The 144,179-nt window shown below is 46.8% G+C and overlaps 2 protein-coding genes and 1 non-coding gene across 6 annotated transcripts; 2 read left to right on the forward strand and 1 right to left on the reverse strand.

Annotated features, from left to right (window-relative positions):
• The first annotated feature begins 20,910 nt into the window (after positions 1 to 20,910).
• Positions 20,911 to 53,162, forward strand: LOC140197176 (coiled-coil domain-containing protein 80-like). 2 transcript variants are annotated; one of them, XM_072257087.1, is made up of 7 exons: positions 20,911 to 22,769; positions 28,821 to 28,977; positions 31,282 to 31,415; positions 32,657 to 32,808; positions 40,122 to 40,225; positions 43,921 to 44,001; positions 51,501 to 53,162. In XM_072257087.1, exons 1-7 carry the CDS (start codon positions 21,084 to 21,086, stop codon positions 51,761 to 51,763), a joined length of 2,577 nt encoding a protein of 858 aa, XP_072113188.1. In that variant the 5' UTR covers positions 20,911 to 21,083; the 3' UTR covers positions 51,764 to 53,162. The 2 variants fall into 2 exon arrangements, with proteins under 2 accessions (XP_072113188.1, XP_072113189.1); XM_072257088.1 differs by lacking the exon at positions 51,501 to 53,162 and adding an exon at positions 41,688 to 41,782 and having other exon boundaries at positions 43,921 to 44,002.
• Positions 53,163 to 59,652: 6,490 nt separating this feature from the next.
• LOC140197515 (olfactory receptor 1M1-like) lies at positions 59,653 to 75,379 on the reverse strand. Of its 3 annotated transcripts, none has more exons than XM_072257538.1 (3): positions 75,233 to 75,379; positions 63,213 to 63,345; positions 59,653 to 60,992 (listed from the first exon to the last, which is right to left on the reverse strand). In XM_072257538.1, the coding sequence occupies exon 3, from the start codon at positions 60,975 to 60,977 to the stop codon at positions 60,009 to 60,011; it is 969 nt and encodes a 322-aa protein (XP_072113639.1). In that variant the 5' UTR covers positions 60,978 to 60,992; positions 63,213 to 63,345; positions 75,233 to 75,379; the 3' UTR covers positions 59,653 to 60,008. The 3 variants fall into 3 exon arrangements, with proteins under 3 accessions (XP_072113639.1, XP_072113638.1, XP_072113637.1); XM_072257537.1 differs by having other exon boundaries at positions 75,211 to 75,256; XM_072257536.1 differs by lacking the exon at positions 75,233 to 75,379 and adding an exon at positions 74,643 to 74,710.
• A 6,213-nt stretch (positions 75,380 to 81,592) lies between these two features.
• Positions 81,593 to 81,665, forward strand: trnak-uuu (transfer RNA lysine (anticodon UUU)). Its single transcript has one exon. It is a non-coding gene; the product is annotated as a tRNA-Lys (tRNA).
• Positions 81,666 to 144,179: the final 62,514 nt, after the last annotated feature.

The following is a 144,179-nucleotide window of genomic DNA, read 5'->3' on the forward strand; positions in this document are numbered from 1 at the left end:
AAGGAAGCGGTCCCAACACCAACCCCCGTAGAACACCTCTAGTCATTGGCAGCCAAACAAAAAAGGATCCTTTTATTCCCACTCACTGCTTCCTACCAATCAGCCAATGCTCTAACCATGCCAGTAACTTTCCTGTAAACTTGATTGGGTAAGCAAGTTGTGGCTGAAAGAAAATTTTAGCTGGGAGCTTAACATTCAAGTATGTACATTGTATGGAAAGAGCAGGCAGGTTGGCAGAGGAGGTGGGTGGCTCTGTTAGTTTGAAAAAAAGAAAGTGAAATCTAATTATTAGAAAGAAGTGACAGATTTAGGTGTAGAATCCTCGTGGGTAGAGCTAAGAAATTGTAAGGATAAAAAGACCCTGATGGCAGTTACATGCAGACCTCTGAACAGTAGCAAAGATGAGGGCTACAAATTACAACAGGAGATAGTGTTACAATGGTCATGGGGGATTTCAATATGCAGATGGATTGGGAAAATCAGTTTGGTGTTGGATCTCAAAAGGGGAAATTTGTCGAATGCCTCCAAGATGGCTTTTTAGAGCGGCTCGTGGTTGAGCCCTCCAAGGGATCAGCTATTCTGGATTGGGTGTTCTCCAATGAACTGGAGTTGATTCAAGAGTTTAAGATTCAGGAACCCTTGGGGAACAAGTGGTCATAATATGATCAAGTTCGCCCTGCAATCTGAGAAGGAGAAGCTAAAGTCAGATGTATCAGTATTACAGTGGAGTATAGGGAATTACTAAGGCATGAGAGAGGAGCTGGCCAAAGTTGACTAGCGGAGAAGATGGCAGAGCAACAATAGCTGTAGTTTCCAGGAGCAATTCGGACGGTGTAGAATAGATACATCCCAAAGAAGTAGTAGTATTCTAAAGGTAGGATGATGTAACTGGCTGACAAGGAAAGTCAAAGCCAACATAAAAGCAAAAGAAAAGGCATATAATGGTGCAAAACTTAGTGGGAAGTTAGAGGATAGGTAGGCTAGCCAAAAATATCAGAGGATACCAAAAGTTTCTTCAAATATTTAAAATGGGTATTGAACCACCGGAAAATGATACTGAAGAGGTAGTAATGGACAATGGAAACTGACTAAGTATTTTGCATCCGTCTTTGCTGTAGAAGAGACTAGCAGGATGCCAGAGTGTCAGGGACAGAAGTGAGTGTAGTTGCTATTACTGAGGAGAAGGTTCTTGGGAAACCGAGGGGCTGAAAGTAGCCAAGTCATCGGGATCAGATGGTGTACATCCCAGGGTTCTGAAAGAGGTGACTGAAGAGATCGTGGAAGCATTAGTAATGATCTTGCATGTGTCAGTTGATTCTGGAGGAATGGAAAATGCAAATGTCACTCCACTCTTCAAGAAGGGGAAAGAGGCAGAAGAAAGGAAATTACAGGCCAGTTAGACTGACCTCAGTGGTTTGGAAGATGTTGGAGTCGATTCTTAAGGTTGTGTTTTTGGTGTATTGGAGGCACAATAAAATAAGGTGAAATCAACATGATTTCCTTAAGGAAAATCTTGCCTGACAAATCTGTTGGAATTCTGTGAAGAAATAACAAGCAGGATAGACAAAGAAGAATCAGTGGATGTTCAGAAGGTATTTGACAAGGTGCTGCACATGAGGCTGCTTAACAAGTTAAGAGCCCATGGTATCAGAATCAGGTTTAATATCGTCGGCATATGTTGTGAAATGTGTTAACTTTACGGCAGCAGTACAATGAAATAAATAAATAGAGGGAAAAAACTGAATTACAGTACGTATACGTGTTTGTGTGTGTGTGTGTGTATATATTTAAATTCAATTAAATAGTTAAGGTCAAATAAGAAGTGCAAAAAAATCCAAACAAAAACATATTGAGTTAGTATTCATGGGTTCAATGTCTATTCATAAATCGGATGGCAGAGGGGAAGAAGCTGTTTCTGAATCACTGAGTGTGTGCCTTCAGGCTTCTGTACCTCCTACCCGACAGTATCAGTGTGAAGCTGGCATGTCCCGCTGGTGGGGGTCCTTAATGATGGACGCCGCCTTCCTAAGGCACTGCTCCTTGAAGATATCTTGGATACTAGGGAGGCTGGTACCCATGATAGAGCTGACTAATTTTACACGTTTCAACAACTTTTTTTTTAATTAAGTGCAATCATGAACAATAGCCAGATCAGAAATGCTGATCAAGTCAACTAGTTCTCAAAGAAAACTCTGAGAGGCCAGTCAGATGGTTCACTGCTGCTCAGCGATAGAACCCAAAAAAATCATGTGTACAGTTAAGAAATATTAAAGAATAGTTTAGAAATACTGGACTCATGATGAAGTCTGCTGGAGAGAGACATTTATGCACATGCTGTCCTCCAAAAAGAGATTGAAGGATAAGGTTGCATGGTGACAAAACGTGGCAGGAGAACTTGCTTCTATCTTGTGTAGTAACCCCCTCCACCCCCCCCCCACCCCCATACCGGATAGTGATGCTGTCAGCCAGAATGCTCTCCATGGTACATTTGTAGAGGTTTTTGAATGTTTTTGTTAACAAACCAAATCTCAAGCACCTAATGAAATATAGCTGCTGTCTTGTCTTCTTTATAGTTGCATCAATATGTTGCATCGATGTTAGGTCCTTAGAGATATTGGCTCTAGGCCTGTACTCACTGGAATTCAGAAGAATGAAGAGGGTTGTCATTGAAACCTATTGATTGTTGAAAGGCCTTTATAGAGCGGATGTAGAAAGGATACTTCCTATGGTGGGGGCTTTAGGACCAGAGGACAATGCCTCAGAATAGAGGGATGTGCATTTAGAACAGAAATAGGAGGAATTTCATTAGCCAGAGAGTGGTGAATTTGTGGAATTTGTTGCCACAGGCAGCTGTGGAGGCCAGGTTGTTGGGTTTATTTAAGGCAGAGGTTGATAGGGCATGAAGGGATATGGGGAGAAGGTAGGAAATTGGGGCTGAGCTAGGAATGGATCAGCCATGATGAAATGGTGGAGCAGACTCAATGGGACAAGTAGCCTAATTCTGCTCCTACACCTTAAGCTAACCCTAATTGTAGGGACTGGAGTGCAGAAGTGGGGATCTCTGGCTGCAGTGTGACTGTACCTGAGGCACTGTACGGTTTTGATCTCCTGTATCTAGGGATGCTTGCCTTGGGCAAATTGCAAGATGGATTCCTGGGACTCAGAGCAGTAAGAATGGTCTATCCTGACTGGTGTTTGGAAGAATGAGCGATCTCATGGGTTGGTTCAAAGTACATTTATTATCAAAGTATGTAAGTATCTTCTTGCAGGCAGCTACAAAACAAACAAATCCATTAAAATCCACAGAAAAACCCACGCCACACCACACTACAAAGACAGTAATACATGAAAGAATTTTAAAAAAGCAAACAAGACCCACAGAACATGAACCGCAGAGTGCCTGAAAGAGTCCATTGCCACAGAGCCAGTTCGGTGCTGAAACTGGTCCAGGAGCCCGATGGCTGTAGGCCACAGCTGCAGCGCCAGGTTCAGCACCAAGGCAAGTAAGGCCTCCCATGCTAGTGAGATGAACACTGGTTTGTCGTCCACCCTCGGCCTTGACAGCTTAATCTTTTTAACTTTACTCAGCGCTTAAGTGTGCTAAACATTGGTGCATTATCTGCTCTTGGCCCAGGCCCTGAGTCCACTCCAGTAATGGCCACAGTGGCTGTACCTGCATTCAAGGATACCAGAACGCATGGCTGAAAGGTGAGTGAGGTGTATCATTCAACAGACTCTGCTGTTCCTGTATCCTTTTGAAAGATTACACTAGCTTTATCTGTCTCAAGTGCCGCTGTGCTTCCGTGACTTACGAAACCCCAGCCGTGTGGTTTGGAATGTGGGGAGAAACCCCAGTGGTCATGGGGTGGGCACACTACCTCCTTATGGACAGCAGTGGAAATTGAAGCCCAATGTTCCAATCGCTGGCACGACAGAGTGTTACACTGACCACCCCCATTTCATTTATAAATGAGCTGTTGTATAACAGGAATGAAATTCATCGGAGAATAACCTGTTACCATTTCTCTGACTATGAGAATGAGAAGGGGACATGAGGGAGAGGAAAAGGACTGATGAATAGACCATAAAACACATGAGCAGAATCAGGGCATTTGGCCGATCGAGAATGCTCCACATTCAATCACAGCTAATGCACTAACCCTCTCATCCCCATTCTCCAGCCTTCTCCCTGTTACCTCTGACACCCTGACTAATCAACCTCCATTTTAAATATGCCCAATTATGTGGCTTCCACAGCCACCTGTGCCAATGAACTCCACAGATTTACCACCCCATGGCCTCATCTCTGTTCTAAAGAAACTTCTCTCTATTCTGAGGCTGTGCCCTCTGGTCAGAGACTCCCCCACTATAGGAAACATCCACTCCATCCCACTCTACTTGGACCTTTGCGAGAAACGCGAGCATAAAGAAGAATGGTTGATATACACAGCAGTAAAAGATCACAGACAGCTCACCAAGGGATTGCAGAACTGGCAATCCATTCCAATGAAAGTTCATTATCACAGGCTTACAGAAATGATAAGACAATTTGCTTTTTGCAGCAGCATAGTATATTACACACAGTAACAAATTGTACACTCAGTGGCCACTTTATTAAATACCTCCTGTACCTAATAAAGTGGTCACTGAGTGTATGTTTGGGGTCTGCTGCTGTAGCCCATCCACTTCAAGATTCAACAGGTCGTGTGTTCAGAGATGCTCTTCTGCACACTACTGTTGTAACATATGGTTATTTGAGTTACTGTCCCTTTCCTCTCAGCTTGAAACAGTCTGACCTCCCTCAAAGCAATTGTACCCACAGAACTGCTGCTCACTGGATTTTTCTTTTTGTTTTTCGTACCATTCTCTGGAAATTCTAGAGACTGTTGTGCATGAAAATCCCAGGAAATCAGCAGTTTCTGAGATACTCAAACCACCCCATCTGGCACCAACAATCATTCCATAGTCAAAGTCACTTAGATCACATTTCTTCCCCATTCTGATGATTGGTCTGAAGAACATCTGAACCTCTTGACCATGACTGCATGCACTTTTGTGTTGAGTTGCTGCCACATGATTGGCTGATTAGATATTTGCATTAATGAGCAGTGTGCAAGTGTACCTAATAAAGTGGCCACCCAGTGTACATTTACATGTTTTGGGAATTCGCAGTGGGGTGCTGGTCAAGATGCAACATGCAACAAAAACATTGAAAAAAAAGAATAAATAATTATAAAAAATAAGTTAGAGTTTAAAGTGTGGACATAGAATGAAATATGCATAAATACCCAAATACCAACATGTATTTACAATGTAAGCAACATTATAAACTGTGGTTTGAAGTGCAGTGTAGTGATACAGGGGGTGGGGGCTAGCTAGAAAGGTTGATCAGTTTAACTCCCTGGGTGACAAAACTTTTATGATGTGAAGTTTTTGTTTTAATAATCCTATAGCACTTTCCAGAAGGGAGATTTTGGAAAAGGCAAGTTTGCTGAGTGGGAGATGGCTGCAATTATTTTCAGAGTCATAGAGTAATAGAGAATTACAGCACAGAATCAGGCCCTTCAGCCCATCTAGTCTATGGCAAAACTCTTTAAACTGCCTACTCCCATTGACCTACACCGGGACCATAAGCCTCCCTACAATCCATATACCTATCCAAACTTATCTTAAACGTTGAAATCGAGCTTACATGCACCACTTGTGTAGGCAGCTCGTTCCACACTCTCAGGACCCTCTGAGTGAAGAAATTTCCCCTCATATTCCCCCTAAACTTTTCACCTTTTACCCTTAACCCATGACCTTTGGTTGTGGTCCCACCCATCCTCAGTGGAAAAAACCAGCTTGCATATACCCAATCTATATCCCTCATAATTTTGTCTGCCTCTAACAAATCTCCTCTTAATCTTCTACATTTTAAAGAATACAGTCCTAACCTATTGAGTATTTCATCTTAACTCAGGTCCTCCAGATATGGCAACATGCTTGTAAATTTTCTCTGTACTCCTTCAACCTTGTTTTCATCTTTCCTGTGGGTCGGTGACCAAAGCTGCACACAATACTCCAAATTAGGCCTCACCAAAGTCTTATACAACTTGAACATAACATCCCATCTCCTGTACTCAGTACATTGATTTATGAAGGCCAATGTGGCAAAAGCTTTCTTTACAACTTTCTCTACCTGTGACACCACTTTCAACAAACTATGGAGCTCTATTCCCAGATCCCTTTGTTCTACCCCACTGCTCAGTGCCCTACCATTCACTGTGTAAGACCTACCCTAGTTGGTCCTACAGAAGTGCAACACCTTGTACTTATCTGCATTAAATTCCACCTGCCATTTTTCAGCCTATTTTTCCATCTGGTCTAGATCCTGCCGCAAATTCTAATAGTCTTTCTCGCTGTTCACTACACCCCCAGTCTTGGTATCATCTGCAAATTTGCTGATCCATGTTAACCACATTATCATCCAGATCATTGATAATGACGACAGACATCAACTGACCCACATCAATCCCTGTGGCACACCAGTAGCACAGTCAGAGGCGACCATCTACTACCATTCTCTGGCTTCTTCCAAAACCATTGTCTAATCCAATTTATTACTTCATCCTGAAACCCAAAGAACTGAACCTTCTTGACCAGCCTCCCGTGCAGGATCTTGTCAAATTCCTTACTAATGTCCATGTAGACAACATCCACTGTCTTGTCTTCATTCACTTTCATGGTAGATTCCTCAAAACTACCGTCCCATTGCACTCACATCCATCATCATGAAGTGTTTCGAGAGGCTCGTCATGAGGCACATCAAGACCCTGCTGCTCCCCTCACTGGACCCCCTGCAGTTCGCGTACCATCCCAACTGTTCAACAGATGATGCCATTGCCATCACCCTCCACCTGGCCCTAACTCCCTTGGACAAAAAAGACACGTACGTCCGAATGCTGTTCATAGACTTCAGTTCAGCATTCAACACAATCATTCCTCAGAAACTGATTGGAAAGCTGAGCCTACTGGGCCTGAACACCTCCCTCTGCAACTGGATCCTAGACTTCCTGACTGGGAGACCTCAGTCAGTCCGGATTGGAAGCAGCATCTCCAACACCATCACACTGAGCACGGGGCCCCCCAGGGCTGTGTGCTCAGTCCACTGCTGTTCACTCTGCTGACCCACGACTGTGTTGCAACACACAGCTCGAATCACATCATCAAGTTCGCCGATGACATGACCATGGTGGGTCTCATCAGCAAGAACGACGAGTCAGCATACAGAAGAGGTGCAGCGGCTAACAGACTGGTGCAGAGCCAGCAACCTGTCTCTGAATGTGAACAAAACAAAAGAGATGGTTGTTGACTTCAAGAGGACACGGAGCGACCACTCTCTGCTGAACATCGACGACTCCTCTGTAGAGATCGTTAAGAGCAGCAAATTTCTTGGTGTTCACCTGGCGGAGAATCTCACCTGGTCCCTCAACACCAGCTCCAGAGCAAAGAAAGCCCAGCAGCGTCTCTACTTTCTGCAAAGGCTGAGAAAAGTCCATCTCCCACCCCCATCCTCACCACATTCTACTGAGGTTGTATCGAGAGCATCCTGAGCAGCTGCATCACTGCCTGGTTCGGAAATTGCACATCTTGGATCGCAAGACCCTGCAGCGGATAGTGAGGTCAGCTGAGAAGATCATCGGGGTCTCTCTTCCTGTCATTACAGACATTTACACCACACGCTGCATCCATAAAGCAAACAGTATTATGAAGGACTCCATGCACCTCTCACACAGGTAGACTGGGAAAATCAAGTTGGTACTGGTCCCCAAGAAAGGGAGTTTGTGGAGTGCCTCTGAGATGGATTCTTAGAGCAGCTTGTACTAGAGCCTACCAGGGAGAAGGCAATTCTGGATTTAGTGATGTGTAATGAACCGGATTTGATAAGGGAACTCGAGGTAAAGGAGCCATTAGGAGGTAGTGACCATAATATGATAAGTTTTAATCTACAATTTGAGAGGGAGAAGGGAAAATTGGAAGAGTCAGTATTACAGTTGAACAAAGGGAACTATGGACCCATGAGGGAGGAGCTGGCCAAAGTTGACTGGAAAGATACCCTAGCAGGGATGACAGTGGAACAACAATGGCAGGTATTTCTGGGAATAATACAGAAGGTGCAGGGTCAGTTCATTCCAAAGAGGAAGAAAGATTCCTCCAGGGGGAATGCCATACTAGATCTAGTATTAGGTAATGAACCGGGTCAGGTCACAGATCTCTCAGTGGGTGAGCATCTAGGGGACAGTGACCACCGCTCCCTGGCCTTTATAATTATCATGGAAAAGGATAGAATCAAAGAGGACAGGAAAATTTTTAATTGGGGAAAGGCAAATTATGAGGCTATAAGGCTAGAACTTGCGGGTGTGAATTGGGATGATGTTTTTGCAGGGAAATGTACTATGGACATGTGGTCGATGTTTAGAGATCTCTTGCGGGATGTAAGGGATAAATTTGTCCCGGTGAGGAAGATAAAGAATGGTAGGGTGAAGGAACCATGGGTGACAAGTGAGGTGGAAAATCTAGTCAGGAGGAAGAAGGCAGCATACATGAGGTTTAGGGAGCAAGGATCAGATGGGTCTATTGAGGAAAATAGGGAAGCAAGAAAGGAGCTTAAGAAGGGGCTGAGAAGAGCAAGAAGGGGGCATGAGAAGGCCTTGGCGAGCAGGGTAAAGGAAAACCCCAAGGCATTCTTCAATTATGTGAAGAAAAAAAGGATGACAGGAGTGAAAGTAGGACCGATTAGAGATAAAGGTGGGAAGATGTGCCTGGAGGCTGTGGAAGTGAGCGAGGTCCTCAATGAATACTTCTCTTCGGTATTCACCAATGAGAGGGAACTTGATGATGGTGAGGACAATATGAGTGAGGTTGACGTTCTGGAGCATGCTGATATTAAGGGAGAGGAGGTGTTGGGAGTTGTTAAAATACATTAAGACAGATAAGTCCCCGGGGCCTGACGGAATATTCCCAGGCTGCTCCACGAGGCGAGAGAAGAGATTGCTGAGCCTCTGGCTAGGATCTTTATGTCCTCGTTGTCCATGGGAATGGTACCGGAGGATTGGAGGGAGGCGAATGTTGTTCCCTTGTTCAAAAAAGGTAGCAGGGATAGTCCGGGTAATTATAGACCAGTGAGCCTTACGTCTGTGGTGGGAAAGCTGTTGGAAAAGATTCTTAGAGATAGGATCTATAGGCATTTAGAGAATCATGGTCTGATCAGGAACAGTCAACATGGCTTTGTGAAGGGCAGATCGTGTCTAACAAGCCTGATAGAGTTCTTTGAGGAGGTGACCAGGCACATAGATGAGGGTAGTGCAGTGGATGTGATCTATATGGATTTTAGTAAGGCATTTGACAAGGTTCCACACGGTAGGCTTATTCAGAAAGTCAGAAGGCATGGGATCCAGGGAAGTTTGGCCAGGTGGATTCAGAATTGGCTTGCCTGCAGAAGGCAGAGGGTGGTGGTGGAGGGAGTACATTCAGATTGGAGGATTGTGACTAGTGGTGTCCCACAAGGATCCGTTCTGGGACCTCTACTTTTCATGATTTTTATTAACGACCTGGATGTGGGGGTAGAAGGATGGGTTGGCAAGTTTGCAGACGACACAAAGGTTGGTGGTGTTGTAGATAGTGTAGAGGATTGTCAAAGATTGCAGAGAGACATTGATAGGATGCAGAAGTGGGCTGAGAAGTGGCAGATGGAGTTCAACCCGGAGAAGTGTGAGGTGGTACTCTTTGGAAGGACAAACTCCAAGGCAGAGTACAAAGTAAATGGCAGGATACTTGGTAGTGTGGAGGAGCAGAGGGACCTCGGGGTACATGTCCACAGATCCCTGAAAGTTGCCTCACAGGTGGATAGGGTAGTTAAGAAAGCTTATGGGGTGTTAGCTTTCATAAGTCGAGAGATAGAGTTTAAGAGTCGCGATGTAATGATGCAGCTCTATAAAACTCTGGTTAGGCCACACTTGGAGTATTGTGTCCAGTTCTGGTCACCTCACTATAGGAAGGATGTGGAAGCATTGGAAAGGGTACAGAGGAGATTTACCAGGATGCTGCCTGGTTTAGAAAGTATGCATTATGATCAGAGATTAAGGGAGCTAGGGCTTTACTCTTTGGAGAGAAGGAGGATGAGAGGAGACATGATAGAGGTGTGCAAGATAATAAGAGGAATAGATAGAGTGGATAGCCAGCGCCTCTTCCCCAGGGCACCACTGCTCAATACAAGAGGACATGGCTTTAAGGTAAGGGGTGGGAAGTTCAAGGGGGATATCAGAGGAAGGTTTTTTACTCAGAGAGTGGTCGGTGCGTGGAATGCACTGCCAGAGTCAGTGGTGGAGGCAGATACAGTAGTGAAGTTTAAGAGACTACTAGACAGGTATATGGAGGAATCTAAGGTGGGGGTTTATATGGGAGGCAGGGTTTGAGGGTCGGCACAACATTGTGGGCCGAAGGGCCTGTACTGTGCTGTACTATTCTATGTTCTATGTTCTACGTTCTAAGATTCTAAGGGGAGTAAGGGGTGACAAGGGAAGTCAAGGACAGTATAAAAATAAAAGAGAAGTAGTATAACATAGCAAAGATGAGCAGGAAGCCAGGGGATTGGGAAACTTTTAAAGAGCAACAGAGGATAACTAAAAAGGCAATACGGGGAGAAAAGATGAGGTACGACGGTAAGCTAGCCAAGAATATAAAGGAGGATGGTAAAAGCTCCTTTAGGTATGTGAAGAGGAAAAAATTAGTTAAGACCAAAGTTGGGCCCTTGAAGACAGAAACGGGTGAAATTATTATGGGGAACAAGGAAATGGCAGACGAATTGAACAGGTACTTTGGATCTGTCTTCACTAGGGAAGACACAAACAATCTCCCAGGTCTCGGCCTGAAACGTCGACTGCACCTCTTCCTACAGGTGCTGCTTGGCCTGCTGCGTTCACCAGCAACTTTGATGTGTGTTCCCAGATGTAATAGTGGCCAGAGGACCCAGGGTAACGGAGGAACTGAAGGGAGATTCACATTAGGCAGAAAATGGTGTTGGATAGACTGATGGGACTGAAGGCTGATAAATCCCCGGGACCTGATGGTCTGCATCCCAGGGTATTTAAGGAGGTAGCTCTAGAAATCATGGATGCATTAGTAATCATTTTCCAATGTTCTATAGATCCAGGATCAGTTCCTGTGGATTGGAGGGTAGCTAATGTTATCCCACTTTTTAAGAAAGGAGGGAGAGAGAAAACAGGGAATTATAGAGCAGTTAGCCTGACATCAATGGTGGGGAAGATGCTGGAGTCAATTATAAAAGATGAAATAGCCGCACATTTGGACAGCAGTAACAGGATCGGTCCGAGTCAGCATGGATTTACGAAGGGGAAATCACGCTTGACTAATCTTCTGGAATTTTTTAAGGATGTAACTATGAAAATGGACAAGGGAGAGCCAGTGGATGTAGTGTACCTGGACTTTCAGAAAGCCTTTGATAAGATTCCACATAGGAGATTAGTGGGCAAAATTAGAGCACTTGGTATTGGGGGTAGGGTACTGACATGAATAGAAAATTGGTTGGCAGACAGAAAACAAAGAGTAGCGATTAACGGGTCCTTTTCAGAATGGCAGGCGGTGACTAGTGGGGTACCGCAAGGCTTGGTGCTGGGACCGCAGCTGTTTACAATATACATTAATGATTTTGATGAAGGGATTAAAAGTAACATTAGCAAATTTGCAGATGACACAAAGCTGGGTGGCAGTGTGAAATGTGAGGAAGGTGTTATGAGAATGCAGGGTGACTTGGACAGATTGGGTGATTGGGCAGATGCAGTTTAATGTGGAGAAATGTGAGGTTATCCACTTTGGTAGCAAGAACAGGAAGGCAGATTACTATCTGAATGGTGTCAAGTTAGGAAAAGGGGAAGTACAACGAGATCTAGGTGTCCTTGTTCATCAGTCACTGAAAGTAAGCATGCCGGTACAGCAGGCAGTGAAGAAAGCTAATGGGATGCTGGCCTTCATAACAAGGGGAGTTGAGTATAGGAGCAAAGAGGTCCTTCTGCAGTTGTACAGGGTCCTGGCGAGACCACAACTGGAGTATTGTGTACAGTTTTGGTCTCCAAATTTGAGGAAGGACATTCTTGCTATTGAGGGAGTGCAGTGTAGGTTCACAAGGTTAATTCCCAGGATGGTGGGACTGTCATATGTTGAAAGATTGGAGCGACTGGGATTGTATACACTGGAATTTAGAAGGATGAGAGGGGATCTGATTGAAACATATAACATTATTAAGGGATTGGACATGCTAGAAGCAGGAAACATGTTCCCGATGTTGGGGGAGTCCAGAACCAGAGGCCACAGTTTAAGAATAAGGGATAGGCCATTTAGAACGGGGTTGAGGAAAAACTTTTTCACTCAGAGAGTTGTGGATCTGTGGAATGCTCTGCCTCAGAAGGCAGTAGAGGCCAATTCTCTGGATGCTTTCAAGAAAGAGTTAGATAGAGCTCTTAAAGATAGCAGAGTCAAGGGATATGGGGAGAAATGGGGTACTGATTGTGGATGATCAGCCATGATCCCAGTGAATGGCGGTGCTGGCTCAAAGGGCCGAATGGCCTATTTCTGCACCTATTGTCTATTGTCTACAAACTCTTCTCCCTCCTGCCATCTGGCAAAAGGCACTGAAGTATTCGGGCTCTCACAACCAGACTATGTAACAGTTTCTTCCCCAAGCCATCAGACTCCTCAATACCCAGAGCCTGGACTGACACCAACCCACTGCCCTCTACTGTGCCTATTGTCTTGTTTATTATTTATTGTAATGCCTGTGCACTTTATGCAGTCCTGGGTAGGTCTGTAGTGTAGTGTAGTTTTGTGCTGTTTTATGTAATTCAGTGTAGTTTTTGTATTATTCATGTTTTTACTCTGTACTGTACCAGCAGTTATGGTCGAAATGACAATAAAAAGTGACTTGACTTGAAAATACTCTGGAAGATTGGTTAGACATGACCATGACCTACAAGTCTCAAAGCCATGCTGACTATCCTGAGTCAGTCCATGTCTATTCAAATACTTAAATATCCAGACTCCTAGAATATCTTCCAACAACTTTCCCCCAACTGATGTCAGACTGACTGGCCTATAATTTGCTGGTTTATGTTTAGAAACTTTTTTTCCTGGCCATTTCTTTGTCTTGGACACATACGAGTCTTGCAGTGATGGCAGCCTACAGAGAATGACCTTTTCTGCTGACCCAAAGGTTTGTTGTGGTTTCTGTATGTTGTGAGAGGGTGCTGCACCAAGCCAGATAGGGCTTCGTGAGGATGCTCCCTGTGACGCCAGTGGAGAATTGCATCAGTATGTTCTGGGGAAGATGGGAGTGTAACATCGCCTGAGAAACAGAGCCAAGGCAGAAAGTAAACTGGAGCCAGAAGTGCAGAGCTGACCGCCAAAGAACAGTGCCAGAAGGCAGACAGCAGGCTGTGGATGAAGAGCCAGGGCCACGCCACACATCTGCTGAAGAGAACTGCTAACCACATAGAGAAGAGCTGCTACCCTGAACTGCAAGCAACACCATCTCAAGTTTTTAAAAAAACACATCCAGTTGGCAACCAACAAGCACATTACTTTCCAATCCCTTAATTCTGGTCCTTTTCTCCCCTTGTCTCTGAATACTTGTCCCATGTAATTGAACGAAATAGAACACTACAGTGCAGTACACATCCTTCGGCCCGCAATGTTGTGCTAGCTTTACAACCTTCTCCAAGATCAATCTAACCCTTCCTTCACACACAGCCCTCCATTTTTCTATCATCCATTAAGAGTTGGTTAAACACCCTGAGTGTATCTGCCTCTACCACCACCCCAGCAGCATGTCCCTTGCACGCACTACACTCTGTGTAAAAAACCTACCTCTCCACGTCCACGTCCTAGGCCTAACGGGATTCAAGCTAAGCCTCACCAATATTTTACACAACTTTAACATAACATCCCAGCTCCTGTACTCAGTTCTTTGATTTGTGGGGGTGGGAGAGGAGGGAGAGAAGAGAGAAAGAGTTGTGAAGAGGATTACGGTGTTTTAAGGTGAAAGGGTGTAAGTTTGAATAAATACGGGGCAAGCATTTTTTCCCCAGAGGGGACAGCACAGTAGAGTAGTGGTTATCACAACACTTTACAGTGCCAGTGATCAGGGTCCAGTTCCTGCCACTGTCTCTACATTCTCCCCATGACTGTGTGGGTTTCCAAACACGTACGGGTTAGGGTTAGTAAGTTGTGGGCATATTGGTGCCAGAGCTTGGTGAGACTTGGGCTGCCCTGGCAAGTCCTTGGACTATGTTGGTCATTGACACAAGTGGCATAATTCACTGTTTGCTTTGATGTACAATTAAAGTTAAACTTTTTCTTTATTTCACCAGTTCTGGCAGCCTGTTCCAGGCACCCGCTGCTTTGCGTAAAAAAGCCTTATCCCACCCCACCCCCCCCATCTCCATTAAACTCCTTTAAACATCCTGGTGAAGGGTCACAGCCTGAAACGTCAACAGTTTCGTCCTCTTCATAGATTCTGCCTGACCTGCTGAGTTCCTCCAGCATATTGTGTGTGTTGCTCTGGATTCCCAGCATCTGCAGAATCTCCAGTGTTTATCCTTTAAACTTTCATTCTGGGGAAAGGACTTTGGCTTCTACCCTATTATAAACCAGCATCAGTTGTGTCCTTGTCCCATCTAAGAGACTCGAGCACAGTATCCAAATTCAAGTTTATTGTCATTTGACTGTACATCTACACAACCAAATGAAACAACGTTCCTCCTCACCCACAAAGCATATTGCACACAGCACATAAGACAAGATATTACCACAAATAAGTTGATAAAATATAATTCAAAGTGCATGCAGTGCACAGCTCAGGTAAGCAGTAAAGAGCTAACTATCACCACACTCCCACCACTCTACGTAAAAAATACTTTCTGATATCCCTCTGTACTCTCCTCCAATCACCTTAAAATCATGTCCCTCATATTAGCCATTGCTACCCTGGGAAAAAAAGCCTCTGGCTGTCCACTCTTATGCTTCTTATCATCTTGTCCACCTCTATCAAGTCACCTCTCATCCTCCTTCACTCAATAGAGAAAAGCCCAAACTCACTCGATCTATCCCTGTAAGACACGCTCTCTAACCCAGGCAGCATCCTGGTGAATCCCCTCTGCATCCTCTCTAATCCAGGCAGCATCCTGGTGAATCTCCTCTGCACTCTCTCTAATCCAGGCAGCATCCTGGTGAATCTGCTCTGCACCCTCTCTAATCCAGGCAGCATCCCGGTGAATCTGCTCTGCACCCTCTCTAATCCAGGCAGCATCCTGGTGAATCTCCTCTGCACCCTCTCTAATCCAGGCAGCATCCTGGTGAATCTCCTCTGCACCCTCTCTAATCCAGGCAGCATCCTGGTGAATCTCCTCTGCACCCTCTCTAATCCAGGCAGCATCCTGGTGAATCTCCTCTGCACCCTCCCTAATCCAGGCATCATCCTAGTGAATCTCCTCTGCACCCTCTCTAATCCAGGCAGCATCCTGGTGAATCTCCTCTGCACCCTCTCTGAAGCTCCCACGTCCTTCCTGTAGTGAGGTGACTTTAGCTGAACTGAACTTCAAACAAGTTACGATCTTTGAGGATAAGTGATACAGAAATATGTGAGGACTAGTACGGGGAAGGCTTGTTAAGCAGGGCACAGTTACAGGTCCCATGCCAACACAGAGAGCAGCAAGTTGATGGTCCTTATCCAATGACCGGGACTGGATAGTTGCCCAGTCTGAACTCATCTGGTGTTCATAAACTGCACTAGCAGAGCTTCAGATATGAGCCTGTTTATTTACTTTTCTTTGATAGCAGACAGTTCCAGCTGGAGTTAAAAATAGTGAGGAAATTCAGTGGGAAACCCAGGGTCCCACGGACTTTATATCTCTGATGCCAGTTAAATTTAGTGACACACCATACGAAAGCGACATACCTTTCCAGCCATTCGAATCATGCTGCCCCAACAACCTCTGAGAACCCTGATCTAAATTGGGACAATTTACAATGACAAATTCACCGGCTCACTATGTCTTTCAACTGTGGGAGGAAACCGAAGCACTGGGGGAAAACCCGGGGGTTCCACCAGGAGGATGTACACAGAGACTCCGGCATTGAACTCAGATCTCTGGAACGCCCCGAGCTGTAATAGCGATACTCTAACCACTACGCTAAAGATTAGTTTTATTTGTCATGTGTACATCAGAACATACAGGGAAATGCATTGTTTTGTCGCAGCGACCAACACAGCTCACCCTAACCCATACAACTATTGACTGTGGGCAGAAACCCATGTGGTCACAGGGAGAATGCATAAGCTCCTTACAGACAACAGCGGGAATCGAACCCTGATCGCTGGCGCTGCGGAGCGTTATGCTAACCACTACATTACTGTGCCTAAATTAACTGGAATTGTCATTTAGAGCCATAAATAAACTAAAAGACAGAAGATAAAACATGGAACACAGCCTACAAACTTGTGCCAAAACAATTAAACTCATGCCGCCTAATCTACGCAATGTCCATAGTCCCTCCATTCTCCCAAAGCCTCCAGTGGGGCAGTTCACAGGTTTACAATTGGACAACATAGAACACAGGCTCTAATGTATCTGCAGCTATCACCACCCCAGCAGGGCGTTCCACACACCCACCAATCTCGGCGTAAAAACCTACCTCTGATATCCCCTCTTATACTTTCCTCCAATCACCTTAAATTAATGTCTCCTCGTATTAGCCATTTCTGTCCTGGAAAAAAGTCTCTGGCTGTCTACTCAATCCATCCCTCATATTCTTGTACACCTCTATGAATTCACCTCTCATCCTTCTTCGCGCCAAAGAGAAAAGCCCGAGCTCACTCAACCTATCCTCATAATCCAGGCAGCATCCTGGTAAATCTCCTCGGCACCCTCTCTAAAGTTTCCATGTCCTTCTTATAATGCGGTGATCACAACCGAACACACTACTCCGAGTAACACACACACAACGCCGGAGGAACTCAGCAGGCCAGGCAGCGTCTAGGAGAAGAGTACAGTTGAGGTTTTGGGCTGAAACCCTTCGGCAGGACTGGAGCAAAAAGCTAAGTAGTAGATTTTAAAGGTGGGGGGAGGGGACGGGATAGGGGAAATCTGGAGGGTGAAGGATTGGTGAAAGAGACAGAAGGCCGTGGAAGAAAGAAAAAGGGGGAGTAGTATCAGAGGGGAGCAACGGGCAGGCAAGGAGATAAGGTGAGTGAGGGAAAAGGGGATGGGAAATGGTGAAGGAAGAGGGATGGGGCATCACTGGAAGTTTGAGAAATCAGTGTTCATGCCATCAGGTTGGAGGCTACCCAAACAGAATATAAGGTGCTGTTCCTCCAACCTAAGTGTGGCCTCATCACGACAGTGGCGGACGCCGTGGATGGACATATCGGAATGGGAATGGGAAGTGTAATTAAAATGGGTGGCCACTGGGAGATCCCGCTTTGGGTGTGTGTGTGTGTTGCTTGGATTTCCAGCATCTGCATATTTTCTCTGGTTTGCGACTGGACAATGCTGGAGTATTATAGAGCTGCAGTGATACTTGCTCCATCTCTGCCGCCCTCCTGTTTTGCTGCCTCGGCAGTTCACCTTGTTCTGGAGATTCCTTTGGGGCAGCAGGTCAAAGTTACAAAATCTCAGCACAAGCCCGTGCAGGGTGGTTGCTGACTCATTTGTCCTGGGGCACTAATTCTCCTTGTCGCCTCACTGGTCTTTATATGACCTCCATGCAACCATTCCCCGTTTTCATTCCAATCCCCATTCCTGTTCTGACATGTTGATCCACGGCCTCCTCTCTTGCCATGATCAGGCCACTCTCAGGGTGGGGGAGCAACACTCTATGTTTTGTCTGGGTAGCCTCCAGCCTGACAGTATGAACATCAATTTCTCCTTCCAGTAATTTTTCCCTCCCCCTTCCCTCTTCTTCTATTCCCCTCTCTGGTTTCTACCTCTTCTCCTCACCCGCCTTTCACTTCTGCCTGGTGCCCCTCCTTCTTCCCTTTCTCCTTCTCCAGTCCTTGACCTTTCCCACCCACCTGGCTTCACCTATCTCCTTCTCCTCTCCCCACCTTCTAATTGGGCGTCTTCACCCTTCCTTCCCAGTCCTGGTAAAGGGTCTCAGCCTGAAACGTCAACTGTTTATTCCCCTTTGTTGATGCTGCCTGACCCGCAGGGTTCTTCCCGCATTTTGTGTGTTGCTGTGAACCTCCAGCAGCTGCCGAAGCTCTCGTGTTCGTTCCCCGTTCCACTGTTTCCTATCCCAGCTCCTCATGCCTCTCCAGTAGCTGTATGAGATGTAAAGTTGTAACTGAAGGAAACTCTTCCTTACGTAGCTATGGATCCCAGAGCAGCAACCACCACCATCTGCAAGCCGCCACCATGCTCCACACCCTCCAGACTGGGAAGCATATAGGAGGGACGAGGAAGCTAAAGGGAGGGTGCAGAGGAAATTTACCAGGATGCTGCCTGGAATAGAGAGCATGTCTTAAGAGGAAAGGTTGAGTGAGCTAGGGATTTTCTCTTTGGCATGAAGGAGGATGAGAGGAGACCTGATAGAGGTGTATGAGATGATAAGAGGCATAGATTGTGTGGTCAGCCAGCGACTTCTCAGGGCAGAAATGACTAATACAAGGAGGTATAATTTTAAGGTGATTGGAGGAAAGTATAGGGGATGTCAAATATGTTTTTTTTGCATAAAGAGTGAAAAAATCCATCTTTGGGGTTGTGGTAGAGGTAGATTTGTGAAGAAATTTTTTTAGCCAGAGGGTGGTGAATCTATGGAATTTGTTGCCACGGGCAGCAGTGGAGGCCAAGTCATTGGGTGTATTTAAGGCAGAGATTGATAGGTATCTGAATAGCCAGGGCATCAAAGGTTATGGTGAGAAGGCGGGGGAGTGGGATTAAATGGGAGAATGGATCAGCTCATGATAAAATGGCGGAGCAGACTCGATGGGCCGAATGGCCAACTTCTGCTCCTTTGTCTTATGGTCTTATGGTCTAGATACATTGGGGATGTTTAAGAAAATCTTGGATTGGCACATGGATGATAGGAAAATGGAGGCTGTGTTGGAGCGCAGTGGATAGAGGAGAACAGACAGATGTTAATTACTTGGATTATCAGAAGGCATTTGATAAGGTGCCGCATAAAAGACTTAGCCATAAAATAAGGATGCAGAGTTGGGGGTGATATACTAGCATGAATAGAGGATTGGTTAGCTGATAGAAAGCAGAGAGTTGGGATACATGGGTGTTACTCTGGTTGGCAATCAGTGGTGAGTGGTGTGCCACAAGGGTCTGTGCTGGGCCTGTAACTGTTCACGATATACATTAACGATCTGGAAGAGGGGACCGAGTGTAGTGTCTCTTCATTTGCTAATGACACTAAATTGAGTGGAAAAGCAAATTGTACAGAAGATACGGAGAGTCTGCAAAGAGATATAGATAGGTTAAGTGAGTGGGCAAGGGTCTGGCAGATGGAGTACAATGTTGGTAAATACAAGGTCATCCACTTTGGAAGGAAAAATGAAAGAGCAGATTATTATTTAAATGGTAAAAAATTGCAGCATGCTGCTGTGCAGAGGGACTTGGGAGTGCTTGTGCATGAATCACAAAAGGTTGGTTTGCAGGTGCAGCAGCAGACTATCAAGGTGGCAAATAAAATGTTGGCCTTCATTGCTAGAGGGATTGAATTTAAGAGCAGGGAGGTCATGCTGCAACTATACAGGGTACTGGTGAGGCTGCACCTGGAGTGCTGTGTGCAGTTCTGGTCTCCTTACTTGAGGAAGGATATACTGGCTTTGGAGGCAGTGCAGAGGAGGTTCACCAGGTTGATTCCAGAGATGAGGGGGTTAAACGATGAGGAGAGATTGAATCGCCTGGGACTGTACTCGCTGGAATTCAGAAGAATGAGAGGAGACCTTATAGAAACATATAAAATTATGAAAGGGATAGGTAAGATAGAGGCAGGAAAGACTAGAACTAGGGATGAAGATTTGGGGGAGTAGATTTAGGACGGAGATGAGGAGGAACTGCTTTTCCCAGAGAGTGGTGAATCTGTGGAATTCTCTGCCCAATGGAGAAGTGGAGGCTACCTTGGTGAATATATTTAAGACAAGGTTGGATAGATTTTTGCAAAGTAGGGGGAATTGTTATGGGGAAAAAGCAGGTAGCTGGAGATGAATCCGTGGCCAGATCAGCCATGACCTTATTGAATGGAGGAGCAGGCTCGACGGGCCAGATGACCTACTCCTGCTCTTATTTCTTATGTCCTTATGTGTATCTGGGTGTGACGTGTGTCTGTGTGTGAGACTTAAGTCTGTGTGACATTTGTGATGTGTGTCTGTGCTGTGATGTGTGTTGGTGTGTGACATGTGTCTGGGTGTGTATATGTGTGCCTGTGGTGTGATGTATGTCTGGGTCTGTGTCTGACGTGTGTCTAGGTATGTGATGTGTGTCTGGGTATGTGATGTCTGAGTGTGTTGTTTGTCTGAGTCAGTGATGTATGACTGTGTGTGACGTGTGTCTGGGTGTGTATATGTGTGCCTGTGGTGTGATGTATGTCTGGGTATGTGATGTCTGAGTGTGTTGTTTGTTTGAGTCAGTGGTGTGTAACTGTGAGTGAAGCGTGTCTGACTTTTGTCTTTATTTATGCCGGTTCTGACTGTAACCCGGAGAAAGGAGAATTTTTTTTCTCTTGTCCTTGAGTTCCCTGAATTAAGGGCGTGGGGTGACTGGGAGGCCGACAGTTTGTGAGGAAGTAAAGGGACTCCCTCGGGGTTTGTAGGGCTGGCCCGTCCGTTACTCGGCTTGGATGCACACGTGGCTGAATGCTCAAATGCCTCTCTGCCTGGCCGGGCCGGGGGAGGGCGGTTAACCCTGCCCAGTGTTGTTTAGGGTGTGCATATGTTTTTGTGACTGTGTTTACATTCGGTTTGTACACCCCTGTAGTCACACCTGGTTAACAGTCGGCGAATATGTTACATTCCACACACACATATGCGCGGATTGCGGCACACTCCGCAGGCATTCGTATCGCGACTGGAACAGAGTTGTGGGCTGAGGAATTTTTCCTGGCCGATGGGATGGGATTTCTCGCACAGGGCTTTGCTCGTCAGTCGGGTCTCTGAATGCGGAGCGGAAAGGATGGGTATCCCGCACCGGCCGCTTGCCGCTTGCGTGCTGGTGCTCTCGCTGCTCCGGCTGGCGGCTGGAGACGGTTCGCAGTCGCCGACTGATCACAAGAGCCCGCCGGCGCCCGGCGCTCACCACGGCCCCCTGGCCCGGCACTTCGGCAAGGCTCGGCTGCTGGTGATCGCCGCTCCCGGTCCCCGGGACACGTCCTACCGACTGATGGAGAGGCAGGTGGACCTCAAAAACAGAGCGCTGAGGTGCGAGCTGGCGCTGAGGGACCTCCTGGTTCTAGTTCTGTTCCAGGGCAGCCGGCCGGCCCAGGGCAAGTTGCTGAGAGTGTCCCAGGAAGGTAAGGTGCTGGAGGAGAGGCTGAGGCCGGAGGTGGTGAAGCAGGTCAGCCAACGTCTGTCCTTGGAGCCTTCTCGCTTCAGTATGGTGCTGCTCCGGAAGTCGCTGCAGGTCTACGAGAGGTTCCCGTACGCGGTGAGGATGCAGGCGGTGCTGGAGACCGTGGACCAGATGCCCCTCAGGAAGGTGGAGAGTTTGACCAGGAGAGCGCAGAAGCAGAAATGCATCGGGTTCCGGGCCCGGAGACCCTCAGGGCAGGTCCCCGCCGGTAGGAATTTGGCCAACGGGACCTCACCCATTGGGACCCTCCCTAATAGGCCAGGAGCCAACGGGACGTCTTCCATTGGGACAGTGCTCATCCGGACTGTGCCCAGAAGTTCTCAATCAAATGCCCGGCTAAGACCAGGTTTGCCCAACTCACGGAAGCACTTTCGGTCTCCGAACGGAAGGTACCCGGAGACGCCCGGAGCACCGGCTGTGGGAGGGCGGAGGCAGAAAGCTCTGAACTCGAAACGGGGCTCCGCTAGGGCGAGGAAAGCCAAGTCACCTCGGAACCTGGCTGGCCCGGGGCAGGAGACTGTGAAGCAGCTGATGGGGCAGATCGAGAAGAAGGTGATGCTGAGGAAGACAGCCAACGCCAGGCAGCCCCTCCCGAGCGCGCCCAACGCCGACCACACTCATGGGACCCCAACCGAGGCTCCTCTTCCTGACCTGGAACCCCCTGCCCCTGCAGTCCAGCGACTGGACGGGGGCAGCCCTGAAGGGTTCACGGTTCTAGCCTCCAATTCTGATACAGTAGGATCTCAGTACGGCCAACGCCAGGTCACTGAGGAGCCCATCCCCCGGACCACCCAGGTTCTCACCAGCAGCCCACCGGAGCGGCGGCCAACACCGGCTTCCAATGCCAAGCGCTCGCAGACGAGGAGGGGGCAGAGCGCGTCCCAGCCCAACAGAGTCTCCGCTCCTGGGGAGAGGAACGGGGACCGTCCCCGGCCGACAGGCTCGGGCCAGACAGCCCCGCCGACCGCTCGTGCCAAAGCCGGGAAGGTGAAGGGCAGGGACAGGGAGAACTCGGGAAAAGGTAGCAGAGGCAAGGGCCGGAAGAACAGGAGGAATCGGAAGAACAAGAAGGGGTCCAGGGGCTCGAAGCGGGGTGGCAGCCAGCATTTCCTAGAGCAGTTCCGCAACAAGAGGAGGCTCTTGGTGAGTACGCCCGATTTATGGAGCAATACTGCACGTATTCAGGCCCTTCGGCCCAACCAGTCCGTGCCGACCATGCTCATCCTGTGTTCTGTCCTTATTCCCCCATGTAACCGCCCAAGCGCTTCTAACATGTATCTGTCTCAATCGCCTCCTCTGGCAGCTCGTTCCACCCTCTGGGAGAAAGAAGTTACCTCGCGGGTCTCTTAAGTCTTCCCCTCCTCACCCTAATTTTAGTCTCCCTACCCTGGGAAAAATATTAGATTAACTTTATTCGTCATGTAAATTGAACCAGACAGTGAAACGTGTCGTTTGCATCAACGATCAACACAGCGTGTGGTGGGGGGTGGAGGTGGGGGGTCTGCCTGCAAGCACCCTCATACTTTTTACTTCAACACAGCACGTCCACGACTTACTGACCCTTTTGGAATGTAGGAGGAAACACGCGGTCGCGGGGAGGCCGACAACGCGGCAATTGAACTCCAATCGCTGGCGCTGTAAAGCGTCACGCTGACCGCTACACTATCCGTCTTACTTATAAACCTAATACTTCCAATGTTACTGTAAGGTCGTCCTCCTTCTCCTTCTCCTGCCATGGAGTAAAGACCAAGCCTGACTACTCTCTCAGCCGCTAAAGTCCTCATAAATCCTCACTGTACGCTTTCCAGTTAATTAGGTCTGTCCTATAACAGGGCCACCAAAACTGTACACAGTAGTCCAAGTTCGGCCTCGGCAATGTCTTGTACAACTGTAGGGGAGGGAGAGTGGGGGTAATAAACTGGGCACTGGACCCTTTCCTACCTCTTCCCTCCCCCGCTACACTCACTCCCGTCCCAGAAGCGAACCCTTACTGCAGAGATTAAGCATCTTGTGGGTGTGTGAAACATTGACTGGGCCGCACCTGGAGCACTGCGTGCAGTTGTCCTTACCACTGGAAGAATGCAGAGGCTTTGGAGAGTCTCACCAGGATGCTGCCTGGATCAGATCGTTAAGGTACAATGCAAGGCTGGACAAACTTGCCTTGTTTCCTCTGGAACATCCGGCGCTGACTGAGGGGAGATTTGTTCGAGTCATAGAGAAGTACTGCATAGAAACGGGCCCTTCAGCCCATCTAATTCACGCCAAAAACCATTTAAACTGCCTACTCCCATCGACCTGCACCATAGCTCTCCATATCCTTACCATCCATGTACCTATCCAAACTTCTCTTAAACATTGAAATCCAGCTCACATGCACCACTTGCGTTGGCAGCTCATTCCTCACTCTCACCACCCTCTGAGTGAAGAAGTTTCCCCTCAGGTTCCCCTTAAACATTTCACCTTTCACCCTTAATCCATGACCTCTGGTTGTAGTCCCACCTAACCTCAGAGGAAAAAAGCCTGCTTGCATTTATCCAATCTATACCCCTCATAATTTTGTGTACCTAGAAGTTTATAAAATTATAAGTGGCTTAGAAAGAATCATTTTCCCAGGGTTGAAATGTCTAATACCAGAGGGCATGCATTTCAGGTGAGAAGGGGTAAGTTAAAAGGAGATATATGGATTAAATTTCTTTTACACAGGGAGAGGAGAATGGCCAGAGATGGTGGTGGTGTATGATAGAGGTAGTTGCGAAGCCTTTAACCAATATAGAAATGTACAGACAGAAGAAATTTAGTTTAATTCAGCATTGTGTTCAGCACAGATATGGTGGGCTGAAGGCCTGTTCTGGTGCTATACTGTTCTCTGTTCTGTGTTAAACCCTTTCAGGGAGCTATCAAGTGTTAAGGCAGAGAAAGAATCAGACAGTGCGGTGTCTGTCAGCCAAAAATGAAACTGCTTAGAACTGGATTTGAAATTGGTTTATTATTGTCACATGTACCGAGGGACAGTGAAAAGCTTTCACCACCCAGACAGATCGTTCCGCGCGTCAGGACATCGAGGGTGTATGAAAGGAAAACGGAATGCACAAGGACGTGTTACGGTTACGGAGCGCAGTGTCCGTCGACAATATGTCGCAAGGGCCATGATGAGGAAGACTGGCAGACCAAGAGTCCATCTTCGGTGTATGAGAGGTGTTAACAGTGGGCAGAAGCTGTCGTTGAGCCTGGTGGGACGTGCTTTCGGGCTTTTGTATCTTCTGCCCCGTGGGAGAGGGAAGAAGAGAGAATGTCCGGGGTGGCGAGTGGGGTCTTTGATTATGTTGGCTGCTTCATAGAGACAGTGAGAAGTGAGGTATGTTAATTCATCTAATCCCCTGCCCAGCTCCTTCTGCCTGTGCCATTGTAGTTTATGGTATGTGTGTGTGTGCGTGTGCGCGTGTCGCAGATACTGTCTGCCGTGGGGAGGGTCCCTTTCTGCACTACCCTTTCCCCCCACCCTCAAGATGAGGAAGCCTCACTCGATCTCCCCATCACTATTTCCCTTTCCCTTCGGTCTGTGCTTCTTGCTCAGTGAGGGGAGTCCGCTGCTGTCTTTTCACTTGCTATGCTTCTCATAGCATTCCAGGCTGCCCTTGGGTAACAAACAGGTTCTCTTCCTACAGGCATCGTAAGCAAATTTTAGATACCAGAAATGGGAGCAGAATTAGGCCATTTGGCCCATCGAGTCTGAACCACCATTAGACCAAGGCTGATTTAATATCCCTCTCAACCCCATTCTCATGCCTTCTCCCCGTAACCTTTGACACACTTACTAATCAGGAACCTATTAACCTCCGCTGTAAGTATACCCAATGACTTGGCTTCTATAGCTGTCAGTGGCAATGAATTCCACAGATGCACCACTCTCTGGCTAAAGAAATTCCTCCTCATCTCTCTTCTAAACAGGTATCCCTCAATTTTGAGGCTGTGCCCTCTGGGCCTAGACTTTCCCACTAAAGAAAACATCCTCTTCATGTCCATTCTATCTAGGCCTTTCAATATTTGATAGGTTTCAATGAGACCCCTCCTCATTCTTCTAAACTCCAGCGGATAACACCAGTTATTGTCAAAGGCCTTCTGAAAATCCAAGTATACAACATCCACTGACTCTCCTTTGTCTATCCTGCCTGTTATTTCCTCAAAGAATTTCAAGAGATTTGTCAGGCAAGATTCCTATAAAGGAAACAATACTGACTTGGCCCTTGTTATCATCTGGCTCCAGGTACCCCAAAACCTCATCCTTATAATGGACTCCAACATCTTCCCAACCACTGAAGTCAGGCTAACTGGTCTATAATTTCCTTTCTTTTGCCTGCATCCCTTCATAAAAGAGTGGAGTGACATTTGCAATATTCCAGTCCACAGGAACCATTCCAGAATCTAGTGGTTCATGAAAGTTCATTACTAATGCCTCCACAATCTCTTCAGCTACCTCTTTTGGAACGTTGGACCGTACACCATCTGGTCCAGATGACTTATCTACCTTCAGATTTTCAGCTCCTTAGTAATAGCAACTACACTCACCTCTGCCTCCGGACACTCTTGAATTTCTGGCATCCTGCTACTGCCTTCCTCATTGAAGACTGTCACAAAACACTTATCAACTTTGTCCACCATTTCATTGTCCCCCTTTACTACCTCTCCAAACCATTTTCCAAACTTATCCAAACTTCTCTTAAATGTTGAAATCGAACCCCACTTCCACCGGCAGCTCATTCCACACTCTCACCTCCCTCTGAGTGAAGAAGTTCCCCATCAGATTCCCCTTAAATATTTTACCTTTCACCCCTAACCTATGACCTCTGGTTCTAGTCTCACCCAACCTCAGTGGAAAAAGCCTGCTCGCATTTACCCTATAATATACCCCTCATAATTTTGTATAGCTCTATCAAATCTTCCATCAGTCTTGCAAGGTCCTAACCAACCTGTCCCAATAACTCAGGTCCTCAAGTCCCAGCAATGTCCTCGTAAATTTTCTCTGCACCTTTTCAGTGCAACTGATATTTTTTCTGTAGGTAGTTGACTACTTTGTGAATACCTTGGAATGCTTTGAACATAGAACCAAGAACCTTACAGCACAGTACAGGCCCTTCAGCCCGTGTATATCCTGCTGAGTTTTTAACTTACTTGAAGATCAATCCAACTCTTCCCTAGCTCTTCATTTTCTTATTATCCATGTGCCTTGTTAAAGTGGCACTTAGATTCAAATTGCAGTCAAGGAGAGGATGGAGGTCATGGTGCGGTTGTACGGGTCATTGGTGAGGCTGCAGTTGGTGTGTTGTGTTCCGTTTTGGTTGGCCTGCTACAAGACGGATGTTATTAAACTGGGAAGAGTGCAGAAAAGATTTATTGTGGCCAGGACTAGAGAGAAGATGGATAGATTAGGACCTTTCCCCTGTGACCTTAGGAGATGGAGGTGACCTTATAGAAGTGAATAAAAGTCCAGTGGGTTTGGATATGGTGAATTCACACTTTTTTTCAGGGCTGAGCAATCGAGAACTAGAGGGTACCAGTTTAGGTGAGAGGGGAGAGATTTAGTAGACACCTGAAGGCCAATTGTTTTTACACAGAGGTTGGTCAGTACATGGAATGAGCTTCCAGAGGAAGTGGTTACTGAGGCAGGTACAGTAACAACTTTAAAAGATATTTTGAGAGGGTATGAGGGCAGGAAAGGTTTGGAGGGATGTGGTTCAAATGGGGAAAATGGAATTAGCTTGGTGAGCACCGTGGTTGCTATGGAGATGGGAGAGTGAGAGACTGTGAGTATGTGAGATGGTGTGTGTATGTGTATGAGAGAGAGAGACTGTGTATGTGTGAGAGAGAAGAGAGAGACTGTGTGTATGTATGAGAGAAACTGTGTGTGTGTGTGAGAGAGAGGCTGTCCTTGCTGTGGCGGTGAGAGCATACAGCAGGATGGGGCTGACTGTCAGTACCACCAAGACAGAAGTGGTTTGCCAATGGAGTACCAGTGTCCCACCCACTCTACCTGCCTTCACTGTTGGTGATGAAAAGCTGTCAGTAGTGCCATCTTTCAAATATCTGGGGAGCATTCTGTCTGAGGATAGCAGCATTGACAACGATATCCAGAGCCGCATTAAACAGGCATCAGCTGCCTTTGGGAGACTTCGGCATAGAGTCTTTCAGGACAGGAGCCTTCATCCCTTCACAAAGGTCGCCATATACCAAGCGGTCTGTGTCACCACCCTCCTTTATAGCTGTGAAGCTTGGGTAATCTACAGCCGTCACATCAAGTCCTTGGAGCGCTTCCACGTAAGCTGCCTCCATCACATCCTGGGAATTACCTGGCGTGAGTGGGTGCCTCACACTGAAATACCTGTAAAGACCAACTGCAGAAGTATTGAGGCCATGATCACCCAGCGTCAGCTGCAGTGGCTGGGGCACGTGATAAGGATACACCCATGTCGGCTACCCCCAGAGTGTTATATGGCCAGCTACATCATGGTCGACGCTCAGCTGGAGGGCCGAAGAAGCGCTATAAGGATCAGATGAAGAATGCTTTAAGGAAGTACAAGATCAAACCCGAGGGCCTGGAGGATGTTGCTGCTGACCGTACCACTTGGCGACAGCTGTGTAGGGACGGGGTTTGTATTCTGGAGATGGAAATAACAACCAGAAGACAGTAGAAGAGAGCCAGGAGAAATGCAGCCATGGTTGTCACTACTACCACATATACATGTCCCACCTGCAGTAGAGCTTGTGGGTCCAGGATAGGACTGTATCGTCATCAAAGATCTCACCGTTAAAGAAATGGACGTCGTCATCGGATTTCGATGGACAAACAAAGAAGAGAATTGTGTGAGAAGGAGAGACTGTGTGTGTGAGAGAGAGAGAGACTATGAGTATGTGAGATGGTGCGTGTATGTGTATGAGAGAGAGACTGTGTGTATGTGTGAGAGAGAAGAGAAAGACTGTAAGAGGGAGAGATTGTGTGTATGTGTGAGAGAGAAGAGAAAGACTGTGTAAGAGGGAGAGACTGTGTGTATGTGTGAGAGAGAAGGACTGTGTGTAAGAGGGAAAGACTGTGTGTATGTGAGAGGGAGAGAGACTATGTGTGAGAGAGACTCTGTGAGAGAGAGACAGACTCTGTGTGTGTGTGTGTGAGACTCTGACTCATCTCAGTGTCTCTGACAGGTGATTACTGCACCCAGCGCAGACAGCCAGCTCTATATCCAGCAGAGGGATGAGTACCTGGAGCACGTGTGTCAGCTGGCTCTCCGGCGGATCAGTGTGATCATCATCCTGGGATCACTGTCCAACAGCACCCTGACCGTGGAACACTACCAGACCGGTGAGTGACCTCGCTCATCCCAAACCCTTCTATTCCAATCTCTCTCCCTCTGCTTTGCTCCTTTCTTACTGATTCCAACCCTCTGCCTCCCTCTTCCAACCATCCCATCTCCCACTTCTCACTTCCAACTCTCTAATCTCCCACTTCCAACTCTCCCCTTCCCTCCTTCCCTCCCTCCTCCCCTTCCCACTTCCAACCCTCCCTTATTATTCCAGTATAAAAGTATAAACCATCAGGCTCCTGAACCGGCGAGGATGCCTTCTCTCACTACCCACTCTGAACTGATCACTGAACACAACCTATAGACTCACATTCAAGGACTCATTCTCTTAGTGTTATTTTTTATCTATCTATCTATTTACTTATTTGCAGAATTTATCTTCTTTTGCACATTGATTGTTTGTTTGTCTTTGTGTGTAGTTTTTCACTGATTCCACTGTATTTCTTTGTTCTGTTGTGAATGCCTGCAGGGTGTTGAACCTCAGTGTAGTAGACGGTGACATATGCAGTATGTATTTTGATATTCTATTTACTTTAATCTTATTTCAGACCCATTCCTCCATTCCAACCCTCTAGTAATCCCCCTCTTCTCCAAACGTCCTGTTACCCCAATCTCCAAAACACAGGAATTTCTGCAGATGCTGGAAATCCGAGCAACACACACAAAGTGCTGGAGGAACTCAGCAGGCCAGGCAGCAACTATGGAGAGAAATAAATAGGTGACGATTCAGGCCAAGACCCTTTGTGAGGAATTCAAACAGAGTTATTTAGAACAGTATAGTGCAGGAACAGGCTCTTCAGTCCTCAATATTGTGCTGAACCAATTACAGAAGTAATCAAATGGCCAACTCAACTCATCTCTTCTGCCTACACAATGTCCACATCCTTCCGTTTTCCTCACCTCCTTGTGCCTATCTGAATTTCTCTAGTGTTTCTGTCTCCACCACCACCTCAGGCAGTGCTTTCCAGGAAGCCACCACTCTGTGTAAAACCAAGACTTGCCCCTCCCATCTCCTTTGAAATTACCCCTCTCTCCTTCAGTGCACGCCCTCGGGTACTAGACATTTCCAGCCTGGGGAAAAGGAAGTCCCTGTCTAATTGTCTGTCAAGAGATTCAGTGCAAAGGCAGACAGACGTTTAAATACTATACAAAGAAGTTTTTCACTGGACCAAGTTCCCAGTTCAGGATGCCAGACAACGAAGACTGAGTGCAGAATGAAGCCAGTCGATTATTCATGCAGAAAGGAAAGATCTGGAACTCAGCCAGTGTGGAAGCTGGGGCCTGCCAGAGGTCCCAGGACTGAGTCAGACATCTTAATGGGCTGTCAAGAGGTACAAATCAACGCAGAGAAATGTTGAAATACAATGGTGAAATATGGCCTGCTCGTGACCCCAATGGTTCCTTCAGGCTGTAATGGCTGGGGGGAGTTGGGGGTGGTAATGGGGACAAGCGCCCACTACCTATTAAATGCTCCCAATGGCATGTGCCTCAAACAGCCTCTGACAACCAAGTCCAGCTCCCGGCCTTCATGTGTGTCTCAGCTACTGAGCCCAGAGGAACCATTTCTACTGACAGGAGAAGGGGCAAAGGCAGGTTACTGGCACTTTAAAGCCAGTTGCCTCGGGCAGATGGGGTGTTCATCAGCATGGCTGGCAGTCCATCTAGGAGTAGGAAAACTGTGATTTCATACCTCCGCTGCTTTGTGGCCATACATGCTTATGGGGGAGGCTTCAGGAGTAAACCCTGAGGGAAAGGCCTGGAGCTGCACTCCCTACATTGAGTTCAACGCTGACTGGCAACTCCTACGGTGCTTCTGGTGCCAATCTGTCCCTGTAATTCCTTTGGATTCATCAGCTGTGAGGAGAGGGGGAACCTGCTGCACGGGCAACAGCTCTCTCTCCATATCGTACTGCCCTGGCTCATGTATCATGTAGACAATGAGGACACAACATCCATGGTTGACTCTGGCCAGCAGAGGGCCTCACGTTACTCCAGTTCACAGACTGGCCAGTTATTCGGCCTCAAGATACTGTAACTCAGATGACCACACGTTACAACAGTGGTGTGCAGAAGAATGTCTCTGAATGCAGAGCATATTGAACGTTGAAGTGAGTGGGCTCCAGCAGCAGAAGACCATGAACATATGCTGAGTGGCCACTGTCTGAGTGTATGACTATGATAGTGAACTTGTCCCAGGCACGTGGGTGGACGTGGAGGGAGGGCATGATGCGAGAGCATATGTTCCTTTCAGAGTCTCTGTGGTTACTATTTCCTTGACATGTCTCCCTGTTTCTGTGTTTCAGAGAATGAAAAAGCCCTGGATGATCCCGTGACTGAACCTGTCAGCGATGAGGTGATCACAGAGCTCAGGAAAGATTTCGGCATGACCTTTGATGAATTCTTTATGGTGCTGGTGGATTACAACATGAAAGTGAAGGTGAGAGTCGACACAGTTTTGCCATTTTGGAACACAAGATTAGTACTTCAGATTCAGTATTTACTTATTTGGGGACACAGCATGGAATAGGCCTTTCCAGCTCTCTGAGCTGTGCCGTCAGCAACCCTAGCCTAATCATGGGACAATTTACAATAACGACCAATTAACCTGTCAACCGGTACATCCTTGGACTGTGAAGAAACCAGAGGACCTGAGGAAACTGCAGCCTTCCACGAGAGGACATTCAAAGTCCTCTCGGAGGACTGCAGCATTGAACTCTGAACTCCAGTGGCCCGAGCTGTAATAGCGTGGCGCCAACCGTTACCGTTACATTACCTTGGTACATGGACATAGGTCGTGAATTGTGTTACTTTGTAGCAGCAGTTCAGTGCAATAATGAAATAAAAACTACCATAAGTTACAACAAATACATAAGTAAAGGAAAAGGAAATTGCTGGGACTTGATGACCAGAGTTGTAGGGAAAGGTTGAGCAGGTTAGGACCTCTCCCTGGAGCACAGGAAAATGAGGGGGGATTCGAAATGAAAACTCTGATCTCAAATGTCCACAGCATGCGGCCATACCCACACATGGGGGAAGGGTTCTGGAGTAAACCCCGAGGAAAATTCCGGAGCTGGAGTCCCTAAAGCAGACCAATGTTGAATTCAACACTGACTGGCAATTCCTGTGACAGTGCCGGTACCAAACTGTATCGGTCTCTGCTGCCCCTTTGGGTTCATCAGCTGTGTGGAGAGGGGGAGCCCACTACATGGGCAACAGCTCACTCTCCATATCGTACGGTCCTGGTTTGCATTCCGGCTAGGACGCAATCTTGATGGTTGACCTCGACCAGTTGTGGGCCTTACACAAAATTCAAAGTAAATTTATTATTAAAGTACATATATGTCACCACATACAACCCTGAGATTCATTTCCTTGCAGGCATTCACAGTAGGTACAAAGAAACACATCAGAATCAATGACAGACTGCCCCCAACAGGATGGACAGACAATCAATATGCGAAAGCCAACAAATTGTGCAAATAAAGAAAAGAAAGGGCAGTATTTTTAAAAAAGTAATAAATATGGAGAACATGAGATGAAAAGTCCTTGAAAGTGAGTCCACAGGTTGTGGGAACAGTTCAGGTTGGGCTGAGTGAAGTTATCCCCTCTGGTTCAAGAGTCTGATGACTGAGGGGTTGAGGTGTTGCCTGCTCTAAACCAATTGCTCTGTTTCCACAGCAATACTTTGATGTCCCCATTCTTATCAAAGTTCTGGTGAATTACATGGACACGTTTCCCTCCAGGCTACCAGAGATTGAACAGGAGAAGAAAAGTGGCGTCACCTGCCTGAAGCATGAAGGTCAGGTTAACATCAACAGATTCCTCTTCAGGTAAGATGTGTGTGGGATCTTGTGCCTCCCCGAAGTGGAACCGCAAGTAGCAGGACAGTCAAGAGGGCACATGGTGTGCTTGCTTTCATTGATGGAGGCATGGAGTCACGTTGTATCTGTTGTATAAAACTTTGGTTGAGCCGCATTTGGAGTCTCTAGTGTCCCATTACAGGACGGATGTGGAGGCTTTGGACAGGGTGCAGTAGGATGCTGCCTGGATTAGAGGCATGTGCTGTAAAGGGAACTTGGACAACCTTGGGTTGTTTTCTCTGGAGTGGAGTGGGCTGACAGGAGACCTCATAGAGGTTTATAAGATTATGAGAGGCAGAAATAGAGAAGATAGTCTTTTTCCTAAAGTAGAAATGTCAAAATTATAGGGCATATCTTTAAAGTGTGGGCACGTGGCCAAGTGGTTAAGGCATTGGCTAGCGATCTGAAGGTCGTGACTTTGAGCCCCAGCCGAGGCAGCGTGTTGTGTCCTTGAGCAAGGCACTGTGCTCTGCGACAACACCGGTGCCAAGTTGTATCGGCCCTTGCCCTTCCCTTGGACAACATTGGTGTCATGGAGAGGGGAGACTTGCAGCACGGGCCAGTCTTCCATACAACCTTGCCCAGGCCTGCGCCCTGGAGAGTGAAGACTTTCCAGGCGCAGATCCATGGTCTCGCAAGACTAATGGATGCCTTTAAATCTAAATCTTTAAAGTGAACGGGGTAAGGTGTAGAGGGCAGGTTTTTCTTACATGGAGAGTGGTCCATTTCCTGGAATGTGTTGCCAGGGGTGGTGGTGGAGGCAGATACGATAGAGGATTTTAGACAGACACATGGATGTGCAGGGAATGGGTGGATATGGACCATATACAGCAGCTAGGATTAATTATATTTGACATCATTTTCAGCACAGCCACTGTGAGCCAAAGAGCTGGCGCCTGTCCCGTCCTGTTCTACGTAAAGTGTGAGCAAGTCTCAGTCTCTGCTTTCAACAGTATGGGTGCAGGTGTCTTATGTTACAACTAGAATCAGCAGGAATAGTCCATCTGGTCCTGTCACTGATCGGGATCAGAGCCGATCTCTGCCTCAGCACAGCTTTCCTGCACTGACCTCATTAACACAAGACGTAGGAGCAGAATTAGGCCATTCGGCCCATCGAGTCTGCTCCATCTTTCGATCATGGCTGATATATTTTCCCTCTCAACCCGCTTTAAATATAACTGACAATAATCATCTTGTGTCAATGAATTCCATGGATTCACCACCCTTTGGCTAAAGAAATTCCTCCTCTCCCACTACAGGAAACATCCTCTCCACATCGGAGTTCAATTCCAAAGTCATCTGTAGGATGTTTGTACATTCTCCCAGTGACTGTGTGGGTGCTCCAGTTTCCTCCCACAGTCCAAAGTCCTACTGGTTAGTAGGTTAGTTGGTCATTGTAAATTGTCCTGTGGTTAGGCGAGGGTTAAATAGATGGGTTGCTGGGCGGTGCATTTAGGTCAGAGATGAGGAGGAATTTTGTTAGCCAGAGGGTAGTGAATCATTGCTTCATTTAATTGTATACACTATACAGTATGTCCAGTCATACAGAAGTACAGCACAGAAACAGGTCCTTTGGCCCATCTAGTCCATGCGAAAACCACTTAAACTCCCTACTCCCACCAACCTCACTGGGGTCATAGCCCTCCTATCCATGTACCTATCCAAACTTCTCTGAAACGTTGAAATTGAGCTCACGTACACCACTTGTGCGGATAGCTTGTCCCACTCTCTCACAACCCTCTGAGTGAAAAAATTTCCATTCATATTCTCCTTAAACTTTTCACCTTTCACCCTTAACCCATGACCTCTAATTGTAGTCCCACCCAACCCCAGTGGAAAAAAGCCTGCTTGTATATACCCTATCTTTGCCCCTCATAATTTTGTGTACGTCTATCAAATCTCCCCTCAATCTTCTACATTCCAAGGAATAAAGTCCTAACCTATTCAATCTTCCCCTATAACTCAGGTCCTCTAGACCCAGTAACATCCTTGAAAATTTTCTCTGTACTCTGTCAACCTTATTTACATCTTTCCTGTAGGTAGGTGACTAAAACTGCACACAATACTCCAGATCAGGCCTCACCAACGTCTTATACCACCTCAACATAACATCCCATCTCCTGTACTCAATACATTGATTTACGAAGACCAATGTGCCAAAAGCTTTCTTTATGACCCTATCTACCTGTGTCCCATCTTCAATGAACTATAGACCTGTTTTCCCAGGTCCATTTGTTCCATTGCACTCCTCACTGCCCTACTGTTCTCTGTGTAAGACCTACTATGGTTGGTCCCACCGAAGTGCAACACTTCAGACTTGACAGGATTAAATTCCATCTGCTATTTTTCAGCCCATTTTTCCATCTGGTCCTAATTCCACTGCAAGCCATGATAGTCTTCCTCGCTGTCCACGACACCCCCATTCTTTGGGTCATCCGCAAATTTGCTGATCCAGTTAACCACATTATCATCCAGATCATTGATATAGATGACAAACAGCAACGGACCCAGCACCGATCTCTGTGGCACTCCACTAGTCACAGGCCTCCTGTCAGAGAGGCAACCAGATACTACCACTCTCTGGCTTCTCCCTCCAATCCAGTTTACTACTTCATATTGAATGCCCAGTGACTGAACCTCTTGTCCAACCTCCCATGTGGGACCTTGTCAAATGCATTGCTGAAGTCCATGCAGACAACATTCATGGCCTTGCCTTCATCAACGTTCCTGGTAACTACCTTGAAAAGCTCTGTGAGATTGGTCAGACACAACCCACCATGCACAAAACTGTGCTGACTGTCCTTAATCAGTCCATGTCTATCCAAATACTCATATCTCTGACTCCTTAGAATACCTTCAAATAAATTTCCCACCTCTGATGTCAGACTCACTGGTCTATAATTTCCTGGTTTATTTTTCGATCCTTTCTGAAACAGTGGAACAACATTGGCTATCCTCCAATACTCCAGTACCTCATCTGTCACTAAGGATGATTTAAATATCTCTGCTAGGGCTCTTGCAATTCCTGTACTAGCCTCCCACAGGGTCTGAGGGAACATCTTGTCAGGCCCTGGGGATTTATCCACCCTAATTTGCCTCAAGACAGCAAACACCTCCTACTCTGTGTCTATCTCCCAAGTAAATACAGATGCAAAAATTTCATTTAGGATCTCCCCAATCCCTTTTGGCTCCACACACAGATTACCATTCTGCTGTTCCAGTGGACCAATTCTGTCCCTTGCAATTCTTTTGCTCTTAACATATCTGTCATATCTGTAGAATCCCTCAGGATTCTCTAGCAGACTGTCTTCTCTGCTAGCTGGTCTGCTAGAGCAACTTTATGGCTGCTTTTAGCCCTCCTGATTTCTTTCTGACATGTTCTCTTGCATTTCTTGTACTCCATAAGCACCTCATTTGTTCCTACCTCCTTTCCTTTCTTAACCAGGGTCTCAGTATCTCTTGAAAACTGAGGTTCCTTACACCTGTTATCTTCCCTTTTACTCTGACAGGCACGTACGAGCTTTGCACTCTCAACATTCCACTTTTGGAGGCCTCCCACTTACCAAGTATGCCTTTGCCAGAAAACAATCTGTGCCAATCCACACTTGCCAGATCTTTTCTGATACCATCAAAATTGGCCTTTCTCCAATTTAGAATTAGATGACAATAAATTTGAACTTGATCTTGGACTTAAGTCTGTGAAATTCATTGCCACAGGTGGCTGTGTATATTTAAGGCAGAGGTTGATAGATTCTTGATTAGTAAGGGTGTCAATGGTTATGGGGGGAAGGCAGGGGAATGGGGTTGAGAGGGAAAATAAATTGGCCATGATGAAATAATGGAGCAAACTCGATGGGCTGAATGGCCTAATCCTGCTTCTATGTCTTATGATGGGAGGAAACTGGAGCATCCTGAGGAAATCCACACAGTTACTACGAGAATACACAAACTTCTCACAGGCAGCGACAGGAACTGAATCGGGTTGCTAACTGCTACTCTACCATGCCAGCCCAGCAGTCTGCAGTCTCACTTGTGTCTCTGTTTGAAAATGTAATCCCCCAGTGTCCCCGTCCCACTGCACCCCCACCCACTCTCCAGTTCTGAGCAAGGGTTACTGACCTGAGACATTGACTGGTTTCTCTTTCCACTGTCTGGCTGATTTCTTACAGCTTTCTTCTGTCCTATTTGTTTTCTCAGTTACAAACCCATTCCTTCTCTGTTATTGTAAGAATTTTCTAAACTTCTGTGAAATTATCAAGTGGATTCTGGCATTTTCCCATGTCCCAGATCTCCGGCTAGCTCTCCTTCCTTGTATCTGCCCTCTTTCTCGAGCGGTGACCTTGTAGCTTTTGAGAGCTAGGGCGGTAGGGTAGCGTAGTGGTTAGCGTAAAATTTTGCCACGCCAGCGACCGGGGGTTCAATTCCCACCGCTGTCTGAAAGGTGTTTGTACGTGCTCCCTGTGTTTGTGTGAGTTTCCTCTCACATTCCAAGGACGTATGAGTTAGGGTTGACTTCAATGCCTTACCTATTTAAGTGTACATCCATATTTCTCTTAAATATGTTACATCTGATTTCACCACCTTAATGGGCAGTGCATTCCAGGTATCAACCACACACTGTGTAAAATAAAAACCTTCTTCTCACTTTATTAGATTAGATTAGACTAGATTATATTCAACTTTATTGTCATTGTGCCGAGTACAGATACAAAACCAATGAAATGCATTCAGCATCTGACCAGAAATGCAAAAAATAGTGTTATTTACAAAATAACTGCGAGTAAAAGAAGTGCTACAACACGCAAATATAAAAGTACTGAGACAGTACAATAGGAATGCAATACTGCTTAGCGCTGTGATGTGAGGTTCAGCAGGGTCACAGCCTCAGGGAAGAAGCTCTTCCTGTGCCTTTTGGTGCAGGAGCAGAGGCTCCTGTAGTGCCTACTGGATGGGAGGAGAGTAAAAAGTCCATGGTTAGGGTGAGATGCATCCCCGATAATGCTTTTCGCCCTGCCCAGGCAACGTTTATCGTAGATGTTCTCAATGGTGGGCAATTGGGTGCCGATAATCCGCTGGGCAGTTTTCACCACACACTGGAGTGCTTTGTGGTCCGATACAGAACAATTGCCATACCACACTGAGATGCAGTTGGTGAGTATGCTCTCAATGATACAGTGGTAAAAGTCTGTCAGTATCCTGGGACAGAGGTGAGCTTTCTTCATGCTCCGCAGGAAATAAAGGCGCTGTTATGCCTTTTTGATCAGGATGGAGCATCTCCCCTTGTGTTTTTATTATCCTTACCAGAACATGGAACATCGAAGAGTATAGAGAGGCCATTTGCCCACCAAGTTATGCTGAATGATTTAAGCTTGTCTGCTTGCACATAAAGATTAGCTTTATTTGTCACATATACTTCGAAATATCAAAATATACAGTCAAATGCATAATTTGTGTCAACAGCCAACACAGTCTGAAGGTGTTGTGGGGGCAGCCCACAATCAGGAAAGCTCACCAACACCTCTGCTTTTCTGAGGAGGCTGCAGGGAGCTGGACTGTGCACATCTGTACTCATGTCATTCTACAGATGGGCAGTAGAGAGCATCCTAACAAGCTGCATCTCTGCTTGGAATGGGAACTGCACTGCGGCGGATAGGGAGGCTCTACAACGGGTAGTCAGAACCGTCCAGTGCATCACTGGCACCAGCCTATCCACCATCAAGGACGTTTACACAGAAAGGTTCTGGAAAAGGGTCAGTAACATCATGAAGGATCCCACCCACCCTGCTCATCGACTGATTGTCCCACTCCTATCAGGGAGGAGGATATGTAGCATCCACTAGACTCAAAAACAGTTACTTCCCCCAAGCAGTAAGGCTGATCAACACCTCCACCCACTAATCCACCCCTCCACACCCCCAACCACCACTACTTTATCATTTCCAGTCAGTCACCTTATGTACAGACACTCCAGTGCCTGGCGTCACTTTATCGACATACACTCAATCTGAGTATATAAGCGATCTTGTGTGTGATTATATTTATTGTGTTTTTTGTGCTGTATCAGATCCGCAGTAACAATTATTTTGTTCTCTTTTACCTTTGTGAACTGGAAATGCCATGAAATAAATCTGAGTGTTGAAGTTTGGTCACACTTCTGCATCAACATAACATACCCACAACTTTTTATCTTTACTAACATGGTCCATATCCCTCCATTCCTGCAGATGCTTGTTCCTACCTAAGAGCCTCTTAGATACCTCTATTGTATCTGCCTCCACCACCACCTCAGGCAATGCATTCCGGGCACCCACCACTCTCTGCATAAATAAAACATTGCCCCTCACATCTCCTTTGAACTTCTCCCCTCTCACCTTAAATGCATGCCCTCTAGTATTAGACATTTCAACCCTGTGAAAGAAACTCTAGTCTATGCCTCTACTGGGTGACCCATTAGCCTCCACTGCTCCAGGGAAAGCAAACGGTGGTTCCATACATATTGTGCCTGAGATTAGTTTTTTAAATCCAGTTTTATTTGAATTTAAGTTCCTTAGCTGCTGTGGTTGGATGTGAAATCTCATCACTCTGAGCTAACTACACTCAGTGGCCAGGAACACCTGCACACCTGCTCGTTAATGCAAATATCTAACCAGCCAATCAGGTGGCTGTATCTCAACGCATAAAAGCATGCAGACGTGGTCAAGAGGTTCAGTTGTTGATCAGACCAAACATCAGAATGGGGAAGAGGTGACTTTGACTGTGGAATGACTGTTCGTACAGTCATTCAGTTTGAGTAACTCAGAAACTGCTGGGATTTTCACACACAACAACCTCCAGAGTTTACAGAGAATGGAGTGAAAAATCAAAAAAACATCCAGAGAGTGGAGTGGCAGTTCTGTGGGCAAAGACATCTTGTTAATGAGAGAGGTCAGAGGAGAATGGCCAGGCTGGTTCAAGCTGACAGGAAGGTGACAGTAACTCAAATAAACACGCGTTACAACAGTGGTGTGCAGAGAAGCATCTCTGAACACACAACACGTTGAACCTTGAAGTGGGTGGGCTACAGCAGCCGAAGACCACGAACATACACTCAGTGGCCATTTTATTAGGCACAGGACGTATCTAATAAAGTGGCTGCTGAGTGTAGAACAGTGAAGCACAGGTACAGGTCTTTTAGCCGATGTTGTGCAGAACCATTTAAATGCATCCTTTCTGCCTACACAAGTCCGTATTCCTCCAGTCTCTGCATCTTCATGGGTCTGTCCATTGTCCGTTTTCTTTCTAAGGTTGCAGTGGAAGCGAAGGCTGCTGATAATTTCAGCTCCTGACGAGGAAGAATGGATGTTCCAGCAGCAGATGTCGGCTGTCACCGGCCAGGACTGCCATTTGGGTAAGTTATTTTGACAGCTGTTTACACCTCAGGACCTGTAGCACATACCCTGCTGATCCTGGGCCAATTCATTTCATGATCAGCGCACCCTTCTTAACGCAGGCAGGCCCCTCAACTCTCATCCCTCTCAGATAGTATCACAGGTGTGAGAGGCGGGGACTTTTAGACCATAGGAGCAGATAGAACATATAGGAGCAGAATTAAGCTGTTCAGCCCATCAAATCTTCTCCACCATTTCATCATGGCTGATTTATTAACCCTCTCAACCCCACTCTCCTGTGCCATAACCTCTGATGCCCTGACTAATGAATAATCTATCAATCTCTGCTTTAAATATACCGAATGACTTGGCCTCCACAACCCTCTATGGTGATGATTCACCACTCAATGGCTGAAGAAATTCCTCTTCATCTCTGTTCTAAAGGGGTGTCCCTCTATTCTGAGGCTGTGCCCCCTGGCCCCAGACTCCCCCACTACAGGAAACTTCCTCTTCAGATCCACTGTCTCCAGGCCTTTCAATATTTGACAGCTTTCAATGAGATGCCCCACACTCCACCCCCCAACCCCCACCGTCATCCTTCTAAACCCCAGCGAGGTTTTCCCAGAATGGGAAAAGAATTCCAGAATTTCCCCGCTAAGTTCGCAGTCCTGGCTTTCCTATCCTCATTTTCCTCACTAGCCGCTCCCTTCCTGGTGCTCCCTACGTTCCCTCTGCTCTTACAACTTTAATCTTTTGCCTCATTTTAATGACCGTACAAATGGTGCCTACTGTTGCTAAGGCGAGTCCAGGGATGGGAGACCAAGGTACAGCTGACAAGCCTGACTTAATCCAAGCTGTGTCCAGATTAGGGGATTTAGCCCGAAACGTCGACTGTCTATTTCCTCCCACAGATTCAAGATTCAGGAGTGTTTAATGTCATTTCCAGTACACAAGTGTAAAGGGGGAACAAAATCATTGTTACTCCAGATCCGATGCAACACAAAAACACATAATAAGATAAAGAACACAATAATAATAAAAAACACAATAAATATAAATACACAAGATAGCTTATGTACATAGATTGATCGTATGTCCATGAAGTGACGTTAGACACTGGAATATCTATACATAAGGTGACTGACAGGAAATGATAAAGTACTGGTGGTTGGGGGCGTGGAGGGGTGGGTTAGTGGGTGGAGGTGTTGATCTGCCTTACTGATTGGGGAAGGTAACTGTTCTCGAGTCTGGTGGTCCTGGCGTGGATGGTACATACGTAGTCTTCTCGCCGATGAGAGTGGGGCAAGAGATGTTCCTCCAGCATCTGCAGTCTCTTGTGCCACATCCAGAGGGTAGAGTGCCACCAAAATAGGCATCACGTCACCCAAGACCACTGAGAAACTTCACAAGTAGCCCCAGCATTGTTAGTGTGTTCCATCACAAAGACAGAAGTTCAAATTTAATTGTCATTCAACCACACAGCTAAAGGAAACGATGTCCTTCCGGGGCCAAGGTGCGAAACACTGTACATTGTCACACACAGCGCACAGCACACATAGAAACTGCAGTAAAAACTGGTAAGTCACACAGCCTCAGTGCAACGAGAAGCAGTCAGTGTTTTGGGTCTGTGTAGAACAAAGGGATAACACAAATTTCTGAACCCATGAACACTACCTCGCTTTTTGCTCTTTTCTGCACTGTGTTTTTTTCATATATATTTCTTATTGTAACACTGGGCGGCACGGTAGTGCAGTGGTTAGCACAACGCTTTACAGTACAGGCGACTGGGGTTCAATTCCCACCGCTGGCTGTAAGGAGTTCTCCCCGTGACTACATGGGTTTCCTCCAGATGCTCCGGTTTCCTCCCACAGTCCAATGATGTGATGCTTGGTGGGTTAATTGGTCCATAAGACCATAAGATTTAGGAGCAGAAGCAGGCCATTCGGCCCATCAAGTCTGCTCCGCCATTCAATCATGGGCTGATCCATTTCATCCAGTCATCCCCACTCCCCTGTCTTCTCCCCATACCCTTTGATGCCCTGGCTAATCAAGAACCTATCTATCTCTGCCTTAAATATACCCAATGACTTGGTCTCCACAGCCGCTCATGGCAACAAATTCCACAGATTTACCACCCTCTGACTAAAGTAATTTCTCTGCATCTCAGTTCTAAAAGGACGTCCTTCAATCCTGAAGTTGTGCCCTCTTGTCCTAGAATCCCCTACCATGGGAAATAACTTTGCCATATCTAATCTGTTCAGGCCTTTTAACATTTGGAATGTTTCTATGAAATCCCCCCTCATTCTCCTGAACTCCAGGGAATACAGCCCAAGAGCTGCCAGACGTTCCTCATACGGTAACCCTTTCATTCTTGGAATCATTCTCGTGAATCTTCTCTGAACCCTCTTCAATGTCAGTATATCCTTTCTAAAATAAGGAGCCCAAAACTGCACACAACACTGCAAGTGTGGTCTCATGAGTGCCTTATAGAGCCTCAACATCACATCCCTGCTCTTATATTCTATACCTCTGGAAATGAATGCCAACATTGCATTCGGCTTCTTCACCTCCGACTCAACCTGCAGGTTAACCTTTAGGGTACCTTGCGCAAGGACTCCCAAGTATTGTAAATTGTCCCATGGTGAGGCTAGGATTAAATCGGGGGATTGCTAAGTGGCGTGGCTTTAGGGGGCCTATTCTGCGCTTTGTCAATAAATAAACAAATAGATAAAGAGAGCCAAGACTCATGTAGTCATAGATGCACTACAGCAGAAACAGGCCATCCAGCCCATCCAGCCTGTGTTCTGCCTGTTCCCATCAACCTGCAGCTGGACCATAGCCCTCTATATCCCTCCCATCCATGTACTTAACCAAATTTCTCTTAATTGAACGTGCTCTCAGCTCGTTCCATTCTCTCACCACCCTCTGAATGAAGAAATTCCTTAGTTCTAGTATCACCCAAACTCAGTGGAAAAAGCCTACTTGCATTTACCCTATCTATATCCCTCATAATTTTAATCAAATCTTCCCTTATTCTCCTTCGCTCCAGGAAATAAAGTCTAACCTATTCAACCTTTCCCTATAACTCCTATCCCCAAGTCCCAGCAACATCCTTGTAAATTTCCTTTGCATTCTTTCAATCATATTGACATCTTTCCTATAGGTGACCAGACCTGCCCAATAATCCAAGTTAGACCTCACCAGCATCTTATACAACCACAATGTACATCACAACTCCTGAACTCAGTACTGCAATTTATGAAAGCCTCTGTGCCAAAGGCTGTCTTTATGTCCCTATCTACCTGTGATGTCACTTCCAAGGAATTATGGATGTGTGTTCCCAGATCCCTCTGTTCTATCGCAATGCTCCACTGTTCACTGCATAAAAAAACAGAGTGGTGTATAAACAGAACAGGAAAGTGTTGGAAAACCTCAGCAGGGAAGACATGTGCGGAAAGATTTGCAACTGCGTTAAACTGTTTATCCTATCACAGACATTCCCTTTGCTCTACTTATCCCTCCCCATTTCCAAAAAATTACCATCTCTTTCCCAGTCCTGACAAAGGATTGCAGACATGAAAATGTTGGCCATTTCTCTCTCTCTCCCTCCACAGATACCGAGTGTTTCCAGCATTTTCCACCTTTGTTTCAGACCTGCATCTTCTGTAGCTGTTATTTTTGTGAATCATGTATTGAAATGTCTGTATTTCATTAGGGATTCGCCACTTTGCTCTGTTGAAGTTGACAGGAACAGGGGAAGATACCTCAGGAACGCTGGAGCTGTTTCCTCCCAGTGGTAAGGATGATGTTTGATGGGTTGTGTTATCATTGCACTATCCATGGCTGGACTGACTGACTGACAATTTTTCTATCCTGACACCGTGGCATTGCTTTGGGACTGGGTTGTTGAATCTACCTGGATTGACTGAGCTCTGTCTAAAGCAGGGGTTTCCAACCTGAGGCCCACTGTTAACGTAGGGGTCCATGGCATAAAATAAGATTGGGAACCCCTGGTCTAAAGTATATGTGTATATGTGTTGGAGATGAAAGATTAGCTTTATCTGTCACGTGTTCATGAAACATATTGTGAAATGCATTGCTTGTGGCAATGACCAATGCTGTTCGAATTTACGCTGGGGGGAGAAACCTGCAAGTGTCGTCATGCTTCTGGTACCAACATAGTATGCTGACAACTTACTAACCCTACCCCAGACATCTTCGGGATGTGGGAGGAAACCCACATGGTTACGGGGAGAACATTTAAACTTACAGACAGTAACGAGAAATGAATGCTGATTCTAGAATAGTGTTATGCTAATGGCTACACTACCATGCCGTGTGTGTGTGTGTGTGTGTGTGTGTGTGCGTGTGTGCGTGTGTGTGTGCGCGCGCGCGAGCTGCAGTGGCTGGGGCACGTGATAAGGATTCCCCCATGTCGGCAACCCCGTGGAGTGTTATATGGCCAACTACATCATGGTTGATGCTCAGCTGGAAGGCCGGAGAAGCGCTATGAGGATCAGATGAAGAATGCTTTAAGAAAGTGCAAGATCAGACCCGAGGACCTGGAGGATGTTGCTACTGACCGTACCACTTGGCAGCAGCTGTGTAGGGACGGGGTTCGTATTCTGGAGATGGAAATAACAACCAGAAGACAGCAGAAGAGAGCCAGGAGAAATGCAGCCATGGTAGCCACCACTACCACATATACATGTCCCACCTACAATAGAGCTTGTGGGTCCTGGATAGGACTGTATAGTCATCAAAGATCTCACCGTTAAAGGAGCGGACATCGTCATTGGATTTCAATGGACAACCGAAGAAGAAGAGTATGTGTGCGCACGTACACAGATTAGACTTGTCAATTTCAACATTTCAGAACTGGGTGCAATTTATTACAGAAAGGATGTGGAAACTTTGGAGAGGGTGCAGAAGAGGTTCACCAGGATGCTGACTGGTTTAGAGCATGTGGCCAAGTGGTTAAGGCGTCGGTCTAGTGACCTGAAGGTCGCTAGTTCGAGCCTCAGCTGAGGCAGCGTGTTGTGTCTTGAGCAAGGCACTTAACCACACGTTGCTCTGCGACAACACTGGTGCCAGCATCGGCCCTCGTGCCCTTCCCTTGGACAACATCGGTGGCGTGGAGAGGGGAGACTTGCAGCATGGGCAACTGCCGGTCTTCCATACAACCTTGCCCAGGCCTGCGCCCTGGAAACCTTCCAAGGTGCAAATCTATGGTCTCATGAGACTAACGGATGCCTATGGTTTAGAGAACATGTGCCATCGTCCCTGCCAGTATCCTCCTCCAATCCACCTGGACAAGCTCCACTCTCATGCCTCAGTAATTCCCTTCATTCCATTGTGATACTGATACATGTGACTTATGCTTCTCCCTCTCAAACTGCAGTATGAATTCAGAATCAGGTTTCTTATCACCAGCATGCATCGTGAAATTTGATAACAGCAGTAGCAGAAGAAGAAGAAGAAAAAGAGAAAGAAATCAATCAATCAAATACAGTATACGTATAATGAATAGATTAAAAATCGTGCAAAAACAGAAATACTGTATATTTAAAAAAGTGAGGTCGTGTCCAAGGGATCAATGTCCACTTAGGAATCAGATGGCAGAGGGGAAGAAGCTGTTCCTGAATCGCTGAATGTATGCCTTCAGGCTTCTGTATCTGGTAACAGTGAGAAAAAGACATGCCCTGGGTGCTGGAGGTCCTTAATAATGGACGCTGCCTTTCTGAGAGACCGTTCCCTGAAGATATCCTGGGTACTTTGTAGGCTAGTACCCAAGATGGAGCCGACTAAATTTACAACTCTTTCTTTCGGTCCTGTGTAGTAGCACCCACCACCCCCACCCCCAACACCAGACAGTGATGTAGCCTGTTAGAATGCTCTCCACAGTACATCTATAGAACTGATCACATAATATGATCACAGCTATGGAAGTGATCATATTATGATCACTGTCTCCTAAGGGTTCCTTTACGTTAAGCTCCCTAATAATATCTGGGTTCCTACACAACACCCAATCTAAGATGGTCTTTCACCGAGTAGGCTCAAGCACAAGTTGCTCTAAAAAGCCATCTCGTAGGCATCTGCAAATTCCCTCTCTTGCGATCTGACACCAACTTGATTTTCCCAATCCCCTTGCATATTGAAGTCTCGCATTACAATTGTGTCATTACCCTTATTACATGCCTCTTCCAGCTCCCTTTACAATCTCAACCCCACACCTTGGCTACTATTTGGAGGCCTCTTTATGATTCTCATAATGGTTTTTTCACCCTTGCAGTTTCTTAACTCCACCCACAAAATTCAACATTCTCTGACCATATGTCATCTCTTTCCAAGGATGTAATTCCATTTCTTACCAACAAAGCCACATCACTGCCTATGCCTTCCTGCCTGTCCTTTGATACTAAGTATATCCTTTGATGCTAAGCTTCCAATTATGGCCTTCTTTCAACCATGACTCAGTAATGCCACAATGTCATACTGATTGTGCCAAGGGTTCATCCATCTTATTTCAAATGCTATGCACATTTAAATAGAGCACCTTCAGTCCTGCATTCTTCATCTTTTTGACTTTTGTCTCTGTGGTGTAATTTAACTCTTTGTTCTGTCTGTATTTGTACCTAATCATTGGCTTGTCCTTCCTTACTTGTAAACCTGCTGGCTTGTCCTCAGCTCTATCATCCTGGTTCCCATTCCTCTGCCATATTAGTTTAAACCACTCCCAACAGCTCTAGTAAACCTGCCTGCAAGATATTGATCCCCTTTGGATTCAAGTGCAACCCGTCCCTTTTGTACTGGTCCCACCTGCCCCAGAAGAGGTCCCAATGATCCAGAAATCTGAATCCCTGCCCCCTGCTCCAGTTCTTCAGCCACGCATTTATCTGCCACCTCAATCTATTCTCGCTATTGCGTGGCACAGGCAGCAATCCCGAGATTACTACCCTTGAGGTCCTGCTTCTCAGCTTCTTTCCTAACTCCCTGTATTCTTTTTTCAGGACCTCCTCCCTTTATCTACCTATGTCATTGCTACCAATATGTACCACGACTTCTGGTTGCTCACTCTCTTTTCAGGATATTGTGGACGTGTTCAGAAACATCTTGGACCCTGGCACCCCCGAAGGCAAACTACCATCCATGTTTCCTTTTCATGTCCACAGAATCACCTGTTTGTCCCCCTGACTATAGAGTCTCCTATCACTGCTGCCCTCCTCTTTAGTTCCCTACCCTTCTGAGCCACAGGGTCAGACTCAGTGCCAGAAGCACTGCCGCTGTTGCTTCCCCCAGGTAGGTTGAAGCTCCCAACTATACTCAAAATGGAGTTCTTATTGTTGAGAAGGACAGCCACAGTGGTTCTCTCCACTATCTGACGTTCTCCCTTCCCTCTCCTGACAGTCACCCATTAACTGTCTCCTGTAGCCTTGGGGTGACTAACTCCCTGTAGCTCCTGTCTATCACAAACTCACTTTCCCTAACAAGCTGAAGGTCATCGAGCTGCAGCTCCAGTTTCCTAACACGATCTCTAAAGAGCTGAATCTCGATGTACCTATTGCAGATGTGGCCATCGGGCAGGCTGGGAGTCTCCCAGAAATCCCACATCTGTCACCCAGAGCAGAACACTGCCTCTGTAGACATATCCCCTATTCTCTCAAGATTTAAATAAGGAATGAACGTACTTACTTACCTCCTCGCTGATGATCAACACTGGTGCACCTCAGGGGTGTGTGCTTAGCCCACTGCTCTACTCTCTATATACCCATGACTGTGTGGCTAGGCATAGCTCAAATACCATCTATAAATTTGCTGATGATACAACCATTGTTGTTAGAATCTCAGGTAGGGACGAGAGGGCATACAGGAGTGAGATATGCCAACTAGTGGAGTGGTGCTGCAGCAACGACCTAGCACTCAATGTCAGTAAGACTAAAGAGCTGATTGTGGACTTCAGGAAGGGTAAGACGAAGGAACACATACCAATCCTCATAGAGGGATCAGAAGTGGAGAGAGTGAGCAGTTTCAAGTTCCTGGGTGTCAAGATCTCTGAGGATCTAACCTGGTCCCAACATATTGCTGTAGTTATAAAGAAGGCAAGACAGCAACTATACTTCATTAGGAGTTTGTAGAGATTTGGTATGTCAACAAATATATTCAAAAACTTCTATAGATGTACCATGAGGAGCATTCAGGGAGCGGTGTCTCAGAAAGGCAGCGTCCACTATTAAGGACTTCCAGCACCCAGGGCATGCCCTTTTCTCACTATTATCATCAGGTCAGAGGTACAGAGCCTGAAGGCACACACTCAGCCATTCAGGAACAGCTTCTTCCGCTCTGCCATCTGATTCCTAAATGGACATTGAACCATTAGACACTGCCTCACTTTTTAAATATAATTTCTGTTTTTGCACAACTTTTAATCTATTCAATATATGTATACTGTAATTGATTTAGTTATTTATTTATTACTACTGTTATTTTATTTTGGTTTTTTCTCTTCTATATTATGTATTGCATTGTACTGCTGCTGCTAAGTTAACAAATTTCACGTCACATGCCGGTGATAATAAACCTGATTCTGATTCTGGAATGTGTTGATCAGTATACGGAATGAGCTGCCAGAGGAAGTGATTGAGGCTGGTACGTTAACAATATTTAACAGTTACTTGGACGGGTACATGGATAGATAGGAGATGTCTGGAGGGGATTGAAAATCCGACAAAAAGTCGTGTATACAGCCCAGTCCATCATGGGTAAAGCCCCCCACCCCACTATTGAGCGTATCTACATGAAATGCTGTCTCAGCAAAGCAGTCTCATCATCAGGGACTCCCACCACACAGGACCTGCTCTTTTCTCACTGCTCACTGGCAAAGGAGGCACAGGGCCTCAGGACTCACATCACCAGTTTCAAGAACAGTTATTACCCCTCAACTATCAAGCACTTGAACCAGAGAGGATAACTTTACTCACCCCAGCACTGAACTGTTCCCACAACCTATGGACTCACTCTCAAGAGCTCTTCATTTCATGTACTGATATTTAGAAACCATAGAAACCATAGAAAGTACAGCACAGAAACAGGCCTTTTGGCCCTTCTTGGCTGTGCTGAACCATTTTCTGCCTAGTCCCACTGACCTGCACACGGACCATATCCCTCCATACACCTCCCATCCATGTATCTGTCCAATTTATTCTTAAATATTAAAAAAGAACCCGCATTTACCACCTTGTCTGGCAGCTCATTCCATACTCCCACCACTCTCTATGTGAAGAAGCCTCCCCTAATGTTCCCTTTAAACTTTTCCCCCCTCACCCTAAACCCATGTCCTCTGGTTTTTTTCTCCCCTTGCCTCAGTGGAAAAAGCCTGCTTGCATTCACTCTATCTATACCCATCATAATTTTATATACCTCTATCAAATCTCCCCTCATTCTTCTACGCTCCAGGGAATAAAGTCCTAACCTATTCAACCTTTCTCTGTAACTGAGTTTCTCAAGTCCCGGCAACATTCTTGTAAACCTTCTCTGCACTCTTTCAACCTTATTTATATCTTTCCTGTAATTTGGTGACCAAAACTGAACACAATACTCCAGATTCGGCCTCACCAATGCCTTATACAACCTCATCATAACATTCCAGCTCTTATACTCAATACTTTGATTAATAAAGGCCAATGTACCAATAGCTCTCTTTACGACCCTATCTACCTGTGACGCCACTTTTAGGGAATTTTGTATCTGTATTCCCAGATCCCTCTGTTCCACTGCACTCCTCAGTGCCTTACCATTAACCCTGTATGTTCTACATTGGTTTGTCCTTCCAACGTGCAATACCTCACACTTGTCAGTATTAAACTCCATCTGCCATTTTTCAGCCCGTTTTTCCAGCTGGTCCAAGTCCCTATGCAGGCTCTGAAAACCTTACTCACTGTCTACTACACCTCCAATCTTTGTATCATCAGTAAACTTGCTGATCCAATTTACCACATTATCATCCAGATCATTGATATAGATGACAAATAACAATGGACCCAGCACTGATCCCTGTGGCACAGCACTAGTCACAGGCCTCCACTCAGAGAAGCAATTCTCTACCACCACTCTCTGGCTTCTTCCATCGAGCCAATGTCTAATCCAATTTACCACCTCTCCATGTATACCTAGCGACTGAATTTTCTGAACTAAACTCCCATGCGGGACCTTGTCAAAGGCCTTACTGAAGTCCATGTAGACAATATCCACTGCCTTCCCTTCATCCACTTTCCTGGTAACCTCCTCGAAAAACTCCAACAGATTGGTCAAACATGACCTACCACGCACAAAGCCATGTTGACTCTCCCTAATAAGTCCCAGTCTATCCAAATGCTTGTAGATTCTGTCTCTTAGTACTCCCTCCAATAACTTACCTACTACCGACGTTAAACTTACTGGCCTATAATTTCCCGGATTACTTTTCGATCTTTTTTTAAACAACGGAACAACCTGAGCCACTCTCCAATCCTCCGGCAGCTCACCTGTAGACAGCGACATTTTAAATATTTCAGCCAGGGCCCCTGCAATTTCAACACTAGTCTCTTTCAAGGTCCGAGGGAACACCCTGTCAGGTCCCAGGGATTTATCCACTTTAATTTTCCTCAAGAACCTCCGCAAGGACCTCCTCCTTTTCGATCTGTACAGTTTCCATGATCTCACTACTTGTTTCCCTTAATTCCATAGACTTCATGCCAGTTTCCTTAGTAAACACAGACGCAAAAAACCTATTTAAGATCTCCCCCATTTCCTTTGGTTCCGCACATAGCCGACCACTCTGATCTTCAAGAGGACCAATTTTATCCCTTACAATCCTTTTGTTCTTAATATACCTGTAAAAGCTCTTTGGATTATCCTTCACTTTGACTGCCAAGGCAACCTCATGTCTTCTTTTAGCCCTCCTGATTTCTTTCTTAAGTATTTTCTTGCACTTCTTATACTCCTCAAGCACCTTATTTACTCCCTGCTTCCTATGCATTTATTAATTATTTGTTTATTATTATTATTATTTTGTTTTTCTTTCATTTTGCATAGTTTGTTGCCTTTTGCACATTGTTTTTCTGTCTGTTTTGTTGTGTGTGGTTTTTCATTTTCTATTGTGTTTTTTGGATTTACTGTGAATGCCCACAAGAAAATGAATCATATATTAGGGTTGTGTATGGGGATATATATGTATCCTGCCCAGCATTGAAAAGCCTGTTTGCATACCGTGTGAGTTTGTGTTTAATGTTAACTTCTTTAATGTATTTAACACAGGGAGATCCCAAGTGGAAAAGGAGAAACTTTCCTCGCTGGTGGTAAATGGCCTGCGTGAACACTTCCAGGTCAGTGAGGAGCACTTTATGATGCTGCTAATCGGCAAAGATGGCACCATACTCTCCTGGTACCTGTCTCCTGTGTGGTCGCTGGCGACTATTTACGAGCTGGTAGACTCGGTGCAGCTCAGACAGAAGGAGGTGCAGATTCAGGAGTCGTTGGATATCAGTTGCCAGGACCATGAAGACTCCCCACACTACTGAGGCCTGAGGCCCTCCTCGACATCCACAGCAACTGAGGTTAATGGACGAGATTCTAATCATGGTTTTGAAGCAACCTGTTACAAACTCTGTTTAATTATATCAGGAAATGTGCATTGGACACTTCACCAACGTTAATCCGCACTTTGTACTTCTTAGGACGATGCCTGTGTTGTAGTAACCAGTATAACGTACTAAACTCTTCATGTTAAATGTTTTTCTGTTTTAAAGGTGCAAGCCACAAAACCCTATCCTACAGTTGAAAGGGTCTTGTATCTCTCACTAGACTGTATGACACAGGAGCAGAATTGGCTATTCGGAGTCTGCTCCATCATTACATCATGGCTGATTTATTATCCCTCTCAACCCCATAACTTTTGATGCCCTTTCTAGTTAAATATCTACAAATATTTGTTCCAAATATACCAAATGTCTTATCTCCAGCTGTCTGTGCCAATGAATTCCACAAATTTACCACTCTCCGGCGGAAAAAAATTCCTCCTCATCTACATTCTAGAGCGGGGTACCCAACCTTTTTATGCCATGGACCAATACCATTAAGCATGGATCCCAGGATGGGAACCCCTGCCTTAGGAGGATGATCCACCAGCTTTGGAGAGAATGTACATTACATTGCAACTTTGCCAGAATCATACAGGGTTTTAAAAGATTAAATCTCGATTCCTTTCAATTATTGAGGAATTTCATTCAAGACATTAACAACAGCAGCAACTCATTGTTACCGATAAACTTCTCAGATATCATGAAAAATGAGTCTTGAAATCTGAAATTGCTTCTTTAATGAAATCAGGAAACAAGGGGTACCGGGAATCTCAAACTCGATTCCAAGTGTGATTGAAAATTTCTGGATTCGGAAAAGAGGTTTTTTTTGGGTGGTCTCGTCTAGCAAGAGAGAGGTAAGATAAACAAAGGAGCTGAGATACAATGGTGTGACAGACTCAAATGGCTGAATCCAAGACATAGGATCTGCGGGGAAATATCCACTAATCCTATCTTTTAATGCGGGGCGGGGAAGGTTATGTGAAACTTAGGAAAGTTTGGGAAAGCTGCAATCATCACTAACATCAGGGAAATACAGACCAAGAGAAGCTTGTTGGCATGAAAGGCCAGAAGCAGCTGCCTCTCACATCTCCTGTTTTCACCCATGTCTGGTGTGAGAGCACAACCTCAGCATGGAGGAATGTCCCTTTAGAACAGGGATTTCCAACCTGGGGTCCCATGGTCATTAAACACAGCAACAAACACAAAACATTGAAGAAACTCAGTAAGTCAGGCAGCAGCTATGGTGGGGAATAAACGGTCAACATATTGGGCCAAGACCCTTTATCGGGATGAGGAAGAAAGGGGAAATAACCAGGTTAAGATGGTGGGGCGAGAGGAAGGATTACAAGTTGGCAAATTTTAGATGAGGGGAAGGTGGGCGGGTAACCTGCTGAGTTCCTCCAACACATTTTTGTGCATGTTGCTCAAGATTTCCAGCTTTACTGCCTGGTGGCTCATGGCTGATCGTGTAAATCCCTTATTTTGTTCTAATATCTGAAGAGGTAATTTAAGGAATTAGTGAAAGAGTGCAAGTTAACACAAGGGAAAAGATGACTGCATGGCAAGTTGTGTTGATCTGGAGCACATTATAGAGAAAGATTAGCTTTATTTGTGCATTGAAACATACAGTGAAATGTGTTTGTGTCAGTGACCCACAGAGCTCAAGGATGTGCTGGTGTCAGCCCACAAGTGCCGCCATGCTTCTAGCACCAACATAGCATGCTCACAACTTCCTAATTCTAATCTGTATGTCTTTGTAATGTGGAGGTAACTGGAGCACCCAGAGGAAACCCATGGAGTCCCAGGGAGACGTACAAACTCCTTACTCTCAATGGTGGGAATTCAACCTGGGTTGCTGGCACTGTAAAGCATTACGATAACCACTTCTCTACCATGCATTAGCCTCTGGAAAAGAATTGGACAAATATCTGCAAGGGAAGCTTTTTTAACAGGTCATAGAAGGAAGAGACATTATTCGTCAGCTCTTTCAAAGTGCTAGGCTGAATGAGCAGAGTCAACATGTGATACTTATCACACACACACACATAAAACGCTGGAAGAACTCAGCATGTCAGGCAGCATCTAGGGAGGAGACTAACCAGTCAATATCAAAATTTCAACCCATCCACCTCCTCCCTCATCTGGTCTCACCTATCAACCGCCAGCTTGTACTCCTTCCCCTCTTCCATCACCTTCTTATCCAACTTCTGCCCTCTTTCTTCCCACTTGTTGAATCCTGATGATATTGATCCAAGGTTCTTTGGGAGTCAATAATGAGGCAGGAAACTTGTTGCTTATGATCATTTTGTTAAGTGTTACAAAAACAAAGGAATTGAAGGGTAAGGATAGAGAGACAATAGACAATAGGTGCAGGAGTAGGCCATTCCACCCGTCGAGCCAGCACCACCATTCACTGTGATCATGGCTGATCATCCACAATCAGTACCCCGTTCCTGCCTTCTCCCCATATCCCTTGACTCCACTATTTTTAAGAGCTCTATCTAACTCTTGCTTGAAAGCATCCAGAGAATTGGCTTCCACAGCCTTCTGGGGCAGAGCATTCCATAGATCCACAACTCTCTGGGTGAAAAAGTTTTTCCTCAACTCCATTCTAAATGGCCTACCCCTTATTCTTAAACTGTGGTCTCTGGTTCTGGACTCCCCCAACATCAGGAACATGTTTCCTGCCTCTAGCGTGTCCAATCCCTTAATGATCTTATATGTTTCAATCAGATCCCCTCTCATCCTTCTAAATTCCAGTGTATACAATCCCAGTTGCTCCAATCTTTCAACTTAGGACAGTCCCGCCATCCCGGGAATTAACCTCGTGAACCTACGCTGCACTCCCTCAATAGCAGGAATGTCCTTCCTCAAATTTGGAGACCAAAACTGCACACAGTACTCCAGGTGTGGTCTCACCAGGGCCCTGTACAGCTGCAGAAGGACCTCTTTGCTCTTATACTCAACTCCCCTTGTTATGAAGGCCAACATGCCATTAGCTTTCTTCACTGCCTGCTGTACCTGCATGCTTACTTTCAGTGACTGATGAACAAGGACACCTAGATCTCATTGTACTTCCTCTTTTCCTAACTTGACACCATTCAGATAGTAATCTGCCTTCCTGTTCTTGCCACCGAAGTGGAAAACCTCACATTTATCCACATTAAACTGCATCTGCCATGCATCCACCCACTCACCCAGCCTGTCCAAGTCACCCTGCATTCTCATAACATCCTCCTTACATTTCACACTGCCACCCAGCTTTGTGTCATCTGCAAATTTGCTAATGTTACGTTTAATCCCTTCATCTAAATCATTAATGTATATTGTAAATAGCTGCGGTCCCAGCACCGAGCCTTGCGGTACCCCACTAGTCACTGCCTGCCATACTGAAAGGGACACATTAATCCCTACTCTTTGTTTCCTGTCTGCCAACCAATTTTCTATCCATGTCAGTACCCTACCCCCAATACCATGTGCTCCAGTTTTACCCACTAATCTCCTATGTAGGACCTTATCAAAGGCTTTCTGAAAGTCCAGGTACACTACATCCACTGGTTCTCCCTTATCCATTTTCATAGTTACATCCTCAAAAAATTCCAGAAGATTAGTCAAGCATGATTTCCCCTTCGTAAATGCATGCTAACTCCGACCAATCCTGTTACTGCTGTCCAAATGTGCGGCTATTTCATCTTTTATAATTGACTCCAGCATCTTCCCCACCACTGATGTCAGGCTAACTGGTCTATAATTCCGTTTTCTCTCTTCCTCCTTTCTTAAAAAGTGGGATAACATTAGCTACCCTCCAAACCACAGGAACTGATTCTGAATCTATAGAACATTGGAAAATGATTACCAATGCATCCACGATCTCTAGAGCCACTTCCTTAAGTACCCTGGGGTGCAGACCATCAGGTCCCGGGGACTTATCAGCCTTCAGTCCCATCAGTCTATCCAACACCATTTTCTGCCTAATGTGAATCTCCTTCAGTTCTTCCGTTACCCTAGGTCCTCCGGGCATTATTACATCTGGGAGATTGTTTGTGTCTTCCCTAGTGAAGACAGATCCAAAGAACCTGTTCAACTCGTCTGCCATTTCCTTGTTCCCCATAATAAATTCACCCGTTTCTATCTTCAAGGGCCCAACTTTGGTCTTAACTAATTTTTCCTCTTCACATACTTAAAGAAGCTTTTACTATCCTCCTTTATATTCTTGGCTAGCTTACCTCATCTTTTCTCCCCGTATTGCCTTTTTAGTTATCTTCTGTTGCTCTTTAACAGTTTCCCAATCCTCTGGCTTCCCACTCGTCTTTGCTATGTTATACTACTTCTCTTTTATTTTTATACTGTCCTTGACTTCCCTTGTCATCCACGGTCGCTCCTTACTCCCCTTAGAATCTTTCTTCCTCTTTGGAATGAACTGATCCTGCACCTTCTGTATTATTCCCAGAAATATCTGCCATTGTTGTTCCACTGTCATCCCTGCTAGGGTATCTTTCCAGTCAACTTTGGCCAGCTCCTCCCTCATGGCTCCATAGTCCCCTTTGTTCAACTGTAATACTGACACTTCCGATTTTCCCTTCTCCTTCTCAAATTGTAGCTTAAAACTTATCATATTATGGTCACTATCTTCTAATGGCTCCTTTACCTCGAGATCCCTTATCGGAGCAAAGAGAGAAAGAGGTCAAACAAATGTGATCTGTACCAGACTACTGGTAGCACACGTTATTGCCTCATTATTGACTTCCAAAGAACCTTGGATCACAAAACCATCAGGATCCAACAACTAGGAAGAAAGAGGTCAGAAGCTGGAATAAGTGGAATAAGAAGCTGAGAGGGAAGGTGGATGGGTTGAAATTTAAGATAACCAATAAAGTAGCCCCTATTCACATAATGGGTGCCACAATAGCTTAGCAGCTAGTGTGATGCTACTATAGTTTGGTACGTTAGAGATAAGAGTTTAATTCCAATGTCAACTGCAAGGTGTCTGTACATCCTTCCTGTGGAATGCCTGTGTTTCCTTTTCCCACAGTCCAAAGGCTCAAAGCGCCTGTTATGTACTGTACTGTATCTCTAATTAATGCGATACCCACCGCTGAAACTGGGAATTTTTCAGAAAAATGTGAAGACAACTGAAAACACTAGAAAACTCACTGAACAATTACAGGTACATGGGTGATTATATAAACATACAAACAAGCATAAGAAAGTTAAATTCCAAGAAAAATAATGATTAGACAGTTCAATCCAACAGTTCTCTCTCTCTCTGTCCTGTTCTACTGTGAATTCCCACAAGACAATGAATCTGAAGGTGGTATATGGTGACATATAGAGTCACAGCACAGGCTCTTCAGCCCATTTAGTCATTGCCAAACTGTTAATTTGCCTGGTCCCATTGACCTGCACCTGGATCATAGCCCTCCATACCCCTCCCATCTATATACCTATCCAAATTTCTCTTAAATGTTGAAATCAAACCCACATCCAGCACCTCGGGCAGCTCGCTCCACACTCTTACCACCCTCTGAGTAAAGAAGTTTCCCCTTAAACATTTCACCTTTCATTCTTAACCCATGACATCTAGTTTGTGTCTCACCCAACCTCTGTGGAAAAAGCCTTACATTTACCCTATCTATACCCCTCATAATTTTGTATACCTCTATCAAATCCCTCATTAATCTTCTACGTTCTACAGAAATCCTGGCAACATCCTTGTTATATATGTACTTCGATAATAAATTTACTTTGAACTTTGATGAAGGGTCTGGGCCCAAAACATCGACTTCTTATTCCCCTTGATAGATGCTACCTGACCTGCTGAGTTCCTCCAGCATTTTGTGTGCGTTGATCTGGATTTCCAGCATCTGCAGAATGTCTTGTGTTTAGATATCAGGCTTAGAGGTTTTTGGCCATAACGTGGTTCAATTTCATACACAAGCCTCCTTCTTGGGCAGTCCCAAACATATTAGGCTGAAGTGCCACTTGAGCTGAGAAGTGGGTAAGATTCATTGGCCATCTGTTAAAGGTGCAGTTTTAAACATTAAACAAAGGTGCAGGGCAACGAGTTGTCTTACAATATTGAACGTATGTTATTTATACTGGATTTTGTTACAGATTTATTAAGTATGAAAAAAATCTAGTTACGTCCTGAAGAAACGTCTTGGCCTGAAACATCAACTGTTAGTTCATTTCTATAGATGCTATCTGACCTGATGAGTTTCTCCAGGATTTTGTGTGTGTTGTTTTGGATTTCCAGCATTTGCAGACTTCCTTGTAGCTATGATTTATTCTACATTGTAATATACACCAACAATGTTATTTTCTTCTACTCACTTGGATTGTAATATGATTAAATTTACAGTTATAATGATGAACATGTCAATCATTCACACGTCACCCACCTGGCTGTGCTGATGCTTGCTGGCTGCTGTGGGGACCAGTAGGTAACTGGTGGGTTTTGCTCTGATAATGTACAAGCAAGTTATTGTCAGGAATTCTGACTGGTATACAGCATGGAAATAGGCCTTTTGGTCAAACTGAACCATGCCGAGGTACGGGAGCCTCAGGACCCACATCACCAGGTTCAGGAATCAGGCTCTTGAACCAGAGGGGATAACTTCACTCACTCCAACACTGAATTGATTTTATGACATACGGATTCACTTTCAAGGACTCTACAACTCATGTTCTCAATATATTTATTATTGTTTTGTTCCTTTTTTCATTTTTATATCTCTACAATCTGTTGTTGTTTTACAAATTGGTTGTTTGTCTGTCTTGTCTGTGGTTTCTCATTGATTCCTTTGTGTTTCTTTGTAGTAATTGTGAATGCTCACAGGAAAATTAATCTCAGGGTTATGTGTGGTGACATATGTACTTTGATAATAAATTTACTTTGAAGATGCTCATCCAAATTAGTCCCGTTTCCTAACGTTTAGCTCATAACGTCATAATGTCCTAAACTTTTTCTATGCATTGCCCTGTCTGTCTGTTTTCTAAATGTGTACAAGATAATTTGGCATAGACCTTTTCCTCAGGATGGAAATGGCTTATGCAAGGAGGCAGAATAAGAAGGTTGGCAGAATAGTACAAGCTGGCAGGTGATCGGTGAGACCAGGTGAGGAGGTGGGTGGTGGGGGGACGAGGATGAGGTGAGAAGCCGGGAGGTGATAGGTTGAAGAGATAAAGGGCTGAAGAAGGAATATGATAGGAAAAGACAATGGACTATGGAAGAAAGGGAAGGAACAGGAAAACCAGGGCAGCATAGTGGTTAATGCAATGCTATCACAGCGCAGGGCCCCAGAGTTTGGAGTTCAATCCTGGCGTTCTCTGTAAGTGGTCTCTGTACGTCCTCCCCGTGGAATAAGTGAGTTTCCTCTGGGTGGTTCAATTTCCTCCCACAGTCCAAGGACATGCTGGATAGGTTAATTGGTCATTGGAAATTGTCCGGTGATTAGGTTAGGGTTAAATCGGTGTAGTTGGGTGTTGCCGCTCGAAGGGCCTATTCCATGCTGAATCTCTCAGTAAATAAATAATCCAGAGGGAGATGGTGGCCAGGTGACGAGGGAACCACCTTCCTATTCTGCCTTCTGCCCCCTCCCCCTTCCCCTACACTTCTGATGAAGGGTCTCGGCCTGAAACAATGACTGTTTGCCCCCTTCCATAGATGCTGCCTGACTTGCTGAGTTACTCTTGTGTAGCGTGTGTGTTGCTCAGGACCTGCAGAATCTCTTGTATTTATAATTGGCTATAAATAACTCTGGAGCATCCTTAGAGACAGGAAATGCAAACTCCTGGAGACAAGACTAGAACAGTTCATTTTAGTTCCAAGTTTATTTATTTGTTTGTTTACAGATACACCACAGAACAGGCCCTTCCGGCCCAACGGGCTGCACTGCTTGTCAACACACCGATCTAATTTACACCCATCACTTTACAATGACTAATTAACCTACTAACCAGTACGTCGTTGGAATGTGGGAGGAAACCAGAGCGTCTGGGGGAAACCCATGGGCTCAAGGAAAGGGTGTTGGAATTGAACTCTGAAGCCCCGAGCTGTAATAGCGTCATGCTGAACACTATGCTATTGTGGTCCAAATCACAATACTTAACTTTAATGCCAAAAAAAAAAGCAGAATCTTCAGGTTAACTAATCAACACAAACATGACTGGAACAGTTATTACCTCAGTGCCCTTCCACACTGACAGTGCTTCCAATGTGAGGAGCCTTTATGATGAGTTTTGCAATCTTTTCCTTCATTTCCTTTGTTGTAATTATGTATACGAAGGGACTAACCAAAGGGTTTAGGATTACATACAGAAGGGCAGAGCTCACACCAAAGGCTGGCGAGAGACAGCTGGCACAGAATGCTGTACTATAAAGGATCTTGAGGGGGAAGAACATCCAAATGGCAGCCACATGAGGGATGCAGGTCGACCAGACCCTTCTCCTCTCTGGCTGGGTTGTGATTCTGACTGATTTGGCTACTTTGATGTACGAACAGACAATGATCAGCAAACTTGACAAGAGCAACAACACGTTTAAAAGAACGATGAACAATGTGACTGAGACAGTTTCTGGGCAAATCAGGCGTGTCACTGACAGTAGCTCACAGAAGGAATTGTAAACTTTATTTGATCCACAGAATGGGAAAATGGAAGCCTGAACCACTGGAGGCAGAAAGCAAGTCAAACCGAGGACCCAGATCACAGCTGCCATTTTGACAAAGATATCATCCCTATTGAGGGAGAGATGACGTTGGGGGTTACATATTGCTACTGAATGCTCGTAAGCCATCAGGGAGAGGGTCATTGTCCTTACTGCTGACATACCATGAAAAAAGTACATCTGAATAAAGCAGTTTCTCCACAGAATAACTCTGGCATCCCACATGAGACCCACCAACATCGTTGGAAGGACCACAGTTGCCAACACCAAGTCCACGACGCCCAGGTTAGCGGTGAGGAAATGCGTGGATCTGTGCAAACGCTTGTCTGTGGTGACCATGTACACTACAGTGCCGTTGCCTGCCAGGATTAAAAGATATACAACCAGCAACAGGGGCCACAGGTAGGAATGCCCATCTTGGGGTCCTGCAACTCCGACAAGAATGAATCCTGAGAGTGGGGATCGTCTTGGATCTGCGTCAGCCATTCACTGCTTGTTCCCCTATTGAAGTAAGAGTTGTGAATAAGTGAAGAGGACAACTGTATCAACCAGGTCCAGGATCGGTTATTACCCTTCAGCCATGGCTCCCGAACCGGTGTGGATAACTTCAATCACCTGAATGCTGAACTGACTCCAAAAGACACTAGTAGTGGCTAGTGTGATGCAATTACAGCTTGGGGCATTGGAGTTTGTACATCAGATGTAGACCGTCCAGATGGTACTGGTCCCACCTCCCCCTGAAGTGGTACTAATGCCACAAGAATCTGAAACCCTCCCTCCTGCACCACCGCTCAAGCCACATATTCATTCTAGCTATCCTGCTATTCCAACTCTGGCTAGCACGTGGCACCGGTAATAATCCTGAAATGATTACCTTTGAGGTCCTACTCTTTAATTTATCTCCTAGCTCCCTAAACTCAGGCAGCAGAAAGGAAATTATAGACCAGTTAGCCTGACCTCGGTGGTTGGGAAGATGTTGCAGTACTCTGAGATCAATGGACTTTTGAGCACTGAGGGAATTGAGATTATGGAGTACTTGGTGACACAGGACAATATAGGACAAAGTCAGTATGGTTTCCTTAGGGAAAATCCTGCCTGACAAATCTGTTGGAATTCTTTGAGGAGATTACAAGTAGAATAGATAAAAGCGGAAGCAGTGGACGTCGTACATTTGGATTTTCAGAAGGCTTTTAACAAGCTGCCACACATGAGGCTGTTTACTAAGTTAAGAGCCCATGATATTACAGGAAAGTTAGTGGCATGGTTAGAGCATTGGCTGATTGGTAGGAAGCAGCGAGTGGGAATAAAGGGATCCTTTTCTGGTTGACTCCCAGTGACTAGTGGTATTCTGCAGGGGTCGGTGTTGGGACTGCTTCTTTTTATGCTGTATATCAATGATTTAGATGATGGAATACATGGTTTTGTTGCCAAGTTTGCAGATGATACTAAGATTGGTGGAAGGGTGGGTAGTGTTGAGGAAACAGGAAGGCTGCAGAAAGAATTAGACAGATTAGGAGAATGAGTAAGAAAGTGGAAAATGAAATATAATGTTGGAAAATGCATTGTCATGCCCTTTGGTAGAAGAAATAAATATGCAGACTATTTTCTAAATGGTGAGAAAATCCAAATATCTGAGATGCAAGGGGACTTGGGAGTCTTGTGTAGAACACTCTAAAGGTTAACTTGCAGGTTGAATTGATGGTGAGGAAGGCAAGTGCAATGTTAGCATTCATTTCAAGAGGTCTGGAATACAAGAGCAGGGATGTGATGCTGATGCTTTATAAGGCATTGGTGAAGCCTTACCTTGAGTATTGTGAACAGTTTTGGACCCCTCATCTTAGAAAAGATGTGCTGACAGTGGAGAGGGTTCAGAGGAGGTTCGCAAAGATGATTCCAGGAATGAAAGGGTTATCATACGAGGAACGTTGGATGGCCCTGGGTCTGTTCTCGCTGGAATTTAGAAGGGTAAGGGGGATCTTATTTAAACCTTTCAACTGTTGAAAGACCTTGAGAGAGTAGATGTGGAAAGAATATTTCCCATGGTGGGGGGGTCTAGGACAGAATATTTCCCATGGTGGAGGGGCATCCATTTAAAACGGAGATGTGGAAAATAATTTCTTTAGCCTGAGGGTGGTGAACTTGTGGAATTTTTTTTACCACTGCTGGAAGCTAGGTCATTCGGTGTATTTAAGGCGGAGATTGATAAATACTTGATTGGTCACAGCATCAAAGGTTACGGGGAGAAGGTCGGGGAGTGGGGCTGAGGTGATTGAATGGCAAAGCAGACTCGATGGGCCAAGTGAGCTAATTCTGCTATGTCTTATGGTCTTAACTTAATTTATAACTATTTTTTAATGTATTCTCTGTACTGGTGCTGCAAAACAATACATATTCCTGTGATATTAAACCTGATTCTGATTCTGAGTCTGATTGAATGTGAGAGTTGCTGGGAGAGGCAATGTGGCTGATTCTCGTTCCCAATCACACAACTCCACTGGAGCTGGGAGGTGGTAAGTGGAAGAGGTAAAGGGCTGAAGAAGAAGCAATCTGGTAGGAAAGGAGGGTGAACCAGGGTGAAAGGGAAGGAGGGGAACCAGGATGTGATGACAGGGGAGGAGAAGAGAAAGCATAAGAGGGGAGCCCGAATGGGGAATGGAAAAAGAAAAAAGGAAGAAGGAGAAGAAATTATCCGAGGTTAGAGATATCAATGTTCATGGGTACCTGAGATCTTTGTCTGCCACTCAATGGAATCGACTGTAATTGTTCTGTCCTCTCTGCACCCAGTGGCACTGCCGGTTGATGTTACACATCTATCTTGTGTTGATTGTCCAAAAAAAGCAGAAGCAGAAGAGATCTGAAAATAATTCAAGTGAAACTTCATTATTCAGTACACCACCACAACAAGGTTCCCGGTAACGGCAGAATTATTCTCATGCTCTCCAGTGCAAGGTCCTATTGTTTAATCACTTATTTAGAGATACAACATGGAACAGGCTCACCACTGCCCAGCAACCCACCTATTTAACCCCAGCCTAATCACAGGACAATTCACAATGACCAATGAACCGACTAACTGGTTCGTGTTTGGACTGTGGGAGGAAAGCAGAGCACCTGGAGGAAACCCATGTGATCATGGTGAAAATGCACAAACTCCTTATAGAGGATGCTGGAATGGAACTCCAAACTCCGACACTTCAAACTGTATTAGCCTCACATCAACCACTATGCTACTGTGGCATCCGATTAAGTCACCTTGGATCAGCCATTTTCTAAATCACAGTGTGGATTCCTTCCATCTTGAAGCTCCTGATCCTAAAAGCAGTTGGTACAGCAACTGCTCTGCCCAACACCCCAGGAAACTGCAGAACGTAAGAACATAAGAAATTGGAGCAGGAGTAGGCCATCCGGCTCATCGAGCCTGCCCCACCATTCAATAAGATCATGGCTGATCTGTCCATATACTCAGTTCCATCTACCTGCCTTTTCCCCATAACCCTTAATTCCCTTACTATCTAACTGTTTCTTAAATATATTTAGTGAGGAAGCCTCAAATGCCTCCCTGGGCAGAGAATTCCACAGATTCACCACTCTGGGAAAAACAGTTTCTCCTCATCTCAGTCCTTCCTCAAGTACGGAGACCAGATCTGCACACAGTACTCCAGGTGCGGCCTCACCAGTACCCTGTACTGTTGCAGCATGTCCTCCCTGCTCTTGAAGTCAATCCCTCTAGTAATGAAGGCCAACATTCCGTTTGCCTTCTTAATAACCTGTTGTACCTGCAAGCCAACTTTTTGTGATTCATGAACAAGCATCCCAAATCCTTCTGCACAACAGCATGCTGCAATCTTTCACCATTTAAGTAATACTCTGTTCTTCTATTATTCCTTCGAAAGTGGATGACTTCACATTTACCAACGTTGTATTCCATCTGCCAGACCTTGGCCCACTCACTTAACCTATCTGTATCCCTCTGCAGACTCTCCATAACCTCTGTACAATTTGCTTTTCCACTCAGTTTAGTGTCATCAGCAAACTTTGCTACGCTACACCAGTCCCCTCTTCCAAATCATCAATGTAAATGGTAAACAGCTGCGGGTCCAGCACCAACCCCTGCAGCACCTCACTCACCACTGACTGCCAACCGGAGAAACACCCATTTATACCAACTCTCTGCCTTCTACTGGTTAACCACTCCACTATCCATGCCAATACACTTCCTCCGACTCCATGCATCCGTATCTTATTTATAAGTCTCTTGTGTGGCACCTTATCGAACACCTTCTGGAAATCCAAGTATACGACATCCACCTGTTCCCCTCTATCCACTGCCCTCATTATGTCCTCAAAAAACTCCAGTAAGTTTGTCAAACAGGACCTGCCCTTTCTGAATCCATGCTGCGTCTGTCTAATGGAACCACTCCTTTCTAAATGTTTCGCTATTTCTTCCTTAATGACAGCCTCAAGCATTTTCTCGACTACAGATGTTAAGCTAACTGGCCTATATTGCCCGACTTTTGCCTACGTCTTTTTAAAAAGTGGCACGACATTTGCTGTCTTCCAATCCGCTGGGACCTGCCCAGAGTCTAGAGAGTTTTGATAAATGATTACCAACGTGTCTACTATAACCTCCGCCAATTCCCTCAGCACCCTGGGGTGCATCCCATCAGGACCAGGGGACTTATCTACCTTCAGGCCATCTAGCTTTCTCATTACTATCTCTTTAGTGACAGTGATTTTATCGAGGTCCTCACCTCCCATTTCATCCATAACACCCTTCTTTGGCATATTAGACACGTCCTCCACCGTGAAGACTGACACAAAATAGTCGTTCAATGCCTCAGCCATTTCCTTATCACCCAGTATCAATTTTCCCTTATCGTCTTCCAAGGGACCTACGTTGACTTTAGCCACCCTCTTCCACTTTATATATTTATAAAAACTTTTGCTTTTTTATATTTTGTGCTAATTTACTTTCATACTCTATCTTCCCTTTCCTTATTTCTTGTTTAGTTGTTCTCTGTTGCTTTTTAAAGTTTTCCCAATCCTCCAGTCTCCCACTACTCTTTGCGACTTTGTACACGAGCTTTTAATTTGATACTATCTTTTATTTTAGTTATCCAAGGCTGGCTCTCCCCACACTTACTGTTCTTACTTTTGACTGGAATGTACTTCTGCTGAGCACCATGAAAAATCTCTTTGAAAGTATTCCACTCTTCCTCAACTGTCCTACCAAATAGCCGTGCTCCCAACCTACATTAGCCAACTCCTCCCTCATCCCATTGTAATCTCCCTTGTTGAGAGTTGAGAATGCAGCTTATTCTATCACGCACAACGTGGACCCCTCCATGGACTCTGTTCCAACTTCCCGCCACCTTGGAAAGCAGCCAACATAATCAAAGACCCCACCCTGAACATTTTCCCTTTATTTATTTATTGAGATATAGCACAGAATAGGCCCTTCCGGCCCTTTCAGCAGTACCACAAAGCAATCCACGAATTTAACCCTTCTCTAATAACGGGACAGTTTACAATGACCAATTACATCATTGGACTGTGGGAGGAAACCCATACAGTCATGGGGAGAATGTACACGCACCTTACAGGCAGCGAAGGGAATTGAACCTGGGTTGCCTGTGTGATAAAGTGTTATGCTAACCACTATACTACTGAACATTGGATACTATAGAGAGAGTGCAGGGGAGATTTACAAGGATGTTGCCTGGGTTGGGGAGCATGCCTTATGAGAATAGGTTGAGTGAGCTTGGCCTTTTCTCCTTGGAGCAATGGAGGTTGAGAGGTGACCTGATAGAGATGTATAAGATGATGAGAGGCATTGTTTGTATGGATAGTCAGAGGCTTTTCCCCAAGGTGGAAATGGCTAGCACTACGGGTCATAGTTTTAAGGGGCTTGGAAGTAGTTACAGAGGGGATGTCAGGGGTAGGTTTTTCACACAGAGAGTGGTGGGTGCGTGGAATGCACTGCCAACGAAGGTGGTAAAGGCGGATACAATAGGGTCTTTTAAGAGACTCTTAGATAGGTACACAGAGCCTAGAAAAATACAGGGCTATGCGGTAGGGAAATTCTAGGCAGTTTCTAGAGTAGGATACATGGTTCGCACAACGTTGTGAGCCGAAGGGCCTGTAATGTGCTGTAGATTACTATGTTCTATGAGGAGACGTACAAAAGTCTGAAAGCACATACTACTAGACTTGAGGAGTTTCTATCTCACTATTATCAGACTCTTCAGCAAGCCTCTTGTAAAATTAACTCAATCTCCTCTTCTACCTTACTGCACCTTCTCTGTAACTTTATACTTTATTGTCGCCAAACAATTGATACTAGAACATACAATCATCACAGCAATATTTGATTCTGCGCTTCCCGCTCCCTGGATTACAAATTGATAGTAAATATTAAAAATTTAAATTATAAATCATAAATAGAAAATAGAAAAATGGAAAGTAAGGTCGTGCAAAAAAACCGAGATGCAGGTCCGGATATTTGGAGGGTACGGCCCAGATCCGGGTTAGGATCTGTTCAGCAGTTTTATCACAGTTGGAAAGAAGCTGTTCCCAAATCTGGCCATACGAGTCTTCAAGCTCCTGAGCCTTCTCCCGGAGGGAAGAGGGACGAAAAGTGTGTTGGCTGGGTGGGTCGTGTCCTTGATTATCCTGGCAGCACAGCTCTGACAGCGTGCGGTGTAAAGTGAGTCCAAGGACGGAAGATTGGTTTGTGTGATGTGCCGTGCTGTGTTCACAATCTTCTGCAGCTTCTTCCGGTCTTGGACAGGACAACTTCCATACCAGGTTGTGATGCACCCTAGAAGAATGCTTTCTACGGTTCACCTATAAAAATTAGTGAGGGACAGGCCAAATTTCTTTAGTTTTCTCAGGAAGTAAAGGCGCTGGTGGTGTAACACCATTTTAGAACCTTGATGTTCTTAGATGTGGTACGATCTGTCTGATGTCACACAGACAAAAGCTTTTCATTGTCAGTACATATGACAAATAAATACTACAACTCCATGGAGCAGTTCCTTCATAAATCCAAGTACTGAGCACAGGAATTGGGATGTTATGTTGAAGCTGTAGAAGATGTCGGTGAGGCCTTGTTTAGGGTATTGTGTGCATCTTTGGACACCTACCAGTTCTGGTCAGTTACAGAAATTGCTCTTCATGGACATCCAGACTGAAAAACACCTTTATCCCCGGGGCTGTCCTACAACTGAACGTCTCATTTTAGGGCTGTTTGTTTTTAATTCAGTTGTGACTCAGACGTTATTTTAAATGTAGTTGTGTTTTGAGTAATTGAATTGCCAGAGTGATGGATTGGCACTTAATGGAGTAATAGTGGAATGTCACTGTCCTCAGCAATGACAATGAAGCTCGAACTGACTACCTACAGAAAAGATAGCAGTAAGATTGAAAGTGTGCAGAGAAAATTTACAAGGAGATTGCCAGAATTTGAGTTACAGGGAAAGATTAGGACTTGATACACTGGAGTGTAGGAAATGAGGGGAGATTTGACAGGTGTACATAAGTATGAGAGGTAAATACAGGAAGGCTCCTCCCCCACTGAGGTTGGATGAGACTAGAGCTAGAGGTCATAGGTTGAGGGTAATATATTTAAGAGGAACATGAAGGGAACTTCTTCATGAAGAGGGTGATGAAAATTGGAGTGAGCTGTCAGCAGAAGTGGCGGATGCTGGTTCGAAAGGTATGGTTCGATGGGAGGAGGCAGAACAACAGTTCTGCATGGACTAAACGTTCTTTTCAGTAGTGCTCTATAATTCCAAGAGCAACACCAACCACAGATCCCATTAAGAATGACAGTGCAAAAGCAGCCCCTATGCTGAGGGGTGTCACAATGGCCCAGCAGGTAGGGCTACTGCCTCACAACTCCATGGACCCAGGTTCAATCCTGAACTCTGGCGTTGTTTCTGTGGAGTTTCCATGTTCTCCTTGTGACCGAGTGGTTAGGTGGCATATCTGGCTTCTGTACCCAGTGAGGGGAAAAATCTGGGGGGGGGGGGATGTGGCTAAAGCTGTGAGAAAGGTAGGGTGGGGTTTCTGCTAGGACCTGAGGAGGGGGAGGGGGAGGTGAGATTGGGTTGTGGTCTGTTGGCTCCCCATCTCCGATTTGTGAGGGTGAAGGTTTGCGATGGGAGATGTGGAGTTTGGGTTCTGTCCCGAGAGGTTGAGGTGAGATTGGGATGTGGTGTGCTGGGCTTTGGGCTCAGACACGATTTGTGAGGGTGAAGGTTTGGGCTCTGCCCCGAGGGGTTGGGTGAGGGGTAGGTGAGATTGGGTTGGGGGTAGGGTTTGGATTTCTTCCCCCCCCCCGGTTGTTTGCCCCAGTGGAGGTGAATGGGTTGTGAGGGGTGGGGTTTGGGGTCCCCAGGGGAGGTGAATAGGTTGGGTGGGGTGGGGCTTGGGGTCCCCGGGGGTGGTGAATGGGTTGGGAGGGGTGGGGTTTGGGGTCCCTGGGGGGGTGTTGGGGTCCCCAGGGGAGGTGAATGGGTTGGGAGGGGTGGGGTTTGGGGTCCCTGGGGGGGTGTTGGGGTCCCCAGGGGAGGTGAATGGGTTGGGAGGGGTGGGGTTTGGGGTCCCTGGGGGCGTGTTGGGGTCCCCAGGGGAGTTGAATGGGTTGGGAGGGGTGGGGTTTGGGGTCCACGGGGGAGTTGAATGGGTTGGGAGGGGTGGGGTTTGGGGTCCCCGGGGGAGGTGAATGGGTTGGGAGGGGTGGGGTTTGGGGTCCCCGGGGGAGGTGAGTGGGTTGGGAGGGGTGGGGTTTGGGGTCCCCGGGGGAGGTGAGTGGGTTGGGAGGGGTGGGGTTTGGGGTCCCCGGGGGAGGTGAGTGGGTTGGGAGGGGTGGGGTTTAGGGTCCCCGGGGGAGGTGAGTGGGTTGGGAGGGGTGGGGTTTGGGGTCCCCGGGGGAGGTGAGTGGGTTGGGAGGGGTGGGGTTTGGAGTTTCTGGGGGAGGTGAATGGGTTGGGAGGGGTGGGGTTTGGGGTCCCTGGGGGCGTGTTGGGGTCCCCAGGGGAGTTGAATGGGTTGGGAGGGGTGGGGTTTGGGGTCCCCGGGGGAGGTGAGTGGGTTGGGAGGGGTGGGGTTTGGAGTTTCTGGGGGAGGTGAATGGGTTGGGAGGGGTGGGGTTTGGGGTCCCTGGGGGCGTGTTGGGGTCCCCAGGGGAGTTGAATGGGTTGGGAGGGGTGGGGTTTGGGGTCCCTGGGGGAGGTGAATGGGTTGGGAGGGGTGGGGTTTGGGGTCCATGGGGGAGTTGAATGGGTTGGGAGGGGTGGGGTTTGGGGTCCCCGGGGGAGGTGAATGGGTTGGAAGGGGTGGGGTTTGGGGTCCCCGGGGGAGGTGAATGGGTTGGGAGGGGTGGGGTTTGGGGTCCCCGGGGGAGGAGAATGGGTTGGGAGGGGTGGGGTTTGGGGTCCCCGGGGGAGGTGAATGGGTTGGGAGGGGTGGGGTTTGGGGTCCCCGGGGGAGGTGAATGGATTGGGAGGGGTGGGGTTTGGGGTCCCCAGGGGAGGTGAATGGGTTGGGAGGGGTGGGGTTTGGGGTCCCTGGGGGCGTGTTGGGGTCCCCAGGGGAGTTCAATGGGTTGGGAGGGGTGGGGTTTGGGGTCCCTGGGGGCGTGTTGGGGTCCCCAGGGGAGTTGAATGGGTTGGGAGGGGTGGGGTTTGGGGTCCCCGGGGGAGTTGAATGGGTTGGGAGGGGTGGGGTTTGGGGTCCCCGGGGGAGGTGAGTGGGTTGGGAGGGGTGGGGTTTGGAGTTTCTGGGGGAGGTGAATGGGTTGGGAGGGGTGGGGTTTGGGGTCCCTGGGGGCGTGTTGGGGTCCCCAGGGGAGTTGAATGGGTTGGGAGGGGTGGGGTTTGTGGTCCCTGGGGGAGGTGAATGGGTTGGGAGGGGTGGGGTTTGGGGTCCATGGGGGAGTTGAATGGGTTGGGAGGGGTGGGGTTTGGGGTCCCCGGGGGAGGTGAATGGGTTGGGAGGGGTGGGGTTTGGGGTCCCCGGGGGAGGTGAATGGGTTGGGAGGGGTGGGGTTTGGGGTCCCCGGGGGAGGTGAATGGATTGGGAGGGGTGGGGTTTGGGGTCCCCGGGGGAGGTGAGTGGGTTGGGAGGGGTGGGGTTTGGGGTCCCCGGGGGAGGTGAGTGGGTTGGGAGGGGTGGGGTTTGGGGTCCCTGGGGGCGTGTTGGGGTCCCGAGGGGAGTTGAATGGGTTGGGAGGGGTGGGGTTTGGGGTCCCTGGGGGCGTGTTGGGGTCCCCGGGGGAGTTGAATGGGTTGGGAGGGGTGGGGTTTGGTGTCCCCGGGTGAGGTGAGTGGGTTGGGAGGGGTGGGGTTTGGTGTCCCCGGGGGAGGTGAGTGGGTTGGGAGGGGTGGGGTTTGGGGTCCCTGGGGGAGGTGAGTGGGTTGGGAGGGGTGGGGTTTGGGGTCCCTGGGGGAGTTGAATGGGTTGGGAGGGGTGGGGTTTGGGGTCCCCGGGGGAGGTGAGTGGGTTGGGAGGGGTGGGGTTTGGTGTCCCCGGGGGAGGTGAGTGGGTTGGGAGGGGTGGGGTTTGGTGTCCCCGGGTGAGGTGAGTGGGTTGGGAGGGGTGGGGTTTGGGGTCCCCGGGGGAGGTGAGTGGGTCGGGAGGGGTGGGGTTTGGAGTTTCTGGGGGAAGTGAATGGGTTGGGAGGGGTGGGGTTTGGGGTCCCCGGGGGAGGTGAGTGGGTTGGGAGGGGTGGGGTTTGGTGTCCCCGGGGGAGGTGAGTGGGTTGGGAGGGGTGGGGTTTGGTGTCCCCGGGTGAGGTGAGTGGGTTGGGAGGGGTGGGGTTTGGGGTCCCCGGGGGAGGTGAGTGGGTTGGGAGGGGTGGGGTTTGGAGTTTCTAGGGGAGGTGAATGGGTTGGGAGGGGTGGGGTTTGGAGTTTCTGGGGGAGGTGAGTGGGTTGGGAGGGGTGGGGTTTGGGGTCCCTGGGGGAGGTGAGTGGGTTGGGAGGGGTGGGGTTTGGGGGTCCCCGGAGGAGGTGAGTGGGTTGGGAGGGGTGGGGTTTGGGGTCCCCGGGGGAGGTGAGTGGGTTGGGAGGGGTGGGGTTTGGTGTCCCCGGGTGAGGTGAGTGGGTTGGGAGGGGTGGGGTTTGGGGTCCCCGGGGGAGGTGAATGGGTTGGGAGGGGTGGGGTTTGGGGTCCCCGGGGGAGTTGAGTGGGTTGGGAGGGGTGGGGTTTGGTGTCCCCGGGTGAGGTGAGTGGGTTGGGAGGGGTGGGGTTTGGAGTTTCTGGGGGAGGTGAATGGGTTGGGAGGGGTGGGGTTTGGGGTCCCCGGGGGAGGTGAGTGGGTTGGGAGGGGTGGGGTTTGGGGTCCCTGGGGGAGGTGAGTGGGTTGGGAGGGGTGGGTTTTGGGGTCCCTGGGGGAGGTGAGTGGGTTGGGAGGGGTGGGGTTTGGGGTCCCCGGGGGAGGTGAGTGGGTTGGGAGGGGTGGGGTTTGGGGTCCCCGGGGGAGGTGAGTGGGTTGGGAGGGGTGGGGTTTGGGGTCCCCGGGGGAGTTGAATGGGTTGGGAGGGGTGGTGTTTGGTGTCCCTGGGGGCGTGTTGGGGTCCCCAGGGTAGTTGAATGGGTTGGGAGGGGTGGGGTTTGGGGTCCCCGGGGGAGTTGAATGGGTTGGGAGGGGTGGGGTTTGGGGTCCCCGGGGGAGGTGAGTGGGTTGGGAGGGGTGGGGTTTGGGGTCCCCGGGGGAGGTGAGTGGGTTGGGAGAGGTGGGGTTTGGGGTCCCCGGGGGAGTTGAATGGGTTGGGAGGGGTGGGGTTTGGGGTCCCCGGGGGAGGTGAGTGGGTTGGGAGAGGTGGGGTTTGGAGTTTCTGGGGGAGGTGAATGGGTTGGGAGGGGTGGGGTTTGGTGTCCCCGGGTGAGGTGAGTGGGTTGGGAGGGGTGGGGTTTGGGGTCCCCGGGGGAGGTGAGTGGGTTGGGAGGGGTGGGGTTTGGAGTTTCTGGGGGAGGTGAATGGGTTGGGAGGGGTGGGGTTTGGGGTCCCCGGGGGAGGTGAGTGGGTTGGGAGGGGTGGGGTTTGGGGTCCCCGGGGGAGGTGAGTGGGTTGGGAGGGGTGGGGTTTGGAGTTTCTGGGGGAGGTGAATGGGTTGGGAGGGGTGGGGTTTGGGGTCCCCGGGAGAGGTGAGTGGGTTGGGAGGGGTGGGGTTTGGGGTCCCCGGGTGCGGTGAGTGGGTTGGGAGGGGTGGGGTTTGGTGTCCCCGGGGGAGTCGAATGGGTTGGGAGGGGTGGGGTTTGGGGTCCCTGGGGGAGGTGAGTGGGTTGGGAGGGGTGGGGTTTGGAGTTTCTGGGGGAGGTGAGTAGGTTGGGAGGGGTGGGGTTTGGGGTCCCCGGGGGAGGTGAATGGGTTGGGAGGGGTGGGGTTTGGGGTCCCCGGGGGAGGTGAGTAGGTTGGGAGGGGTGGGGTTTGGGGTCCCCGGGGGAGGTGAGTGGGTTGTGAGGGGGGGGGTTTGGGGTCCCTGGGGGAGGTGAGTGGGTTGGGAGGGGTGGGGTTTGGGGTCCACGGGGGAGTTGAATGGGTTGGGAGGGGTGGGGTTTGGGGTCCCCGGGGGAGGTGAGTGGGTTGGGAGGGGTGGGGTTTGGAGTTTCTGGGGGAGGTGAGTGGGTTGGGAGGGGTGGGGTTTGGGGTCCCCGGAGGAGGTGAGTGGGTTGGGAGGGGTGGGGTTTGGGGTCCCTGGGGGAGGTGAGTGGGTTGGGAGGGGTGGGGTTTGGAGTTTCTGGGGGAGGTGAGTGGGTTGGGAGGGGTGGGGTTTGGGGTCCCAGGAGGAGGTGAGTGGGTTGGGAGGGGTGGGGTTTGGGGTCCCCGGATGAGGTGAATGGGTTGGGAGGGGTGGGGTTTGGAGTTTCTGGGGGAGGTGAATGGGTTGGGAGGGGTGGGGTTTGGTGTCCCCGGGGGAGGTGAGTGGGTTGGGAGGGGTGGGGTTTGGTGTCCCCGGGGGAGGTGAGTGGGTTGGGAGGGGTGGGGTTTGGTGTCCCCGGGGGAGGTGAGTGGGTTGGGAGGGGTGGGGTTTGGTGTCCCCGGGGGAGTCGAATGGGTTGGGAGGGGTGGGGTTTGGGGTCCCCGGGGGAGGTGAGTGGGTTGGGAGGGGTGGGGTTTGGTGTCCCCGGGGGAGTCGAATGGGTTGGGAGGGGTGGGGTTTGGGGTCCCTGGGGGAGGTGAGTGGGTTGGGAGGGGTGGGGTTTGGGGTCCCTGGGGGAGGTGAGTGGGTTGGGAGGGGTGGGGTTTGGAGTTTCTGGGGGATGTGAGTGGGTTGGGAGGGGTGGGGTTTGGAGTTTCTGGAGGAGGTGAATGGGTTGGGAGGGGTGGGGTTTGGGGTCCCCGGGGGAGGTGAGTGGGTTGGGAGGGGTGGGGTTTGGTGTCCCCGGGGGAGGTGAGTGGGTTGGGAGGGGTGGGGTTTGGTGTCCCCGGGGGAGTCGAATGGGTTGGGAGGGGTGGGGTTTGGGGTCCCCGGGGGAGGTGAGTGGGTTGGGAGGGGTGGGGTTTGGTGTCCCCGGGGGAGTCGAATGGGTTGGGAGGGGTGGGGTTTGGGGTCCCTGGGGGAGGTGAGTGGGTTGGGAGGGGTGGGGTTTGGGGTCCCTGGGGGAGGTGAGTGGGTTGGGAGGGGTGGGGTTTGGTGTCCCCGGGGGAGGTGAGTGGGTTGGGAGGGGTGGGGTTTGGAGTTTCTGGGGGAGGTGAGTGGGTTGGGAGGGGTGGGGTTTGGGGTCCCTGGGGGAGGTGAGTGGGTTGGGAGGGGTGGGGTTTGGGGTCCCTGGGGGAGGTGAGTGGGTTGGGAGGGGTGGGGTTTGGGGTCCCTGGGGGAGGTGAGTGGGTTGGGAGGGGTGGGGTTTGGAGTTTCTGGGGGATGTGAGTGGGTTGGGAGGGGTGGGGTTTGGAGTTTCTGGAGGAGGTGAATGGGTTGGGAGGGGTGGGGTTTGGGGTCCCCGGGGGAGGTGAATGGGTTGGGAGGGGTGGGGTTTGGGGTCCCTGGGGGAGGTGGGTTGCGTTTCTCCTTTCCAGGTGACGGTGTCGGGATGGATGGGAGTTTAGTCTCTCCCCTCCCCGGATGAGGGTGGGGGTGGGAGGGGAGAGGTCTGGGCTCCGGCCCGAGGAGAGAGACGTCGAAAGTCGGAGGAGCAGTTTACCTCAGGTAAAACAGGAAAGCTGAGGCGCATGCGCACCGAGCCCCGGCGACGATCACGGGTCACGTGCCTCTCCTCCGGCGCTGCGCAGGCGCCTGTCCCCCGACCTGTCAATCAAGTCCCGGGGCGGGGGGCGGGGGGCGGTGTCAAACTCTGCAGGGAAAGGGGCAAAGGGTGGGGATGGGGATGGGAGACTCGGGGATTGCAACGCTGGAGAAGGAGGGGACAGGGAGGGAGGGACTGTCTGAGTTGCAGTGATGGTTTTGGTTACTAGAGATAGAAAGCCTTTGGTCGCACACCACCACGTTCAGAAGGTTGATGCTGTTGTGACTCCCGTCTCCCCTTCCACCACCACCACTCCGCAGCTCCGTCTTCCTCAGATCCCACCGTCAACTCCTGGGCCCTCGGAGGCTCCATCTTCCTCTCACCCCAACCCTCCCCTCTCCACTGACACCCCCAGCCTCCCCCCTCCCCCCTCTGATCCCAGCTCTCATCCGTGCCGGGTCTTTACCATCCCCTTCGACCTTCAACTGCCGGAGGCAGAACGCTCTGTTCTCAGTAAGGGCCTCACGTTTGTCCCCCTTCGCCCACACCTCAGCGAGTTCCGTGTTCGCCATGATGCCGAACTTTTCTTCCGCCGTCCCCGTCTCCGAGCCTACTTCTTCGGCAAGGACTCTTCCACCCCCACCGATGACCCCTTCTCCCGTCTTCAACCCTCCTCTTCTTCATGGACACCCCGCTCTGGTCTTCCGCCTGCTCTGGATCTCTTTATCGCTAACTGCCGACGGGACATCAACAGTCTCAACTTCACCGCACCTTGTCCCCATTCCAACCTCACTCCTTCAGAACGCTTTGCTCTCCACTCCCTCCACACTAATCCTAACCTTATTGTTAAACCCGCCGATAAGCGGAGTGCTGTTGTAGTCTGGCGCACTGACCTCTACCTTGCCGAGGCACAGCGACAACTCGCAGATACCTCCTCTTATTTACCCCTCGATCATGACCCCACTAAGGAGCACCAGGCCATTGTCTCCCACACCATCACCGATTTTATCCGCTCAGGGGATCTCCCATCCACTGCTACCAACCTTATAGTTCCCACACCCCGCACTTCCCGTTTCTACCTCCTACCCAAGATCCACAAACCTGCCTGTCCTGGCCGGACCTATTGTCTCAGCTTGCTCCTGCCCCACCGAACTCATTTCTGCATACCTCGACACTGTTTTATTCCCCCTTGTTCAATCCCTCCCGACCTATGTTCGTGACACTTCTCACGCTCTTAAACTTTTCGATGATTTTAAGTTCCCTGGCCCCCACCGCTTTATTTTCACCATCGATGTCCAGTCCTTATATACTTCCATCCCCCATCAGGAAGGTCTTAAAGCTCTACGCTTCTTTTTGGATTCCAGACCTAATCAGTTCCCCTCTACCACCACTCTGCTCCGTCTAGCGGAATTAGTCCTTACTCTTAATAATTTCTCCTTTGGCTCCTCCCACTTCCTCCAAACTAAAGGTGTAGCTATGGGCACCCGTATGGGTCCTAGCTATGCCTGCCTTTTTGTTGGCTTTGTGGAACAATCTATGTTCCGTGCCTATTCTGGTATCTGTCCCCCACTTTTCCTTCGCTACATCGACGACTGCATTGGCACTGCTTCCTGCACGCATGCAGAACTCGTTGACTTTATTAACTTTGCCTCCAACTTTCACCCTGCCCTCAAGTTTACCTGGTCCATTTCCGACACCTCCCTCCCCTTTCTAGATCTTTCTGTCTCTGTCTCTGGAGACAGCTTATCCACTGATGTCTACTATAAGCCTACTGACTCTCACAGCTATCTGGACTATTCCTCTTCTCACCCTGTCTCTTGCAAAAACGCCATCCCCTTCTCGCAATTCCTCCGTCTCCGCCGCATCTGCTCTCAGGATGAGGCTTTTCATTCTAGGACGAGGGAGATGTCTTCCTTTTTTAAAGAAAGGGGCTTCCCTTCCTCCACTATCAACTCTGCTCTTAAACGCATCTCCCCCATTTCACGTACATGTGCTCTCACTCCATCCTCTCGCCACCCCACTAGGAATAGAGTTCCCCTGGTCCTCACCTACCACCCCACCAGCCTCCGGGTCCAACATATTATTCTCCGTAACTTCCGCCACCTCCAACGGGATCCCACCACTAAGCACATCTTTCCCTCCCCCCCTCTCTCTGCATTCCGCAGGGATCGCTCCCTACACAACTCCCTTGTCCATTCGTCCCCCCCATCCCTCCCCACTGATCTCCCTCCTGGCACTTATCCGTGTAAGCGGAACAAGTGCTACACATGCCCTTACACTTCCTCCCTTACCACCATTCAGGGCCCCAAACAGTCCTTCCAGGTGAGGCAACACTTCACCTGTGAGTCGACTGGGGTGATATACTGCGTCCGGTGCTCCCGATGTGGCCTTTTATATATTGGCGAGACCCGATGCAGACTGGGAGACTGCTTTGCTGAACATCTACGCTCTGTCCGCCAGAGAAAGCAGGATCTCCCAGTGGCCACACATTTTAATTCCACATCCCATTCCCATTCTGACATGTCCAACCACGGCCTCCTCTACTGTAAAGATGAAGCCACACTCAGGTTGGAGGAACAACACCTTATATTCCGTCTGGGTAGCCTCCAACCTGATGGCATGAACATCGACTTCTCTAACTTCCGCTAAGGCCCCACCTCCCCCTCGTATCCCATCTGTTACTCATTTTTATGCACACTTTCTTTCTCTCACTCTCCTTTTTCTCCCTCTGTCCCTCTGAATATACCCCTTGCCCATCCTCTGGGCTCCCCCCACCCCGTCTTTCTTCCCGGACCTCCTGTCCCATGATCCTCTCATATCCCTTTTGCCAATCACCTGTCCAGCTCTTGGCTCCATCCCTCCCCCTCCTGTCTTCTCCTATCATTTTGGATCTCCCCCTCCCCCTCCTACTTTCAAATCCCTTACTCACTCTTACTTCAGTTAGTCCTGACGAAGGGTCTCGGCCTGAAACGTCGACTGTACCTCCTCCTAGAGATGCTGCCTGGCCTGCTGCGTTCCCATCGACCCAGAATGCCCTCTGACATAATGTCATTACGCTTGGCATGTAACATGGGGAAACTGGATGGTAATCCATAAGGGTCAAAATATACATCAAAATAGAACATATCCCTTCCTCCTTATTTTCAACATCTCCCCGTTCCCATACGTAGACCAACTGCTGAACTATTAACATTCAATCGACATGATCAGCATTATGAGCCGAGTTGATTGACTGGATGATCAGGGTCTTTCCATCAGCATGACTGTTTTTGGTAATTATTTCTACTGAACTGGTTTGCCATTGCCTGCTTCTGGGCAGTGTCTTTGCAAGACGGGTAACCCCAGCCATTATCAATACACTTCAGAGATTGTCTGCCTGGTGTCAGTGGTCAGATAATCAGGGCTTGTGATATGCACCAGCTGCTCTGTTACCTGCCCCGTGACTTCACGTAACCCTGATCAGGGGGCTGAGCACGTGCTACACCTTGCCCAAGGGTAACCTGCAGGTTAGCAGAGGGAAGGAGCGCCTTACACCTCCTTTGGTAGAGACGTATCTCCACCCTGCCACCCAGTGGAGTAACCATCAAATTCAATCAACAACAAAAAACACTTATTCTAAAGCAGGGAAAGAGGGTAGACTGCCTCTATTCCCTGACATTAACCCTGGGGATTATCCTGCCCCATGTGCAGAGGGCTAGGCACTAGGCAACCCATAATGGTCAAAATATAAATGAATACATAATAATAACAACAGCAAAACAAGCCTCTTTGTGATCAAGGACATTTTCAATCTCTCTTTGCTATGGTCAGAAGTTCCCACCTGTATCAAAGGGCAACAATGATACCCTTGAGCATCATTAACGACGATCGCCGAATAGTATTCACATCTATGGTGATGAAATGCTTGGAGAGGTTGGTTACGGCTAGAATCAACTCCTGCCTCAGCAAAGCCCTGGACGCACTGCGATTTGCCTATCACCACGATAGGTCAACGGCAGGCGCGACTTCATTGGCTCTTCACACAACCTTAGATCACCTGGACAATGTCAGGATGCTGTTTATTGACTACAGCTCAGCATTTAACACCATCGTTCCTACAGTTCTGATCGAAAAGCTCCAAAACCTGGGCCTCTGTACCTCCTGCAACTGCATCCTCGACTTCCTCACCAGAAGACCAAAGTCTGGGGAGGATTGGTAATAGCATCTCCACCTCACTGAAAATCGACACTGGTACATCTTGAGGATTGCTCTACTCTCTCTACACCCATGACTGTGTGGCTAGGCACAGCTCAAACGCCATCTATCAATTTGCCGATGACACAAATATAGTTGGAAGAATTTCAGGTGGTGACGAGGGGGCGTACAGGAGTGATTTAGATCAGCTTGTGGAGTGGTGTTGCAGCAACAACCTTGTACTCAATGCCAGTGAAACCAAAGTACTGACTGTGAACTTCAGAAAGGGGACAGACACCAGTCCTCATGGGGATCAGAAGTAGAAAGGGTGAGCAGTTTCAAGTTCCTGGGTGTCAACATCTCCGAGGATCTATCCTGGGCCCAACACATCGATGCAGTGACAAAGAAGGCATGAGGGCAGCTCTTCTTCATTCGGAGTTTGAGGAGAGTTGGTATGTCATCAAAGGCACTCGCGAAAATCTACAGATGTACTGCGGAGAGCATTCTGACTGGCAGCATCACTGCCCGGTACAGGGAGGGGAGGGGAGGGTCGACTGCAAAGGATTGGAATAAGCTGCAGGGAGGGGTGCAAACTCAGCAGCTCCATCATGGTACTAGCCTCCGTAATCCTCAAGGAACAACGCCTCAAAAAAGGCTGCATCCATCTGTAAGGGCGTCCATCATTGAGGACCCCCATCACCCAGGACATGCCCTCCTCTCATTGCTATCACCAGGGAGGAGGCACAGGAGCCTGAAGACTCACACTCAACGATTCAGGGACAGCTTCTTCCCCTCTACCACCAGATTTCTCAATGAACAATGAACACTACCTCGCTACCTTTCTCATTTCTATTCTTGCACTGTTTATTTAATCTAACCATCATATACATATACTTCTTAAAGTAATCATGTTTTTTTCCTGTTATTATGTACTGCTGTTGTAAAGAAAACAAATTTCATGGGGTACTGGTAATATTCAGCCTGATTCTGTTTCCTCCCCCCAACCCCAGGACAGGCTGCCTCTCGGCCTCCAACGTCCAGTGGACACGGGGCCTTCGAATTCCCTGGTGGATTTACACATCCAGGGCTGTGACCACGGGCCTCGACTTCCCTGACTACTGATCAATGTCCAGGCTTCGATCTTCAGGTATCGACCCGAGGACTCGCCGATGATGGGTCGACGAACTCAAGGCTTTAAACATTTGGCTCGCCGACTTGCCAACCTCAGGAGTCACCAAACGTTGTACCTCCTGCTCTGGTGCCTGCCGGCCTGGGTTCAACAAGTCAAAACATTTATAAGGCACTTGAAATATTAAACACAAGAGATTTTGCAGATTCTGGATATCTTGAGCAACACACACAAGTTGCTGAAGGAACACTGTAGATGCAATCCCTCCCTGTAGATGCAATCTTCTTTGATTCTATTATGGGTATTGGATTTATTGAGTATGCCTGCAAGAAAACGAATCTCAAGGTTTTATATGCTGACATGTACGTACTTCAATAATAAAATACTTTGAATTTTGAACGCAGCTAGTCAGGCAGCATCTATGGAGGTTGAAGTTTTGAGTTGAGGCCTTTCATCAGGGACACTTCATCTTGAAGTCGAGACATTTATTTCATTTAAAAAGCAGCTACATTGAAAGGAAGGGGTTAGGGAAATGGGACAAACACGGGCAAACAGGTCCAGCTTAGATAGACATCTGGGTTGACACAGATCAGATGGGCCGAGTGGCCTGTGCCCACGCTGTAAAAAACGATAAGAGGCTGTGAGAATTTTTCCCAGGGCAGAAATGGTTAATACAAGGGTGCATAATTTTAAGGTAATTGGAAGAAAGTATAGAGGGGGATGTCAGAGGTAGTGGGGGTGGGGGGGGGGGGTGGTGGTGGTGGAATTTGACCTGCTGAGTACCCCCAGCACAGAGTAGTGGGTGTGTGGAGCTCGCTGCCAGGGTTGATGGTAGAGGTGGCTACATGTATTACATTTGCTCTGTGCATAGTACGTGTACGTATGTATATGCACCAGGTCTGTGTGACTGCACTCACCTCAACACTGAACTGGTTCCACAACCTATAGACTCAATTTTAAGGACCCTACAGCTCATGTTCTCAGTATTATTTATTTATCAGTCTACCTGGTTCAAGAGCCTGAAGGTTGAGGAGTAATAACTGTTCCTGAACCTGGAGATGTGGGTCCAGAGGCTCCCGTACCTCTTTCCTGATAGTGGCAGCGAGAAGAGAGCGTGTTTCTGGGTGGTGGGGGTCCCTGATGATGGATGCTGCTTTCCTGCGACAGCGTTTCATGTAGATGTGCTCAATGGTGGGGAGGGCATTACCCGTGATGGACTGGCTCGTATCCACTACTTTTTGCAGGATTTTGTGAATTCTGTACACATTTGTTGAGTCTGTGCATTGCATCTTATTTATTGTGGTGCGTCTGCAGCTTCTATGTTTGCATTGGGTACAGCACTTGTGTCGGTCGCGATCTTGAGTCTTCAGCGGGAGATAACAGCTCTGGAAACATTACCGGGCAGACTCCCCGACCGGCTCTGCGGCTGCGCAGGCTGGCCGAGTCCCCGGGTCACGTGGGGTCGCGGGGAACTCCCTCCGATAGAAACAATGTTGCGGATGGAGTGACGCGCCGGCGGCATCCTGGCGCTATGACGTCATCACATCGCCAGCGAAAGCAAGCGCGGCTTGCAGTCAGTAAAGCTCCAGCGAACCCTCCCAACAGGGCCCGGATAGCTCAGTCGGTAGAGCATCAGACTTTTAATCTGAGGGTCCAGGGTTCAAGTCCCTGTTCGGGCGTTACATTTTTTTTTACTCACTAGCTATCCAGGTTATCACTATACATTCATATATAATAATAATACTTATTTATAGAGCACTTTTCATACAAACGATGTAGTTCAAAGTGCTTCACAATGGGATAAAGTGCAAACATTAAAAAAACCCAAAATTATGTTAGTTAAAAGCAAAATAACGTAGCCCACACAAAATGCTGGAGTAATTCAGCAGGTCAGGCAGCATCTATGGAAAAGAATATTGTCGACGTTTTCGACCGAGACCCTTCGGCAGGAGTACAGAAAAAAAAGATGAGGAGACATCCTTCTTCTCCAGTTCTGCTGAAGGGTCTCTGCCCAAGACGTCAGCTGCGCTTTTCTTCCCCCGTAGATGCTGCCTGGTCTGCTGAATTCCTCCAGCATTCTGTGAGTGTTATTGGGATTTCCAGCATCGACAGATTTTCTCTTGTTCGGATAGGAGGGATTAGTTTTGGGTTTTTTTTCGATTTGATTTTTAGCTGGCTCGGCACAACATTGCGGCTGAAGGGCTTGTTCCTGTGCTGTACTGTACTGTGTTTCAGGCTGAGACTCTTCTTCAAGACTTCAGGTTAAATAACTCACCAATCACAACCCTGAGATTCGTTTTCTTGCGGGCATTCACAGTAAGTACAAAGAAACACAACAGAATCAATGAAAGTACGCCCCCAGCTGGACAGACAACCACTGTGCAAAAGTCAATGAACTGCAAATACAAAAATGGAGAAACAAACAATAAATATCGAGAACATGAGATGAAGAGTCCTTGAAAGTGAGTCCATAGGTTGTGGAAACAGTTCAGTGATGGGGCAAGCAGAGTTCAGTGAAGTTGTTCAAGAGCCTGATGGTTGAGGGGTAGTAACTGTTCCTGAACCTGGTGGTGTGAGTCCTGAGGCTTCTGTACCTCCTCCCTGATGGCAACAGCGAGAAGAGAGCGTGATCTGGGTGCTGGAGGTCCCCAGTGATGGATGCCGCTTTCCTGCAACTTATAACTTGATGTGTGGGGATTGTGGGGATAGGGATGGGCTGAGTGGAGTTCAGGAGAAAATGGATGATACCTCTGGACTTCCATTAGACACTCATTGAAACGGGTCGAGAGGCTGGAGGTAGAAACCTGAAGGTTGGAAACTAGAGCTGGCAAGTCCGGAGATGGAGCCTGAAGGTCAAAGCCCCTGGGTCGGCTTGTCCAGAGGTCGGAGGCCGGATGGCTGAGAGTGTGAAAGTCTGGGGCCAAGGACTGGAGGCCTGGAGGTGGCCTGTACTGGGCATCTGTGTGGGAAAGGGGCTGTTTATCTGTTCCCATTGTTGTTTGTGTTGCCCTGCTGAACGCGGTGGACATACGATGTTGGCACTGGAATGCGTGGCAACGCTTGCGGGCTGCCCCCGGCGCATCCATCAGTTGTGTAGGTTGTTAAATGCATTTTGCTGTATGTTGCATTGTACATGTGATTGGATTGCCTGAATTGGAAGGCGTACCTTATGAAAATAGGTTGAGTGAACTCGGCCTTTTCTCCTTGGAGCAACAGAGGTTGTGAGGTGACCTGATAGAGGTGTACAAGGTGATGAGGGGCATTGATCGTGTGGATAGACAGAGGCTTTTTCCCAGGGCTGAAATGGCTAACATGAGGGGGCAGAGTTTTAAGGTGGTTGGAAATAGGTACCGAGGGGATATCAGGGATGAGTTTCACACAGAGAGTGGTGGGTGCGCAGAGTGCACTGCCGCTGGTGGTGGAAGCAGACACGATAGGGTCTTTAAACAGACTCTCAGATGGGTACATGGAGCCTAGAACCAGAATCAGAATCAGGTTTATTATCACCGGCATGTGACGTGAAATTTGTTAACTTAGCAGCAGCAGTATGACACAATACAGCAGTACAGCAGTACAATGTAATACGTATAGAAGAAAGAAAAAAAATAAGTAAGCCAATTACAGTATACATATATTGAATAGATTAAAAATCGTGCAAAAACAGAAACGCTATACTGTATATTAAAAAAGTGAGGTAGGGTTCAATGTCCATTTAGGAATCGGATGGCAGAGGGGAAGTTGTTGTTCCTGAATCGGTGAGTGTGCGCCTTCAGGCTTCTGTACCTCCTACCTGATGGTAACAGTGAGAAAAGGGCATGCCCTGGGTGCTGGAGGTCCTTAATAACAGATGCTGCCTTTGAAGACGTCCTGGGTATTTTGTAGACTAGTGCCCAAGATAGAACTGATTAATTTTACAACCCTCTGCAGCTTCTTTCAGTCCTGTGCAGTAACCCCTCCATACCAGGCAGTGATGCAGCCTGTCAGAATGCCCTCCACAGTACAACTATAGAAGTTTTTGAGTGTATTTATTGACATACCAAATTTTTCAAACTCTTAGTGAAGTATAGTTGCTGTCTTGTCTTCTTAATAACTGCATCGATATGTTGGGACCAGGTTAGATCCTCAGAGATCTTGACACCCAGGAACTTGAAACTGCTCACTCTCTCCACTTCTAACCCCTCTATGAGGATTGGTATGTGTTCCTTCGTCTTACCCTTCCTGAAGTCCACAATCAGCTCTTTCGTCTTTCTGACGTTGAGTGCCAGGTTGTTGCTGTGACACCACTTCACTAGTTGGCATATCTCACTCCTGTACGCCCTCTCGTCACCACCTGGGATTCTACCAACAATAGTTGTATCATCAGCAAATTTATAGATGGTATTTGAGCTATGCCTAGCCACACAGTCATGGGTATATAGAGAGTAGAGCAGTGGGCAAAGCACACACCCCTGAGGTGCACCAGTGTTGATCGTCAGCGAGGAGGATGTTATCACCAATCCGCACAGACTGTGGTCTTCCAGTTAGGAAGTTGAGGATCCAATTGTAGAGGGAAGTACAGAGGCCCAGGTTCTGTAATTTTTCAATCAAGATTGTGGGAACGATGGTATTAAATGCAGAGCTATAGTCGATGAACAGCATCCTGACATAGGAGTTTGTATTGTCCAGGCAGTCTAAAGCCGTGTGAAGAGCCATTGAGATTGCATCTGTTATTGACCTATTGTGGTGATAGGCAAATTGCAATAGGTCCAGGTCCTTGCTGAGGCAGGAGCTCAGTCTGGTTATAACCAACCCCTTGAATCATTACTGTCGACGTGATAGTTATTAAGGCAGCTCACATTATCCTTCTTAGGCACTGGTATAATTGTTGTCTTTTTGAAGCAAGTGGTAACTTCCGCCCGTAGCAGTGGGAGGTTGAAATTGTCCTTGAATACTCCCACTAGTTGGTAGGCACAGGTTTTCAGAGCCTCACCAGGTACTCCATCGGGACCTTCTGCCTTGCGAGGATTTAATCTCTTTAAAAACAGCCTAACATCAGCCTCTGAGACGGAGATCACAGGGTCATCAGGTGCAGCAGGGATCTTCACAGTTGTAGTTGTGTTCTCCCTTTCAAAGCAGGTGATGAGTTCATCTGGTAGTGAAGTATGGCTGCCATTCATGCTATTGGGTTTCGCTTTGTAGGAAGTAATGTCTTGCAAACCCAGCCAGAGTTGTTGTACGTCTGATGTCGCCTCCCACCTTATTCAAAATTGTCTCTTTGCCCTTGAAATATCCCTCCACAAGTCATACCCGGTTTTCTGGTACAGGCCTGGGTCGCCAGACTTGAATGCCACAGATCGAGCCTTCAGCAGACGACACACCTCCTGATTCATCCAAAATAGAGGCTATGGGCTAGGGAAATTCTGGGCAGTTTCTGGAGTAGGTTACATGGTCGGCACAATATTGTGGGCCAAAAAGCCTGTAATATGCTGTAGATTTCTATTTTCTGGGTATGTTCTAACAGGGAGGTGTATGGACCTTGCACAGGTAGGTGGGAATAGTTATGACTGTGACAGACATTGTGGGCCAAAGGGCCTGTAATGTGCTATAGATTTCTATGTTCTATGCTCTATGTGATTCTTTCCCTCTGCCATCAGATTTCTGATGGACTATAAGCCTGTTGACACTATCTCACTATTTTTGCATTATTTAGTTATTAAGAAAAACAAGGAGAGGAAGAAACTGAGCCAGCAACTGTGGAACTAAAACAAGAAATTAATCAAGAGGTTTATTGTTTATTTAATTTTTGACACTGTTTAATTTTTAAATGTATATTTCTGTTTGTGATTTATTGTATTTTTTGTACTGCTTCCACAAAACAATAAACTTCACAACGTATGCTGGTGATAATAAACCTGATTCAGATTCAGATTCGGAATCGGAATCTCTGGAACACGTTCATCTGTTGGAGCAGCGGCCCCCTTTGTAGTCGCTGTGTTTTGTAAGTGGCAGCACTGGAGAGGAGTTGCAGGCTGACTTGGTTGTCTCCTGTCAGCTGTGTCACTGTGGACGGATGCATTCCACCCTTGGTGAGAAGAATGAGGGTTCGAGTCCCACCAGGGGATATTCATACACAATGCAGTGTCTGGTCAGAGCATCAGGCCTTAACTAGGCCGTGTCTGCACCCTGGTGGAGGTAAATACAAATTCCTCTATGTTCTGAGCGCTCAGAGATAAAGATGGAAGATTGGCTTTTGTTTGTCACATGTACATCGAGACAGACAGTGAAATGCATTGTTTGTCTCAACAACCAACACCATCCCAGAATGTGCTGGGAAGCCCGCAAGTGTGGCCATGCTTCCAGCACTGACCAACACGGCTCACTAACACTTACTAAACAATGGATCTTTGGAATGTGGGAGGAAACGAGTTCATCAGAAAGAGAAATTCTGAGACGTGCAGGATACAAAAGTGCCGGTTTGAGATTTTTTTGATAGCATTCCGACATTAGAGGTTTAAAAGTAATTCATTACAAGGGTCTTCTTTGGGTTCGGTTTTAGGAACTTCGCTTCCTTTTACTTCTTCTAAATTGTATAAACAAATGAATAATCCAATAGTTAAGCATACTTTATGTATATGGTTTCAATTTCGAAGATTTTTTGCGTTTAATCAATTTATTTTAGCAAGTCCTATTATATCTTATTTCCTTTTTCAACCTTCCACTATGGATCAAGCTTACTTTGATTGGAAAACCAAAGGTATAATACGTTTTTGTGATCTATTTCTGGATAATTGTTTCATGTCTTTTGGTCAACTTTCTAATAAATATAACTTACCCAGATCTCACTTTTTTAGATATCTACAGATTAGAAACTTTTTAATTACTGTTTCTCCTAATTTTCCACACCCATATCCAATGGATACTTTGGAAAAAATTTTAGACTTAAATCTTTCTCAGAAAAGTGTTGTAGCAATTATATATAATATAATTATGAACTTATGTCCTGATGTTTCCAATAAAATTAAAGCTGACTGGGAAAGAGAACTTAAGATTATTATACCGATTGAAAAATGGGAAAAAATTCTTCAATTGGTTAACTTATCCTCTATATGTGCTAAACATGTGTTGATACAGTTTAAAGTAGTGCACAGGGCTCATATGTCCAAAGATAAACTATCTCGTTATTATTCTTATATTAATCCAAAATGTGATAGATGTCATTGCGAGATAGCTTCTTTAAGTCACATGTTTTGGTCGTGTCCTTTGTTGGAAAAATATTGGAAAGATATTTTTGACATTATTTCAACGGTTTTGAATATAGACTTACAACCTCATCCATTTACTGCTATCTTTGGATTACCAATGATAGATTCAAATTATTTAACCTCTTCATCACGTAGGATGATTGCATTTCTTACTTTAATGGCTAGAAGATCCATTTTGTTGATTTGGAAAGAGATCAACCCTCCTACTGTATTTCATTGGTTTTCACAAACGATGGTGTGTTTGAATTTGGAAAAAATTAGAAGTGCGGTTTATGACCCTTCCATTAAATTTGAAAAAACTTGGAGGCCATTTATTCAGCATTTTCATTTGATGTAATTTGGCCATTTCCAAACTTGTTTTATTTCTCTGTACTGTTGGTTGAGAGGAATGGAGTCGTCGACACTAAGGTTTTCTTCTTTCCCATTTTTACGTTGTTAGTATTGCCCAAGTCTTTTAGTTTAGTTGACTGATTCTGTTTAGTTTTTTTTGGGGGGATGCTGTTTGTTTTTTTTTCTATTTTTTTTCTTTTTCATGATTTTTCTTCAGTTTTTTTTTGCTTTGTATTATTCATTGTTACTCTACACAATTGGGAGCTTCGTCAATTTATACTATTTGGTCTTACAATTACTCATTTTAGGGTGCAACAATGTATCTCCTACTATTTGTATTATTGCTATGTTATGTTTTCATTCTATGAAATTAACAAAAAGATTGAAAAAGAAAAGAAAGGAAACGGATTCACAGGGTCACGGGGAGAACATACAAACTCTACGGTCGGTAGCGGGAATTGAACCCGGGTTGTTGTCGTTGTAAAACGTTACGTTAGCCTGTACGCTATTGTCGACTCAGGCAGACACATCACAGGCACATCCCTCCTCACCATCTGTAGTACCTATAGAAGACGCTGCCCCGAGAAGGCAACATCAAAGATCCCCACCGCCCGGCCACGCCATCTCTCACACTCCCATCGGGCAGGAGGTACTGAACCCTGTAGTCCCACACCACCGCCCGGCCACGCCATCTCTCACACTCCCATCGGGCAGGAGGTACTGAATCCTGTAGTCCCACACCACCGCCCGGCCACGCCATCTCTGACACTCCCATCGGGCAGGAGGTACTGAATCCTGTAGTCCCACACCACCGCCCGGCCACGCCATCTCTGACACTCCCATCGGGCAGGAGGTACTGAATCCTGTAGTCCCACACCACCACCGCCCGGCCACGCCATCTCTCACACTCCCATCGGACAGGAGGTACTGAATCCTGTAGTCCCACACCACCACCGCCCGGCCACGCCATCTCTCACACTCCCATCGGGCAGGAGGTACTGAATCCTGTAGTCCCACAGCACCACCCGGCCACGCCATCTCTCACACTCCCATCGGGCAGGAGGTACTGAATCCTGAAGTCCCACACCACCACAACCCGGCCACGCCATCTCTCACACTCCCATCGGGCAGGAGGTACTGAATCCTGTAGTCCCACACCACCGCCCGGCCACGCCATCTCTCACAGCTCCCATCGGGCAGGAGGTACTGAATCCTGTAGTCCCACACCACCGCCCGGCCACGCCATCTCTCACACTCCCATCGGGCAGGAGGTACTGAATCCTGTAGTCCCACACCACCACCCGGCCACGCCATCTCTCACACTCCCATCGGGCAGGAGGTACTGAATCCTGTAGTCCCACACCACCGCCCGGCCACGCCATCTCTCACACTCCCATCGGGCAGGAGGTACTGAACCCTGTAGTCCCACACCACCGCCCGGCCACGCCATCTCTCACACTCCCATCGGGCAGGAGGTACTGAATCCTGTAGTCCCACACCACCACCCGGCCACGCCATCTCTCACACTCCCATCGGGCAGGAGGTACTGAATCCTGTAGTCCCACACCACCAGGTTCAGGAACAGCAACTTCCCTCCAACCATTCGGTTCCTGAACCAACCGCACAACCCTAGTCACTACAGTTTAGTAATGCTTTACCATTGTAATCACTTTGCAATAAAATGTTTTGTTCTTATTCTAATTGTATTTTTCTTAACATTGTGTGTAACTGATGCTTCCCTGTGAACGCTGTTTTCTTGACGCTCTGAGCCTGAGATGCTTGCACCTGTGCACACGCGGACTCGTGCAGATGGCAGTAAACTCCAGTCTGATGTTGACACACAATGCTCCCTGGACTTCTGTGTTCTAGAGTTAACAGAGTTAATGCGATGGTGACACCACTGGCAGGGCACTGAGTGCAGGAGCTGGGGCAACATGTTACCACTGACCAATGTGTTAGTCAGACCCCATGTAGAGTCTTGTGCAAAGTCCTGGTTGCCCATCTATAGTTCAAGTTTATCATCGATCACGGTTATACTGCCAAACGAAACAATGTTCCTCCAAACACGAGGAATTCTGCAGATGCTGGAATTTCAAGCAACACACATCAAAGTTGCTGGTGAACGCAGCAGGCCAGGCAGCATCTCTAGGAAGAGGTACAGTCGACGTTTTGGGCCGAGACCCTTCGTCAGTTAGTCCTGATGAAGGGTCTTGGCCCGAAACGTCGACTCTACCTCTGTCTAAGGCTCCTCCAAGTCAAGGTACGTAACACAGTACATAGAACTCACACACAACACAGAGTAATGTTACCACAAATAATAAAATATATTCAGGAAGACTGACATCTAGCATGAGGTGAATTTATGTCTTAAGTTAAAAAAGTAAACAATATAACGCTACTGCATCATGGGTAAAGCCCTCTCAACCACTGAGCACATCTGCAAGGAAAGCAGCATCCACCATCAGGGACCCCCCCACCCAGCCCACGCTCTCTTCTGAGCTACAGGAGCCTCAGGACCCACACCACCAGGTTCAGGAACAGTTATTACCCCTCAATCTTCAGGCAGGTGATACAGGAGCCTCAGGATCCACACCACCAGGGTCAGGAACAGTTATTACCACTCAATCTTCAGGCAGGAGGAACAGGAGCCTCAGGACCCACACCACCAGGTTCAGGAACTGTTATTACCCCTCAACAATCAGGCAGGAGGTACAGGAGCCTCAGGACCCACACCACCAGGTTCAGGAACTGTTATTACCCCTCAACAATCAGGCAGGAGGTACAGGAGCCTCAGGACCCACACCACCAGGTTCAGGAACAGTTATTATCCCTCAACCATCAGGCAGGAGGTACAGGAGCCTCAGGACCCACACCACCAGGTTCAGGAACTGTTATTACCCCTCAACAATCAGGCAGGAGGTACAGGAGCCTCAGGACCCACACCACCAGGTTCAGGAACAGTTATTATCCCTCAACCATCAGGCAGGAGGTACAGGAGCCTCAGGACCCACACCACCAGGTTCAGTAACAGTTATTACCCTCAACCTTCAGGCTCTTGATCAAAAGGGGATAACTACACTCACTTGCCCACTCCCAATGATCTCACTTCAAGGACTCTTTATCTCATCATCTCATGTTCTCGTTATTTATTGCTGTTTATTTATATTTGTGTTTTCACAGTTTGATGTGTCCTGCACTCTGGTTGATCGAGGGTTTCGGACCGAAATGTTTCCACAGATGCTGCCCGACCTGCTGAGTTCCTCCAGTGTGTTGTGAGTGATCTTTCACTGATCCTGTTATGGTTACTATTCTATAGATTTACTGAGTATGCCCACAGGAAAATGAATCTCAGGTTGTATATGGTGACATGTACTGTAGATAAGACATCTGGATCAGGGTTCTGAAAGAGATAGCTGGAGGCATTAGTAATGATCTTTCATGAATCACTGGATTCTGAAATGGTTCTGGAGGACTGGAAAATTACAAACGTCACTCCATTTTTTAAGAAGAGAGGGAGGCATAAGAAAGGAAACTATAGGCCAGTTAGTCTGACCTCAGTGATTGGAAAGAGGTGTCGGGGTACTTGGAGGCACATGATAAAATAGGTCAAAGTCTGCATGGGGAGATCATGCCTGGCAAATCTGCTGGAATTCTTTGAGGAAATAACAGGCAGGATAGACAAAGGAGAGTCGGTGGATGTCGTGTACTTGGATTTTCAGAAGGCCTTTGACAAGGTACCACACATGAGGCTGCTAAATAAGAGCCCATGGTATTACTAGGAAAGATACTAACAAGGTAGGGCATTGGCTGACTGGCAGGAGGCAAAGAGTGGGAATAAAGGGGATCTTCTCCGACCGGCTGCCAGTGACTCGTGGCGTTCCACGGGGCTTAGTGTTGGGACTGCTTCTTTTCACGCTGCTTGTCAATGACTTGGTGAAAGAATTGATGGCTTTCTGGCCACATTTACAGATGATACGAAGATAGGTGGAGGGGCAGGTAGTGGTGAGGAATCAGGGAGTTACAGAAGGACTTAGACAGTTTAGTAGTATTAGGGCTCTTTTGGGGTTAGGACATAAAGTGAATATTGACTTCAGTGAGCAACCTTCAGATCTGAATGTGCATTGAAGATTAAATCTAAAATGCAACTCCGAACAATGGATAGACAATGCTGATTTAAATTTGTTATTTGAGTGTATTTGGGTGTCTGTAGTACGGATGCAAGGGAAGGAGGTGGGAAAGGGGTGAAATTCAAAGGAAGCATTGTAAGTATGGATTTGTTTGAATTGTCTTGAATTTTTCTTTGAAGATAAAATGTCGCGTAGTGTTAGGCCAGGCAGACCCTTTCCACCCAACGGCTCTCAATATGATACCTGCTGTATCTTGTTTTGTCGAATAAAGAGGCTCCTTCATATCTACCAGTACTTTTCTCTGGTGACTTCAGTCACGCAATGACATGGAGTATGGACAAAGAAGGGGCAGGTGGAATATAATGTAGGAAAATGTACGGTCGTGCACTTTGCTAGAAGGAATAAAGGCATGGACTATTTTCTAAGTGGGGAGAAAATTCAAAAATCAGATGTGCAAAGGGATCTGGGAGTCCCCGTGCTGGATTCCCTAAAGGTTAATTTGCAGGTTGAGTCAGTGGTGAGGAAGGCAAATGTGATGTTAGCATTTATTTCAAGAGGACTAGAATATAAAAGCAAGGATATCATGTTCAGACTTTATAAAGCACTGGTGAGGCCTCATTTGGAGTATAGTGAGCAGTTTTGGGCCCCTTATCTAAGAAAAGATGTGCTGGCATTGGAGAAGGTCCAGTGGAGGTTCACAAGAATGATTCCAGGAATGAAAGGGTTAACATGAAAAGTGTTTGATGGTTCTAGGCCTGTATTTGCTGGAGTTTAGAAGAATGAGGGGGGACCTATTAAAGATTGAAAGGTCTGGATAGAGTGGATGAAAGGAGGATGTTTCCTATGGTGGGGAGTCTAGGATCAGAGGGCACAGCCTCAGAATAGAGGGACATCCATTTAGAACAAAGATGAGGAGAAATTTCTTTAGCTAGAGGGTGGTGAACCTTTGGAACTCATTATCAAAGATGGCTGTAAGGCCAAGTCAATGGGTACATTTAAGGCGGAGGTTGATGGTGCTTGTTTAAGCAGGGCATCAAAGGTTACAGGGAGAAGGCAGGAGAGTAGGGTCGAGAGGGATAATAAGTCTCCTTGGTGGAATAGCAGACCGGTCTTGATGGACCGAATAGACTAATTTTCCTATGTATTATAGTGTAACACTTTGTGTTAATGTGTTGGGCTTCTCCTGACGGATGGTTTCAATCTGATATGTTGACTGTTTATTCTTCTCCATAGATGCTGCCTGACTTGCTGAGTTCCTCAGCATTGTGTGTGCTACTTTAACGGCAGGATTCTTGGTAGAGTGAAGGAAGAGAGGGAGCTTGGGGTCCACAGCCATAGAGACCTCAAGGCTGTTGCGCGAGTTGATAGGGTTGTTAAGAAGGTGTAAGGTGTGCTGGCCTTCATTAGTTGGTGGATTGAGTTCAAGATCTGCAGGACAATGTTGCAGCTCTAAAAAACCCTGGTTAGACCATAATTTTAAGGTGATTGGAGGGAAGTATAGGGGGGAATGTTAGAGGTAGGATTTATTTTACACAGGGAGTGGTGGGTGTGTGGAACCCACTGCAAGGGTGGTGGTAGAGGCAGTTACAACCGAGGCAACACTGTCTTACCACCAAAGCTGGAGGCGGAGTTAAGATGGCGCTAAACGGCGACTCCTTTGCGTGCATCTTCGGAAAGAACTCTAAAGGTGTCCCCCATTTTCACAGCGAGCGGGAGACGTAACACCAACCCACTGGTTTACGATGTTAAAAAATCCATTTTGTCGCTTTTTACAAGCTCTGTGCCTGAAGATCGCAAAGATCCCGGGTCGTCGGGCCCACAGTGAAAGATCCTCTGGCCTCCCCTACGGCACCCGAGTCTCCTGCCGTGACACCGACCTTCGATCTGCCCGTCTCCAGAGCCACGAGATCTTAGACTTCCAAACACTAGGCCGCCTCTCAGACCGAACAACAACGGCTGGTCCTGAAACCCCGAGAACGGGGTCCCATTCCCGCAAAGAACCGAAGTCTGCATGTAACTCCAGGTCAGGGTCTTCAAAAGAACCCTGAAAGGGAAAAATAGAGATATTAAAGATGGAAATAGAGTTGTTTCCGAAGATGCACGCAAAGGAGTCGCCGTTTAGCGCCATCTTAACTCCGCCTCCAGCTTTGGTGGTAAGACAGGTAATGAGGCAGCAGTGTTGCCTCGGTTGTAACGAGGGGACCAGGCCTCAATTCTCGGACTTGCGTTGCAATGTGGCGACCATGCTTGGGTTGCGGGGGGGGGGGGGGGTGGTGTCTCCCATTGGTGCTGCCCTCTAGTGTTGGATCGGTGGAATTACAGGCTGGACTGCCGAGAACCATCAACCTGTGGGATTTGTCGTTCAGGGTCTTGGATTAAAAATGTGCTTTCTCACGTGATTACGTTCTTTTTCCTTCCTTTCTCGTTATCTTGAATACGTGCGTATGTTTTTGCTCCTTGACCCCAGAAGAATGCTGTCTCATTTGGCTGTATCCCTGTGTGGCTTGAATGACAATTAAACTTGATCTGATTTTGATTTCGTTTTTAATAATTAACCTGCTTCGGCTTAAGCCTTTGAAGTGTGTGCAGAGGTGAGATACGTGTTTGGATTTGGATGCACTTGCGGCAAGTATGTCATCTGGGTAAACAAAAGGAAATCTAAGTCCATCAGCCGTTGGGAAGTCTGTGCTGCATTTTTCAGCCCAAACAGCATGTGCAGAAACTCAAAGAATCTAAATGGTTTTATCACAGCTGTTTTGGGAGCATCCTCCGAGCAGACAGGCACCTGATGGTAGCCCCTAACTAGATCAACTTTGGGAAAAAAACTAACTTTCTGGCTAAGCGTGCCCAAAAGTCCTAGATGTGTGGGATGGGTAACATTCAGGGGTGGTGGCCTTGTTAAGGACTTGGTAATCACCACAGGGGTGGCAACCACCATCGGACTTAGGGACTATATAGAGGGGCGAAGGCCAGGGCCTACTTGACCGGCGTACAATGCAAGGCTTTCCCCGCTCGCAAAATCAGCCTTCGCGGTTGCCAGCTTTTCTGGGTCCAGTCTACACACGCAGGCATGGACTGGCGTGGCGGGCCAGTTGTGGCAATGTGGTTCTCGATGCCATGTTTTGTGACGGTGGTGGAGAATGTGAGCTTGGTGAGGTTTGGGAGTTCACCCAGCGGTCGAGTAAACTCACATCTGGCAGTGTATGCACTGGACAGAGTCGTTGAGGGGAATTTACTGGGGGATCAGGGTAACAACCCAAAGTCCTTGACATCCACAAGCCGGCAGTTCCTAAGATCGACTAACACTCCTGGACCACACAGGAAATCTGCACCAAGCAGAGGTCCAGGCACTTTAGTCAGGACAAAGTCCCGTGTGTAACGTCGCCCACGGAAGCAGAGCGTTGGCCACCGTGTCCCGTAAACCTGGATCCCGCTGGCATTGGCGGTCTCCAGCGAGGTTTTGTCACTCTTTGCCTTCTCATCAATAGGCGATTCTGGCAGCACATTCACTTGAGCACCCGTATCACACAGGAAGCGTCGCCCTGATAGGGTGTCCGTAACGGACAGTAGACAACCCTGGCAGCTGGAACCCACCGTGTTCACAGACATCTGATGGCCCAATACGTTGGCACTGTCACAGCTATGAGGCGGTTGGCATTTCCTAGTCTTTGTACCGAAGTGAGTGTGGTAAAAACACAGACCCGGCATTGTCTGTTCCACAGCTTTAGCTAGTAGTCTGTTCTGCGTGCTTAAGCCTCACTGACTGGGCTTATTAAGGCAGGGAGAAGAGGAGGAATGAGACACCGCTGTCTGGCTGAGTGTAGACTCAGCAAGCTCCCTGTAGTCCTTCACGGGTGAATTAGTGAGGGCTATGTGAACTCGATCAGGCATTTGCTGCATGAAGAGTTCTTTAAAAATAAAACCAGGATGGTGATTTCCCAGGAGAGACAGCGTGTGGTGCATCTGCTCTGACAGCTTAGCATCGCCGAAGCCGGGCAAGTGTGTTCAGACTCTAATAGTGTAAAAGGTGAGTTTTCAGTGATCAGTATTTATCGTGTTCAAGCAGTCTCACCATTCTTGCAGCCATGAAGTTGCTGAGTGATGCTATAACAATGTAAAGTGTGCTGTTGTGGGCAGAGATTTCTCACAGAATAAATTGGGCCTCTCCTTGTAAGGAGAGGGTACAGAGAAGATTCACTAGAATGATTCCGGGAATGAGAGGGTTAACATATGAGGAACGTTTGTCCGCTCTTGGACTGTATTCCTTGGAGTTTAGAAGAATGGGGGGAGACCTCATAGAAACATTCTGAATGTTAAAAGGCATGGACAGAGTGGATGTGGCAAAGTTGTTTCCCATGATTGGGGAGTCTAGTACGAGAGGGCATGACTTCAGGATTGAAGGACGCCCTTTCAGAACAGAAATGCGAAAAAATTTTTTTAGTCAGAGGGTGGTGAATCTATGGAATTTGTTGCCATGGGCAGCAGTGGAGGCCAAGTCATTGGGTGTATTTAAGGCAGAGATTGATAGGTATCTGAGTAGCCAGGGCATCAACGGTTATGGTGAGAAGGCGGGGCAGTGGGACTAAATAGGATAAAATGGATCAGCTCATGATAAAATGGCGGAGCAGACTCGATGGGCCGAATGGCCTACTTCTGCTCCTTTGTCTTATGGTCTTATGGTCTTAGACCGAGTGACGGCATTTTGCTCCCAAAACTCCGGCGGTTTCAAGGCCACTGCGTTGGCCGACATGTTCAGTAGCTCTGGGATCGGCCTAGAGCATCGGGATCACCAGTGTAGGTTTTCGCAAATAAAATGACGTGAGGTGTTTCATGTTTAAGAAAAATCATAACAACTCACAAATTGTACTCCAAACATTGAACACAAAAAGCACAGTAACAGAACTTCACGTCATATGTCATCATGTCAAACCAGCCTCTTAAAGTGAACCCCAACTCATTGTTGGTGGTTGTAAATTCTGTACGTTTCCACCAATTATGTTACTGTACAGCACTGTCAGACCACACGGAGCATTTTGAGCAGTTTTGGGACCCTTATCTAAGAAAGGATGTGCTGACATCGGAGAGGGTCCAGCGGAGGTTCACTAAAATGATCCCAAGAATGAAAGGGTTAATGTATGGAGACTGTTTGATGGCTGTGGGCCTGTACTCACTGGAGTTTAAATGAATGAGCGGGGGATCTCAGTGAAAGCTATCAAGCATTGAAAGGTCTAGGCTGAGTGGACATGAAGAGGACGTTTCTTGTAATAGGAGAGTCTAGGACCAGAGGTCCCAGCCTCAGAATAGAGGGACATCCCTTTAGAACAGAGATGAGGAGGAATTTCATTCACCAGACAGTGGTGAATCTGTGGAATTCATTGTCACGGATGGCTGTGGAGGCCAAGTCATTGGGTATATTTGAAGTGGAGGTTGATAGGTTCATGATTAGTCAGGGCGTCAAAGGTTATAGGGGGAAGGCAGGAGAATGGGAATGAGAGGGCTAATAAATCAGCCAAGGTGGAATGGTGGAGCAGACTTGATGGGCTGAATGGTCTCATTCCACTCCTGTGTCTGATGGCCTAAAATTACTATAAATTACAAAATAAGTAAAGAGTGGCAGAAAAGAATAACGGGGTAGTGTTCATGGACGGTCAGATGCAGAGAGGTTTCAGGTGCAGTGAGGCAGAGGCCTCACCCACCTTGCCAATGCTGCCAGGACATTGGCAGCCTGCTTGCCGCATTACAACACTGCCATGTGTCTGCCAGCTCCCTGGGCTAAAACTTGCACAATTTTCCCATCCACCGGAACACAGAAAGACTTCAATGCAGCAATTTTGGGAGGAGGCCCACGTCTTGTTACCCAATGCATTGTTGGGAAGATTTATCTGTTACTGAATGTGAAAGAAGATCAAGAAAAATTACCAACAATTGCACGATGTTTTATTCTCTGGGAGGTGAGCAGTGACTCAAATTTCAATGATTTCAAGGCAGCTGGCTTTCAGGGTGGAATGTGGACTTCCCATACGCTCAATCTGTCAGCTCCTTCCCTCAAACGGTTTGCAGCCATAGGCTGCGGTTAACCTGGAGAGGGAACTGAGCTCAAGGGAAACTGAGTTTTAAAAGGTTTTATGATTGATTTCCTTGAACGTAGAACATGGGAGAGTACAGACCGGGACTCAGGATCCAAATCAGGGTCACCCAACGAGGGTAGCAGACACCAACAGAATCAACAAACTCATTCGTAAGGCCAGTGATGTTGTGGGGATGGAACTGGACTCTCTGACGGTGGTGTCTGAAAAGAGGATGCTGTCCAAGTTGCATGCCATCTTGGTCAATGTCTCCCATCCACTACATAATGTACTGGGTGGGCACAGGAGTACATTCAGCCAGAGACTCATTCCACCGAGATGCAGCACAGAGTGTCATAGGAAGTCATTCCTGCCTGTGGCCATCAAACTTTACAACTCCTCCCTTGGAGGGTCAGACACCCTGAGCCAATAGGCTGGTCCTGGACTTATTTCATAATTTACTGGCATAATTTACATATCACTATTTAACTATTTATGGTTCTATTACTATTTATTATTTATGGTGCAACTGTAACGAAAACCAATTTCCCCCGGGATCAATAACGTATGACTATGACTATGACTATGACTATTATCACTGACCTATGTCATGAAATTGTTGTTTCGAGGCCACACAGGGCCATCAGCTCCGATCGTCGTGGTTTCCATGCCATTGGAATCAGTTGGTTGATTTGTGAAGTATCGGGTGCTTCTTGGAGTGCAACATCAAGTACACGTTAAACAAACACACGCACAGGCATCTTCACTCTGTGGGTCACTTCTTCAAATCTTTCGGCGATGGGGGGAGGGCGACGGGAGCACTAAAGACTATCTTCCTCGACCTCGAGGGATAGCCACGACGATGACAGTGCAAAACATAAATAAATTGTTATACACTCAGTGACTGCTTTATCAGATACCTCCTTGACCTAATAAAGTGGCCACTCAGTGTATAATGCAAACTTGCTTTGTGGCAGCAGTATGTGCAAAATATGCAGAACTGTGCCGAACACCCTGAAGATTAACTTGCAGGTAGAGTTGGTGAGGAAGGCAAATGCAATGTTAGGATTCGTTTCAAGGGGTCTGGAATACAAGAGCAGGAATGTGATACTGAGACTTTATCAGGCACTGGTGAGGCCTCACCTTGAGTATTGTGAACAGTTTTGGGCCCCTCATCTCAGAAAAGATGTGCTGGCATTGGAGAGGGTTCAGAGGAGGTTCACAAGGATGATTCCAAGGATGAAAGGGTTATCATACGAGGAACGTTTGATGGCTCTGGGTCTGTAATTGCTGGAATTTAGAAGGATGAGGGGGGTTTTCATTGAAACTTCTCGAATGTTGAAAGGCCTAGACAGAGTAGACGTGGAAGGGATGTTTCCCATGATGGGGGAGTCTAGGACAAGAGGGCACAGCCTCAGGATAGAGGGGTGTCTATTTAAAATAGAGATATGGAGAAATTTCTCCAGCCAGAGGTAAGTGAATTTGTTAAATTTATTACCATGTGCAGCTGTGGAGGCCAGGTTGTGGGGTGTTTTAAAGGCAGAGATTGATAGGTTCTTGATTGGACATGGGCGGTAAAGATTTCAGGGAGAAGGCCGGGAATGGGGTTGAGGAGGGGAAAAGAAGGATCAGCCATGATTGAGTGATGGAGCAGACATGATGGGCCAGATGGCCTAATTCTGCTCCTATGTCTTATGGTCTAATATTTTTAAACTCCCCTGTTACTATAAGAAATACACATAAAATATAGATAAGTAATGCAAAATAAGAGCAAATACTGAGGCAGTGTTCATGGGTTCATTGTTCGTTCAGAAATCTGATGGTGGAGGGGAAGAAGCTGTTCCTGAATCACTGAGTGTGTGTCTTCAGACTCCTGTACCCGCCCCCCCCGATGAGAATAATGAGGAGGGGGTGGATGTTCTGGATGGTGAGTATCCTTAGTGATGGATGTCTGCTTCCTGACGGACTCCTTTTGAAGGTGTTCTTGACGGCAGGGAAGTTTGTGGCCATCTTGGCGCGGTCGAGCCTGCGTCCCTCTGTGCACTCTTGCCATTCCGTGCAGCGGAGTCTTGGTACCAGGCGGTCACAGTGCTCGCTGCCGGACAGGCCCTTCTGCCCTCAATGTTGTGCTGACCCTCTGACCTACTCTAAGATCAATCTAAACCTTCCCTCCATTTTTCTATCATCCATGTGCCAACCCAACAGTCTCTTAAGAGCCTCTACCACCACCCCCGGCAGGACTTTCCACACACCCACCGCTCTCTGTGGAAAGCACCATCCTCTGACAATCCGTCCCCCAATACGTTCCTCCAATTACCTTAAAATTATACCCCCCTGGTACTAGCTTTCTGCCCGGGAAAAATGTCTCTGTCCACTCAGTCTACGCCTCTTATCATCTCATACACCTCTATCAGCTCACCTCTCATTCTCCTTCGCTCCAAAGAGCAAAGCTGTAGACCGCTCAGCCATTCCTCAAAAGGCATGCTCTTTAACACAGGCAGCACTCTGGTAAATTAGCTCTGCACCCTCTCTACAGCTTCCTGAAGTTTTACACGCTGTAACCACGGCCCTCTTCGAGCAAACCATTCTCAAATTGTATTTGGCTCTGCCATTCCAATAAGATCACGAGACCATAAGACGTAGGAGCAGAATTAGGCCATTCAGCCCATCGGGTCCGCTCTGCTATTCAATCATGTCCGATGTATTTTCCACCTCAACTCCCTTCTCCTGCCTTCTCACCGTGACCTTCGACACCCTGACTAATCAAGAATCTATCAACTTCCACTTTAAGTATACTCAATGACTTGGCCTCAATACTGTCTGTGGCAATGATCCACTGATTCACCACTCTCTGGTTAAAGAATTTCTTCCTCATCTCTGTTCTAAAGGGGCGTCCCTCTATTCTGAGGCTGTGCCCTCTGGACCTACATTCCCCCACGCTAGGAAACATCCTCTCCAAATCCCCTCTTTCAATATTTGATAGGTTTTAATGAGATTCCCCTCCCCCCCCACCATTCTTCTAAACTCCACCGAGTATAGGCCCAGAGCCATCAAACACTCCCCATACGTTAACCCTTTCTTTCCTGGGATTATTCTCGTGAACCTCCTCTGGACCCTCTCCAATGCCAGCACATCTTCTCTTAAATAAGGGGCCAAACCGGCTCACTATATTTCAAATGAGGCCTAACCAATGCCTTATAAAGCTTCAACAGAGATACTGCCCTCTGGTGTGAAGTCTGGGGGTAGGGAGGGAGCGTAGGCAAGCCTTGTATCCAGTGTAGGAGTTCTCAGAGTCGGGCTGCTCTTTACGCCAGTCTGACTACTTGGGCATGTTGGCACAGAGCCAGTAGCCGCTGTTACAGAGCAGGACATTGGCCAACTGTGTACACTGACCCAGAGGTTCATGACTGCATATGAACTGTCCTGGGACATCTGCTTCTCCACAGGGTGTCAGCAAAGAGCCAGTATCTGGTGAGGCAAGTGTACGCGTGCACTCAAAAGCACACTGACGGATAGAAACACACATGTGCATGTAAATTCACACACACACACACTCACACTCACACACAGACACAGACACACACACACTCACTCATACCCACACAGACACACCCATGCGGGCAGTCAGACACAAACACACACACAGAGACAGACAGACACACCCACATAGACAGTCAGACACACACACACACACAGAGTCAGAACAATCACACTAATATCCAGATAACACAGCCTCCCAATCCCACTTGACCATACGTTATTGTCCATTCTGGCCCATTCTCTCCATCAACCAGGTAGAGATGCAACAGGAACGGAAAGCTGAGTATTGACTCCAGAAGGAGGAAAGCAGAGATCCATGAACTCGTCCACGGAGGTGGAGACGACCGGTATCTTTTCATTCCATGGTGTTATCATACCAAAGGATATGATGGCGGAGGACAATGACACATCCCAGTGGCAGTGAAGATGGAGGAAGGCTGCAAAGTGAAGGGGTCCTGGTCATCTCCCCATGCCACTGGACCCTGACCCCGATCTGTCAAGGACCGTGTGGTGTCCGCAGACAACCCACCCTGCAAAAACTCATTTCAGGGAGGTAGCACCATCAATTTGCGGGAGACTTCCGGGACAGGTGGGATGTCTGCAATAGAGTAGCCCCTTAGCAGCCAGCCAGCTAGTTTAAATAACGTTAGCTATGCTAATGAACGAATGACACCTGTTAAACTCACCTCAACATGTCTTTTACAGTCTTAACCCACCACGGGCAATAAAAAAGTCACTGTTGCAAACAGTGCAGCGAGCAACACTGTCATTATTTTTGACCCCTATTAGGCAGGGGTACACCTAGTGTAGTCTGCAGTGACGTACGTTTTATATATTTTTTGGAACACTCTGTCATGGCACGCTCCTGCTCGCTCTCTCTCGCTCCCTGGCGTGCACGCGCTCTCTCTTGTGGTCGCTCTTGCGCTCTCTCTTGCTTTCTCTCGCTTGCTCTCTATTGTATATAATTTGCGGGCATCAGGGAGCCAGTATTAATATGCGGGAGACTCCCGGAACTTCCGGGAGAGGTGGGATGTCTGTGCCTGCCCATTCATCAGCCTCCCCACGTCAAACAAAGTCACGCACAGGTGTTCTCCATTAAGGAAATCCACCAAAACATCGGCCTGTACAGCCAGCTGAGGTCCCATCATTAGACAACCCCTTCGAAGGACATAGTACTCAATTCCAGTGATCGCATTACTATTACAGTTAGTCCCATTGGCCTACATTTGGCCCGTATCAGTAAATACCCTTCCTATTTTTTTAAAAAAAGTTGTTATAGTTGGGATCACAGAGACATGGCTCCAGGGTGACCAGGATGGGAGCTCGACGTTCAGGGATATTCAGTATTCAGGAGGGATAGACATGAAAGAAAAGGAGGTGGGGTGGCGTTGCTGGTTAAAGATGAGATTAACGCAATAGAAAGGAAGGACGTAAGCCGGGAAGATGTGGAATCGATATGGGTAGAGCTGCGTAACACTAAGGGGCAGAAGACGCTGGTGGGAGTTGTGTACAGGCCACCTAACAGTAGTAGTGAGGTCGGAGATGGTATTAAGCAGGAAATTAGAAATGTGTGCAATAAAGGAACAGCAGTTATAATGGGTGACTTCAATCTACATGTAGATTGGGTGAACCAAATTGGTAAAGGTGCTGAGGAAGAGGATTTCTTGGAATGTATGCGGGATGGTTTTTTGAACCAACATGTCGAGGAACCAACTAGAGAGCAGGCTATTCTGGACTGGGTTTTGAGCAATGAGGAAGGGTTAATTAGCAATCTTGTCGTGAGAGGCCCTTTGGGTAAGAGTGACCATAATATGGTAGAATTCTTCATTAAGATGGAGAGTAACATAGTTAATTCAGAAACAAAGGGTCTGAACTTAAAGAGGGGTAACTTTGAAGGTATGAGCCGTGAATTAGCTAAGATAGACTGGCAAATGACACTTAAAGGATTGACGGTGGATATGCAATGGCAAGCATTTAAAGATTGCATGGATGAACTACAACAATTGTTCATCCCAGTTTGGCAAAAGAATAAATCAAGGAAGGTAGTGCACCTGTGGCTGACAAGAGAAATTAGGGATAGTATCAATTCCAAAGAGTCAGCATACAAATTAGCCAGAGAAAGTGGATCACCTGAGGACTGGGAGAAATTCAGAGTTCAGCAGAGGAGGACAAAGGGCTTAATTAGGAAGGGGAAAAAAGATTATGAGAGAAAACTGGCAGGGAACATAAAAACTGACTGTAAAAGCTTTTATAGGTATGTAAAAAGGAAAAGACTGGTAAAGACAAATGTAGGTCCCCTACAGACAGAAACAGGTGAATTGATTATGGGGAGCAAGGACATGGCAGACCAATTGAATAATTACTTTGGTTCTGTCTTCACTAAGGAGGACATAAATAATCTTCCAGAAATAGTAGGGGACAGAGGGTCCAGTGAGATGGAGGAACTGAGCGAAATACATGTTAGTAGGGAAGTGGTGTTAGGTAAATTGAAGGGATTGAAGGCAGATAAATCCCCAGGGCCAGATGGTCTGCATCCCAGAGTGCTTAAGGAAGTAGCCCAAGAAATAGTGGATGCATTAATGATAATTTTTCAAAACTCGTTAGATTCTGGACTAGTTCCTGATGATTGGAGGGTGGCTAATGTAACCCCACTTTTTAAAAAAGGAGGGAGAGAGAAACCGGGGAATTATAGACCGGTTAGCCTAACGTCGGTGGTGGGGAAACTGCTGGAGTCAGTTATCAAAGATGTGATAACAGCACATTTGGAAAGCGGTGAAATCATCAGACAAAGTCAACATGGATTTGTGAAAGGAAAATCATGTCTGACGAATCTTATTGAATTTTTTGAGGATGTAACTAGTAGAGTATATAGGGGAGAACCAGTGGATGTGGTATATTTGGATTTTCAGAAGGCTTTTGACAAGGTCCCACACAGGAGATTAGTGTGCAAACTTAAAGCACATGGTATTGGGGGTAAGGTATTGATGTGGATGGAGAATTGGTTAGCAGACAGGAAGCAAAGAGTAGGAATAAACGGGACCTTTTCAGAATGGCAGGCGGTCTCAGTGCTGGGACCCCAGTTGTTTACAATATATATTAATGACTTGGATGAGGGAATTAAATGCAGCATCTCCAAGTTTGCGGATGACATGAAGCTGGGTGGTAGTGTTAGCTGTGAGGAGGATGCTAAGAGGATGCAGAGTGACTTGGATAGGTTGGGTGAGTGGGCAAATTCATGGCAGATGCAATTTAATGTGGATAAATGTGAAGTTATCCACTTTGGTAGCAAAAATAGGAAAACAGATTATTATCTGAATGGTGGCCGATTAGGAAAAGGGGAGATGCAACGAGACCTGGGTGTCATTATACACCAGTCATTGAAAGTGGGCATGCAGGTACAGCAGGCGGTGAAAAAGGCGAATGGTATGCTGGCATTTATAGCGAGAGGATTTGAGTACAGGAGCAGGGAGGTACTACTGCAGTTGTACAAGGCCTTGGTGAGACCACACCTGGAGTATTGTGTGCAGTTTTGGTCCCCTAATCTGAGGGAAGACATCCTTGCCATAGAGGGAGTACAGAGAAGGTTCACCAGATTGATTCCTGGGATGGCAGGACTTTCATATGAAGAAAGACTGGATGAACTGGGCTTGTACTTGTTGGAATTTAGAAGATTGAGGGGGGATCTGATTGAAACATATAAAATCCTAAAGGGATTGGACAGGCTAGATGCAGGAAGATTGTTCTTGATGTTGGGAAGGTCCAGAACGAGGGGTCACAGTTTGAGGATAAAGGGGAAGCCTTTTAGGACTGAGATTAGGAAAAACTTCTTCACACAGAGAGTGGTGAATCTGTGGAATTCTCTGCCACAGGAAACAGTTGAGGCCAGTTCATTGGCTATATTTAAGAGGGAGTTAGATATGGCCCTTGTGGCTACGGGGATCAGGGGGTATGGAAGGAAGGCTGGGGCGGGGTTCTGAGTTGGGTGATCAGCCATGATCATAATAAATGGCGGTGCAGGCTCGAAGGGCCGAATGGCCTACTCCTGCACCTATTTTCTATGTTTCTATGTTATTGCATCTGCCTCAAACTCTGGCAGCTCATTCCATATACTGACCACCCTCTGGGTGAAAAAGTTACCGCTCAGGTCCCCTTTAAACCTCCGTCCTCTCACCTTAAACCTCTACCCTCTCACTCTAAACCTGACCTCTCACCTTAAACCTCTGACCTCTCACCTTAAACCTCTGACCTCTCACTCTAAACCTGACCTCTCACCTTAAACCTCTGACCTCTCACCTTAAACCTCTACCCTCTCACTCTAAACCTGACCTCTCACCTTAAACCTCTGACCTCTCACCTTAAACCTCTACTCTCTCACTCTAAACCTGACCTCTCACCTTAAAAACCTTTTTTTTAAAAACTTCTTCGAGTGCAAGAAGGGCGAAACTGCGCAGGCGCGTGACGTCAGCAGGACTGCGCGGAGAGTTTAAAAAGGAGACCACCCTATACAGCGGGCAGCTGTCGGAGCGGGCAGCGGAGTGAGTGGTAGCAGAGTGTAGGGCTTTGGCTTCAACGGGCTTCGGCAGTAAACAGGAAGAGGCAAGAGCGAAATGCCAACTCTTTTTTTTTTCTTCCCCCCACCCCTTTCGCGAATTGGCCCAGACAGACAGGAACAGCAGAGCTCTCACAGCTAACAGTACGAGCTAACGATTTAAAAAGTTCGTCTGTTTGGCGAGGTAAGTAGGTGAGTACACTTATTTTTCCTGTTTCATTCCTGTAGAATTAGATAGCATGCCTGTAGGGTTAGTGCTTTGTTCAGGGTGTCAGATGTGGGAATCCTGGGAGACCTCCAGCCTCCCTGATGGTCACATCTGCGCCAGGTGCACCGAGATGCAGCTCCTCAGAGACCGTGTTAGGGATCTGGAGCTGCAGCTTGATGACCTACTGCTTATCAGGGAAAGTGAAGAGGTGATAGACAGGAGCTACAGGGAGGTAGTCATCCCTAGGCTGCAGGGGTCGGAAAACTGGGTGACTGTCAGGAGAGGGAAGGAAAATGCCTGGATAGTGGAGAGCACCCTGTGGCTGTCCCCCTCAGCAACAAAGATCTTGTTCTGGATGCTGTTGAGGGGGATGACCTGACAGGGGTCGCCCACGGTGACTGGGTCTCTGGTACTGAGCCTGGCGCTGTTGTGCAGGAGGGAAGGAGGGAGAAGAGGACTGCAGTAGTCACAGGGGATTCCATAGTCAGGGGAACAGACAGGAGATTCTGTGAGCCTGACAGAGATATCCGCATAGTGTGTTGCCTCCCAGGTGCCAGGGTATGGGATGTCTCGGATCCAGAATATTCTGAAGGGGGAGGGTGAGCAGCCAGTTGTCTTGGTACATGTTGGTACCAATGACATAGATAGGAAAAGGGAGGAGGTCCTGAAGAGAGATTTCTGGGAGTTAGGAAGGAAGCTGAGAAGCAGGACCTCCAGGGTACTAATCTCAGGATTGCTACCTGTGCCAAGTGGTAGCGAGGGCAAGAATAGTAGGATCAGGCAGATGAATACGTGGCTGACAGACTGGTGCAGGGGGCAGGGCTTCAGATTCTTGGATCATTAGGATCTCTTCTGGGGGAAGTATGACCTGTTCAAAAAGGACGGGTTACACCTGACCTCGAAGGGGACCAATATCCTGGTGGGAAAGTTTAATAGAGCTGTTAGGGAGGGTTTAAACTAATTTGGCAGGGGGATAGGAACCGGAATGATAGAGCGGAGGAAGGGGAAAACAGAAATAAATCTAAGATAGTGAGCAGTAAAGATGTCAGGAAAGACAGGCAGGTGATGGGGCAAATTTATAGCCATTGGGATGAGTTGCAGTGCAATAAAGTTGCAGTGAAATCAAAGCGAAAAGTACCAAATACTGGTCTTAAGGTGTTGTACTTAAATGCACGCAGCATAAGGAATAAGGTGGATGATCTTGTCGTACAGCTACAGATTGGCAGGTATGATATTGTGGCCATCACTGAGACCTGGCTAAAGGATGCATGTCTCTGGGAGCTGAACGTCCAAGGATACACGGTGTATCGGAAGGATAGGAAGGTAGGCAGAGGGGGAGACGTGGCTTTATTGGTAAGAAATGATATTAAATCATTAGAAAGAGGTGATATAGGATCGGAAGGTGCAGAATCTTTATGGGTTGAGCTAAGGAATAGCAGGGGTAAAAGGACCCTGATGGCAGTTATTTTTAGGCCTCCAAACAGCTGCAGGGATGTGGACTACAAATTACAACTGGAAATAGAAAAGGCTTGTCAGAAGGGCAATGTTATGATAATTGTGGGGGATTTTAACATGCGAGTAGATTGGGAAAATCAGGTCAGCACTGGATCTCAAGAGAGAGAATTTGTAGAATGTCTGCGAGATGGCTTTTTAGAACAGCTTGTTGTTGAGCCCACTAGGGGATCGGCTGTACTGGATTGGGTATTGTGTAATGAACCGGAGGTGATTGGAGAGATTGAGGTGAAGGAACCCTTAGGAGGCAGTGATCATAACATGATTGAGTTCACTGTGAGATTAGAAAAAGAGAAGCCGAAATCTGATGTGTTGGTATTTCAGTGGAGTAAAGGAAATTACAGTGGCATGAGAGAGGAACTGGCCAAAGTTGACTGGAAAGAGACACTGGCAGGAAAGACAGCAGAGCAGCAGTGGCTGGAGTTTATGCGAGAAATGAGGAATGTCCAAGACAGGTATATTCCAAAAAAGAAGAAATTTTCGAGTGGAAAAAGGATGCAACCGTGGTTGACAAGAGAAGTCAAAGCCAAAGTTAAAGCAAAAGAGAGGGCATACAAGGAAGCGAAAATTAGTGGGAAGAGAGGATTGGGAAGTTTTTAAAACCTTACAAAAGGAAACCAAGAAGGTCATTAAGAGTGAAAAGATTAACTATGAAAGGAAGCTAGCAAATAATATCAAAGAGGATACTAAAAGCTTTTTCAAGTATATAAAGAGTAAAAGACAGGTGAGAGTAGATATAGGACCGATAGAAAATGATGCTGGAGAAATTGTAATGGGAGATCAGGAGGTGGCAGAGGAACTGAACAAGTATTTTGCATCAGTCTTCACTGAGGAAGACAGCAGTATACTGAACACTCAAGGGTGGCAGGGAAGAGAAGTGTGCGCAGTCACAATTACGACAGAGAAAGTACTCAGGAAGCTGAATAGGCTAAGGTTAGATAAATCTCCTGGACCAGATGGAATGCACCCTCGTTTTCTGAAGGAAGTAGCTGTGGAGATTGCGGAGGCATTAGCGATGATCTTTCAAAAGTCGATAGATTCTGGCATGGTTCTGGAGGACTGGAAGATTGCAAATGTCAGTCCGCTATTTAAGAAGGGGGCAAGGAAGCAAAAAGGAAATTATAGACCTGTTAGCTTGACATCGGTGGTTGGGAAGTTGTTGGAGTCGATTGTCAAGGATGAGGTTACAGAGTACCTGGAGGCATATGACAAGATAGGCAGAACTCAGCATGGATTCCTTAAAGGAAAATCCTGCCTGACAAACCTATTACAATTTTTTGAGGAAATTACCAGTAGGCTAGACAAGGGAGATGCAGTGGATGTTGTATATTTGGATTTTCAGAAGGCCTTTGACAAGGTGCCACACATGAGGCTACTTAACAAGATAAGAGCCCATGGAATTACGGGAAATTTACATACGTGGATAGAGCGTTGGCTGATTGGCAGGAAACAGAGAGTGGGAATAAAGGGATCCTATTCTGGTTGGCTGCCGGTTACCAGTGGTGTTCCACAGGGGTCCGTGTTGGAGCTGCTTCTTTTTACATTGTACATCAACGATTTGGATTATGGAATAGATGGCTTTGTGGCTAAGTTTGTTGACGATACGAAGATAGGTGGAGGGGCCGGTAAGGCTGAGGAAACGGAGAGTCTGCAGAGAGACTTGGATAGATTGGAAGAATGGGCAGAGAAGTGGCAAATGAAGTACAATGTTGGAAAGTGTATGGTTATGCACTTTGGCAGAAAAAATAAACGGGCAGACTATTATTTAAATGGGGAAAGAATTCAAAGTTCTGAGATGCAAACGGGACTTGGGAGTCCTCATACAGGATACCCTTAAAGTTAACCTCCAGGTTGAGTCAGTAGTGAAGAAGGCGAATGCAATGTTGGCATTCATTTCTAGAGGAATAGAGTATAGGAGCAGGGATGTGATGTTGAGGCTCTATAAGGCGCTGGTGAGACCTCACTTGGAGTACTGTAGGCAGTTTTGGTGTCCTTATTTAAGAAAGGATGTGCTGACGTTGGAGAGGGTACAGAGAAGATTCACTAGAATGATTCTGGGAATGAGAGGGTTAACATATGAGGAACGTTTGTCCGCTCTTGGACTGTATTCCTTGGAGTTTAGAAGAAAGAGGGGAGACCTCATAGAAACATTTCGAATGTTAAAAGGCATGGACAGAGTGGATGTGGCAAAGTTGTTTCCCATGACGGGGGAGTCTAGTACGAGAGGGCATGACTTAAGGATTGAAGGGTGCCCCTTCAGAACAGAAATGCGAAGAAATTTTTTTAGTCAGAGGGTGGTGAATCTGTGGAATTTGTTGCCATGGGCAGCAGTGGAGGCCAAGTCATTGGGTGTATTTAAGGCAGAGATTGATAGGTATCTGAGTAGCCAGGGCATCAAAGGTTATGGTGAGAAGGCAGGGGAGTGGGACTAAATAGGAGAAAATGGATCAGCTCATGATAAAATGGCAGAGAAGACTCGATGGGCCGAATGGCCTACTTCTGCTCCTTTGTCTTATGGTCTTAAACCTCTGTCCTCTCACCTTAAACCTCTACCCTCTCACTCTAAACCTGACCTCTCACCTTAAACCTCTGCCCTCTAGTTTCAGGCTCCCCTATCCTGGAAAAAGGATCATACTTGTGCCTTTTGTGATGTTATAAACCTCTATGTCACCCCTCAGCCTCCTTTGCTCCAGAGAAAACAACCTCAGCCTAAAGAGCTTCTCCGGAAAACTCAAGTCCTCCTATCCCAGTAATATCCTTGTGAAGCTTTTTACAATTAAAGAAGTATATATTATTAGAGCGCTAGCGCAGTATAGGCCCTCCTGGCCCAACAAGCCCGAGCCACACACTTACACCCTTGTGGCCAATTGACCTGGTTTGCACACATTTGGAATGCGGGAGAAAATGTTTTCGTTTTTATTGACATCCTCACAACCCAAACCAAATTGAAGGTGAACAGAGTGCCACGGGGAAAAGGGAGGAGTGCAGCATAGGGGAAGAGTTAAAGGGCCCCTCCCCAGGCCTCCTTTGGGCAACTTTTACCACCTTAAAGGGAAAGGTCAGAATCTGTGACAGACTGAGAACCTGGCCTTGGTTCTTCAGCTCTTAGAATATTCCTTTAGTATTAGACTCCTTTACTTTAAATTAGAGGCACAGCATAGGTATACTTTATACCTTATTGTCGCCAAACAATTGGTACTAGAATGTACAATCATCACAGCGATATTTGATTCTGCGCTTCACACTCCCTGGATGACAACTATTAAATATTAAAGATATTAAAAATAGTTAAAGTTAGTAAATCTTAAAAATTTAAATTATAAATCATAAATAGAAAATAGAAAAATGGGAAGTAAGGTAGTGCAAAAAAACCGAGAGGCAGGTCCGGGTATTTGGAGGGTATGTCCCAGATCTGGGTCAGGATCCGTTCAGCAGTCTTCTCACAGTTGGAAAGAAGCTGTTCCCAAATCTGGCCGTACGAGTCTTCAAGCTCCTGAGCCTTCTCCCAGAGGGAAGAGGGACGAAAAGTGTGTTGGCTGGGTGGGTCGTGTCCTTGATTATCCTGGCAGCACTGCTCTGACAGCATGCGGTGTAAAGTGAGTCCACGGACGGAAGATTGGTTTGTGTGATGTGCTGGGCCATGTTCACGATCTTCTGCAGCTTCTTTCGGTTTTGGACAGGACAACTTCCATACCAGGTTGTGATGCACCCTAGAGGAATGCTTTCTACGGTGCATCTATAAAAATTAGTGAGGGACAGGCCAAATTTCTTTAGCTTTCTCAGGAAGTAAAGGCGCTGGTGGGCCTTCTTGGCAGTGAACTCTGCTTGGTTTGACCAAGTCAGGTCATTTGTGGGGGAACATAAAGTTTTTGACCTGTTCCACTTGCGCACCACCAATGTAAATTGTGTCGTGTGGTCCGCTACTCCTTCTGAAGTCAACAACCAATTCCTTTGTCTTGCTGACGTTGACGGATAGGTTATTGTCTTCGCACCATGCCACCAGGTTCTTAATTTCCTCTCTGTACTCAAACTCATCATTACCCGAGATATGGCCTACAATTTTTGTGTCATCAGCAAACTTATATATTGAGTTTGATGGAAACTTGGCTACACAATCATGGGTGTACAGTGAGTACAGCAGGGGGCTGAGTACACAGCCTTGTGGGGCACCTGTGCTCAGAGTGATTGTAGAGGAGAGCTTTTCCCCTATTTTTACAGCCTGGGTCCTGTCTGTGAGGAAGTTGAAGATCCAGCTGCAGATCTGAGTGCTGAGGCCCAGGTTCCGGAGTTTAGGAATCAGTTTATTTGGAATGATGGTATTAAAGGCAGAGCTGTAGTCAATGAAAAGGAGCCTTATGTATGCGTCTTTATTCTCTAGATGTTCTAAGGAGGAATGTAGGGCCAGAGAGGTGGCATCTGCCGTTGACCTGTTGCTCTGGTAGGCGAATTGCAAAGCGTCGAGGTTGACCGGTAGGCTGTGGTTGATGTGTGCCAAAACAGGTACAGGCCTGGAATTCCTGGGATGGCAGGACTTTCATATGATGAAAGACTGGATGAACTAGGCTTATACTCGTTGGAATTTAGAAGATTGAGGGGGGATCTGATTGAAACATATAAAATCCTAAAGGGATTGGACAGGCTAGATGCAGGAAGATTGTTCTCGATGTTGGGGAAGTCCAGAACGAGGGGTCACAGTTTGAGGATAAAGGGGAAGCCTTTTAGGACCCAGATTAGGAAAAACTTCTTCACACAGAGAGTGGTGAATTTGTGGAATTTTCTGCCACAGGAAACAGTTGAGGCCAGTTCATTGGCTATATTTAAGAGGGAGTTAGATATGGCCCTTGTGGCTAAAGGGATCGGGGGTATGGAGGGAAGGCTGGTGCAGGGTTCTAGGAGTTGGATGATCAGCCTCGAAGGGCCGAATGGCCTACTCCTGCACCTATTTTCTATGTTTCTATGTCGGCCCTTCTGCCTAATGAGCCAACAACATCCAATTAGATCCATGTGATCAATTAACCTCCTAACCCACAAGATCTTTCAAAAATCTCTGGACTCTGGCATGGTCCCAGAGGACTGGAAAATTGCTGATTTCTTTAAGAAAGGACAAAGGCAGCAGAAAGAAATTATAGACCAGTTAGCCTGACCTCAGTGGTTGGGAAGACGACGGAGTCAATTGCTAAGGATGAAGTTACAGAGTATTTGGAGACACAGACAAGACAGGACAAAGTCAGCATGGTTTCCTTCAGGGAAAATCTTGTCTGACGAACCTGTTGGATTTCTTTGAGGAGATTACAAGTAGGATAGATAAACGGGATGCAGTGAATGTTGTATATTTGGACTTTCTGAAGGCCTTTAACAAGGCGGCACACATGAAAATGCTTACCAAGTTAAGAGCCCACGGTATTACAGGAAAGTTACTAACATGATTAGAGCATTGGCTGATTGCTAGGAAGCAGCAAGTGGAAATGAAAGGATCCTTTTCTGCTTGGCTGCCAGTGACTAGCGGTGTTCCACAGGCATCGGTGTTGGGACCACTTCTTTTTATGATGTATATCAATGATTTAGACGATGGAATATCAGCTCCTCTCAGAAGAACGAGAAGAGATCTTGTAGAAACACATAAAGTTATGAAAGGGATAAATAAGATAGAAGCAGGAAAGTTGTTTCCACTGGTAGATGAGACTAGAACTAGGGGACATAGCCCCAAGACTCTGGGGAGTAGATTTAGGACGGAGATGAGGAGGAACTGCTTTTCCCAGAGAGTGGTGAATCTGTTGAATTCTCTGCCCAATGAAGCAGTGGAGGCTACCTCAGTAAGTATATTTAAGACAAGGTTGGATAGAGTTTTGCATAGTAGGGGAATTAAGGGTTATAGGGAAAAGGCAGGTAGGTGGAGATAAGTCCATGGCCAGATCAGCCATGATCTTATTGAATGGTGGAGCAGGCTTGACGGGCCAGATGGCCGACTCCTGCTCCTATTTCTTATGTTCTTTGTTGCCAAGTTTGCAGATGATATGAAGATTGGTGGAGAGGTAGGAACTATTGAGGAAACTGGTAGGCTGAAGAAAGACTTAGACAGATTAGGAAGATGGGCAAGAAAGTGTCAAATGAAATACAATGTTGGAAAATGCATGGTCACGCAAATTGGTAGTAGAAATAAATGTGGAGACAATTTTCTAAACGTGGAGAAGATACAAATATCTGAGATGCAAAAGTACTTATGAGTAGTTGCCAGAACAATCTAGAGGTTAGCTTGCAGGTTGAGTTGGTGGTGAGGAAGGCAAATTTATTTCAAGGGGTCTAGAATACAAGAGCAGGCATGTGATGGTGAAGCTTTATAAGGCACTAGTGAGGCCTCAACTTGAGTATTGTGAACAGTTCTGGGCTCCTCATCTAAGAAAAGATGTGCTGGCATTGGAGAGGGTCCAGAGGAGGTTCACAAGGATGATCCCAGGAATGAAAGGGTTATCATACGAGGAACGTTTGATGGCTCTGGGTCTGTACTCGCTGGAATTCAGAAGGATAAGGGGGGATCTCATTGAAACCTTTTGAATGTTGAAAGGCCTAGACAGAGTAGATGTGGAAAGGAAGTTTCCCATGGTAGGGGGAGTCTAGGACAAGAGGGCACAGCCTCAGGATAGAGGGGCATCCATTTAAAAGAGATGCAGAGAAATTGCTTTAGCGTGAAGGTGGTGAATTTGTGGAATTTGTTACCACAGGCAGCTGTGGAGGCCAGGTCATTGGGTGTATGTAGGGCAGGGGTTGATCGGTTCTTGATGGGACATGGCAGTAAAGGTTACAGGGAGAAGGTTGGGAAATGGGGTTGAGGAGGGGAAAAAATGATCAGCCATGATTGAATGGTAGAGCAGACTAGATGGGCCAAATGGCCTAATTCTGCTCCAATATCTTATGGTCTTGTAATCTCTTCAGATGTCTCACTCTGGGGTGTAGTCCATCTGGTCCTTTTGATTTATTGACCTTCAGCTTCCTAAGCACCTTCCCCCTAGTAACAGCAACAACACTGACCTCTGCCCCCTGACACTCTCGCATTTCTGGCATACTGCTGGTGTCTTTCACAGTGAAGACTGACACAAAATACTTATTAAGTTCCTCTGCCATTACTTTGTCCCTCATTACTACCTCTCCAGCATTATTTTCCAGTGGTCCAATATCCACTCTTACCTCTCTTTTACTGCTTATATATTTTTAAAAACTTTTGGTATCCTCTGTTATTATTGGCTAGTTTTCCTTCATATTTCATCTTTTCCTCCTTATTACTTCTTTTAGTGGCCTTCTGTTTTTTTTTTAAAAGCTTCCCAATCCTCTATCACCCACTCATTTTGGCTATATTATATGTCCTCTCCTTTGCTTTTATGCTGTCTTTGACTCCCCTTGTCAGCCACAGTTGCATCATCCTGCCTTTAGAATACTTCTTCAGATTTGGAACGTATCTCTCCTGTCCCTTTTGAATCCAATGGTTCCATTTAATATCAGAGAATGTATTCAGCATACAACCCGAAACTCTTACTCTTCTCAGACATCCATGAAACAGAAGAAAAACCCAAAAGAATGAATAAGAATATGTTATGACCCCCAAATCCCCCCTCCCCCATGCACAAGCAGAATCAACCCTCCTCCCCCCATTCCTCAGCAAAAGCATTGCCCCCCCACCCACCATGCAGCAATAACATTCCCCCCAAAAAACCATGATTTATAGTCCATCAAAAGTCACTGTTAACCCAACACTTTGACACCCCCCAGGCCCTCTCTCAATATTGAGGGAGGGAGAGGTGTCATTCCTGCCACAGTGAGAGAGGAGACCAACAGCCCACTGTTTCGATGTTACAGCCTACAGCACCGATTACTTCAACAGCAGTGTAAACTGCTGTCTCCATGTTCCAATCTGCTGTGATGCGTCGGACAGTGACACTGGCGAGGACTTGTGTCATCCACAGGGCCGCACCCCGAAGACACATGTCTTCTAGGCCGCTCCTGGAGATATCAAAAACACTAGGCTGTTCAGCAAGTTCCGAGAGTGGAAACACACTGCTGTGAAGAACTGCAGTTTGAGTGTGGCTGTAGATCACGGACTCCGACAGGTCTTTGGCTATTTAAACTGTTTTGCAGATGAACAGGAAGAAGTCACCATCTGGCGCCTTCTTTAGCTCCTCCTGCCTGGAATTACCCCCACAAATTCTAGACATTGCTGCTCTGCCATCATCCCTGCTGGTGTCCCCTTTCAATCAACTTTGGCCAACTCCTCACCCAGGTACTAAAGGAGGTGGCTCTGGAAATTGCAGATGCATTGGTGATCATTTTCCAATGTTTCTTAGATTCAGAATCAGTTCCTGAGGATTGGCGAATGGCTAATGTTATCCCACTTTTTAAAGAAAGGAGGGAGGGAGAAAACAGAGAACTATTGCCCTGTTAGCCTAACATCAGTAGTGGGGAAGATGCTAGAGTCCATTATTAAAGATGAAATAGCGGCATATCTTGATAGCAGTGATAGGATTGGGCTGAGCCAGCATGGATTTACCAAGGGCAAATCATGCTTGACTAATCTATTGAAGTTTTTCGAGGATGTAACCAGGAAGATAGATGCGGGAGATCCAGTGGATGTGGTGTACCTTGACTTTCAGAAGGCATTTGATAAGGTACCACATAGGAGATTGGTGGGTAAAATCAGAGCTCAAGGCATTGGGGGGAGGATATTGACATGCATAGAAAACTGGTTGGCAGATAGAAAGCAAAAAGTAGCAGTGAATGGGTGTTTCTCAGAATGGCAGGTGGTGACTAGTGGGGTGCCACAGGGCTCGGTATTGGGACCACAGCTGTTTACGATTTACGTCAATGATTTAGAGGAAGGCATTGTGAATAACATCAGCAAGTTTGCTGATGATACTAAGCTGGGTGGCAGTGTGACATGTGATGAGGATGTTAGGAGAATTCAAGATGACTTGGATAGGCTGGGTGAGTGGGCAGAAACTTGGCAGATGGCATTTAATGTGAATAAGTGTGAGGTTATTCACTTTGGGAGCAAGAATAGGAAGGCCGATTATTATCTGAACAGTGTGGAGTTAGGTAAGGGTGAAATACAAAGAGATCTAGGAGTACTTGTTCATCAGTTTCTGAAGGTGAATGAGCAAGTGCAGCAGGCAGTGAAGAAGGCTAATGGAATGTTGGCCTTTATTACAAAGGGAATTGAGTACAAGAGCAAGGAAATCCTTTTGCATTTGTACAGGGCCCTGGTGAGACCACACCTGGAGTATTGTGTGCAGTTTTGGTCTCCAGGGTTAAGGAAGGGCATCCTGGCTGTGGAGGAGGTGCAGCGAAGGTTCACTAGGTTAATTCCTGGGATGTCCAGACTGTCTTACGCAGAGAGGTTAGAGAGACTGGGCTTGTACACGCTGGAATTAAGGAGACTGAGGGGGGATCCGATTGAGACATATAAGATTATTAAAGGATTGGACAAGATAGAGGCAGGAAATATGTTCCAGATGCTGGGAGAGTCCAGTACCAGAGGGCATGGTTTAAGAATAAGGGGTAGGTCATTTAGGACAGAGTTGAGGAGGAACTTCTTCTCCCAGAGAGTTGTGGAGGTGTGGAACGCGCTGCCTCAGAAGGCAGTGGAGGCCAATTCTCTGGATGCTTTCAAGAAGGAGCTAGACAGGTATCTTCTGGATAGGGGAATCAAGGGTTATGGGGACAAGGCAGGAACCGGGTATTGATAGTAGATGATCAGCCATGATCTCAGAATGGCAGTGCAGGCTCAAAGGGCTGAATGGCCTACTTCTGCACCTATTGTCTATTGTCTCTATAATTCCCTTAACTCTACTGTAATACTGATACATCTGACTTTATTTTCTATTTTCTCAAACTGCAGGGTGCATTCCATCATATTATGATCACTACTTCCTAAAGGATTTTTTAAATGTTGCTCATCGCCCTATCCAGAATGACTGATCCCCTAGTGGACTCAACCACAAGCTGCTTTAAAAAAACATCTAATAAGCATTCTACGAATTCACCCTCTTGGATTCTAGCACTAACCCAATCTATCTGCATATTGAAATCCCCCTATAATTAATGTAACATTTTTACATGCCTTTTCTATCTCCCATTTTAATTTGTATCCCACATCCTGGCGACTGTTCGGAACCCTGTATGTAACTCCCATCTGGGTCTTTTTACCCTTACAGTTTCATAACTCTATCTACAAGGATTCTAAATATTCCGATCCTATGTCACCTCTAAGGATTTGGTTTAATTTTTTACCAACAGAGCCACCCCAGCCGCTCTTCCTACCTGCCTGTTCTTTCAATACAATGTGTATCCTTGGGTGTTAAGCTCCCAACTATAATCTTCTTTCAGCCACAACTGTGATGCCCAAAATGTCATATCTGCCAATCTCTAACTGTGCTACAAGTTCATCTACCTTAATCCGTATACTGTGTGCATTCAGATTTAACACTTTTAGTCCTGTATTCATCAACCTTTTCGATTTTAGTCATAGTCATAGTTTATTGATCCCGGGGGAAATTGGTTTTCATTACAGTTGCACCATAAATAATAATTAGTAATAGAACCATAAATAGTTAAATAGTAATATGTAAATTATGCCAGGAAATAAGTCCAGGACCAGCCTATTGGCTCAGGGTGTCTGACCCTCCAAGGGAGGAGTTGTAAAGTTTGATGGCCACAGGCAGGAATGACTTCCTATGACGCTCTGTGCTGCATCTCGGTGGAATGAGTCTCTGGCTGAATGTACTCCTGTGCCCACCCAATACATTATGTAGTGGATGGGAGACATTGACCAAGATGGCATGCAACTTAGACAGCATCCTCTTTTCAGACACCACCGTGAGAGAGTCCAGTTCCATCCCCACAACATCACTGGCCTTACGAATGAGTTTGTTGACTCTCTTGGTGTCTGCTACCCTCAGCCTGCTGCCCCAGCACACAACAGCAAACATGATTGCACTGGCCACCACAGACTCGTAGAACATCCTTAGCATCGTCCGGCAGACGTTAAAGGACCTCAGTCTCTTCCTGTTACACTTTAACTCTTAACACTTTAACAGTTACACTTTAACGTTAGCCTGATGTCAGTGGTGGGAAAGATGCTGGAGTCAATTATAAAAGATGAAATTATGACATGTCTGGATAGCAGTAACAGGATCGGTCCGAGTCAGCATGGACTTACGAAGGGGAAATCGTGCTTGACTAATCTTCTGGAATTTTTTGAGGATGTAACTATGAAAATGGACAAGGGAGAGCCAGTGGATGTAGTGTACCAGGACTTTCAGAAAGCCTTTGATAAAGTCTCACATAGGAGATTAGTGGGCAAAATTAGAACACATGGTATTGGGGGCAGAGTACTGACATGGATTGAAAATTGGCTGTCTGACAGGAAACAGAGTAGTGATTAACATATCCCTTTCGGAATGGCAGGCGGTGACCAGTGGGGTACCGCAGCTGTTTACAATATATATTAATGATTTAGATGAGGGAATTAAAAGTAACATTAGCAAATTTGCCGATGACACAAAGCTTGATGGCAGTGTGAAATGTGAGGAGGATGTTATGAGAATGCAGGGTAACTTGGACAGGCTGGGTGAGTGGGCAGATGCATGGCAGATGCAGTTTAATGTGGATAAATGTGAGGTTATCCACTTTGGTGGTAAGAACAGGAAGGCAGATTATTATCTAAATGGAGTCAAGTTAGGAAAAGGGGAAGTACAACGAGATCTAGGTGTTCTTGTACATCAGTCACTGAAAGCAAGCATGCAAGTACAGAAGGCAGTGAAGAAAGCTAATGACATGCTGGCCTTCATAACAAGGGGAATTGAGTATAAGAGCAAAGAGGTCCTTCTGCAGCTGTACAGGGCCCTGGTGTGACCACACCTGGAGTACTGTGTGCAGTTTTGGTCTCCAAATTTGAGGAAGGACATTCTTGCTATTGAGGGAGTGCAGTGTAGGTTCACAAGGTTAATTCCCGAGATGGCGGGACTGTGATATGTCGAAAGATTGGAGCGACTGGGCTTGTATACTCTGGAAGTTAGAAGGCTGAGAGGGGATCTTATTGAAACACGTAAGATTATTAAGGGATTGGACACGCTGGAGGCAGGAAGCATGTTCCTGCTGATGGGTGAGTCCAGAACCAGAGGCCACAGTTTAAGAATAAGGGGTAGGCCATTTAGAACGGAGTTGAGGAAAAACTTTTTCACCCAGAGAGTGGTGGATATATGGAATGCTCTGCCCCAGAAGGCTGTGGAGGCCAAGTCTCTGGATGCTTTCAAGAAAGAGATGGATAGAGCTCTTAAAGATAGCGGAATCAAAGGTTATGGGGATGAGGCAGGAACTGGATACTGATTGTGGATGATCAGCCATGATCACAGTGAATGGTGGTGCTGGCTCAAAGGGCCGAATGGCCTACTCCTGCACCTATTGTCTATTGTCTATAACTCATCCTGCTGAGTGCAGTTTTGCCCTACCATCTGCTTGTCCTTCCTGTTATCTCACTACACACTGCATCTACCTGTGTGCCAACTGCCTCATCCTCACCCCTATTACTCTGGTTCCCCCCCCCGCCTCATTAGTTTAAACCCTCCCCAAAAGCTGTAGCAGACCTGCCTGCAAGGATATTGGTCCCCCTCTGATTCAGGTGTAATCTGTCCTTTCTGTACAGGCGTACCTTCCCCAGAAGAGATCCCAATGATCCAGTAATCTAAAGCCCTGCCCCTGAACCAGTTCCTCAGCCACACATTCATCTGCCATATCATTCTATTCTACCTTTACTGGCACGTGGCACAGGCAGAAACCCAGGAGTTACTACCTTGGAGGTCCTGCTTTTCAACTTTCTACCTGGCTCACTATATTCTTTTGTCAGGACCTCCTCAACTTTCCTACCTGTGCCATTGGCGGCAAGACTTCTTGCTCACCTTACCTCCTTAGAAAGCCGTGAACCAGACCCGAGCTGTCTCTGGCCCTGGCACCTGGGAGGCAACATACCATCCGAGCGTCTTTTTCACATCCGCAGAATCTGCTGTCTGCTCCTCTAACTATGGAGTCAGAGGCTCCACAGTGGAGAGAGTGGAAAACATCAAGTTCCTTGGGGTGCAGATCTCGGACAATCTCACCTGGTCCAGGAACACCACTGGGATTGTGAAACGGGCCCAGCAGAGATTGCACTTTCTGAGGAAGCTTAAACAAGCATCACTCCCCACTAACATCTGAACTACATTCTACCGAGGCGTGGTTGAGAGTGTGCTGACCTTTTGCATCACAACCTGGTTCTCCAGCTGCAGTGCTGTCGACAAAAAAGCCTTGCAGAGGGTGGTTAGGGGAGCAGAGAAGGTTATTGGGGTCTCCCTATCTTCTGTCCAAGACCTGTTTCAGAGTCGATGCCTCCAGAAGACAAGGTGCATCATCAAAGACCCCTCACACCCTCTCCATGAACTGTTTGTTCTTCTGCCATCAGGCAAACGTTACAGGAGCATCAAAACTAAAACCACAAGGCTACTAAACAGCTTCCTCCCACAGGCAGTCAGACTGCTAAATAGCTGCTCTACCTGACTCTGCTTTGGACACTTTTAACTTGCACTGGACACTTATAACTGATTTAACTGACACGTGGCTGTTGTGTTTTACTATTTATTGTTATGTTTATTATTTTGTGTTGCGTTTGTTATGTTATGATTGCACTGCTCCTGGGAAACGCTGTCTCATTTTGCCCTGCAGAGCTGATGTGCGGTTAGAATGACAATAAAGTTTTTTGAATCTTGAATCTCCATAACTACTCTTCTCTCCCCTTCCCTTGTGAGCCACAGAGCTAGACTCAGTGCCAAAGACCTGCTCATAGTGGCTTCTCCCTTGTAGGTTGTCTCTCCCACCCCCCAACACCATCCAAAACAGTATTCCTATTATCGAGGGGAATGGCCATGTGGTACTCTGCAGTGGTTGCCTATTTCCTTTCCCTCTCCTGACAGTCACCCAGGTATCTGTCTCCTGAAACTTCCAGGTGACTACCTCCCTGTAACTCCTATCTATCAGTCCCTCAGTTTTCCCACATGAGCTGAAGGTCATCGAGCTGCAGCCCCAGTTCCGTTACACAGTCTCCAAGGGGCTGCAGCTCTGTGAACTTCATGCAGATGTAGTTATCAGGGAGACTGGACGGCTCCCAAATTTTCCACATCTCTCACAAGGAACAAACCACTACCTCTGGACCCATTCTCAGCGCACTAGCTTTTTACTCACAGAGAAAAAACTTACTAGAAACTCAGGTAGAGCCGGTGTCTGTGCTTTCCTGAGTCCGTTCTCACCCAAGCCCGTTGAGCCAAAGCTGGACCGCTCACAGAAAGGCTGTTCCGCTTACACCTCCTTTCATTTCATTGGCTCAAATAAAACCCACTCCCGATGAGACTTGCAGTTTTCACATGGCTGTTCTCTCACTTGCTACTTCAATGACTCACTCCCGATGAGCGTGCAGTTTTCACATGGCCCCTGGACTGCAAGATGCTGTTCTCTCTGTCTTGCTACTTTAAACAATGACCTGTATGTCTTTGGAATGTGCGAGGAGACTGGAGCACCTGGAAAAAAACGCTCCCGGTCACAAGGAGAATATAAAACCCCTTACAGACAGTGGCGGGAATTGAACCTGGGTTTCGGGTACTGCAGACATCCCACCCTGCAAAAACTCATTTCAGGGAGGTAGCACCATCAATTTGCAGGAGACTTCCGGGAGAGGTGGGATGTCTGCAATAGAGCAGCTCCTTAGCAGCCAGCCAGCTAGTTTAAATAACGTTAGCTATGCTAATGAACGAATGACACATGTTAAACTCACCTCAACATGTCTTTTACAGTCTTAACCCACCATGGGCAATAGAAAAGTCGCTGTTGCAAACAGTGCAGCGAGCAACACTGTCATTATTTTTGACCCCTGTTAGGCAGGGGTACACTTTAGTGTATTATGGGGTGACGTACGTTTTATATTTTTTTTGGAACACTTGCCATGGCGCGCTCTCGCTCGCGTTCTCTCTCTCTCTCGTGGTCGTTCTTGTGCTCTCTCTTGCTTTCTCTCGCTTGCTCTGAAAAAAGTTGATTTCCGTGATATTGTATATAATTTGCGGGCATCAGGGAGCCACTATTAATATGCGGGAGACTCCCGGAACTTCCAGGAGAGGTGGGATGTCTGGTACTGTGCTAGCATTCCATTAATCGCTACACTACCATGCTGTCCCATTTGTAACATTAAAGGATAGTTATTAATAGGAGAATTTTTAATATTAGATGTTATTATTACAGAACAGTCGGAGGATATGCTGGGGGCAGCCTGCAAGCGTCGAGCACTAACACAGCACATCCACACCAAACTAACCCTCATCCATACCTCTATAGAATGTGGGAGCAAACGAGGGCGCCTGAGGGAAACCCATGAGGTTAAATGGGAGAACGTACAAACTCTTTACAGACGGTCATGGGAATTGAACCTTAACAGTGATCAAGGCAAATTTTGCAGTTCCCGAAAAATTGAAATGAGGTCTTTTCCATTAAACTAATCAAGCTGTATCATTGGTTTAATGCAGAGGTTCCCAACCTGGGTGTCACTACGTTCGAGTATGGCCCAAGTGCGGAGCAAGAGACATTGAAGCAGGTAGATAGTTCACAGACTTGAATGCGAACAGAGTTAGAGGGAAAAAAAACAAAATAGCAAAACAGGGCCGTTAACTAAAACTCTCAAATGAAAAATGAAGCCAAAACTGCAGCTGAAAGGAATAACTAAATATAAAACAAATACCGCTGGTCTTCAGAGTCAGTTGACTTGACAGTCCAATTTCTCAGGCAAGGCTGAATGCAAGCAGGCAGCGAAACGTTGCTGTGCCTTGGTCAGGCCTTGACAAGCACTAAGATGAAAAGAATGGAGTTAAGTACCGTCACAATGAAATGATTAGCTGACACATGCATATTCACGAGCACAATTGCCGTATCTCCTGCGCTGCCGAATCTGTGGTTGTGACGCTAGGGTCCACACAGACCACTCGCTTAGTGGTATTGGTGCATAGCATAAAAAAGCTTGGGAATCTCCTGGTTTAATGGGTAAAATGTGTGGCAGAGTCCACATCTACTGAGGGAAGGAAAATTTCTCAGCAGAATAGAGGCACACGCGATTCTGCAGATACCGGCAATCCAAAGCAACACTCAAAGTGATGGAGGGACTTGGCAGCTGAGGAAGCAACTGTGCAGGGAAATGGACAGTAAATGTTTTGGGAGAGCCGGTAGGTACATCAGGGACTGTACTCTGGGGAGAGCCGGTAGGTACATCAGGGACTGTACCCTGGGGAGAGAATTGATACCTTCGGAGACTGTACCTCAGATGAACTGGGCTTGTACTCGTTGGAATTTAGAAGATTGAGGGGGGGATCTGATTGAAACATATAAGATCCTAAAGGGATTGGACAGGCTAGATGCAGGAAGATTGTTCCCGATGTTGGGGAAGTCCAGAACGAGGGGCCACAGTTTGAGGATAGAGGGGAAGCCTTTTAGGACCGAGATTAGGAAAAACTTCTTCACACAGAGAGTGGTGAATCTGTGGAATTCTCTGCCACAGGAAACAGTTGAGGCCAGTTCATTGGCTATATTTAAGAGGGAGTTAGATATGGCCCTTGTGGCTGCGGGGGTCAGGGGGTATGGAGAGAAGGCTGGGGCGGGGTTCTGAGTTGGATGATCAGCCATGATCATAATAAATGGCGGTGCAGGCTCGAAGGGCCAAATGGCCTACTCCTGCACCTATTTTCTATGTTTCTATGTTTCTAGATCAAGGACGATATCCTGGGGAGAGAGAGTACAGAGACCGTACCCCAGGGAGAGTTGGTATCTTCAAGGACCAAACCTCAGGGAGATTCTGTGATATGAGTTCCTGTTCCTCTCTGAGGCACACAAAATGCCAATACAGTCATATGGATTATATATTCATTTCCGAAAAGTTGTGAAATGTCTGTGTTTATCAGCATTGCTGAATATTTTGTTCTGTGGGTCCCATGAAGTATTATTTTCTTGTTCTCGAAATATTGCAGGTCAGGTCGATCAGTAGAAGTTTCCCACCAAGAGCTGGAGTTCCCCTCTCTGTTTTGCTTGCCTTGTGAAAGTGAGGCCCAATAACTACAAGGCTTGCCATTCCTATGTTAACCCTTGCACTGCCGGAATGAGACACGGCTGAATCAGAATCTGGTTATTATCACTGACACATTGAAATAGAGTCATAGACGACTACAGCACAGAAGTTAGCCCTTTGGCCCATCTAGTCCATGCTATTTAAATAGGGTAATCTGCCTCCTCCCATCAATGTGCACCTGGAATAGCCCTCCCATCCATGTACTTATCCAAATTTCTCTTAAATATTGATGTAGAGTCAAGTCTATTTGTTGAAATGTGTTGTTTCACGAGAGCAGTACAGTGCAATACATTGCTATTACAACGGAAAAAATGTGAGGTAAACTGAAAGGTCTCAAGTGGATAAGTCACCAGGACCAGATGGACTACATCCCAGAGCCCTAACAGAGGCTGCTGAAGAGGTAATAGATGCATTAGTCATGATCTTTCAAAAATCACTTCATTCTGACATGGTTCCGGAGGACTGGAAGATTTCAAATGTCACTCCATTTTTAAGAAGGGAGGAAGGCAAAAGAAAGGAAGCTGTAGGCCAGTTAGCCTAACCTCAGTGGTTGGGAAAGTGTTGGATTCCATTATTAAGGTCGAGGTTTCAAAGTACTTGGGACTAGTGATAAAGTAAGTCAAAGTCCGCATGGTTTCTGTAAAGGGAAATCTTGCCTGACAAATCTTTTAGAGTTCTTCGAGGAAGTAACAAGCAGGGTGGACAAAGGAGAGGTTGTGGATGTCATTTATTTGGATTTTCAGAAGGCGTTTGATAAGGTGTCACACATGAGGCTGCTTAACAAGATAAAATCCCATGGTGTTACAGGAAAGATACAGGCATGGACAGAGGAATAACTGACAGTTAGGAGGCGGTGAGTGGAAATAAAAGGGACTTTTTCTGGTTGGTGGTCAGTATTGGGACCGCTACTTTTCACATTATTTGTTAATGGTTTGGATAATGAATTGATGGCTTTGCTGCAAAATTTGTGGACGATACGATAATAGGTGGAGGGGTGGGTAGTGTTGAGGAAGCGATGCAATTGCAGCAGGACTTAGACAAATTGGAAGAATGGGCAAAAAAGTGGCAGATGGAATACGGAGTTGGGAAATGTATGATAATGAATTTTGGTAAAAGGAACAGTAGTGCGGACTATTATCTAAATAGGGAGAAGGTTCAAACATCAGAGGTGCAGAGGGACTTAGGAGTCTCTCAGAAGGTTAATTCACAGGTTGAGTCTGTGGTAAAGGCGGCAAATGTGATATTGGCAGTTATTTCAAGGGGAACAGAATATAAAAGCAAGGAGATAATGCTGAGTCTTTATAAGACACTACTCAGGCCACACTTGGAGTATGGTCAACAGTTTTGGGCCCCATATCTCAGAAAGGATGTGTTGTCATTGGAGAGAGTCCAGAGGACGTTCACGAGGATGATTCAGGGAATGAAGGGGTTAACATACGAGGAGCATTTGGTAGCCTTGGGCCTGTACTCACTGGAATTTAGAAGAATGCAGGGGGATCTCATTGAAACCTACTGAATGTTGAAAGGACTAGATAGGGTGGAGGTAGAGAGGATGTTTCCTATGGTGGGCATATCCAGAACTAGAGGGCACAGCCTCAAAATTGGGGAACATCCTTTAGAACAGAGGTAAGGAGGAATTGTTTAGCCAGAGAGAAGTGAATCTGTGGAATGCCCTGCCACAGACTGCGGTGGAGGCCAGGTCTGTGGGTAGATTTAAGGTGGAAGTTGATTGTTTCCTGATCGGTCAGGGCATCAAAGGATATGGCGAGAAGGCAGGTGTATGGGGTCGAATGGGATCGGGGATCAGCCATGGTGGAATGACAGAGCAGACCCGATGGGCTGAGTGGCCTGATTCTGCTTCTATGTCTTATAGTCTTATTAAAAATTGATTTTATTTGTTTATTTATTAAGATACAGCCTGGAATAGGACCTTCCTGCCCCTCAGGCTACACTGCCCAGCATCCCCCGATTTGACCCGAGCTTAATCACGGGACAATTTACAATGACCAGTCAGCTGACCAAATGATACATCTTTGCACTGTGGGAGGAAACCCAGACAGTCATGGGGAGAACGTAGAAACTCCTTACAGACAGCAGTGAGAGCTGAACCTGGGTCGGTGTTACTGTAAAGTGTTGTGCTAACTGTGCCATCCAGTATTACAATAAGAAATATATATATGAAAAAAAAGTGCAGAGAAGAGCTAAAAGTGAGGTCAATAAGATCATGAGATATAGGAGCAGAAGTAGGCCATTTAGCCCATCAAGTCTGCTCCGCCATTCAATCGTGGGCTGATCTAACCCCACTCTGCTGCTTTCTCCCCATACCCTTTGATGCCCTGGCTAATCAAGAACCTATCTATCTCTGCCTTAAATATACTCAATGACTTGATCTCCACAGCCTCTCGTGGCAACAAATTCCACAGATTTACCACCCTCTGACTAAAGTAATTTCTCTGCATCTGTGTTCTAAAAGGACGTCTTTCAATCCTGAAGCCATGTCCTCTTGTCCTAGACTCCCCTACCATGGGAAATAACCTTGCCATATCTAATCTGAAGGAAAGCCACTGGATAACATACAAACTCCTTACAGACATTGGAGGGGATTGACCCCGTCTCCCCGTACCACAGCTTGCGCAGTGAAGCATTTCACTGACCATTACACTATCGATGATTAGTTTGTGGCCACGGAGACCAGTGTGCAATGAAATCCCTCGCTTGCGTGAAGGTCACAGAGTACACAATGTACACACTAACAATAAATACAATAAATATAGAGGCTGGTGGAAAATATTCTCAAGGTTCAAGGTCCAAAGTTCATTTTATTGTCAAAGTATGCAGGTACAATACAACTCTGAAGACAAATATCAGAGTTGTATTGTACATGCATACTTTGACAATAAAATAAACCATGAGCCTCAAAAATTACAGAATGGATTGTGCTGCTTGTACATACAGTACTCTGAAAAGCCTTAAGCACATATACAGTGCCTATAAAAAGTTTTCATGTTTTATTGTTTTACAACATTAAATCACAGCAGATTTTCCAAAACTTATCAAGCTGCAGACAGGACCAAAACATATGAATTAGAGAGGCCTCTTCGACATTACACCTATTTCAGTATGGAGAAAAATCTGAGTAAAAACGAGAGAGCTTGTCTTTAGTCATATAGGCTCTATGAACCACTTTAAACTGTGAAAGAGAGTGACGCACACATAACGAAGAGCTGTGACCCATATCAGAATCAGGTTTATCATCACTCACAAATGTCATGAAAGTTTCAACACAGGAAAGTCTGCAGATGCTGGAATGCCAGAGTAACACACAAAATGCTGGAGGAACCCGCAGAATCCATGGAAATAAGTAGACAGTTGTCATTTTGGGCTGACCCTTCTTGAGTCCTGAATTTCCTGTGTCATGAAATTTGTTTTTTTTTTGCTGGAGCAGTACAATGCAATACATAAAATCACTACAGTACCGTGCAAACGTCTTGGGCACCCTGGCTATATAAATGTGCCTAAGACTTTTGCACAGTACCAGATGTATCTATACTTATTACTGTAACTGAATTGACTTTATTTATTACTCATATCCTTCACATGCATGAGGAGTTTTATGTGCAATCATAGTAATTTATAATAAATAGAACAGTCAATGTAATATAGAGTACACTCAAGTCTGCATGAGTTAATCAGTCTGATGGCCTGGTGGAGGAAGCTGTCCTGGAGCCGGTTGGTCCTGGCTTTTATGCTGCGGTACCATTTCCCGGATGGTAGCAGCTGGAATAGATTGTGGTTGGGATGACTCAGGTCCCCAGTGATCCTTTGGGCCCTTTACACACTTGTCTTTGTACAAGAGACCATGCTGGGACCTGGAGCTGCAGCTTGATGACCTACTACTTATCAGGGAAAGTGAAGAGGTGATAGACAGGAGCTACAGGGAGGTAGTCATCCCTGGACTACGGGGGTCAGAAAACTGGGTCACTGTCAAAAGAGGGAAGGGAAAAGCCCGGATAGTGGAGAGCACCCCTGTGGCTGTCCCCCTCAGCAACAAATATCTTGTTCTGGATGCTGTTGAGGGGGATGACCTGACGGGGAACGCCCACGGTGACCGGGTCTCTGGCACTGAGCCTGGCGCTGTTGTGCAGGAGGGAAGGAGGGAGAAGAGGAATGCAGTAGTCACAGGGGATTCCATAGTCAGGGGAACAGACAGGAGATTCTGTGAGCCTGACAGAGATATCCGCATAGTGTGTTGCCTCCCAGGTGCCAGGGTACGGGATGTCTCGGATCCAGAATATTCTGAAGGGGGAGGGTGAGCAGCCAGTTGTCTTGGTACATGTTGGTACCAATGACATAGATAGGAAAAGGGAGGAGGTCCTGAAGAGAGATTTCTGGGAGTTAGGAAGGAAGCTGAGAAGCAGGACCTCCAGGGTACTAATCTCAGGATTGCTACCTGTGCCAAGTGGTAGCGAGGGCAAGAATAGTAGGATCAGGCAGATGAATACGTGGCTGACAGACTGGTGCAGGGGGCAGGGCTTCAGATTCTTGGATAATTGGGATCTCTTCTGGGGGAAGTATGACCTGCTCAAAAAGGACAGGTTACACCTGAACCCGAAGGGGACCAATATCCTGGCGGGAAGGTTTAATAGAGCTGTTAGGGAGGGTTTAAACTAATTTGGCAGGGAGATGGGAAAAGGGATGATAGAGCAGAGGAAGGGGAAAACGGAAATAAATCTAAGATAGTGAGCAGTAAAGATGTCAGGAAAGACAGGCAGGTGATGGGGCAAATTTGTAGCCATTGGGATGAGTTGCAGTGCAATAAAGTTGCAGTGAAATCAAAGCAAAAAGTACCAAATACTGGTCTTAAGGTGTTGTACTTAAATGCACGCAGCATAAGGAATAAGGTGGATGATCTTGTCGTACAGCTACAGATTGGCAGGTATGATATTGTGGCCATCACTGAGACCTGGCTAAAGGATGCATGTCTCTGGGAGCTGAACGTCCAAGGATACACGGTGTATCGGAAGGATAGGAAGGTAGGCAGAAGGGGAGGCGTGGCTTTATTGGTAAGAAATGATATTAAATCATTAGAAAGAGGTGACATAGGATCGGAAGATGCAGAATCTTTATGGGTTGAGCTAAGAAATCACAGGAGTAAAAGGACCCTGATTGCAGTTATATACAGGCCTCCAAACAGCTGCAGGGATGTGGACTACAAATTACAACTGGAAATAGAAAAGGCTTGTCAGAAGGGCAGTGTTATGATAATTGTGGGGGATTTTAACATGCGAGTGGATTGGAAAAATCAGGTTGGCACTGGATCTCAAGAGAGAGAATTTGTAGAATGTCTGCGAGATGGCTTTTTAGAACAGCTTGTTGTTGAGCCCACTAGGGGATCAGCTGTACTGGATTGGGTATTGTGTAATGAACTGGAGGTGATCAGAGAGATTGAGGTGAGGGAACCCTTAGGAGGCAGTGATCATGACATGATTGAGTTCACGAGTGAAATTTGAAAAAGAGAAGCCGAAATCTGATGTGTTGGTATTTCAGTGGAGTAAAGGAAATTACACTGGCATGAGAGAGGAACTGGCCAAAGTTGACTGGAAAGGGACACTAGCAGGAAAGACGGCAGAGCTGCAGTGGCTGGAGTTTATGTGAGAAGTGAGGAAGGTGAAAGACAGGTATATTCCAAAAAAAGAAGAAATTTTCCAATGGAAAAAGGATGCATCCTTGGCTGACAAGAGAAGTCAAAGCCAAAGTTAAAGCAAAGGAGAGGGCATACAAGGAAGCAAAAATTAGTGGGAAGACAGAGGATTGGGAAGTTTTTAAAAGCTTACAAAAGGAAACTAAGAAGGTCGTTAAGAGGGAAAAGATTAACCATGAAAGGAAGCTAGCAAATAATATCAAAGAGGATACTAAAAGCTTTTTCAAGTATATAAAGAGTAAAAGACAGGTGAGAGTAGATATAGGACCGATAGAAAATGATGCTGGAGAAATTGTAATGGGAGATATGGAGATGGCGGAGGAACTCAATGAGTATTTTGCATCAGCCTTCACTGAGGAAGACATCAGCAGTATACCGGACACTCAAGGGTGGCAGGGAAGAGAAGCGTGTGCAGTCACAATTACAACAGAGAAAGTACTCAGGAAGCTGAATTGTCTAAAGGTAGATAAATCTCCCGGACCAGAAGGAACGCACCCTCGTGTTCTGAAGGAAGTAGCTGTGGAGATTGCGGAGGCATTAGCGATGATCTTTCAAAAGTCTGGCATGGTTCCAGAAGACTGGAAGATTGCAAATGTCACTCCGCTATTTAAGAAGGGGGCAAGGAAGCAAAAAGGAAATTATAGACCTGTTAGCTTGACATCGGTGGTTGGGAAGTTGTTGGAGTCGATTGTCAAGGATGAGGTTACAGAGTACCTGGAGGCATATGACAAGATAGACAGAACTCAGCATGGATTCCTTAAAGGAAAATCCTGTCTGACAAACCTATTACAATTTTTTGAGAAAATTACAAGTAGGCTAGACAAGGGAGATGCAGTGGATGTTGTATATTTGGATTTTCAGAAGGCCTTTGACAAGGTGCCACACATGAGGCTGCTTAACAAGAGCCCATGGAATTACGGGAAATTTACATACGTGGATAGGGCGTAGGCTGATTGGCAGGAAACAGAGAGTGGGAATAATGGGATCCTATTCTGGTTGGCTGCCGGTTACCAGTGGTGTCCAAAGGGGTCCGTGTTGGGGCCGCTTCTTTTTACATTGTACATCAACGATTTGGATTATGGAATAGATGGCTTTGCGGCTAAGTTTGCTGATGATATGAAGATAGTTGGAGGGGCCAGTAGTGCTGAGGAAATGGAGAGTTTGCGGAGAGACTTGGATAGATTGGAAGAATGGGCAAAGAAGTGGCAAATGAAATACAATGTTGGAAAGTGTATGATTATGCATTTGGCAGAAGAAATAAACGGGCAGACTATTATTTAAATGGGGAAAGAATTCAAAGTTCTGAGATGCAACAGGACTTGGGAGTCCTCATACAGGATACCCTTAAAGTTAACCTCCAGGTTGAGTCAGTAGTGAAGAAGGCGAATGTAATGTTGGCATTCATTTCTAGAGGAATAGAGTATAGGAGCAGCCACGATGGAATAGCAGAGCAGACTTGATGGGCTGAGTGGCCTAATTCAGCTCCTACGTCTGAAAAAGGAAACTGCAGAAACTCCTGCCACTGTTTCTCACACTTCCCTCGTGGCACAAGTGGTGGCAGAGGGACAGAGGAGAGAGAAACCACCAGGCGGTTTCACTAACTTCAGCGGTGGGGACATTATTGGCTCCAGTTCCACTGTAAACATTTATTCAGAAAAGCAAGGATTCTTCAGCATGAATCTGTGAAAGGAAAGGGCAAGTCTGAGTCACCCAGGCCACTTTTGGTCGGGATGTTTTTAAACCGGAGAGAGGGCAGAGGTTTATGAGGATATTGCCAGGATGAGGGACTGATTTGTGGAGAGAGGTTGAGCAGGTCAATGTCAAAGTCAAGTTTATCATCACATGGGGGGGTCATGGATGAAGGGCTTCAGCCTGAAACATCAACTGTTCATTCCTCTCCATAGATGCTGCCTGAACTGCTAAGTTCCTCCAGGACTTTGTGTCTGTTTATTGTCATCTGCATTCTTCATTCTGCATTGTTGTTGTTTTATCTTGTTCTACCTCAGTGCACTGTGCAATGATCTGATCTGTTTGCAAGACAGGCTTTTCACTGCAACTTGGTACACATGACAATAATAAACCGATTCCAATCCAGTTCCAGTCTGCACAAGTCCGTGTGTGTACGGGTACAATGGAGCATTACAGGCACACAGCAGTCATTAGAAAAACCATCAACTAAACATCAGTCACACAATTTTTACAAGATAAAACAAAAAACAAAACCCATCATAGTGCAAGGTGGTGATAGTGTTACTGAACTGACACAAGTAGGGTTGTGTTGGTTGGTTGAAGAACCCTCCCTAACCTCTCCTCATAAGACACGCTCTCTAATTCAGGCAGCAGCCTCGTGAACCTCCTCTGCACCCTCTCCAAAGCCTCAACATCCTTCCTATAATGACCCAGAATTGAACAGAATGCTCGAAGTGTGGCCTAGATAGATTTCCTAGATAACTTTCCAGATCTTGAACTCAGTGCCTCAAATAATCAAGACAATCATGCCATATACCTTCCTTACCACCCTATCTATCTGTGTAGAAAACCTCAGGGATCGGGATCCAAGGTACTGAGAGGGATAGAGCAATAGAGAGACTGCCAAGTGTAACACCACAGGTTCTTTATGATGACAGAGTAGGTCAATAAGAGCGTCATGGTGGTGTAGTGGTTACCATAACAGTAGTACAGTGGCAGACACTAGGTTTCAATTCTCACTGCAGTCTGTAAGGTGCTCGTACATTCTCCCCGTGACTGCATAGGTTTCCTCCCACAGTCCAAAGTCATTTGGGTTGGTAGATTAATGGGTGTAATTGGGTGGTCAATGCATGTAATTGGGCCAGAAGGGCCTGTTACCATTTAATATCTTTAAATAAATAAAACATGATTATATTAATGTGTTTCATGCAATGTATTTATTTATTAGAAAGCAGGCACAGGGAGTTTACACTGGAGCTGTTTACAATACTGAGCAGACCACCGTTTCAGTCCTTTCAACAGATCTTGTCAAACATTACAGGAATGAGGTGGTTAGTCTGGACAGGCTGCAGGGGGGATTTACAGGGCTGTCACCAGGTCTGGAACATTGCGGCTACGACAATGAGCAGAAGACAGAGGTTGTTTTCAGACAAATGGGGGGTGCTGGGGAGAAAGTAATTCAGAATCGGCGTCAGCTTCCACAGGTGAAAAATTCACTGACACAGGTGGTGAAATTTGCTGTTTTGCGGCAGCAGTACAGAGCAATACATAAAAATACCAAGGTACAATAAGAAATATATTAAAATATAAACAAGTAGTACAAAAAAAAGCAAAATAGTGAGGAAGGGTCTGAAACGAGAAAATCTGTGGATGCTGGAAATCCAAAGCAACACACACACACACACGCACACACACACACACACACACACAAAATGCTGAAGGAATTGAGCAGGCCAGGCAGCCTCCATGAAGACCCTCCTGAAGAAAGGTCTTGGCCTGAAAAGTCAACTGTTTCATCTTTTCCCTAGATGCTGCCCGGCCTGTTGACTTTGAAGAGACTTGGTAAGTCACCAAAGACATGTAAATTCCTACAGATATACCACGGAGAACATTCAGAGCCGTTGCATCGTTTAGCGTGGACGGACTAATATACAGGATTGCAAAAAGCTGCAGAGGACTGTAGACTCAGCTACAGTAGTGTGGCAGTTAGCAGAACACTATGAACCCTCTAGTTATCCGGATTCAATTGCTGCTGCCATCTTTGAGTTTGTACGTTCTCCCCGTGACCGTGTTTCCTCCTACAGACTAAAGACATACGGTTACATAGAAACAGAAAACTTACAGCACAATACAGGCCCTTCGGCCCACAAGGCTGTGTCAAACATGTCCCTACCTTAGAACTACCTAGGCTTTACCCATAGCCCTCTGTTTTTCTAAGCTCCATGTAGCCATCCAGGAGTCTCCTAAAAGACCCTATCGTATCCGCCTCCACCACCGTCGCCGGCAGCCCATTCCACGCACTCAACACTCTCTGCGTAAAAAAACTTACCCGACATCTCCTGTGTACCTACTTCCAAGCACCTTAAAACGGTGCCCTCTCGTTCTAGCCATTTCAGCCCTGGGAAAAAGCCTCTGACTATCCACACGATCAATGCCTCTCATCATCTTATACACCTCTATCAGGTCACCTCTCATCTTCCATCGCTCCAAGAGGAAAGACTGAGTTCACTAAACCTATTGTCATAAGGCATGCTCGCCAATCCAGGCCACATCCCTGTAAATCTCCTCTGCACCCTTTCTATAGTTTCCATGTCCTTTCCTGTAGTGAGGCAACCAGAACTAAGCACAGTACGCCAAGTGGGGTTTGACCAGGGTCCGATACAGCTGCAATATTACCTCTCAGCTCTTAAACTCAATCCCACGATTGATGAAGGCTAATGCACTGTATGCCTTCTTAACCACTGAGTCAATCTGCATAGCAGCTTTGAGTGTCCTATGGACTCGGACCCCAAGACAAACTGCAAATACAAAAAGAAAAAATAAATAAAAGTACTAGTCAATAAATAAGCAATAAGTATTGAAAACATGAGATGAAGAGTCCTTGAAAGTGAGTCTGTAGTTTGTGGGAACAATTCAATGATGGGGCAAGTGAAGTTATCCCCTCTAGTTCAAGAGCCTGATTGTTGAGGTGCTGTGGGCCCCGAGGCTCCTGTACCTCCTTCCCAATGGCAGCAGCAAGAGAGCATTCTTGTTTAGAAATGCAGCTTGTCACAGGCCCAGTGAGCTCGTGCTGCCCAATTTCATGCAGGTGACTGAAGGGTGGCAGATATTGTTCCCTTATTCAAGATAGGGAGTAGGGACAGCCCAGGAAATTATAGACCAGTGAGTCTTACTTCAGTGGTTGGTAATTTGATGGAGAAGATCTTGAGGGGCAGGATTTATGAACATTTGGAGAGGCATAATAAGATTAGGAATAGTCAGCATGGCTTTGTCAAAGGCAGGTCGTGCCTTACGAGCCTGATTGAATTTTTTGAGGATGTGACTAAACACATTGATGAAGGTAGAGCCGTAGATGTAGTGTATATGGATTTCAGCAGGTTTGGACTCCTTATCTAAGAAACGATGTGCTGGCATTGGAGAGGAAACGGGGAGGTTCACGAGACTGATCTGATGAATGAAAGGACTACCATGAGAAATGTTTGAAGGTTCTGGACCTGCACTCAGTGGAGTTCAAAAGAATGGGGGGGGGGTGGTGGGATCTCATTGAAACATACTGAATATTGAAAAGTCTGAATAGAGTGAATGTGGACAGGATGTTTCCCATAGTGGGGGAGTCAAGGACCAGAGGGCACAGCCTCAGAATTGAGGGCTGCCTATTTAAAAAAGGGATGAGGATGAATTTCTGTATCCACAGGGTGGTGAATCTGTCACAAGGGGGTGCTGGGAACAGACCCAAATGCAAGACACAGACACTGAAATACAAGGAACAGGACTTGACTAGAGTAGGGACATGACAGGATACAGGCAAGGAGCAGGGACAAGAACACAGAGTTGGGCTAGGGAAAGCAGGACCAGGACTAGGAACCATGGACTAGGAGACAAGGCTTGGACTCCGAGCCTGAGACTGGACAAGGTCCCAGACCCTGGGTCTTGCCTCGGGCTCAGACTCCAGAACCAGGCAAGGACATGACATGGCTACCGGACAGGATGTGGCTGGGGTCTAGAGGCCTGAGCTTGGAGACAGGCTGGGGTCTTTGCTCTTGAGGCTTCAGGCTGGGGTCTTGAGTCTTGAGCATGGCTGCAGTATCCTCCAGGCTCACGTTCTTGGAGTTTGGCTGCAGGATCCTTGTCTTGAAATGCGGAGGCTGATAACTTAGAGGCTGGAGCTGAGAGACAGACTGGGAACTGAACATCAACATAGAGCCAGGGCTTATCCTTCGACAAGCCAGGACTCATCGTTAACACGACACCAACATGAGACAGGACAGTACACAGACATAGAGCCAGAACTCATCCATATACAAGCCAGGACTCAACTTTATCTCCACACCAAGGTGAGACAGATCCCCCCCACAGGGCAACAGCAGAACAGCCTGACTTACCCCACAGAGGCAAGGACAAGAGACAAACACCAAAGAACAACAGACAGTTCCATCTCTGCTCCAGGGAAGCTCTAAGTCTCAGTTGAGCCAGCAACCTCAGCTGGCTACAGAAACAGCCAAATCCATACCACAAAGACAGCTCCAACTACTGACAGCAAGGCTCCATGAAGCAATGGTTCCCCAACGCAGCCTAAAGATGACAAGTGGCCATACTAGCCTTCCACCAGCAGGTTGCTCCCATGGGAACTGACAAGACAAAGCAGCAGCCCACACTCACCCCCAAGGCTACTTATATTCCAAGCCCCAAGATGGGAATCAGGTGCCTATAATTAACTCAACCAAACGAGGGACAGCTGGAAGACCTGGAGTCCTGAGTCCACGGACCAGACTGTGAACCGGAATGAGGACTCACGGACTGGACCATGACAGAATCCGTGGAATTCATTGCCATGGACGGCTGTACAGATGAAGCCATTGGGTGTATTTAAAGTGAAGGTTGATAGGCTCCTGAATAATCAAAGGTTACAGGGTGAAGGCAGGAGAATGGGGTTGAGAGGGATAATAAATCAGCCCTGGTGGAACGGCGGAGCAGACTTGACAGGATGAATGGCCTAATTCTGCTCCTCAGTCTTGTGGTCTAAACTGTTATACATATAAGAATTACCTTAAAACACAGGCAGATAATTACCGTTAAACTGCAAAGAAAGTATCAATTAAGCAGCCTAATGTAAGAATTAAGCAGCTAGATGGAACATTGCGTTGATTTGCCGTTGTTATTGCTTGTGCAGCTGAACGTGTTGGCGCTGGAACATGTGGCGGCAAGCGAGGTATTTCGCTGTTTGTTCCAAGTCGATGAACAAGTAACTGAATGTGAATGTGGTAAGCAGTGTAAGCAGCTGAGAATGGCACGGTTGCTTTATGCATCTGCCCTCACATGTCATGTTTTATGGCAGGGAATTTCCAACACAGCTTGCAGGATACAATGTGTTGAAAATCCTACAAGCCATCTTAAGGGGTATCAGAGGACCCTGAAGCCCTGGAGGGTAAAAGGCTCAGGAGGTGTGAGGTCTGAGTCCTACGTGCCCATCCCACCAGGGGGTTTAAACTCACCCTCTGAGCATTGACAGAACATAGAGCGTGATTCCAGTGACTATCGTTGAAGTTTGGGCCTGAGCCAATATTTTCAATTTCCCACACTAAACCCTCTAGATGCTGCCAACAGGAACAGAAACCTAATATCATTTACAGAACAAAAGCTTTTCCGAAAAGTACATCGAGTACTTGATGTTGAAAGCCAATTTTGTCTTTTTTCTCCCTGTGTGTAACTCATCACCAGGAATCCATCACACTGGCTGGGCACCCATTCCTGATTTGGTTGCTGGATTCATTCTGCAGCCATGGCACAGTGGGTCGAGCAGCTGCCTGATATCCTCAGAGATCCCGGGTGTGTGTGTGTGTGTGTGTGTGTGTGTGTGTGTGTGTGTGTGTGTGTGTGTGTGTGTGTGTGTGTGTGTTTTGTACATTCTGCCTGTGACTACATGGATTTCCTCCAGGTGCTCTGGTTTTCTCCCGCAATCCAATGATGAGTAGGGCAGGTGGGTTAATAGTTCAAGTTCATTGCTATCTGACTGCACAACAAAATGAAACAACGTTCCTTCGGGCCACGGTGCACCCACACAACGTATATCACACACCGCTCATAAAACAAAATATTCCCACAAGTTAATAAAATGTAATTCAAAATTCATGTAGTGCACAGCAAACAGCTCCCCGTAGTAGTAGTGCCGAGACCTCAGTGGAGGCAGGGTCTCCCAGGCTGAAGGGAAGACACTGTTACCCAGTCTGTCAGTCCTGGGCCTGATGCTCCCATACCTCCTTCCTGACGGTAATGGGTCAGAGAGATGGTGGGATTGTGGGTGCTTGGGATCCTCACAATGCTTTGGGCCCTTCGTCTACAACACTCCTGGTAAATGTCACAAGTGGGGAGGGTGGGGGGAGGAAGGGAGACCCCAGCGATGGCTAGCACGAGAGGGCACAGTTTTAAGGTGCTTGGAAGTACGTACAGAGGAGATGTCGGGGCCAGTTTTCTATGCAGAGAGTGGCAAGTGCGTGGAACGGACTGCTGGCAATGGTGGTGGAGGCAGAAACGATAGGGTCCTTTAACAGACTCCTGGACAGGTACATGGAGCTCAGAAAAATGGAGGACTCTGGGTAAGCCTAGGTAGTTCTAAGGTAGGGACAAGTTCGGCACAGCTTTGTGGGCCGAAGGGCCTGTATTGTGCTGTAGGTTTTCTATGTTTCCATGTTTCTATGATCCTCTTGGCTATTTCGCTGTCTTCCTATTGAATAATAATTGGCCATTGTAGATTTCCCTGGGAGTGTAGCAGCGTCGTGGAACCTGAAGGGAGTTGAAGGGATCCATCCTAACAAAAAGCAACGGATACGGCCCAGTCCAACACGGGTAAAACTCTCCCCACCATTAAGCACATCTACATGAAACACTGTAGCAGGAAAGCAGCGTCAGTCATCAGGGCCCCCACCACCCAGGACAAGCTCTCTCCTCACTGCTGCCATCAGGAAGGAGGTACAGGAGCCTCCAGGTTCAGGAACGGTTACTACCCCTCAACCATCGGACTTTTGAACCACTTTGATATCAAGATTACTTTGAACTTTGATGGGAAGAAGATGGCATTACTGCATGTCAGAAAAAGAATAGCAGAAACTGGAAATCTGAAACAAATAGAAGAACACTCAGCAGGCCAGGCAGCCTCTGTGGGAAGAGTCAATGTGGCAAGTCTGAGACTCTTCATAAGACCAGAAGCAGCTTCATCACGAGCACAACCCTCTCCAGCACTGAGGGTATCTTCAAGGGGCCAGGCTCAAGAAGCCGGCAACCATCAGTAAAGACCCTCACCGTCCAGGACGTGTCCTCTTCTCACTGACGTTTTCATAAATCCGTCATGATGGAATGGCAGAGCAGGCTCGGTGAGCTGAGTGTTATAATTCTTCTCCTGTGCCAACGGTTTTAATACTACCATTGGGGAGGAGGGGCCTTTGAGGACACCCGCTCAATAATTCAGGAACAGCTTCTTCCCCTCCACCATCAGATTTCTCAATGGCTCAAGACCACTTTCTCATTATTCCTTCTTTATGGACTACTTATTTAACCTTGACTTTGATAGATGTTCATGTCTTTGCACTGTACTGCTGCTGCAAATCACAAGAGATTCTGCAGTCCCTGGAAATCCAGAGCAACCCACACACACACCCACACACACACACACACATACACAATGCTAGAGGATAAAATGGACGAGTTCACGGCGCTAGCCGGGCGTCAGAGAACATTTTGGGAGTGCAGTGTTATGTGTTTTACTGGAACGGGGCTGCGCGAGGACATACCCAATCAAAACTTTTCCATGGACGGCTTCCAGCCCATTCGGGCTGACCGGAAGTGTACTGAGAGCGGTAAGCGTAAAGGAGTTGGGTGCTTACTGTTCTGGTTAACAACGGATGGTGCAATCCGGGTCAAATTATGATTGAGGAACGTGTTTGTAGACCGGATATTGAACTTTTTACTGTTGGACGCCGGCCATATTCCATCGAGATACAACACTGGGCGTCACGGGAGGTTGTTTCTGCCTGTGGCCATCGAACGTGCAGCTCCTCCCGTGGAGGGTCAGACACCCTGAGCCAATAGGCTGGTCCTGGACTTATTTCCATCTGGCATAGTTTGCATTTTGTTGTTTGATTGTTTGTGGTTTTTGCATTGCTATATTTACGCTCTATTCTTGGTTGGTGCGACTGTAACGAAACCCAATTTCCCTCGGGATCAATGAAGTATATCTATCTATCTATCTATCTATCTATCTGTCTATCTATCCATCTATCTATCTATCTATCTGTCTATCTATCCATCTATCTATCTATCCATCCATCCATCTATCTATCTATCTATCTATCCATCCATCTATCTATCTATCTGTCTATCTATCTATCTGTCTATCTGTCTATCTATCTGTCTATCTGTCTATCTATCTATCTATCTATCTGTCTATCTATCTATCTGTCTATCTATCTATCTATCTATCTATCTGTCTATCTATCTATCTATCTATCTGTCTATCTATCTATCTGTCTATCTATCTATCTATCTGTCTATCTATCTATCTATCTATCTATCTATCTATCTATCTATCTGTCTATCTATCTATCTATCTATCTGTCTATCTATCTATCTATCTGTCTATCTATCTATCTATCTATCTATCTGTCTATCTAGGAACTCAACAGGTCAGGCAGCATCTATTGAACTGAACAAATAGTCAACGTTTCAGGACGGGATCCTTCATCAAGACTGAGAAGGAAGGGGGAAGGTGCTGGAATAAAGAGGTGGGGAGAGGGGGAGGAGGCTAGCTGGAAAGTGATAGGTGAAGCCAGGTGGGGGAAAGGTCAAGGCCTGGGAGAAAGGAATCCGATAGGAGACAAGAGTGGACCATGGGATAAAGGGAAGGAGGAAGGGGCCCAAGGAGATATGATAGAAAGGTGAGATAAGGTAAGAGGCCAGAGTGGGGAATAGAGGAGGAGGGGAGGGGGGGAGGGAAAAATATTTTTACCAGAAGTAGTAATTGATATTCATGCCATCATGTTGGAGGCTACTCAGACGGAATATAAGGTGTTGCTCCTCCACCCTGAGGGTGGCCTCATCTCGGGAATGGGAATTGGAATTAAAACGTTTGGCCGCCGGGAAGTTCTGCTTGTGGTGGGTGGAGCAGAGGTGCCGACAAAGCAGTCCCCCAGTTTACGACGGGCCTCACCAATGTAGGGAAGGCCGCATTGGGAGCATCGGACACAATAGGTGACCCCAGCAGATTCGCAGGTGAGGTGTTGCCTCACCTGGAGGATTATTTGTGACCCTGAATGGTGGTGAGGGCAGGTGTGGCGCTTTGGCAATTTGCAGGAATAAGTGGCGGGAGGGGGATTAGTGGGGAGGGACAAATGGATAAGGGAATTACAGAGGGAGAAATTCCTGTGGAAAGCAGAGATTGGGAGGAGGTAACGATATATTTGGTGGTAGGATTATGTCAGTGATAATGAACCTGATTTGGATTTATTTAGATTAGATTCTGAGGACACTCAGTCCTTGTTTATTGTCATCTAGAAATGCATGCATTAAAAAATGATACAATATTCCTCCAGAATGATCTCGATGGTCAGAAGGGCTAGGGTTAAATCAGTGGGTTAAATCGGGCAGAGTGGCTCGATGGCCGGAAGGGTTAGGGTTAAATCAGTGGGTTGCTGGGCAGCGTGGCTTGATGACTGGAAGGGCTAGGGTTAAATAGATAGATAGATAGATAGATAGATAGATAGATATACTTTATTAATCCCGAAGGAAATTTGGTTTCGTTACAGCCGCACCAACCAAGAATAGAGCATAAATATAGCAATACAAAAACCACAAACAATCAAACAACAAAATACAAGCTATGCCAGGTGGAAAATAAGTCCAGGACCAGTCTATTGGCTCAGGGTGTCTGACCCTCCACGAGAGGAGCTGCAAGTTCGATGGCCACAGGCAGGAATGACCTCCCGTGCCGCCAAGTGTTGTATCACGGTGGAATGTGGTGAGTCCAACAGTAAAAAGTTCAATATCCGGTCTACAAACACGTTCTTCGATCGTAATATACCCCGGATTGCACCATCTGTTGTTAGCCAGAACAATAAGCACCCAACTCCTTTACGCTTACCACTCTCAGTGCACTCCCGGTCAGCCGGAACAGTATTACCCACCGAACTCCTCAGTATTACCCACCGAACTCCTCTTCTCCATAAGTCTCTGTTGTCTTGACCCGGTCCTCTTTCCTCGGCTTTGTGATCCCCCTCTGTGTGTTTTCCTCCGGATTTCAGCAGGGGTGTCCGCCGCTCTGCTCGCTAAATCGGCCGGTATTTGCTGGTCCGTGGAATACACAATGCGACCTTGCTTCTGTCCCGCGTGTCAGGATGTAACCATTTCCAGCGCTAAAGAAAACCCAAATAAAACTCTCTCTAAAATCGGGCAGCATGGCTCGATGGGTGGAAGGGCCTGTTCCCCGCAGTATCTCGAAAGAAGTAAAAGAATTTCATCACAGTGATTAAGACTCACACTACGGGAAAGCAAGGCAGCTGTGGCTGACAAGGGATATCAGGGGCAGTAAAAGCAGAAGAGACGGCATATAATATGGCAAAGGATAGCCTGAGCCCTACATATTGATGCAGTTACTAAGGAGGTAAGACATCAGCCATATTTCATTAGGAGTTTGAGGAGAATTGGTCTGTCACCAAAGACACTCACAAATTTCTCCAGATGTACCGTGGAGAGCATTCTGACTGGCTGCACCACTGTCTGGTCTGGGGAGGGGGCAATACACAAGATTGAAATAAGCTGTCAGCTCAGCCAGCTCCGTCATGGGCACTAGCCCCACTGTATCCAGGACACCTTCACGGAGCGAAGTCCTGGTTATGCGACCACTGACGCCGAGCAGACAATCTCTGAAGAGTACTGGTGATGGCTGGGGTCACCCATCTTGTAAAGACACCGCCCAGAAGAAGGCGATGACAGCAGCACACACAAAATGCTGGAGGAGCTCAGCAGGCCAGGCAGCATCTATGGGAAAAACTACATCGACATTTTGGGCCGAGACCCTACAGAAAAATAGCTGAGGAGCAGATTTAAAAAGTGGGGGGAGGGGACAGAGGAACACAAGTTGATAGGTGAAACCAGAAGTAAAGAACTGGGAAGTCTTCAAGGAGTGTTGCCTCAAAAAGGCAGTGTCCATCGTTAGGGACCCCCACCACCCAGGACATGCCTTCTTCTCATTGCTACCATCAGGAAGGAGGTACAGGAGCCTGAAGGCACACACTCTTCTTCTCCGCCATCAGATTTCTGAATCGACAGTGAACCCATGAACACTACCTCACTTTTTTCCCCTCTTTTTTGCACAACTTATTTAATTTAACTTTTTATACAACTTCTTACCATAATTTACAGTTTTGATTATGTTTTGCATTGTACTGCTGCCACAAAGACAACAAATTTCACAAAATATGCTGGTGATATTAAACCGGATCCTGATCTAGTTAGAGGATTGAGAAGCCCCTAAAAAGCAACAGAGGATAACTAATAAAAGCTATAAGGGAGTAGAAGGTACGAGGGTAAGAACATAAAACGTACAGTGAACATAGTGTAGTGTTTGACCCCTCGAGTCGAACACAATGCTCTTCTTAAGCGGTTTTTTTGTTGGTTGACCCTCGGGTGGCTGAAGAGGCTGATTTGGGACCCATGTGGAAGTGATGACTGTGGCTAGCGGATGGATCTTTTGGTTGTTCAGCTTTTTGTCTCACAGCTGCTCTGTGGTTGACCTCATGTAGCGCGGTTCCCTCTTGAGCAGATTTCCTCCAGGTGTAGCTATCGAGTGCACTGTCTTCCCAGTTTTTAGATGTAATGTCAGATTTCTTCAGGCTGATTTTGATGTTTTCTTTGAAGATAATGTCATTATCTTCATCTTCAAAAAGAGAAGAAAGCACATAGAACATCGAACAATACATCACAGTACAAGCCCTTCAGCCCATAATACTGTACTGGTCTTTATAAACTCATTCTGTGATAGTACTTCACCCACTCCCCCTGGCTTCAGCAATAA

Source organism: Mobula birostris, chromosome 5 (assembly GCF_030028105.1).
Source record: "Mobula birostris isolate sMobBir1 chromosome 5, sMobBir1.hap1, whole genome shotgun sequence".
Taxonomy (NCBI): Eukaryota; Metazoa; Chordata; class Chondrichthyes; order Myliobatiformes; family Myliobatidae; genus Mobula; species Mobula birostris.

Coding starts and splice junctions, on each gene's coding strand:
- LOC140197176 (XM_072257087.1), top strand. CDS start 21,084: ATGCGCGGATTGCGGCACACTCCGCAGGCATTCGTATCGCGACTGGAA. Junction 22,770..28,820: donor GCAACAAGAGGAGGCTCTTG/GTGAGTACGCCC, acceptor TGTCTCTGACAG/GTGATTACTGCACCCAGCGC. Junction 40,226..43,920: donor CGGCCAGGACTGCCATTTGG/GTAAGTTATTTT, acceptor GTATTTCATTAG/GGATTCGCCACTTTGCTCTG.
- LOC140197515 (XM_072257538.1), bottom strand. CDS start 60,977: ATGGCTGACGCAGATCCAAGACGATCCCCACTCTCAGGATTCATTCTT.